The 144,179-nt window shown below is 41.1% G+C and overlaps 3 protein-coding genes across 5 annotated transcripts; 2 read left to right on the forward strand and 1 right to left on the reverse strand.

Annotated features, from left to right (window-relative positions):
- Positions 1-20,714: 20,714 nt before the first annotated feature.
- PSTK (phosphoseryl-tRNA kinase) lies at positions 20,715-33,419 on the forward strand. 2 transcript variants are annotated; one of them, XM_039465141.2, is made up of 6 exons: positions 20,715-21,019; positions 23,396-23,687; positions 23,925-24,123; positions 26,609-26,684; positions 27,178-27,291; positions 27,636-29,425. In XM_039465141.2, the coding sequence occupies exons 1-6, from the start codon at positions 20,804-20,806 to the stop codon at positions 27,813-27,815; spliced, it is 1,077 nt and encodes a 358-aa protein (XP_039321075.1). In that variant the 5' UTR covers positions 20,715-20,803; the 3' UTR covers positions 27,816-29,425. The 2 variants fall into 2 exon arrangements, with proteins under 2 accessions (XP_039321075.1, XP_010330367.1); XM_010332065.2 differs by lacking the exon at positions 27,636-29,425 and adding an exon at positions 31,243-33,419 and having other exon boundaries at positions 20,718-21,019; positions 27,178-27,271.
- A 74-nt stretch (positions 33,420-33,493) lies between these two features.
- Positions 33,494-39,585, reverse strand: IKZF5 (IKAROS family zinc finger 5). Its single transcript, XM_010332063.3, has 3 exons — positions 39,453-39,585; positions 37,008-37,190; positions 33,494-35,722 (listed from the first exon to the last, which is right to left on the reverse strand). Exons 1-3 carry the CDS (start codon positions 39,583-39,585, stop codon positions 34,779-34,781), a joined length of 1,260 nt encoding a protein of 419 aa, XP_010330365.1. The 3' UTR covers positions 33,494-34,778.
- A 10,306-nt stretch (positions 39,586-49,891) lies between these two features.
- Positions 49,892-105,536, forward strand: ACADSB (acyl-CoA dehydrogenase short/branched chain). 2 transcript variants are annotated; one of them, XM_039465286.2, is made up of 11 exons: positions 49,895-50,013; positions 83,498-83,657; positions 86,665-86,765; positions 89,377-89,583; positions 90,087-90,257; positions 91,944-92,069; positions 93,302-93,394; positions 95,754-95,843; positions 99,211-99,348; positions 101,262-101,361; positions 101,910-105,536. In XM_039465286.2, exons 1-11 carry the CDS (start codon positions 49,972-49,974, stop codon positions 101,978-101,980), a joined length of 1,299 nt encoding a protein of 432 aa, XP_039321220.1. In that variant the 5' UTR covers positions 49,895-49,971; the 3' UTR covers positions 101,981-105,536. The 2 variants fall into 2 exon arrangements, with proteins under 2 accessions (XP_074239143.1, XP_039321220.1); XM_074383042.1 differs by lacking the exon at positions 89,377-89,583 and having other exon boundaries at positions 49,892-50,013.
- Positions 105,537-144,179: the final 38,643 nt, after the last annotated feature.

Genomic DNA, 144,179 nt, shown 5'->3' on the forward strand with positions numbered 1-144,179 from the left:
TGGCTTTATAAGGGGAAGTTCCTTTCGCTTGGCTTTCATTCTCTCTTTGCCCTCCCTTGCTCTTCTGCCATGACTGTAAGGCCTCCTCAGCCATGTGGAACTGCGACTCCATTAAACCTTTTTTTTTTTTTTTTGAGACAGAGTCTCGCTGTCACCCAGGCTAGAGGGCAGTGGCATGATCTTGGCTCAGTGCAACCTCTGCCTGCTGGGTTCCAGCCATTCTTGTGCCTCAGTCTCCCCGGTAGCTGGGGCTACAGGCATGCACCACCATTCCTGACTAATATTTGTAGTTTTGTTAGAGGTGGAATTTTGCCACGTTGCCCAGGCTGGTCTCAAACTCCTGGCCTCAAGCAATCCACCCACCTTGGCCTTCCACAATGCCTGGATTATAGGCATGAGCCACTATGCCCAGCCATTCATGGTATTTTCAAAGGTGAAATTCTTTTTATAACTAGAATTTCATAACACTTAGCTCTATGAATTAGTATGGAAGGGAAAAGATGGACAAAAGTAGTAAGGGGTGGAGTTTTACTTGCCATTGCTGTGATTAAGAAAATCTGGGCTTCAGCAGCTAGACTGTTAGCAATTTCTGTTACCAATTGCAGAACCTGATTTCTGACTTGGTAGAATACTGTGAAAGAAACTAGAGGAGAAAGTCTTCTTCTAAAGATACTGGGGATGGCAGAGGTGGAATCTCATATTTTCTAAAATGTCTGGGTATCCTTTTGAGGATGTCATTCGTTATACGTACCAGGGTACTTAGACTCAGAATTGTCACATTGTTCTTTCTGCTCACTTATTCCCAGTTGAATACAGTTCCCCTTAAAGACAATTAACATGTTTGGAACAGGAATCTGGATCAAAGTGAATTGAAAGCTGTCCTAGGAACAGCATGGGAACATTTAGCTGAGGCTGACCTTCGAAGTAGATGCCGGGTACTTCCTGCAGCCTATGTGGTAGTCAGGAGAGCTAATAGGTAAGGCAAGAATCTCATGGAATGCCCAGGGCCCTCAGTGGCAGCACTAAAAGAACAGCCAGTAAGGTGAGATGGGTCCAGTAGCCTCACCCTGAGTTCAAGGCAGAATGACTGTCATTCCAGCATGAAGTGTTGCTGCATACGTCATTGCTTCTCCGAGGATCCAAAGGGACAGAATGGTGACAACTGAAGCTGAAGTTACTCAGTGACACTGCCCATGTGGCTTAACTGATCTAATATAATTGTGATTTAAATCAAATTTAACAACGAATCTTTAATAGGAGTGACCTGCCCCTTCAGGTTATATGTTTGTATGTGAGGAAAGTTGGCCTCATCTCCACTGGGGATGAGGATTGCTTTTTGGCTCATTTATTGCCCCCTATAATTAATGGCAGTGACACCAAAGACCAGGTTAGTCTAAACATGAGTACTTGTATCCAAGAGAGAGAGAAAAGTTTGAATCCCTTTCCTCCGCAAAGTTCTTCAGCATACCCAGTTTTTTACTTAAAGCATCTGAGGTTTAGGTAAAGGGAGAGGCAAAAGGTGGCACAAAGGGGCAGAACCACTCAGTGCCAGGAAGCAAGATTTACTTTAAGATTCAGGCCAGGCATGATTGCCCATACCTGTGGTCCCAGCACTTTGCTGGACAGATTGCTTGAACTCAGAAGTTGGAGACCAGGCTATGCAGCATGGTGAAACCTCATCTCTACAAAAAATAAAAAAATTAGCCAAGCATGGTGGTGTGTGCCTGTGGTCCCAGCTGGGAGGATCTCTTGAGCCCAGGAGGCAGAGGTTGCTGTGAGCCAAGACCGTTCCATGGCACTTCAGCCTGAGTGACACAGTGAAACCCTGTTTGAAAAAAAAAAAAGAAGCAAGCAGCTGCCTGCTCAGGTAACCAAATGAACTGCTGTACCTCTGCCCAAAGCTGTGTGTCTTCATTGATAACGCCACTTATTTGAGCTTTGGGTACTCTATGATACAATGGCCATAACCACATTACCTATCAGCTGGGGGTAAGTAGGGATTGCTGCCCATCAGTCCTGATAACTTTCCTTCCTCTTCTCAAAGAAGCAACGACCAATGTGCCATTTAGGTAGCTTGTTTCAATCCTGCCTCTCACCACTCAGCCTCTAAAGATTTAACAGGTAGGATGCTGGTGGACTTTCACCCTTCACCCACCTATGACTTGGACAAAAGCATTTGATTCTAAGTCTTGGGTAGTTTTGAATCTCCTAACTTGGTTCATGAGGACCTTTTATTCTTCCTTTTCTAGAAAGCAACTGCATTCCATCTTCATTATCATCATCACCAAAACTATCATGAACTGTGTAAGGTCTGAGATTTTACCCTATATACTTAGCTTTGCTTACAAGCTAATTAGCTAGAAGCTGTTACTCTTTTATTAGTGGCAAAAGACTTAAGACTCCTGGATCAGAGACTAAGGACTTTACTATTCACAGTAAAACAATAACCACAGCTTCTTGTTGGCTTTTTTCTATTTCCCATTCCTCTACTCCCACAGTGATGACACAGGGGGCCCATGATGGGTGCCTATACTCTCAGGGAGTTGCACTGCAAAAGAGGAACACTGTTTTGTTTTGTTTTGTTTTGTTTTGTGGGGGGGTGTTTGCAAGATCCACTGCTTTTGTAGCAAACAGAAGCAAGCTTGCTCTCTGTCTGAAGGAAGACATGACTTCATCTCTGAAAATTGCTTATTGCACTTCATCTTTCAAGATTGCTGATTGAAACATAATCCTAAGAAATAACTCAGGTAAAGAGCAGTCAGGACTTTTCATTATTGCCGTACTGAGGGCAGGCAAAGGGGTACTAAGGGCACATGGAAAATTGCTTCTCTCAGCAGGTATAATCTTTAATGGAGGAGAATTGGGCAATATCTAGCAAAACTATATATGCATTGACCTTTTGACTCTGCAATCCTATTTCTAAGATTTTACCCTGAAGTTATATGTTAAGTAATAAAGAAATATAAATACTCAAGATTTGTCATTTTGGAATTGTCATTTTAAGATGTTGGAAACTTAAATGTCCAGACATAGAGGAGTGGTTGAATTAAATATGGTACATCCACAAAATAGAGTACTATGCGGCCACAAAAAAGAGTGAAGATTTCCATGAAGTGATATAGAGTAATTTCCAGGTATTTTAGGTAGGGGAAAAAAAGTAAAGTGAAAAAAATTTATTTAATGCCACCTTTCTATAAAAAGGAATGGGAAGTTTAAATACACTTGCCTGTTTTGTTTTGTTTTTGAGATAGGATCTTGGTCTGTTGCCAAGGCTGGAGTGCAGTGGCATAATCATGGCTCATTGTACCCTTGACTTTCAGGCTCAAGTGATCCTCCCACTTCAGCCTCCCAAGTAGTTGGGACTACAGGGATGTACCACAATGCCTGCCTCTTAAAAAAAAAAAAAAATTGTAGAGACAGGAGTCTTGCTGTGATTTCAGGGCTGGTCTCAAACTCTTGGGCTCAAGCAATCCTCCTGTTTTGGCCTCCCAAAGTGCTGTGATTACAGGTGTGAGTCACCACACCTGGCCCCACATGCCTGTTTTTGCAAAAAGAAATACAGGAAAGAGATAAAAATCACATGTGATTGGTTACCTGCAAGAATTGAGTAGGAATGGCATAGATAAGATGGAAGATAATCATGTTAATGTTTTGTGTACTCAAATATAATAAAAATCAACAAAGATAAGGGGAAAAAAACGCCCCAGGCAACTTCTGAATGCCTATTTTGAGCAGCGGGCTGTGCTTGTGCAGGGGGAGACATTTCAGCTAAAATAACTGAAATTTGAACAACTGCTCATTGCAGGTAAGACAGTGAGTTTTTAGTTTTATTTCTGCCACTTAACTGTTTTCTTTTTTTAAAAAAATTAATTTTAAAAATCAAGAGTCTCTACGGTATATCATCTACAATGTGGAGAACATAATCCAAAATTTCTTGATATACAAAATGCAAGTAAATGTGGCCCATTCTTAAAAAAAAAAAAAGACAATAAATGGAGAAAAGTGAGAAGACAAGGGCTGTGGTTTGAATGTGTTCCCCAAAATTTCATGTGTTGAAAACATGTTCCCCAATGTAATACTATTAAGATATGGGTTCTTTAAGACATGATTCACGAGGCAGACCCCTCATGAATGGATTAGTGTTTCTGTTGCAAGAGTGAGCTGTCACAGGAATGGGTGCCTACCGAAAGGATGTTTGGTCTACTATTCTCTCTCTCACATATTTGCTTCCCCTTCTGCCACAGGATTACCCTCTCTAGATGCCGGTGCCATGCTCCTGGACTTCCCAGCCTCCTAGAACTGTGAGAAAAAAAATTTAATAAATTAACAGGAGGTGGCCAAGATGGTTGACTAGAAGCAGCTCGTGTTCGTGGCTCTCACAGAAATGGAAGGAGAGAGTAAATACAGCACCTTCAATTGAAACATCCAGGTACTACTGGCTTTGGGAATAATCAAGGAAACAGCCCACAGAGAAAAGCGAGGCAGGAAAATGGCCCATCTGGGAGCAACACAGAGCCAAGGGAACCTCCCCTGCTCAGGGAAGTAGTGAATGAGTGTGTCACCCCGAGAAACCCGTACTTCTTTCATGGGTTTGCAACCCTTGGTTTGGGAGATCCTTTTGTGAACCCATTTCACCAGGGCCTTCAGTCTGACTGACACACAGAGCTACAGGGTGTCCCAGCAGAGCAGCCACAAGGGGACGCATGGAAACTTGGGAGCCTTAAATACTAGATGGCTTTCTGGGCATCCCAGCAAAAGCAGATGCAACTCCAGCAAGCTGGGAGGTTAGACACTCCACCCCATACATACTCCTAGGAAAGAGGCTGAACTGAGAGGGCTGACAGCAAAAATCTGCAGGTTGCACTTCCATGGCACCTCACAGGGTAAGACCCACTGGCTTGGAATTACAGCCAGCCACCAGTAACAGTGTTATGCCAAGTTGGACCTTCCAGGGGTAGGGCAGGGGCACCATCTTTGCTAATTGGGTGACTTACCCATGCCAGCCTTTGGGCTTTGGAAAGTCCAAGCTAACCCAGGGTGGAAGGGATTCCCCAACATAGCACAGTTGCTCACAGAAACACTGCAGACTTCCTTTTAAAGTGAGTCCCGATTTCGTTTCTTCTCACTGGTTGGAGCCTCCCAGATGGGGTCGCTAACCACTCCTGCCAGCGTTCTTTGGCCAACAGAGTTTTGAAACCTCCCTGGGACAAAGCTTCCAGAAGGAAAGGCAAGTTTCCATCTTTGCCGTTTGGGCAATTTAGCCATTCTAGCCTTAAGGCCAACCAGAGGGTAGAAATGGTACCCAAGCACAGCACAGCTGCTCTATGAAAATGTGGTCAGACTGCTTCTTTAAGTATGCCTCTGATTCTCTTCCTTCTCACTGGGCAGGACCTCCCAACTAGGGCCTCCAGCTGCCCCTGCTGGTGTTCTCTGCCATGAACACCTGAAGGGACACAGGCGCCCCCATATCCACTAGCACTCTGCTGTAGCTGCCATACCACAGCACCCCTCAGCACAGTGGATTCTAAACCATGAGGAGCCACAGGACAATGTCAGGTCTCAATACAAGTTCCCCAGAGTTGGAGAACGCAGTCCAGGGGTTGGAATCGGAGCTTTGGCCCCCCTAAAATCTCTCAAAAATGAACTCAGTCAACAGAATCCACCTTATACCACAATCAAACCCTCAAGGTCATCAAACAGGATAAAAGAAAAAGAATCCAAAGGTCAGCAACCTCAAAGATTGAAGATAAAAAAGCCCACAAAGATGAGAAAGAATCAGCACCAGAACGATGAAAGCCAGAGTGACTTCTTTTCTCCAAAGGTCTGCATCACCTCCAGCAAGAGTTCAGAACTGGGCCAAGGCTGAGATGGCTGAAATGACAGAAGTAGAATTCAAGAGTATGGATAGGTACAAAGTTCACTGAATTACAGGTATATGTTTTAACCCCAAACAAGGAAGCTAAAAATCATGATAAAATGTTGCAGGAGCTGACAGACAAAATAACCAGAAGAGAGAAGAACATAACTTAGCTGATAGAACTGAAAAACATTACAAGAATTTCCTAATGCAATCACAAATATTAATAGCAGAATAGACCAAGCAGAGGAAAGAATCTCAGAGCTTGGAGACCAGCTTTCTGAAATAAGGCAGACAAGAATAGAGAAAAAAGAATAAAAAGAAACTGACAAAACCTTTAAAAATATGGGATTATGGAAAGAGACCAAATCTATAACTGATTGGTGCACTTGAAAGAAATGAGAATAAAACCAACTTGGAAAACATATTTCAGGATGACATTCATGAGGACTTCCTCAGCCTAACTAGAGAGACCAACATTCACATTCAGGAAATGCAGAGGACCTCCAGTAAGATATTTCACAAGAATATCATCCCCAGGACACATAATCATCAAATTCTCCAAGGTCAAGATGAAAGAAAAATGTTAAAGGCAATTAGAGAGAAAGGCCAGGTCACATACAGAGGGAAGCCCATCATACTAATGGTGGACTTATCAGCTGAAACCCTACAACCCAGAAGAGACTGGGGACCAATATTCAACATTCTTAAAAGAAATGCCAGCGCAGAATTTCATATCTGGCCAAACTAAGTTTCATAAGTGAAAGAGAAATAATATCCTTTTCAAACAAGCAAATGCTGAGGGAATTTGTTACCACCAGACCTGCCTTACAAGAGCTCCTAAAGGAAGCACTAAATATGGCAAGAAAGACCATTTACTAGCCACTACAAAAACACACTGAGGTACACAGACCAGTGGCACTATAAAGGAACCACATGTAAAAAGTCTGCAAAACAGCCAGCCAACATCATGATGACAAGATGAAATTCACACATATCAACACTAACCTTAAATGTAAATGGGCTAAATGCCCCCAATTAAAGGACACAGAGTGGCAAACTGGACAAAGAACCAAGACCCACTGGTATGCTGACTTTAAGATACCCATCTCACATGCAATGACACACAGACTCGAAATAAAGGGATGAAGAAAAATTTACCAGGAAAATGCGAAACAGAAAAAGGCAGGGGTTTCAAACCTAGTTTATGAAAAAAACAGACTTTAAACCAACAGAGATCAAAAAAAGACAAAGAAGGGCATTACATCATGTTAAATGGTTCAATATACCAAGAAGATCTAACCTAAATACATATGCAGCCAACACAGGAACACCCAGATTTGTAGACCAAGTTCTTGGAGACCTTCAAAGAGACTTAGACTCCCACACAATAATAGTGGGAGACTTTAACACCCCACTGACAATATTAGATCATCGGGACAGAAAATTAAAGATATTCAGGACCTGAACTCAGCACTAGGTCAAGTGGACCTGATAGATACCTACAGAACTCTCCACACCAAAAAAATAGAATATACATTCTCATTGCCACATGGCACATACTCTAAAATTGATCACATAAATGTTAGTAAAACACTGCTCAGCAAATGCAAAGAACTGAAATAACAGTCTCTTGGACCACAGTGCAATCAAATGAGAAATCAGAACTAGGAAATTCACTCAAAACCATACAATTATGTGGAAATTGAATAACCTGCACTTGAATGGCCTTTGGGTGAATAGTAAAATTCTGTTGGAATTCCTGGCCAGGGCAGTCAGATAAAGAAATAAAGGACATCCAAAAAGTAAGAGAGGAACTATCCCTGTTTGCAGACAACTTGGTCCTATATTTAGAAAACCCCATACTCTCAGCCCAAAAGCTTCTTAAGCTGATAACTCAAGATCAGTCTCAGGATACAAAATGTGCAAAAATAACTAGCATTTCTGTACACCAACAGTCAAGCCAATAGCCAAATCAGAAATGAACTCCCATTCACAACTGCCACAAAAAGAATAAAATATATAGGAATACAGCCAACTAGGAAGGTAAAAGATCTCTACAAGAACTGCAAGCTGTTGCCCAAAGCAGAGTTGTCACAAACAAATGAAAAAACATTCCATGTTTATGTATACAAAGAGTCAATGTCATGAAAATGGCCATACTGTCTAAACCAATTTACACATTGAGTGCTATTCCTATGGAATTACCATTGAGATTCTTCACAGAACTGGAAAAAAGCTATTTTAAAATTCACATGGAACCAAAAAACTCAAATAGCCAATGCAGTTCTAAGGAAAAAGAACAAAGCTGGAGACATCACATTAGCTTACTTCAAACTAGACTACAGGGCTACAGTAACCAAAACAGCATGGTTTTGGTACAAAAAGACACATAGACCAATGGAACAGAATAGAGAACCCGGAAATAAGACTGCATACCTACAACTGTATGATCCTCAACAAACTTGACAAAAATAAGCAATGAGAAAAGGATCCCCTATTCAATAAATGGTGCTGGGATAACTGGCTGGCCATATGCAGAAGACTGAAACTGGACCCTTTTCTTACACCATATACAAAAATTAATATGGAGTAAAGATTTAAGTGTAAAACTCAAAGCCCTAAAATCCTAGAAGACAACCTAGGCAATACCATTCAGGACATAGGCACAGCAAAGATTTTATGACAGACACCAAAGGCAATTTGCAACAAAGGCAAAAATTGACAAATGGTATCTAATTAAACTAAAGAGCTTCTGCACAGCAAAAGAAACTATCAATAAACAGACAACCTACAGAATGGGAGAAGGGGGAAGTGCTACACACTTTTACACAACCAGATCTCGTGAGAAATCACTATCATGAGAACAGCTAGGGGGAAGTCCACCTCCATCATCCAGTCACCTCTCATCAGGCCCCTCCTCCAACATTGAGGATTTCAACTGGACATGAGATTTGGGTTGGGACACAGAGCCAAACCATATCAGACATGAACACTTTTCATAAACAGATATACATGCAGCCAACAATCATGAAAACATGGTCAACATCACTCATCATTGGAGAAATGCAAAGCAAAACCATAGTGAAATACCATCTCACACCAGTCAGAATGGCTGCTGTTAAAAATAACAAGCTGCTGAGGTGGCAGAGAGAAAGGAACATTGATGCACTGTTAATGGGAATGTAATTAGTTCAGCCATTGTGGAAGATAATATGACAATTTCTCAAAGACCTAAAGACAGAAATATCATTTGACTCAGCAATCTCATTACTGGGTATAATAGCCAAATGAATATAAATTGTTCTACTGTAGAGAAAGATGTATCTGTATATTTATTGCAGCACTATTCACAATGGCAAAGACATGGAATCAACCTAAAGACCCATCAATTATAGACTGAATAAAGAAAATGTACATCTACACCATGGAATACTATGCAGCCATAAAATGAACAAGATCATTTTTTTTTTCTTGCAGGACATGGATGGAGTTTGCCATTATCCTTAGCAAACTAATGCATGAATAGAAAACCAAATACTGCTTGTTCACACTTGTAAGTGGGAGCTAAGTGAGAACACGAGGACACATAGAGAAGAACAGCACACAACACACACTGGGGCCTATCAGAAGGTTGAAGGTAGGAGGAGGAAGAGGATCAGGAAAAATAACTAATGGTTAGTAGACTTAATACCTAGCTGGTGAAATAATCTGTATAACAACTCCGCCCCTCCCCATGACACAAGTTTACCTATGTACAAACCTGCACACATACCACTGAACTTAAAAGATATTTTTAAAAATTAAAAGTTACCAAGTCTGTGGTTTTCTGTTACAGCAGAAGAAAATAGACTAAGAAAATTGACACAAAGAACTGAGCACCATCAGTCAAGCCTGCGGTCCCAGCTACTCAGGAGGCTTAGGTGGCCTGAGGCCAGGAGTTCAAGGCTCTAGTGTGCTATGATCTTGCCTGTGAATAACGGCTGCACTCCAGCCTGGACAATATAGCAAGACCTCATCTCCATTTAAATAAATAAATTTTTTTGTGAATAAAAAATGGTACCTAGAAATGTGGCTCTTGCCTTAATAAATACCTGAAAATGTGAAAGTGGCTTTGAAAGTGAATAATAGGCAGAAGCTGGAAGAGTTTGGAAGAGCAGGCCAGAAAAATGATCATATTGCCATGAATGGAGCATTAAGAGCAATTGTAATGATTGTTTAAAAAAGGCAAGCTATAGGGGAAGTCAGAATCTTCTTTTAGATTACGTATATGGTTGTGACTGGAATGCTGGCAGAAATTTGGACCGTAAAGACCATTCTAATGAGGTCTCAGATAGAAATGAGAAATAAGGTCTTGAAAGCTGGAGTAAAGGCCATCATGTTATAAAGTTGTGAAGACCTTGGCTAGGTTATGGCCATGCCCTGTGTCCTAGGTTATGTCCAGGCTTTACGAAATGGAGAATTTGAAAGCAATGAACTAGGATATCTGGCGGAAAAGACATCTAAGCAGCAAAACACTCAGGCTGCTGTGTGGCTACTTTTAACTGCATTCAGTGAGATGTGAGAGCAAAGCAATGATTAAAGACAGAATTTATAATTGAAAGTAGAGCAGAAAGATTTGGAAAACTCAGGTTTAAGCTATCACAGAGTGAAAAGCTGGGACAGATTACTAAGGGGGTGGGCCAAATGCTGTTTGCTAAAGAGGTGACTGCTATGAGGGAGCCAGATCCCATTCATCAAGATAATGAGGGAAAAGACTCAAAGGTATTTCAGAGATCTTGGAGGCTTCCCCTTCTATCACAAGCCTAGAGTTCCATGAGGAAAGGATGTTTCTGGGGGCAGACCTGGGACATCCTCCACATGCTCACTCTCCAAAGCTACTTTGGACCCCTGGTCCCCACATTTCATTGCAGCACCCCTTGGCCACCCCAGCTGTGGCTCAAGTAGACCCAGGTATGGCTCACCATACCACTCTGGAGGTTACAAACTGTAAACTTTGGTGGAGTTTACATGGTACTAATTCTGCAGGTACACAGAATGCAAGAACTATGTAGCTATGTTTTCTTTCACCAAGACTTCATAGGAAGTCATGGACCACCTGCATGCCCAGGCAGAGATGTGTCACCAGGGTGGAGCTACTCAGAGGGTCAGTACCAGGACAGTGCCCACTGGAGTTGTGGAAGTGGGGCCACCCCCAAGACCCTGGAACTTCAGGGACACCAGTCTGCAAGTCCAACCCAAGAGAACTGTGAACTGAGCCCTGCAAAGCCATAGGTGCAGATCTGCCCAAGGTTTTGGGGGCCCAGCCCCTTACCCCCAACAAGTTATACACTGTGTCTAGCATACAGGACATGGAGTCAAAGGAGATTATTCTCTGGTTTTAAGGTTTAATGCTGTTTTTACTGTTGTGTTTCAGACTTAGAACCAGTTACCCCTGTCTTTTTGCCTATATCTCTATTTTGGAACGGGAATATCTATCCTGTGTTCGTCCCACTCTTGTGTTTTGGAAGTAGATAACTTGTTTTGATTTCACAAGCTTTACAGCTGGGGGGAATTTGCCCCAGGATGAATCGGACCTTCAGTCTCACCCATATCTGATTTGGATGAGACTTTAGACTTTTGAGTTGAAGCTGGAACAAGTTAAGACTCTGGGGCTTTTGAGATGGAATGACTGTATTTTGCATTGTGAAGACATAAATTTTGGGGTCTGGGGCAAAATGCTGTGGTTTGTATGTATCCCTCAGAAGTTCATATGTTGAAAAATTAATCTTCCATGTAACAGTATCAGGAATGGGGCTTTTAAGAGGTGATTAGGGCATGAGTGTAATGGGGGGATGGGAGGCACTTACTGTTCCCCAATTGGATGTGTTTTTTTCCCAAGTCCTTGGGCTTTTACTCACCCAAGAATGGGTCAGAGACCCTGGTGGCATGGTGATACTGTTCAAGTAAATATCGGACTCAAAGAGTTTTGCAGAAAAGTGATTTATTAGGCAGAAAAAGAGAGAAGTAGGGAGAAGAGAGAGAGAGAGAGGGACTTCCCACACTGTCGTGGGAGGGGATCCAGAGATAGAGTCCACACAAGTAAGGGGCAGGGGGACTTTTAATCTGGGAGTTACTCCTGCCCCATTTAAGTCCTTGTCCCATGAGAGGAGTTCCCTCAAACTTCCGCTGGAGTGATTGATTTTTGACTTTGACATTGGATTGACTGTCTGGCCCAAAACAGAGCCCCTCCTTTCAGGGCTTTTTTAAACAAAGGAGGCTCACTTGGGTAGTCTACCTTTCCTGTGCGCACGGGAAAGTTAGGCAACTCTAGGCTTCCAGATTGAGGGGGGTGGTGGATAGAGGTATGGCACTGGGAAGTTCTTGGCTGTGAAACCATGCCCCTTGTGTACTTGGGAAGAGAAGTTGATACAGTCCCTCTGTCCCCCGTCTGAACAGGAAAGTCCCAACTGCTGCTGGGACACAGGTGTTGATTGCTTTTTACCTACTTCCTGCTGAATTGGGGCCCTGCAGTTGAGGTTTCCTTCACAGGGGAGTCTTTCGGGGTGAAGGTTGATCCAGAGGTTCACAATGGAGCTTATGAGCCAAGGACATCCAGGGTTCCAGTTGCAGGATTATTTGTGGCCTTATGGTTTTAATTTTAGAAGAAATGAATGTGACAAGAAGGTTAAAGATGGGAAGCCCAGAGGCCAACAAATAGAGAATGGTTATAGAGAGGCCTAGGAGAGGTTATAGCCAGGACAGCCAGTTGTTAATCAAGCTTCATGATACTGTTGCTTGAAGGTCTTTAGCCCATGTTTGATTGATTCCTGAGTTTTTAAACTTTGTTTAAGACAACACTTAATTGGTTTACAAAGTAGCAGCATTTTTTTTCTAGGAGACAGGTTCCCTCTCTCTCAGCTTTTAGCAGATTTAGGGCCCTTTAACTTTGAAGAGCTACAGCAGCTAAAGAGTTAAGCGGTGTTTGTAGAGTGAGCTGCCTTTGCAGAGAGAATTAGCAACCTTTCTAAAGTTATTATTTAACTCCTGAGATAGCTTAGATTAGTCTAGACAAGAACTCTAGGCTCCTGGATGTGGGGGATGGATAGAGGTATGGTGCTGGGAAGTTCTTGCCTTTGAAACCACGCCCCTTGTGGACTTGGGAAGAGAAGTTAATACAGTCCCTCATGAGGGCTCTCCCCTTATGAATAGATGAATGCTTTTATCATGGAAGTGGGTTAGTTACAGTGGGAAAGTGCAAAATACATCAAGCATTTCACAGGAGAGTGAATATACACAGCCTGAAAACTTAAGGAACAAATGAAGAGGTGTTCAACATCGTTAGTGATTAGGGAGGTGCAAATCAAGACCACAATGATATGTTATGCCCATTAAATGGGTAAAAATCAAAATCAAATGTTAGAGAAGATGTGGGTCTACTGGATCTTTAAAATAAAATGTTAACAGGAATGTAGATTGATGGAATCATTTCAATAAATATTTTGGTATTATCTCCCAAACTTTAAAAGTCTAGCAATTTTACACCTAAACATATACTCACTAGTAATTGTTGCATACATACAACTGGGGACACATACAAGAATGTTTATTGCAGTACCATTCACAATAGCAAAATTTTGAAACAACCATAATGCCAAGATGAATAAATTATGATATATTTACATAATGAAATATTCAGCAGTTAAAGTTAATTAACTACATCAATATACAGTACTATGGGTGACTCCCAGTAATAGAAAGTGAAAAAAGTTACATCCTAAAAGGTTACAAATAGCATACCATTTTTATAATTTTTTTAAAACATAATAATTTTCGGGACTATACGTACAAAAAGGGGATGAACGTGGGATTTCAAATGATGGTTATTTGGGGTGGATGAAAATGTATAAATTTCATTGCAGAAATATTAACGTATTTGATTATGTATTTATGTGTTAATGTATTTGAGTATGTATTAGACACCCAGTGACTATAATACATGTAATGTATTATATGTATTACCCACTAAACTCCAAAGTATTACTAATTTCAAACTACATCTGGACACAGTGGTTTCAGTTAAGAGATTGTGAATCTATAGAGGTCTGGAATGAAAGGGAGCAATGGAGATTATTTTGAAGATAAAATGGAGGAGACTTGCAGGTGAACTTGAAGAAGAGGGAAGAATCAAGGATGACTACTAGGTTAGCTGGGCAAATGGTAGTGTCCTTTCTTGAAATGGGGAATAGGAATGTGGACTACATAGATTTGGGAGGGTATTGACATTGATCTGGTATTAATAAATACTTAAATCTGGACTGATCTTGATGTAATTTTCAAATACTATTTCCCTGTACATTTCTTCTCAACTGCCCTGACTCAGAGATGGCTGTGAATCTCTGGTCCATTTTCCCTCTGTGGATAGATAAGAGTTTCTAATTCCTGGCTCAGTTTTTTCTTCTGTTGCACACAGGCTGTCTTGGTAGGGAGTAGGCAGAACTAGCCTCTTCCACAGTCACTCAGCCTCTGTCGTTTCCGCTTAATTTGCCCACCAGGCTGCTTCTGACAAAGGTTTTTTGGAAGTGTCAGTCCACCAAACATACACTGAGCTCAGAGAGAACAGTGGGAGCTATGACAGTTGCTGGCCTGGGAATAAGACCTCTGCCAACAAGGGATGATGGATATGTCTTAACCCATTTAATGTTACTTTAGAAAATACCCGAGGCTGGTTAGTTTACAATGAGGCTTATTTGGCTCTTGATTCTGTGGATTGTGTAAGAAGCATGGAGCCAGCATTTGCTTCTGGCGATGGCCTCAGGCTGCTTCTACTTGTCATGGAAAGTGGAGAGCCTGCATGTGCAGAGATCATATGGTGAGAGAGGAAGCAAGAAGGAAGATGCCAGGTCCTTTTAACAACCAGCTCTCACGGGAACTAACAGAGCAAGAACTCAATTCTCCCTCCCCAGGAAGGGAGGGAATTACTGTATTCCTAAAGGATCTATTCTTGATATAGTTTAAATGTATGTCCCCAACAAGTCTCATGTTGAATTGTAATCCTCAGTGTTGGATATGGGGCATGGTTGGGGGTGTATGACCCCCTGGTTGGGGTCATGGGTGCAGATCACTCATGGCTTGGTACTGTCCTCATGATAATGAGTGAGATGTCACAAGATATGGTTAAGGGTGTTTCACTTCCTGCTCAACTGTCTCTCCTGCTCCTGCTTTCACCATGGGACATGCCTGTTCCTGCTTGGCCTTCTGCTGTGAGTAAAGGCTTCCAGACACTGAGTAGATGCTGGTGCCATGCTTCCTGTACAGCTTGCAGAACTCTGAACTAATTAAACCTCATTTCTTTATAAATTACCCAGTCTCTGGTATATCTTTGTAGCAATGAAAGAATGGCCTAACACAACCCCCGTGACTCAGACACCTCCCACTAGGCCACATCTCTAACAGTGGGGATCAAATTTCAAGTTGAGATTTGGAAAGGACAAATATCCAAACTATAATGGGGATGACCATTTCTACGTGATTCGGAAGAATTTTTCCCACATAACTAACACCCAGTCTTGACCCCACTGCATGCAGGGGATAGAAGGCAACCATACAGGATATGCATTGCAGAAGAATGATTTCTGGGGTGTCCCAAGCTAGAGTGAGAGGAGCTTGAAATGCAGCCAAGAGTAGCACCCCTTCTTCTGTAGGGTGAACCAGGCAACCCTGGGGCTAAGAGAAGGAATATGCAAAATGGGACCTAAATTCACATCCCCAATTGCTCTGGGCCCATTGTTGGACCCAAATCCAACCACCTAAACCTTATATCAATTTCCAGTAGTAAAGTGATGATGTCATGTTGCTAATTATTTTTGTAGAGGTGGGGGCTTGCTTTGTTGCCCAGGCTGGTCTGGAGCTCCTAGCCTCAAGTGATCCTCACACCTCAGCCTCTCAAAGTGCTGGGATTACAGATATGAGCCACCATGCCTGGCTGCACCTTGCTAATTTAAGAGAACTATATATCCAGTAAATATGTAATAACACTATTGTCCTTTTCTGAGCCTCAGGTGAGACTGAGGTCTGTAAGGAAAGTTTTACAAATTCAAGAGCAAACTATAATTATGGCTACATGTCAATGTCACATGCTTATATTTGACCTATTCTTGAGAAGCATGTCTTTTTAGATAGTAGACACCTAACTTTGAAGTTACAGTGGTTCATTTTGGAAATCTGAAATACAAAGCATTATGTTTTTATAGAGAACTAAACATTGTTTTCCCCAAATAGATTATTGAAAAGATAATTGAAGTCAGATGAATTACCTGGCAAATTCTACAAAACATTTGAGGAAATTATACCAATTCTCTACAATCTCTTTCAGATGATAGATGCAAAAGGAATACCTTCTAACTTGTTCTATGAGGCCAGAATTGCCCAGATGTCAAAGACATTACAAGAAAGAACACTAGACCAATACTTCTCTTGTACCTATAAATATCTCTTTTGTATCCATATAGATGTAAAAATCCTCAATAAAATATTAGCAAATTGAATTTTAAAATGTATCCAATTTCATACAACCACCAAGTGGGTTTTACTCCAAGCATGAAAAGCTAGTCTATTTGAAAATCTATTAATGCAATCCATCTTATCAAAACATTAAAAAATTAAGTCACATAATGATATCAATCGATGCCAAAAAAAAATAGCATTTGACAAAATCCCACAGACATTCATGATAAAAAACCTCAGGAAACTAGGAATAGAGGAGTGCTTCCTCAACCTGGTAACTATCTACAAAAACACCTACAGCTTACATTATACTTAATGGTGACAAACTAGAGGTTTTTCCACTAAGATCAGTAACAAGGCAAGAATGTGCTCTCTCACCACTTTTTCCACATCATACTGGAAGTCCTAGCAAAGTAAGACAAAAGGTATGCATATTGGGAAGGAAGAAATAAAACTTTGTCTGCAGATGACATGATTGTGCAGAAATTTTAAATCCACAATAAAAAAAATCTAGACCTAATATATGATTATTGCAAAGTTGCAGCATACAAGGTCAAGATATAAAAATGAACTACTTAATGCCAGCAATGAACTAGTGAAATTTGAAATTGGAAGCAGAATACCTTACGTGAACACCCCCCAAAATGAAATACTCAAACTTAAAACTTTTTATTAGGTATAAAATTTTTTTAATATGCATGAGATCTGTATGAGGAAAAACTACAAAACTCTGATGAAAGAAATAATAGAAGATATTTCTTGTTCATGAATAGAAATAATATTGTCAAGATGTCTGTTCTTCCTAACTTGATTTATAGATTCAACACAGTCTCTCAATAAATCCCAGCAAGCTCTTTTGTGGATATCAACAAAGTGATTCTAAAGTTTATGCAGTGAGGCAAAGGACCTAGGCTAGCCAACACAATATTAAAGGAGAAGGAGCAAAACTAGAAGAGTGACAGTACTGACTGCAAGATTTATTATAAAGCTATAGTAATCAAGATAGTGCGATATTGGCAAAAGAATAGACAAATGGATCAATGAACAGAATAGAGAGCCCACAAACAGACCCACATAAATACAGCCAACTGATCTTTGACAAAGGAGCAAAGGCAATGCAGTGGACAAAAAAACAGTCTTTTCAACTTTTGAAATCTACATCAGAAAAAATCAAATTTACACACTGACTTTATTTTATTTTATTTTATTTTATTTTGAGACGGAGTTTTGCTCTTGTTACCCAGGCTGGAGTGGAATGGCGCGATTTCGGCTCACCGCAACCTCCGCCTCCTGGGTTCAGACAATTCTCCTGCCTCAGCCTCCTGAGTAGCTGGGATTACAGGCACGCACCACCATGCCCAGCTAACTTTTTGTATTTTTAGTAGAGACGGGGTTTCACCATGTTGACCAGGATGGTCTCGATCTCTTGACCTCGTGATCCACCTGCCTCGGCCTCCCAAAGTGCTGGGATTACAGGCTTGAGCCACCGTGCCCGGCCTACACACTGACTTTAACTCCTTCACGAGAGTTAACTCAAAATGGATCATAGAACAAACTTTAAAACACAAAACTATAAGACTAGAGGATAATATAAGAGAGAATCTAGAAGACTGGGCTTGGTGATTATTATTATTATTTTTTGATAAAACACCTATGATGCATGAAAGAAGTAATTGGTAAACTGAGCATTAAAATTAAAAACTGGTGCTTTCTAAAAGACACTGTGACAAGAATGAAAAGATAAACCTTAGACTGGGAGCAAGTATTTGCCACAGGGATCTTGTAAAGGACTGTTATCGAAAATATATAAAGAACACTAAAACTCAGCAATAAGAAAACAACCCAACTTATGGGCAAAAGGAAGGTAGGCATAATGGTACATGCTTGTCATCCCAGCCCTCTGGGTGGGGAATGCTCAAGCCCAGGAGTTTGAAACCAGCCTGGGCAATACAGTGAGATCCCATCTCAAAAGTGGTAAATAAAATAGGCAAAAAGATCTGAATGGCACCTCACCAAAGAAGATGTACAGATGGCAGTTAAGCATATGAAAAGGCTGTGCATGGTGGCTCACACCTGTAATCCTAGCACTTTGGAAGGCTGAGGCATGAGGTTTGTTTGAGCCCAGGATTTCAAGATCAGCCTGAGCAACATAGGGAGACCTCATCTCTACAAAAATAAAAAGTAGTCCCAGCTGTTCAGGGATCTGAAGCAGAAGGATTACTTGAGCCTGGGAGGTTGACGCCGCATTGAACCATGATCTGTCTCCAGCCTGAGTGACAGAACAAGATTCTCACATAAAAAAGAAAAGAAAAAAGATGCTTAATATCATATGTCAGTAAGAAAATGCAAACTAAAAGAACAATGAGATACCACTACACACTTATTAGAATGACAAAAATCCAAAACATTGACAACACCAAATACAAGGGAGAATGTTGAGCAGTACGAAGTCTCATTCACTGCTGCTCGGAATGCAAAATCGTACGACTTTGGAAGACAGCTTGGCAGTTTCTTAAAAAACTAAATACTCTTATTGTATGACACAGCAATCGCACTCCTTGGTGTAATATTTACCCAAATAAGTTGAAAACTTATGTCCACACGAAAACCTGCACATGGAGGTTTACAGCAGCTTTATTCATAATTGCCAAATCTTGGAAGCAACCAAGATATCCCTCAGCAGGTGAATGGAAAACTAAACTATGATACCTCCAGACACTGGAATGTTACTCATGGCTAAAAGGAAATGCACCATCAGGCCATAAAAAGAGGAGCCTTAAATGCATATTACTAAGTGAAAGAAGCAAATTAAAAAGGCTGTGAACTACGATTATATATATAATTATATATTATTGTGGACAAGGCAAAACTAGAGACACACACACAAAATCTGCAGTGCCAGGGGTTAGAGGAGGGGGGGGGATGAACAGGCGGAGCACATTGTTTAGGGCTGTGAGAGTATTCCGTACTGATGGATACTTGTCATTTACATAGCCAAAACCTACAGAATGTACACCAAGAGTAAACCCCAATACCAATAGTAAACTATGGCCTTTAGGTGATAATGATGTGTCAATGTAGGTTTATTGATAACTGATTATAACAAATGTATGTGAAGGATGTTGATTGTGGGGGAGGTTATGAATAAGGAGGGAGGGAGTTTATGAGAACTCTACTTTCTGCTCAATTTTGGTGTGAACCTAAAACTGCTCTAAAAGATAAAGCCTATTAAAAAAGATACATAACCAAAGCAAAAATAACTATGATAAGAAAAAAAAAAATGGTTGCCTGCAGGTGTTAAAAGGGTATGGGTGTGGAGGATGGGAGACAGAAGACACCAAAGCCAGGCTCAGTGGCCGTTACCTACAGTTCCAGCCACTCAGGAGGCTGAGGTAGGAGAATCGCTTGAGCCTTGAAATCCGAGGTTACAGTGAGCTATGTTGCACACCAGCCTGGGTGACAAAGCAAAACCCTGTCTCTTAAAAAAGTGCGGGAGGGACAAATTAGGGAGAGGGACCTTATATTGGACCAATAACCAAATGTCATGAAATGAAGAGTGAGTTTAACTCATTGCTCTTCACTTTCAGTACAAAAGGGAAATGAGATTTGTATGTGCTTTGTAATCAGAAATTATATCAGCTTTAGCAGGAGGTTATTGGTCAGATTTTGACCCAGTATTCACCGCTTCTGTCCTCAGGTGTTCACCTTTTGAACATACTCTTTACAGATAAGAAGGACTTATCCCCTAAAATATAAGGTTGAAAGTAGAATCTGAATTCAGTTTTCTACAAGACCACCCCCAAACAAAAGAGAAAATTATTTCATACCTCTCCATAGCTTACTATAACTTTTTAACATAAACACCTATTGTTCTCTGCCTGCGTGCACTGGAATTGACGTCTAAGGACGTGCCTTTCCCGACCATATTTTTTCAGGCTTGCTGCCCACTGGTGGCACAATAACAAAGGTTTACTTTGCCCTTGCACTCTTCCCATCTGGGAACTGCAGAGGAGCGCGGTGGTCGGACTGTCAGCCTCGCCTCCTAGTCTTTGATTTCCAGTAACTTATTTTCTAAAGACTGCTGGAGGGAAAGGCTCAACGTCTCTTTTGGGATTTTCCTGAGCAGAACGACCTCATCTTAATAAAACGGAGGCGCCAATCCTGCTGACCGGCAACTTTCGGCAGACAGGGTCATTCTGTTTGAAGATTAATCCTGACGCTGGGATTCTCTGGGAATGTCCAGGGGCGAGGAACGCAGCGCCGCGGTCCCCTCAGCTTCCGGTCCGCAGGAGCAACTGGGCGTCGGCGCAGCTGGGGCCGCGGGGGCCGCACGGAAGGAAACTCCGCCGCCGCCTGTTCCTCCACTGCGCCGGCAGGCGGCGGAGACACTGCGCGTGCGCACTGGGAAGACGGTGGCTCGGAGGCGACGCTCGCAGGCTCCTCCGGTCTGCCCCGGGCAGCATGAAGACCGCCGAGAACTCCAGAGGAACCGGCAGCGACGGGCCGCTGAAACGAGGCCTCTGCGTCCTCTGCGGCCTCCCCGCGGCAGGAAAATCGACTTTCGCGCGCGCCCTCGCCCACAGGCTGCGGCAGGAGCAGGGCTGGGCCGTCGGCGTCGTCGCGTATGATGACGTCATGCCAGACGCGTTTCTCGCCGGGGCAAGCGCTCTCCCGGCGGTCAGTATGGAGGGCAGGGGCAGGGGCAGGGCGGGACCCCTCGCGTCGGTGGGCCCTGGGTGATTATTTGCCATGAGCCCCCACTGCGCCCTAGACCGTGCTTGATGTGGGAGGTGAAGTTCGAGAAAAGTGGAGCTGAGTTAACATAGTTACTGCAGAGGGTGAATGCGTTGGCTGTAGAAGTGTGCCATAGTTACAAAGCCAACTGTGTTAGAACGACGCATTGTAGAGGCTTATCTGTATATTTGACGCATGTATATATTGAATATTCTATACAGTTCAGTCTTAAGACAGGGTCAGGTTCTCAAGTCAGCGTGCAAGGTGGAAAGCCTCTGTAGTCAAATGCACTGTTGAAAATCCCTGGGGAAGTTTCTCCTTGGGAGAGGGAAATAATGTCTAAAACTTTAACGTCTAGCCACTGGTGAATTCAGGTTTTATAATTTGAGGAACCCTCTTTAAGAAAAAGAATACAAATTTTAAGTAGCAAAATTGCTAGGATCCCTCAGAACGGTAGAAAGAGGCTGTACAAACACATTATCAGACCTATGAAGCTCAACCTTTGTTCAACTCAGAGTAACTCTGCCTCTGCCAGGTTTGGAAAAGATGGCTGTTTCTTAGTTGACCACCAGAGGAAATAATGGGCTTGTATTTACGGACCAGCTTGTATGTTCCAAGTACATCTCTTTAAGCCCTCCTCTTCTCACACTCAGCACGGTGAGATGCATCGTCATGGAGAAGCATGTGGAAACAGACTGCTCGGGGAAGAGTAGATACATCGGTGTCTTTCATCTCATGCTCACTCAATATCTTTGAAATATTCTGAAATTTAAACATTCTTATTTTTGTTGTTTAATGCCTGATGTAGATGAATTGACAGAAATCAAATGCAAATGTTATCTGACTCCACTCTCTTAAGTATATATACAAAAATACAGTACATTTGGTATGTGGGCTGTCCAGCAAAGTGTGTCTACTTTCTCATTCTTGGTTAATTGTGAAGTAAGTACAGTGTCAAGATAGCGCAGGATTGACTTGGATGATGGTATTTTCACCACTTGGGAGAAAGCTCAAAGTTGTCGATACGGATTGTTGTATTTGCTGACTTTCCCTTCACTTGTATTATGTGTTTTTTCCGCTGTTTTCCTACAAAGACCATGGGATTCATCTGCTCACCTCTTAGGAAGTGATATATGTTTCTAATTTAGTGGGTTTAGCTGATCTGTTTGTTGTATGTAGTGTAATCTCAGCGAGGTGGTAAGGCATGGGCAGACAAGTGAGAGTTCTCACTCTCCTGTCCTCCTGTTTTCCCTCCAGCTTAGATTTCTTAACTATGTCAGGACCACAGTCCTTGACCAACGCAAGGTTACTTTGTATTCTCCAGCTGCTTATTCTCCTCAGTCTCTTTCCTCCATCTTTCCCCATCGCATAACAACTTATTTGTTAGCATGAGGTCTTCTTGAACTATGGACTTGATTTTTACTTATTTGTTTGTTTTCTTTTTTGTTTTGTGATGGAGTCTTGCTCTGTCACCAGTCTGGAGTGCAGTGGCATGATCTCAGCTCACTGCAAGCTCCGCCTTTCAGGTTCAAGCGATTCTCCTACCTCAGCCTCCCAAGTAGCTGGGACTACAGGCACGCCCCACGACGGCCGGCTAATTTTTGTATTTTTAGTAGAAACGGGTTTCACCATGTTGGCCAGGGTGGTCTTCATCTCTTGAACTCGTGATCCGCCCGCCTTGGTCTCCCAAAGTGCTGGGATTACAGGCAAGAGCCACCGTGCACCCAGGGACTTTTCACCTGATCTTTTTGCTGTCTCCCGCCTTTCTCATTTCAGTGGAAAACCAGCATTGTTATATCTTAGCCAGACTATTTTGGCAGGATGTTGATTTTGACTCCACCATTCTCCTGGATGGTAAATTCTTTCATTTATTTCACTCATTCGGTCATTCAGTCATTCATCCATTTAATATACATTTTTGGAGCACCTGTTAGGTGCCAGACCCTCCGCTGGAGGCTCAGTATACAATGGACAGTGCTCTAGCAGAGAGAGAAGTGTACAAATGCTTAAACTGTGTAAGCACTGCTAGAGTGGAGATATATGTACAGAATGGGGTGTCGGGATGGGCAAGGGAGAGGCTGAGCTGCCTTCTGCATGCTCGAGTCTGAGAAAGATTTACACAGCACTAGTATCATTAGTTTTCCAGGCAGAAGGAATGGTATATATATATGGAGGCATGAGAAACCAGGTGTGTTGGAGAACTACAAATGGTTCCATATTGTGAGCTGAAATGTTCATATGGGGCAGGGTGGCAGTGAGACCAGATGAGCAACCACCCTAGTGGCCTAATAAGAATTGCAATTCTTTGGTCTCTTGTAGCCATCCCAATGGAAATTGCTTCGACAGGAACTGTTGAAGTACCTGGAATACTTCTTGATGGCTGTGATTAATGGGTGTCAGATGTCTGCCCCACCCAACAGGACTGAAGCCATGTGGGAAGATTTTATAACCTGCTTAAAGGATCAAGATCTGATACTTAATGCAGCATTTGAGGCCCAGTCTTGCTACCTCTTAACAAAAACTGCTGTTTCTAGACCTTTATTTTTGGTTTTGGATGACAATTTTTATTATCAAAGTATGAGATATGAAGTCTACCAACTGGCTCGGAAATGTAATTAAAACTTTTTTTCTTACACATGGAGATACTTACTCACATATCATAAACACTACTGTCTTCAATGAGAATTTAACTTGATTAGGAGGTTATGTAGATGTACTTAATTTTAAAAGCTAGATGTTCAGTATTGCAAATGGAGTTTTTCCTACTATAATTGTCATAATTTGATACATGTTTATTTTATATTTTGGAAAGTATACCAGTAATTCTGTCATTTTAAACTGTTTTCAGATTCATTGGGCTTTTGCCAGCTCTTTTTAGATTGTCCTCTTGAGACCTGTTTACAGAGGAATGGCCAGAGGCCACGAGCACTGCCTGCTGAGACCATCCGCCTGATGGGAAGAAAGCTGGAAAAGCCCAACCCTGAGAAAAATGCCTGGGAACACAACAGCCTCACACTGCAGAGTCCAGTGTGTGCCTCAGGGGCCAGGTATTCCACTCAAAGTCATCCCTCCCTGGATGCTGCCCTGTGCCAGGTACCAGGGTCAGTGCTTTATCTGTATTGGCTTAGTTAGTCCTCACACAGGCATTGGAGAGAGATTATTTCCCCCTTTGTCTGGAAGCCAAAAGTGAAATGGGAAAATTTAGTTTGTCCACTGAGCTTGTAAATGAGCGCTGAGATTTGAACCCAAGTTTATTTACAAATGTCTGCTCTTAACTGTTAGGATGATACTGTCTTCCAGGGGTTAGAGCAGGAAATTCAAAGAACACATCTTTTATTCTTTTTTAAAATAGTCTAAATAGGTTGCCTGGTGGTTTTCTTATAGAAAGAAATCTGTTAAAGAGCAGAACTGATACTGGGTCCTAATTTGCCTTAGAGCTCACTATAGTTATGTTGCTTTTATATATGTCAGGCTTGTAGGCTATGCTGTCTAATGCATTTTATTCATTATATATGTCTTGTGAGTTGTAGAGCAGTGTATTTCTAGCAGAAATTTTCCTGGCAATGGAAATACTCTGTATTTGCACTAATATGGTAGCTGCTAGCCGTATTTTGACTGTTGAGCTCTTAAAAGTAGCTAGTGCAACTGGCGACCTGAATTTTTTGTTTAACTTATTAATTTAAACCCAAATAGTCTCATGGTTATAGTGGCTATTGTACTGGACTGTGCAGTTTTAGAGGTATATTGCCCACATTTCTTTAGTTCCTGCATATTGTCCACGGGGGATCAATATCAGCTCACTGCAGCCCCGACCTTCTGGGCTCAAGCAATTCTCCTGTCTCCGTCTCCTAAGTAACTGGAACGACAGGCCCACATTGCCAAGCCCAGCTAATTTTTAAATTTCTTATAGTAACAGGGTCTCACTATGTTGCCCAGGCTGGTCTCAAACTCCTGACCTCAAGCAATTCTTCCAACTTGGCCTCCCAAATTGCTGGGATAACAAGCATGAGCTACCACGTCAACTAATATTTTCTTAAATTTTGGGTTACATTGGGAACAGTGTCTATAATTCCTTTTGAAATTCTTTTTAGTAATCTTAAGGTTATAGTTCCCTTAAAAATATATTTGCTATGCTTTACCCCATTTAAGACTGTAAACAAGCTGGGTACAGTGGCTAACAGTGTGATCCCAGCACTTGGGAGGCCAAGAGGGGAGGATCACTTGAACCCAAGAGTTTGAGGTTGGATGATAGTGAAACCCTGTCTTTAAAAAAAACAGACTAAATAGAACAAAAGGGCATGGATATGAAAACTAGCTAGTGATCACTGGCTAAGTAGTCAGTAAAACTCAAATTTATCTCCCAGCTCTGAACACTTTATATGTATGGTCTCATTCAGTCCTCACAACCACACTTTAAGGGGAGAAACTATTATCCCCATTTTATAGATGCCATAACTGAGACCCAGATAAGTAAAGTAATATACCCAGGTAGGAAGTGGCAGAGCCAAGATTTGGACCCACTGGGATCTCACTCACTACAGAACCTCAGCTCTTTTCAGTGTGAGGAAGATCATCTTGAGGTTGAGCTTTAACTTGATGAGCTCACTCGCTTAAAACTTTTTAGTGCTCCCCCTGTAATCTGAGTAAAACTCAAACTCCTTACCCTAACTTACATGTTCTAACCCAGATTAACTCTCCAACGTCATAGTCTAGCCCTCTCCCGCCTTGCTTCTTTTCAACCTTCTCTATTGCAGGAACACCAGGAGCCTGTTCTTGCCCTGGGGCCCTTGCACTTGCTGCCCCCTCTGCCCGTCCCACATATTTATACTTGACTGCCTTCACTGACCACCCTAAGTAAAGCAAAGAATGTTAGTTGGCTACCCTGTCACTCCTGTCATTGTCACATTATCATCTTCTCTCACTTATCTACTTACCACTATCTGAAATTCTTTTTGCTTTATTTTACTGTTTATCTGTCTCTGTTACATTATCAACTTTGGCAAAGGCAAGGATCTTGCTACACCCCCAGCTCAGCATGTAGTTAGTTGCACAGTATTTTTCATATAATATGCTCAATAAACATTTGTTAAATGGATGAATGGATTCTATCTCAAACCTTCATGAACCCTTGCTCAGTGAGGAACTTTGCTCATCCATATCCAGTAAATAAGCGGGAGCCAGAAAGTAAAGACCAAGCATCTTAGGGAATAAAATCGAGCTCTGGTAGCCCCCAGTTCAGCCTTAAGAGGGGAAGGGGGAATGACTTTTCAAAGCTTTTTGACGTGAGTTGTAGGAAATTGATATATTTAATGAGGGGCCTTTGACTTATCATTAGTTTTGAGTTGCTGCAGTTGGATTTTCTATATGGAAGGTAGCTTCTAAATCATTCAGTTTTTTTCCTTTTGTTAAGGATCTTGGGTTATAGCCATTTCATTCCTCTATAATTCAGTTTAGTATTCATAAATACAAGTTCTTTAAAAGTCAGATGTTCAATATAAGGATTTATTGTATTTTGTCCCATTTTCTCTGTAGCCTGGAGGTGACTGATTTATTGCTCACTGCTTTGGAAAATCCAGTAAAATATGCTGAGGACAATCTGGAACAAAAGGTAAAGCTTCCCGTGTAGATTTAATGTAAATAAGAAGGAACAACATTTTGTAGGGAGATCTTTAGAGCGGAATATAAAATATGAGTGAAACATGACACGTGTTGCCACTGGCTTGGCCCCTCACCAGCACTCACTGCTAGCAGCTGATGCTGGCTGGCCAAAGCCAATCGTTAAACTTTCAGAAGTTTTGGAGCCTGTTGATATTTTGTTGGTAGGATTGTTTTCACCACAGAAATTGGCAAACATTACAGATAGGTCTGGGTTTTTTTTCCAGAAAAGTCATTTATTAGACATTCACCAGCATATCACCGCCTAGCCCGAACCCAGTTTACCACTGGATCTGATTTGTCTGGACTCTCTTGTAGGGAAGAATAACAACAGAAAAGCTACTTAAACTTTTCTTTTCGTCCCTTCAAATACTTGTGACCTATGCTTTAGCCATTTATTTTATAAAATTAGGTGACTTCTAAGTAACAATGTCTGTATTACATAGGACACAGACAGAATTATTTGTTCAACAAACATTCTTCATACAGCTGATGTGACACTCCGAAGAATTGTATCTCAGACAATGAAGGAAGCAAAAGGTATGATGTGTCAGTTATGTGTTGAGTTAGTACGATTGTGACTTTCTGCTGCCACTGTTATTCCTGACACTCCGAGTTTATTAGTTTTCAATCATAAAAGTTCACATCATGTTTTCAGTTTAATTATACAATTTGACTAAATATAATTAAAAATTCTACCTCTGGAACTGAGTGTTCATTCAACAAATTTTTACTGAGTGGTCTTACTATACTAGGCTTTACTCTAGATGCTGGGGAATCGGCAGGGAGCAGAACATTCTAATGAGGAGACAGACAGAACATAATTACATGAGTATACACTCATGCTCTGAAGAAGATGTAGGGTAAGGCAGTGTAGAGTGATGGGAGGATATGCTTTTAAAAGGGTAATCAGGAAGGCTTCTCAGAGATGACATTTAAGCAAAGATGTAAAAGAAGAGAAAGAACAAACCGTCCAGGTATCTGGAGGACCATTCTAGGCAATGAACACATCAAGTGCAGAAGCCCAGAAGCTGGTTGTTTGGAATGTTACAGAATCAGAGAGAGGCCATTGAGCATGGCGTGAAGTAAGAAAGGGGGAGAGGTAGTCAGGGGCCAGGTGTCAGATCAGCATGGAATTTGAATAAAATCAATGTATTTTAAATCTGAATTTATATAATAGATGAACTATGTGGTAACTATAGTTTTATGCAATAATTCCATTAGGTTTTGAATACTGTATTGTTATATTTAAAATTGTATCTTTAAAAGCCAGCAACTAGCATTTTTTGAACACCTTTGTATACGTTAAGTGCCTTACAAATATTGTTTGTAATCTTCACAGTCCTATAAGGTACATGTAATTGTACAAATGGGGAAAGGGAGGTTCACAGAGGACCAAGTAACTTGTCCCAAGACTGAACAGCTACTACATATTTGGGTAACCTGGGGTCCAGAATTACATCCAGTTCCACTCTGAGCCTCCCATTCTGCTGCCCTGTATCATCATCATTTATTATCTTTACAAAACTTAGAACATGGGAAAAGGAAACAATATACTAGCCATACCATTTTCAAACTTTTATAAAACCATGTTGTACAAGTTGATTTTGTTGTAACCCAGTGTCTAACCCAGCACACAAACGCATGTGTGGAAACAAGTTTCACAAAACACCTTCACATGTTTAATGAACTCTATGTTCTATTTGATTTCATTTTAGAAAAACACCAGTTGCCACTTACTAATGGGTTACAATACAAAGTTTAAGAAACAGAGGACCGAAACAGAAACTGCATCATCATTAAAATAAAAACAGAGCCAGGCATGTTGGCTCACGCCAGTAATCCCAGCACTTTGGGAGGCTGAGGTGGGCGGATCATGAGGTCAGGAGTTTGAGACCAGCCTGACCAACATGGTGGAACCCTGTCTCTACTAAAAATACAAAACTCACCTGGACATGGTGAGGCACGTGTGTGTGTAATCCCGGCTACTCAGAAGGCTGAGGCAGTAACGAATTGCTTGAACCTGGGGCACAGAGGCTGCAGTGAGCTGAAACCATGCCACTGCACTCCAGCCTGGGCAACAGGGCAAGACTCCATCTCAATAAATGATTGATAGATAGATAGATAGATAGATAGATAGATAGATAGATAGATAACCTGGGATGTGGCGGCTGCAGTGAGCTGAAATCACGCCACTACACTCCAGCCTGGGTGACAGAGTGAGACTCAGTTTCAATAAATAAATTAGTAAATTCCAGGAGTTCTCACTCAACCATTTGCCTTTCTTCTTTTCTGCCTATAAAATGAAATGAGGTCCTGGGGGGTTGTCGGGAATAGGGTTATGCCCAATTCACTCTTATATCCCACCCATTTAAAAACATACAGATAGGCCAGGCATGGTGGCTCCTGCCTGTAATCCCAACACTTTGGGAGGCCAAGGCGTGTGGATCACAAGGTCAAGAGATCAGATCAAGACCCTCCTGGCCAACATGGTGAAACCCTGTCTCTACTAAAAATACAAAAATTAGCTGGGTGTGGTGGTGTGCGCCTGTAGTCCCAGCTACTCAGGAGGCTGAGGCAGGAGAATCGCTTGAACCCAGAGGTAGAGGTTGCAGTAAGCCGATATCATGCCACTGCATTCCAGCCTGGAGACAGAGCAAGAATCTGTCTCAAAAAAAAACCAAAAAAACAAAACAACAACAACAACAAAAAAAACACACATATATATTTTTTAGGTGAGGGGAGGTAGTAGTAGTTTCTAGATCTGTGCTTAAGAAAAATTCAGTTCCCCTATCATCAAGAAAGTAAAAAGACAACCCATAGATTGGAGAAATACTTACAGACATATATCTCATAAGGGACTTGTATCCAAAATATATAAAGAACTCTTACCACTAAATAATAAACACAACCCAATTTTTTAAAAAAGGCAAAGGATCTGAGTAGACATTTTTCCAAGGAAGATATACAAACAGCCAATAACCACAGGAACACATGCTCATCTCAAATCAGTCATCAGGGAAATACAAATCAAAACCGTAAGACAGCACTTCACACCCACTAGGAGGTCTAGAATTAAAACATTCAAGTGTTGTTGAGAATGTGAAGTGTCAGATGGTACAACTGCTTTGGAAAACAGCTAGCAGTCCCTCAAACATACAGTTAGCATGTGACCCAACAATTTCATTCCCAGGTGTATACCCAAGAGAGATGAAAACATGTTCACACAAAAACTTGTACACAAATGTTTATGGCAGCATTATTCATGATAGCCAAAATATGAAAACAACCCAAATGTGCATCAGCTGACAAATGGATAAACAAAATTTGGTGTATCCATACAAGGAAATATTATTCAGCCATAAAAAGGAATGAAATGCTGATACATGCTATACAGTATGGAATAACCTTGAAAACGATGCAAAGTACAAGAAATCAGTCCCAAAAGACCAAGTAAACGTATACTTCCAGTCACATGAAATGTCCTGAACAGGGAAATCTTCAGACAGACAGTGTATGTTTGGTTGCTTAGAGATTGGGGGTGGGCAGAAGGGAAGGGGGTTAGGAGAATGATAGCTAAAGGATGTGGGTTTTTGTTTTGGAGATGGAGTCTTGTTCTGTTGCTCAACCTGGAGTGCAATGGCACGATCTCTTCTCATTGCAACCTTTGCCTCCCAGGTTTAGGCGATTCTCCTGCCTCAGCCTACCGAGTAGCTGGGATTACAGGCATGTGCCACCATGCCCTGCTAATTTTTGTATTTTTAGTAATGGAGGGGTTTTGCCATGTTGGCCAGTCTGGTCTCAAACGCCTGACATCAGGTGATCCGCCTGCCTCAGCCTCCCTTGGTGCTGGGATTACAGGCGTGAGCCATCAGGATATGGGTTTTTCAGATGATGAAAATGTTCTAAAATTAACTGGTGATGGTTGTACATATCTGTAAATATATATTTAAAAACCTACTGTATTACAGAGATTAAATGGGTAAATTGTATGTGAATTATATCCTGATAAAGCTAACAAAAAAATAAAATTCAGCTTCTCAGTAATAGTACCCATGTGTGGCTAGTGGCTGCTGTATTTGATGCAGCAGATATAGATGAGGTCCATCATTGCACAAAGTTATGTTGGACAACTACTGTTCTAGGCATTATTTACCAGGTTCAAAACCAAACTGCCATCTTCTGTTTCTGCTTTTTTGCCTGTCTGCTTAATTCAGTAAGGCAGTTAAGTCAACTGTCTTGATTTTTCTTGGCAACAACAACAAAAAGTCCCTTTCAGGTTAATCTTTTCTGCTCACGTTTCCTAACAAGTTATTTAAATCTGACTTGTTTCAGATGATTTTTGACTCTCATCACATTATGACCTTTTGTCTTTATATTACACCAATTCAGTTGTGATTGTTTATAGAATCTGACTGGTTTGTCTAAAGTAATCAAATTAATTTCCTAGTGTCATTAGACACCCCAGATTACTTTAATTTACACCAGTAATTTGAGAATATCTTTTTTAGATGAACGAGTGCTTCCTTACAAATTGAAGCTTCTAGCAGAAGAACTTAACAAGCTCAAAGCTGAGTTTTTGGAAGACCTAAAACAAGGAAACAAAAAATATCTGTGCTTTCAACAAACCACTGATGTATCAGATGTCATTTCTTTTTTTCATTATGAGAAAGATAATATTGTACAGAAGTATTTTTCAAAGCAGCATTAAAATTTCTGAATTGCCAATCAAATGTCTCATTTTGGTAACCTTCTGCAAATCTGTTAAAACAACAGTATTGTATTACAATTGGTTTTCTAGGCTAATAATGCTGAAGTGAGTCAGTCACTTGTCAGATGAGATGTGGATAATTAAGCGCAGAGGCGGCCTTCCTCATGTGCCAGAACACTTAGGGTAGGGATTGGGGGACAGGGGTCAAGTCAAATAGACCTTGAATAAAGAGAGGAAACTAGGAGGGAGACAAGTTAGGGATGTATGGAGCTCTTTGGTTTTTAACTCATGATAGATCTTCTGAAGTTAAGACATTTTAGAAATTCAAAGCACTATGACCATAAAATCTATTTCTTTCATTAACATTTTACTAGCAGACAATTACTAAAACACTAATTTAATCCTGTTTTCCAAAAGAAGAAAAATCAAGGTCATTAGAAAGTCTTTTTTATTTATTACAAAAGCAAAGCTTCATTGACAATATGAACTGCATACTAGATATGGTTATTTCAGCATTAAACTGCTTTCTGGAATCCCTAAACAATATAGTGTATTTTACAACCATAATGCGTTATGTTTTGCATACAAAATATGTTCTTTACATCAAAGCACATGTTAACAAAAACAAGTTCTAGAAAGCATATACCTTGTAAGACTAATGAAAACGTCTTTAGCAGGGAATTAAAGTTATTAACATTCATTTGATAAATATTTTGTAGAACTTAAAATGAGGTTTATTTCTGAATATTTTTTGTAATATTCCCCTTGTCCACTTTTTGCAGATGAATGGCAAACACTTATTTCTAAAATGAAATAGCCCTGGAAACACCAAGTGGAATTTTTTCAAAGTATAAGTCTAGCCTTAACTTGAATTTCAAGAAGTTGTAGCTACATACTACATTAGTAAAATCTGAAATAAAATTATTCCCTGTTATCTTCACAGTTTCTTAAAAAAATATTAGTGGAGATAAATTATCTACCAGATTTAAAAATCTAAACTTATGTTCACTGAACAAAAATAAATTTAGTTTCAGAACATTGCCTGTTAACGGCAAAGTACTATAAATAGTGCATGTTAAATTCTTCCCAACAACTCATTTCTATAAAATATCTGCTTAAAAATGAGAAACATATTCAATACAGAGGGGAAGACATGAACATCTTTCCAAATACAGAATTTAACTCACAATAAATTTAAATAAAATCTAAATATTTTTAAAAATACAATACCAAAAAAGCTTCTAAGGTAGATTTGCCTCAAAAATTTTAGTGCATTTAGAATAACTAGCTTCTAAGCATCAACACCTTTGGGATATCAACTGTGCTCTTTAAGTTGTAGGAAAATTATAATTTTACATTCTAGTTTGTAATTATTAAAAAAATCTGTTCCATGTTTAAATTAAAATGCACCTTCAAAACATCCATATTTAGTTGTTAGAAAAAAATGCATTTGACTGAGAATAGTTAATGAGCTGGTTTTAACAAGGGTGTTCTTTCTCTTTGCTTCGTAACAATTTTCATTTTCCATTTTGGGGTACTGTTTTTATCTAAAGAATAAAATGAGGAGAAAAAAAAAAAAACCATGAAATCTTCCAAATGACAACCTGTTTCTTTCTGGCAACTGATAAATACTAAAGCCAAGTTAAACACTTGGAAACTGCTGCAGCAAAATGGCTCTGAGCAGTAAGTGATTTAAGCAACAGTGAAACAGAATTGTAGAATTTTAAAGTACAAGATTTGACAAAGAGAATTACAGTTTGGAGAAACTGTCCTTGAGGCTGCTCTTTAAACAATGCGGTAGCTTAGACTGGATGCTAAACTGCAAGAACTCATTACAGTGGCTTTCTAGCATTTGAAAGGGAAAGCAGAGGATCCATTAACTTGGCACTTAGGGTTTTTGTGCATCAATATTTCCCTTTCGTTTATTATAAGGGTAGAAGTCCTTTTGGTTAATAGATGCTTACTATTCTCTTTAAGATGCCAATTTGGAGCACATTCAACATATGAACAAAATTAAAAATAGAATTTTTGCAAAGTACACAGAAACCAAGTTAGTAACAATGTATTTTATTGTTTGACCAAGCTCTCTTCAGAGTACGTGAGTTATTACACAATATAAAAACAACAGCCTCCTAAATCAATTACTCTATATTTACTCTTATTTTTATAAACAAATTCAGTGTCATGTTTAGATGCATTTTATATTCATTTCCACACCTTTTGATCCTTTCTCACTAAGGCGTTGATGTAGATTCTACAGTTTTGTCACTGTTCACGAAGACTGGTAAAACTGCAAATAAGAATTACAATTTGCATTCACAAAATATTTTAAATGGCTACTTCCGAAGAGGAGACAAGCTCATTTTTGTAAATATGACTTCACTATCACATTTTCTCATGTGTTTTTATACCCACGTTTTCTTGGAAATTATGGGCAATAAATTGATTGAAGGAAGAAAAAGAAACCTTCCAAAATTTGTTTGGAGGACTGCATTTTAATAATAAGGATGACTTCCACTTTACCTCTTTGGTCATCAAAGGAATAGAAACAATAAGATATTCTCATTAGAGTTATCAACTTTACTAACAGTAATAATGTCAGAATGAAGGATTTAAAGTCAAACCGAGGGGGAAAAAAGCTATCTAACACTCTAGTGCATTTACCTGTGAAAATAAAGATCCAATGGAAAACTGAAATGTGTTTAGACACTGAATAAACAAGTTATTTTAAATATTAAAACAGTTTTCAGTTTCAAGTCTTAACTGTTTTACATTTCCCCTTGTGGAAAAAAGAAAAATTTACTACAGTGAAATAGCTTTACTATTATCAGTTGAAATGAAACTACTGATTCAACTAAAGCAATGTGAACTAAATAGTATTTTCAATTAACAGCAATTTTTAAGGCAATTTCTCTACTAAACACTGAAATGAGTAGTAATAAATTCTGTTAAAAAAAGTAATTTATTCTATCATTTTGAAATATTGCAGAAATAACATGTAGTTCGGGGTATATTGAAACATCAAAAGTATGGATAAGCCTTGAAGTTTTACATAAATGTGAGAAATTCAAATGAACACCCTGTAAGAGTATGACTGCACTCCAATTCTCCAATGTCTAATGGAAAGGAAAATAGAGACACCAATGTGTCTAACTGTTCTAATATATAAATGACCCTGACCAGATTTTTATGGAAAAAAAAAAAAATTTATTCTACTGTCAAATTTATATTCTATAAATATAATGTATAAACCTTAAATTAGCAGACACCTTATTAGGAGATGACAAAAACAAAACCACAAAACAGCAAAACTAAGTAAAGTATGACTATTTTGAATCAGTGTTGGTTATGCTGCCCTCTTGCAAAATGACAGGCAAAATCATACTTGTTTTTACATTTGCATCCACATATATTACACTGAAAAGGATTTTCATACCCATGACATCCCATATGAATAGTGTAAAGGATGTTGTCTGCAAAGTACATATCACAGTGCTGGCAGTGGTGCAGAAGCTGAGGGTCCTGGACCGGCAGGGCTGGTGCTGGGGTGCTGGGCTGGCTGTTCCCTATGCTGGGAGTGCTTGTGTGAGCACTTGGCTCACTGCTGGGACCTGCCACTGGACTATAGTTCCTTTGACTATGGGACGGCCGAGGTTCTGGGCTTGTGGGAGAGGAGCTCTGAGGAATACTTGCTGATACAGCAGAAACTACTGCTTGGGTAGAGGGCTGCTGAATCATGAAAGGTTTTTCATCAGGGCAGGGAACTACATCAGGGGATGCAGGGTTTTGGTTTTCAGGTGGCAAACTGGACAACTGCCCTGCTAGCGTTGAGAGCTGATTCAAAGGGTTATCAACCATGAGTTCTTGGGGGTCCCTTGGAAGGCCACCAGTTGGTGTGGTTTTTGCCATACTTTCATAGGAGTCAGTCTGGATATTTGGGATTTCGTGGGTAAAATCGTTAAGGTAGTCTGGTTTCTGAACCACCATGGAAGGTGGACTTAAGTTGATTAGTGCTCTTCTGCTATAGCCCAGATTGCTTGTTTTCTTCTGTAAAACCCCCCACATTTTCTTGCTGCTTAAGGAAGACCTAGTACCTTTAATTGGTACCATTTTATGCTTGCGCCTTCGATGATGGGACAGGTTACTTCGATCACTGCAGCGGAAGGAACATAATTCACATTTGTATGGTTTTTCTCCAGTATGAGAACGCATATGGGCTTCCAGATGACGCTCATAAGCAGATGCAAATGGACAAAGGTGACATCGATGAGGTTTTTCACCTGTTTCAAAAGAAAAATGATGGAGAAACTATAAGACTAATTCATTTATGGAAAGTTTCGCTTGTCCATTCATTGGATTTGGGCATTGATCAAAAAGAAAATGCTTTCAGAAATTCATATTTGCATAGCATATGAGAGTCTTAAAATTTGTAAAGAAACCCACAAACAAAAACAAAGCTTAATAACTCATCAGCAACAACTTGAGATGTGCACTAACATTGTATTAGTCAATACAGTATAAAAACAGTTATGGGTTCAAATGCATTTAGAGAGAATAAACAGCACAACTGAAATATTCTAGTAATATTTTGGTTTTTGGCGATAAAAAAATATTCCAGTAACAGTTTTACATAATAATGAGTTTATCAAAAGTATGTCTCAGTCATATGTTCATGTATACATTTATATACAAACACTCATATTCACACACATATACACATACACATACCCTTTCCTCACAGGAAAAAAAAAAATACAAAAAAAGCTTTGTGAAAAGTCCTTATACGAAAGCTCAGAACTGAAATGGGCTTTCTAGTCTGAGTTATGCAAAGTATCCCTTCAAAATTGCTAGTGCTTCTCCATCTTCCTACTCTTCAGCTGCCAGAAGGAATAATTATAGTGAATGCTGTTAACTGAAGACGGCCCAATTATGTGAAATAAACATATGAGATTTAGTCATTAATCAGTATGTGTCAGATGTCCCCCTAGGCTCTGGGGGTACAAAGATGGTCCTGTCACAATCCCTGTTCTCAAGAGGCTCTCAGGCCACGGTGATGTGGTGAATGAGCACAGGATGCCGTGAAGCACACAGGAAGGACATGTGACCTGGTCTTGGGCAGGGGCAGATGCAGGTGGGAAAGTTTCTCAGAAGGGACAGCTAAGGTGAGATCTGTGATCAGCAGTACCATCTGCAACTGTATACTTTCCGAAACTTTTCCCCTTTCTGCAACTGAAATGTAATAGGATAGAGATGAAACATTTTATCACATCACTGTACTTTAGCATTAACCTTCCCAATCTCAGAAGCAGACAGATGCTGAGAGATTATTTGGATCACAAAAGAAACATGGCCAAGGAAGGAGAAGCTCTACAAAGGGCTGCACTTCTGACCTGTTTGTATGTTGTCACACTGTTGCTTTGTAAAAACGGAGTAACTTCCCTATTTATTCAAACTTTACATAAACATTTTTGAATATTAAAACTACTCCTATGACAAACCAACCTGCCCTCCTTGGCCCCTCTCCTGCCCTCACAGAAATGCCTTTTCCAGCTGTCTTTCCATTACCTGTGTGGATTCTGATGTGTTCAATAAGCCGGGCTGTTCCTTTGCTGGCATAGTTGCAGTACCGACACTTGAGCTTCCCATCAAAGGTCCTTTCAAACCCGTCTACTAACATTCCTGAGTTTTCATCCAGGGAAACTTCAACAGATGGATGATCAAGTCCATTTTGATCACCATCTGTTCCAGCTATAAACAAAGTGGAGCAAAAGAAATTATGCATCTCGGAATCAACTCAATTTAGCATTTCAATTATAAGTGGCTGAAAATCTTATAAATTGACAGTTCACTTCCCATAAAAGTTAAATCCATTTTTTAACAGGCTTTCTTAACTGAGGCTAATTTTATACACACACAGTAATACATTCTGTATTATATTCTGAGAACCTTTTATGGGGGCAGGGGATCTCAAATTACTTACACAAGGCCAGGTGCCATGACTCACCCCTGTAATCCCAGCACTCTGAGAGGCAGATGTGGGGGGATAGCTTGAGGCTAGGAGTTAAAGACCAGCCTGGCCAACATGGCAAAACCCCATCTCAACTAAAAAGTTAGCTGGGCATGGCAATGTGCACCTGTAGTCCCAGCTACTCAGGAGGCTGAGGCATGAGAATTGTTGGAACCCAGGAGGCAGAGGTTGCAGTAGCCGAGATTGCACCGCTGCACTCCAGCCTGGGCAACAAAGCAAGACTCTGTTTCACAAAAAGAAAAAAAAATTACATTACTTACACATACATTGTATTAGTTCTTCACATATTTTTGAAGAAGAGAACAGGTGAGGAGGAAGGGGAATGAAGACATTCACTGGAGAGTGATGGCACAGTCACACACGGGTGTTCAGCACCCTAGCCATTTCTACAACTGTAACTGGCAAAGAATCTCCAAAACCCTCTTTTTAGTCTGAAGCAGTGAGTAAGTTTTCCACACTCCACTGTTTATATGTGTGTTCTAGATCGCTATTCCATTTAGGATCTTAAAATTCTAATAAAGCACATAAAGGAAGGTACCGTCCCTGATACCTCTGGAGGTTAAGGTTTTAACAATCTCAGAGCTAAAAGCTGTTTGTTTGGCTGTTTGCTTTTGATCTCGTCTAACTACTTTTTTATACAAAGCAGCTGAAGAGACAGGTGCTCATAACCAGGAAAATCAGCAAATGACTGGGACTACAACTCTGGTCTCTTGAATCCTGTTTGGGAAACTTCCATTCCTACAGCTTCATGGGAAAAGGTCTTCTACTCCATCTCAGGAGGTAACAGTGGGCATGCACAATTCAAGACCCCTGCTCCACCAGTTCCTCACTCCTCACTAGAAGTGATTCTGCTGGTTGACACAAGTCCAGTATCCCAGAGGGCTATACGGCATTAAAGGGACAAGCCTCAGTATCTTCCTCTCTCCCACTGTTTTCCCAAACCAGTGACTATCACATTTTAATGTGCTTATGAATTACTTGGGGGATCCTATTAAAATAACACACATTATAATTCAGCAGATCTGGGGTAGTGTCTGGTGTTCTGTATTTCTTACAAGCTCCCAGATGATGCCTGGTCCCTGCTGCCAGTCCCTGGATTATAAGGCCCTACACAGACTAAGTAGGTCAGGGGTCAGCAAAGTTTTTCTACACGTATGAGATAGTAAATACTTCAGGCTTTGTGGGCCACATGGTCCCTGACACAACTACTCAACTCTGCTGTTTTAGCAAAACAAACAAAAACAGCTATAGAAAATACGTAAACAAATGAGCATATCCATGTTTCAATTACATTTATGTGTATTCAAGTTTGAACTTCACAGAATTTTCATATATCATGACATTCTTCTTTTTTTGACACTTTGAAAACCATCTTTAAATCTAAAAACCATTCTTAGGTTACAAGCCATACAAAAACAGCAGTCCAGATGGGGCCCACAGGCTAGTTTGCTGATCTCTGAGTTAGGAACAAATTCCAGTTTTTATGTGGCAAGAAAATCAGGCAAAATTTACCTCTAGTAGGCTCAAGGAGGTCACCACTTTCTCTATGTTCATTCCTCGTCTTGGACAGATAAACACGGACAGCCCTTTCTTCATTTTAAGAGAGAAGAAACTGAAACCCCTATTTCGGTCTCAGGTGGAATCCAGACTTCCTGATGGCCTAATGGTTTGTATAGTGAAGCTGATGTTCCAATCCCCTTTGTGTTCCTTGTGTCTAATGTCAGCTCATAAAAACTGGAGAACAAGAAAGGTATTTGGAGCCCCTAACCTTCCAACAAGACCATAATGCATCTCCAAACCATGTTAAGCACTCTCCAGCAAAGGTCTGTTATGTTTAAAGAAAGGGAAAAAATGCCCTGTATCTTTCTAGAAAAAACAGCATGATTCACATTAATGTTCAATGGTCTTCACAGTAATAGCTACACACAATCATAGCACATGCATAAAAAGTGAATTATTTCATAGTATTAAAATGAGTCTACCTCCCTGAAGAGCCTCTGCTTCTTTGTCCCCGCTAACTGATCCAGAAATCATGTTCACATGATGGGTCTGCTGAGTCAGGTATTCCTGAAAATCTTTCACGAAGTCCAAAGGCTCTGGTTTTTTTTCACCCATCTTTGCTCGTTTAACGTTTACAGTTTGTTATACCTAGAAAAAAAAACTGAAATAATTTTACACTATTTAGGGAGATCTAGTACATAGTAAACAAATGACAAAAACTATTTTGTACAAAACACTATACTATGCAAGAGAAAACACAGTGCCTGCCTTTGAGTATCTTATAATCTTCCTGTTGAACTAAACAAGATATACACAAAATGGTAAAGAAGTCAATATATTTAATAATTAAATATAAATTGGGGTTCAAACTTAGTCATAGAGGATGGGAAGAAATTTCAAATGCAGAAAAAACAGAAAACAAGTTCAGATTAAAGAAATAACACAAGCAGAGCTTATCGATGAAGACGACGAAGAAGCCAAGCAGGCTGGAGACCAACATAGGAAGGCCCTGTCTCTACAAAAAAAATTTATTTTTAATTAGCTGGGTGTGATGGCACATGCCCATGGTTCCAGCTACACAGGAGGCTGAAGTAAGAGAATCACTTGTGTCTGAGTGGTCAAGGTTGCAGTGAGCTGTGATCGCACCACTGCACTCCATCCTGGAAGACAGAATGAGACTATTTTCTGGATGATGGAATGTTTCTTATCTGTGCTGTCCTACACAGTTGCTACTAGCCACATATGGCTACTGAGACACCTGAAATTTGGCTAATACAAATGACTTGAGTTTTCAGTTTTATTAATTTAAATAGAAATACCTGCATGCAGCTAGTGACTACCAGCAAAGGCTCTTTGACCTCATGTTCACATGAGTCGTCTATAAATAAGTGGTCTAGAACTAGGGGTTGCAAAGTTTTTATGAAGGGCCAGATAGTAAATTTTTTAGGCTTTGCAAGCCATGCTCATCTTTGCTTCACTTACTCAACTCTGTCACTGTAAGCAGCCGCATACAACAGGCAGCCACAGACAATATGTAAACAAATGGGTGTGGCTATGTTCCAATAAGATTTTATAAAAACAGGCATTGAGCCACATTTGACCTATATAGGCCTTAGCTTCCCAACCCCCGTTCTAGAAATATCCAAATCACCACCTCTACTACTTAATCATCCTATCAACTCCAAGACTAGGAAGAAAAAAAAGAAAAAGAAAATCCCTGACGCTAGCGTAGAGAGAGAAAGTCTCTTGTGGGTTCTGCAATCAAAAGCTGGTCTTCACATAGGTTTATGGCCCAAGTTCACAGATAAAATAGCCAAAGTTTTCTAGGAAGAATAAGATGAGGAAGTCTAGCACTTGGGACACAAAAGATCTTTTCTTCCAGTAAAAACAATTTTTATGCAAATAAGTGTGATTCTCTGGTAAATATCCTTATGGTAAAATCTTTTTTCTAAACTCAAACTATTTAATGAATAATTTTCCATCCAAAAAAGCTTCCAGCCAGTGGTAGGTATCTAAAAAATTACTTTCAGCACATATGCTTAACTTATTCTCCAAGTCTTGTGCATATACAGATAAGCACATAAGTCATAAGGGCAGAGCTCAATGAACTGTCCCAAAATGAACAGATCCATAAAATCAGCACCACAATCAAGAAATAGATGGCTGCCAGCATCCCAGAAGCCTGCCTCGTGTACCCTTCCAATGTTAGGACCCTCTGCCCTAGCAAGGGTTACAACTGTCCTGACCTCTGACTCTGTAAATTCTGTTCCTTAACTTTATTTAAATGGAATCATACACTATGAACCTTTGTCTGGCTTCTGTCACTCATCATTATAATTGTAAGATTCATCCATATTGTTGCATGCAACTGAAGTTGGCTCATTTTTACTGCTGGAGTCTGCTGTATGACCATGCCACAACTAATTTATCTCTTATACTGTTTTTAGGTCATTTGGGTAATTTCCCATAATTGGTTGTTGTGAATAAAGTTTCTATGGACATATCACTACATGATTTTTGATTACGTACATATTTCTGTTGGTTGTACAGAGTGAAATTACTGGGTCAAAAGCATGCATATATTCAGTTTTAGATAATGCGAAATAGATTTTCAAAGTGATTATAGCAATTTACATTCCCACTAGCAATAAATGAGTTTTGTCACTCCACATCCCTGACAATACTTGGGCACTGTTTGCCTTTTTCATTTTAGCCATTCTGGTAGGTGTATGGTGGTTATCACATTAGTTTCAATTTACATTCCTTGATGACTAATGAAAATGTAAACTTTTAAATATATGCTAATTAGCCACTTAGATACCCTTTGTTGCATAATGTCTGCTCATACCTTTTATTTTATTGTGTTGTCTTTTTCTAGTATGTAAAAATGCTTTATAATATGAGTCCTTTATTAGGATATCTTAAGTATCTTAAGTATATCTTAAGTATCAGTGTATCTTATCTTACCCCACTGTGGTTGCCTTTTCACTTTCTTAATTTCTGATGAACAGAAGTTCTTAATATAATACAGTTTACTCATTTTTATCCTTTAGAGTTGTGTCCTAGTTAAGAAATCCTTGCCTGTATCTTACTTGAAGATGTTCTATACTTTTTTCTAAATGCTTTTTTTTTTTAACCTTTCATATTTTTATCTGGACTTGAGTTTTGTGTATGGTATGAGGTAAGAGTCAAAGCATACGTTTTCCCAAAGAGATATCCAACTGTCCCATGTCGTGGACCGTCCGGACGGGTAGGCACGTCTGCCCGGGGGTCTCTCGACCTGCAAGAGGGTCCCAATACCTGGAAGAGGGAGTGCGCCTGAGAAAATAATAAAGACAGAGAGAGAGAAAGCCAGGCGTCTGGAGGGCTGATAGGCTGTGCCTAAACAGCAAATTTTATTTTTCAAAGGCCAGGAATAAATACACTTTCTTGGCTCTGGTTTATGTCATAGTAAGGGGAATGTAAATGTATGCCTCACATGGCCTATACAATAGAGAAGTCAAATACACAATGGTTGCAAGAGGAAATGCAAATGTATACCTTACATGGCCTATACAATAGAGAAGTCAGATATGCAATCAGTGGCTGTAAAAAGTAACAGAATTTCCTGTAATCACAAAGCTTGTTTGCATCCAGACATTATTCCTCCTGGCTGCAGGTATCTCCGGTTTGATCTTGTTTTAGAACTGAGATGTGAAAAGGTTTTCTGGTTTTGCTCATCAGAATATCTTTTAACTGGATTCTCCTTTGTCTACTCCTAACTCAACTTAACTCAATTTCCCCATTCAGGAATCTCTGAGTCAGGAATCAAAGCCATCCTTATGGTGGCATTTGCTTTGCAAATATCGACAGTTAAACCATTAGGCAGTCAGGTAAGTAAAGAAAAGGTTAAAACTTATTCTTAAAAGAGAGTTAAAAGCAGGAACCGGTTGCCAGCAGGAGGTTACTCGGTCTAGCAGCAACGCATAGTTTTAGGCATAGTTTTAGGCCCAAACGATATTGTGGTTGATATTAGAAACTGATCATTCATCTTTCAGTTCCTATATTCCGGATAGCTCGACTGCCTCCAGTAGGAAACTGTGTTTGGGATCAAACTCACCGTATAGTGAGACTCACGCCTTTTAGGGGTCTCACACGGGAATGTTCCCCACAGTCCCAGCAATGTGTACCTAACAGATCACCTTTTCTCTACTAAGCTCCAATGTCACCTTTTTATGTCAAGTGGTTACATGTATGTGGCTCTGCTTCTGGATTCTCTATTCTGCTCCACTGGCCTATCTGTCCTTGCAGCCATACCAGACAGTCTTATTTATTAATAAGTCTTGCTATCACAGTAATTTAAGTCCCCAAGCTTTGTTTATCTTCTTCAATAATAGACTGTTATTGGACCTTTTCAGCCTAAGTTTTTAAATGGTAGAGCTGCAGGGTTGAGGAATGATGGGGGTTCCACAAAACCAGATTTTCCAATTTACAAAAATATGACCAACTTTTTAAGAATCAAAACTTCTATTCTGACTTAACTAGAAATCTACTGGAAATAGACCAACCTTTGACATACCACTAATATGAATTATTATACTTTACAACCACTCAATTAGTAACACAGGGCTGTTGTTTTCCCTGTTTCCTGGCTTCAGACTGATATACCTTATTTTCATACTTCTTATCTCCTTCTCTCTTCACATCTAGTCTGTTCTTTATTCCAAACACATTTAGACAAATAGTGACTTAGAAGTAACTGAATCCTCACTTTTCTTAATGCAGTACTTGTGAATCATTCCTTTCCTCCCTTAGAAGCTACCCAGGGGGCTTTTAAAACTTATTAGTATTACTCCTCCTTTTCAGGTAGAAAAGTCTATTTTTTAGAAAATTGTCTAGAAAGTTGAGGCTACTGAAAATCTATCCTCTGGATAAATAGAATACAGTCAGCTCTCTATATCCACAGGTTCTGTTATCTGTTGAATCAACCGACTGCAAAACAAAATCATTTGAAGAAAATGGATGGTAGCATCTATACTGAACGTGTGCAGATGGAGTTTCCCTCTTTTTGCCCAGGCTGGAGTGCAATGATGCGATCTCAGCTCACCACAACCTTCGCCTTCTGGGTTCAAGCGATTCTCCTGCCTCTGCCTCCAGAGTAAGTGGGATTACAGGTGCCTGCCACCACACCTGGCTGATTTCTTTGTATTTTTAGTAGAGATGGAGTTTCCCACACTTTGGGTGGGGGGGTGGGGGGTCATATGTCCCTAACCAATACAGTATAACTACATAGCATTTACATTGTATTAGGTATTATAAAGAATCTAGAGTTTAAAGTATACAAACAGATGAGATTGTGGGTTATATGCAAATACTATACCATTTTATATAAAGGACTGGAGCACCCACAAATTTTGGTATCTACAGAGGGTCCTGGAACTAGTACCTACTGGATACAGAGGAACAACTATATATTGCTATTAGGTCAAACCGACTCTAGGTTTAAGACTATGAATAGGGACCTCTCTCAGCCTTAGTTTTCTATTTTGTAAAACGGAATCATAATCCAACTTGCAGTACCATCTTAAGTTTTATAGGTAAGTATACATAAAGTATACTGTGACATGTATCACATATGGTAGGCTATCATGGTAGCTGTTTTTCCAATAATTATTTCTGCAGCAAAAAAAAAAAAAAAAAAAAAAGGTTATAACTTGGATTAAAAATTCTCAGTGCCCCTGATTCAGTTATTCCCCTTTTTCTATCAGTTCATCAGCTTGGTTGGAGGATATACTGAGTATCTATTTGTTCCTTAGTTACAATGAAACAAACATGTTCCACCTTAGTCTCAATCCCAATTTGCAATTTTACAAATCATTTTACAGTTTCTCAAACTCATCTCTGCATATTATACTTATAGGCCACCTCTTTAAATCACTTGCTTTAGTCTGGCCCAACCTTCTGAATCTTAAGGATTATTGCTGGCTTTTGAACAGTTCTTTTTTTCCCCATCTTACCACGTTTATTTGAACTGGTTCTCTGTTTATCATTGTGTTACTATTTGTTCTGTGCCTACAGTTGATTCTACTGATTATCTGTCCTTTAAATTTTCCCTTGGTGGGAAAATGTGAGCTAGTCAATTCCAATAAAAAAGACTATCAAGAATAAGATCCGGGAAAGTAATTTTTTTTAATTTGTAAAAGCTGTATAGCCCTATCGATTGTCTGTGTTCTAATTATAAAAGCTATAATTAAGAAAGAAATCCCAGTATTTACATTGCAACTCAGCATCACTTCTTGCCAATCACTTCACATGAAAACTGATACATTTCCACTGGAAAATGTCTGAATATACTTTGACAGGCTTCGAGAAGCAAGATAAACCTTACCAAATCTTGATTAGAAAGCATAACATTGCAATAGTACAACATGTGACAGTGCAGGAAAAACACAGGAGACTGCCAGAAAGCAGGCAGAAGAAAATGATATTTTTATACATGCATCTCAAGTTTAAGAACACAAATGAGCCTAATTACAGAAGATGGCTGGCATATTTTGACAGTCTTGGCTATTATCACATTGTCACATTATAAACTTCACTGTGTTCCCTGCCATAAATTGTATGCTGCTTTTCAACCATAATTCGTGATAAACTTAAAAAAAAAAAAAAAGAAAAAAAAAGAATGCCTATGAAATAGAGAAGATAACACTGTAACACTGCAAACATGAAGAAAAGCTCTTCTTAAATTAGAATTATAAATATATTAGTACGCTTTATAACCTTAAACATCCTGTCGTGATTTAAAAAGTAGGTGTCATTTCATCCCTAAGCATTTTTGCACCTACTTGACCTGTATGGCCTCTATTCCCTATATCCATACACACAGGGCATGATGGATGCTTCAGAGCCCCGGTCTATAGACCCATAAGAACAAAAGGTGCCTAAAGCAGAGTCTTGGGCTCAAAACTCAGCTTTCTGCATCTCAAGTCAGTATTTCTTAGCACAATAAATTGAAAAATAGTAATAATTCTGAAACTAGGCTGGATGTGGTGACTCGTGCCTGTAATCCCAACACTTTGGGAGGCTAAGGTAAGAGGACTGCCTGAGCTCAGGAGTTCAAGACCAGTCCAGGCAACACAGCGAGACCTCATCTCTACTTAAAAAAAAAAAAAAAAAAAAAAAAAAAAAAGCAACTACAGAAGACTTCCTCTTATAGAAAGAAAGTAAAGGTTTTTCTATCTGAGCCATTTTCCTGTCTTTAATGTAATTATCATCAGTCTCAGATCTCAAAGTTTAATCTAGGAACTCCAAAAATTAACGGATACCCAGAGATGCCTCTAAGGCATTGATAAATTTTAAAACCTTTGCAAACGTAACAAAATATACTTTAGAAAAATCCACAAGTTCTAATTTTTGCAGCGGCATCTTTCTGATACTGGGCATGAACTCAATACTTTGGAGTTTGTTAGCCAAAAAATGACTTAATTTACACAAAATTTCAATGTGTAATATCATGTCATCTGAACAAGAAATATACTTAAGTATTCTCCAGTTTTATTACAGATTTGGGTAGTGTTGTTACAACTCAGATCTACTCTTTCTGCTTATATTGTCATGGACTGAATGTTTACCTCACTAAAAGCTGATATGTTGAAATTCTAACCCCTAATCTGATAGTTTCTGGAGTTGGGGCCTTTGAGAGAAAACTGGGTTATAAAGGTAAAGCCCTCGAAATGGGACTACAAGTGCCTTGTAAGAAGAGATCTAGAGATCTTGCTTCTTCTCTGCTCTTTGCCATGAGAGGATATAACCAGAAAGCAAGCCCTCACCAGATACCTGATCTGCTGGCACCTTGATCTTAAGACTTCCCAGCCTCCAGAACTGTGAGAAATAAATGTTTGTTTATACCACCCAGTCTATGGCAATTCATTATAGCAACCTGAACTAAGATATCTAATCATATCAACCAAAGAGAACAATATTCCCATACTTTATGATGATCATTCCTTATGATATAGCAAAATTCTCAAGTCCTTCCTGTGATTATTCTGATTAAAGTTAAGTTGAATTCAGTATGGACTGTCATGGGGTATAGGTGCATATCTATATAAACTGGCTAGGGTATACCTAAAGTATTGTCATGCCAGTAGCTTCCCCCGAATTATCATTCAAAGCTTAAAATTAATGCTTTTAGAAAACAACCAGAGGCTATGCAAGGCAGTAGAGGAAAGAGAGGTATATGAAAATTAAGCTTTGATATCCCAAAGGACAGGAAAACCTCTACCTCAAGCAGGTAATTTAAGCTAATCTCTGACCTTCTTTGGTTTCTGATAAAGGATTTATTTTATATGAAGCCCTCTGCTCTTTCTTTTTCAGTCTCATAAATGGGAAGTTGTTGGTCAATACAAGCATATATACGTGCACACACAATTATGTATGTGCACCTCCCCCAACCTCTGAACCAGTAGCTAATAATTTAAAACACAGGTATTGAGATGCAAACTAGAAGGCATTCACAACTATGAGACAACCAGGGAAGAGGCTCTCTAAGATAATCTTCCTTTTATCTTTTTTATAAACTGGGGGAGAATTTTGAGAACATGATTAGGGAACAGCAGGATATGTTTCGTTCATCTAGCATTCATGAGAAGTCTCCTCATGGGTTACTAACCATAACGAAGAATACAGTATTAGCAACTAACTTATGTAATAATTTATGGGTTAGGCAGGCCTATACACACGAAGTGATTTCAGTTCAATAGATGTGTTTATTTCCATAGCCTAATAATTATGGTCACTGAGATCTACTCTGCTATAGAACACATATAAATAGAGGAGGCTGACAAATAAGGATTGGTTTTTATGGAGTAACATGGGCCTTGGAAAATAGAACATAATTCCTGATTTCAGAACTCTTGTTCTGAAAACTCTTGAAGGAAAAAGGGAAATTATGAGGCTCTCAGAAATCAGAAATCAAAACAAAAATAAAACATAAGTAAAACCATGTTGAAAGAAATCCAGAAGAGAAATTATACAATCTAACCTCTTCACCCCAAATCACTTCCTCCTTTTTCTTGCCACTCCAACATTGATGAAATGTAGAGTAATTGAAATTTACTCTGGAGATACAGCAAGGGACTCCAAAAGGCCATGGAGAGAGAATTTCAACTAAAATTGAAAAGCCATACAGAGATCTGCATTAACAAAAAAAAAAGAAAAGAAAAAGAAAACACATACCACAAATCAAAACCTTTAGGATAAAAATTTAATTAGCATCTACAGGTTGAATCAGCTAATAACTTACGCCAATTTTATTACCATCAGCTGATAAGGAAAGGAACTGACCGATAATCAAAGAACAAAGCAGTAGCTTCACTTCAGGAGAAGCTCCATAGGATCACCAAAAAATAAAGTGCTGGTGTGACTACCGTTTTTTCATTGGTGGATTCGTTTTTGGCAAGATTTTTAATGTCTTTCTAAATTTAAATTATTAACTTCATTTTGTCACAGTACACTTCTAAAACGGTCAAGCTTAGTACTGCTGAACAGCTACAGTTGCATAAAAACAATGCATTAGTCCTATGTAGGGAAATGGGAAAGGGCTTTAAAAAAAAAAAAAAAGCACACCCGATAAGGGCTGAATCCCATCTTTCCTATCCTCTTGATCACAACACAAAACAGTCAAGGTTTTCTTGGGAAACATCCTGGGCTGTTAGGGGAAAATAACACCAGACATTTCAATTCACTGTAACGAACGCTCATCAATAACGATAACGTCTAGCTGTGTTAAAAACACGACATAAATCAAAATTAAATTGAATTTTTAAAATTGTTAGCTCAGATGTTTTAAAAAAAGTTCTGTTCTTTCAAAACTGAATTTCCTCAGATCACACAATTTGAGGCACCTTTATTTCTTCTCCTGCTTGTCACACCTCTTTCGGGCTCTGACCAGCACATCAAGGGGACTCTTAAGTAGGCCACGTGGTTAGTGTTTGCTAGAACTCGTTTAGCTTCACATCCAGTTATGGAGCACGCTAGGCTTGGCCACTCGCACTCCACACAGTTGATCCAGAGATCTAAACCCCGAATGAACCTGAATAGTAATTTACTATAATGTCCTTCCCAAATCTCACACGCTCCCTAAATAAGAGTGTCCATGCAGTAGAAACGGATCCTGGCAGGATCATTAAAGACATTAAACCTCCTTCTCCTAACGAGCAGCCTGGGACCGGCGTCGGGGCGGCAGCCTAACCAGGATTCCGCGCGTCATCCTCGCCAGGATTCGAAACGCCGAGGAGACCCGCACCCGGGCTGACTCCCAGCCCCCGGGACCCCGAGAAGACGCAGACCTCGGGACGCCTCCCGCACAACCACCTGTCAGAGTCAGGGAGCAGTCCCCGCCCCGAAGCCTCCCAGCTCCTGCTCGACGACGCCGACAGCTGGAGAACCCGCTCCCTCCGGGTTCTTGCGGCCACAGGCGCCGCTACCCACCACACTCCGGCTAGGGAGGTCCCGGGCCATCACCTGCCCACAGAGCGACCACGCCCGTCCCTCCGCTGAACTGAGTCTCCGGCCGGATCAGCCCGCCCGCCGCGAACCGAGCTCTCGCTCCAGCCCCTCCTTCTTATCCGCCCTGTCCCGCAGCGCCGCCGCCGTCGGGGCCGGCAGCCTACTACTTACTTCCTGACAACCGCACCGAATAAACCCCACCGCCTTGTTCAACGCCGCCGCCGCCGCCGCCGCCGTGTTCGTCACCGTCGCAGTCGCCGCCGCCATATTTGTTGTGTCTCCGACTACCTTCCCGCCCCCCGCCTTGCTCAAGTCTCGCGTGAGCAGGACGGAGGGCAAAAGCGAGGCGGGGCCGGTTTGTCTCTCTTGAGGTTCCGTAGGCAGCAGGGGGTAGGGATGAAGGTGGGCGCGTGCGGGGCGGGGACTGAGTGGGTGTGGCCTCGCGCCGGCGGCTCTCTGGCGCTGGCTAGCGACCAGCGGCGCTGAGCTGCGTGTGTCTGGCTTGCGGCGCTGATGGAGGGCCTGGCAGTGCGACTGCTGCGCGGCAGCAGACTGGTGAGTGCTTTGGAGGCTGGCGTCCTGGAGACCCAGGGCGACCTTGGCCCCTGGCATTGCAGCTGGCAAAGCCTTCTAACCGGCCTCGGGGCGCCGGCCTGAGCCCCACTCCACGTCCTGGGCCCATTTCCCCAGACCCTTTACCCGCGGGCATCCCACGACCCCGGCCCCCGTCAGGCCTCTGGCACAGCTGACCTCCGCTTCTCTAGAGAGGGCCGGGGGCGGCAGCTGGTGGCCGGGCGCCGGGGGCCGGGGGCTGTCTAGAAGCGGCTTTGGCGAAGCAGGCACCTCGAGTGGAGTCGGAGGTCTGCGTCGGCAAATGTCCTTTGCAGGCCCTTGGGTCCTGAGAGCCACGGAGGCTCCATCTCTGGATGTCTGGGTGCATTTTGCACTGGTGTCACCCCCCGGATGCCCTAACGCACCTTTCCCCAGCGATTACATTTCAGACCCCCTCCCCCGCAAGAAAAGATTGTTAAGAATAGGTCCAGTCTCATTCTGAGCAGGATGTCTCCCTGTCCTCCCTTCCGCGCCCTGCTCAAAGGTAGGAAGGGACTCCAGAGTTGTTCAGGCTTCCCGCCCAGGGAGAGAGTTCCCTCTGCCCCTTGCCTCATGTCTGGAGCCTGGGTATCTTCCGTGGATAGACTCACCGCAGCCCAAGGGAGCCGGTGCCGGTCCCTCTTCCATGAACTTAAGCTGAAATCAGCCTCCTGTCGTGCTTAGTTCTGATCTCTGCACCTACACAAAATGTTAGTTCTTTAACAGTCCCTGTGTTAAACGTCTCTGCTCTTCACCCCTTGGGCCGATTATATAGCATGCTTTCCAGAACATACACATTTGGATGCACTTGTGTTTGTCAGTACACTTCACTGGGCATTTTCCCACTGCTTATGTGTGCTTTTCGTATTTCCTTTGCATTTGCTTTAATGAGTCAGCTTTCCAACTGCTGTTTGAGCCTTATGCCCAGAGGCGGGACTCACACCTATTTTCTTATTAGAGATAATTAATGTTATTTGACTCTTTTACAGGCCTGAAGTGCAATAAAAAAATCGTAAAGTTATGTCCTTATGATGATTGTTTAATACTGTTTATAATTGTTGGTTAATAACTTACAAAAGAAAATTCCTTGGTTTTACAATTTGACTGTTTTCCAGCCAAAATTTATTGACCAATTATATCTGATAAACACGTTCTGTTCTACCTGAGTCATCTCAGTTCTCATATCCAGCTTAACAAATAGTTTGATCTGGCAGATTAAACTTTCAGAGGTTGGTGCTGAAAAGATTAATAACTTGACACAGAAAGTGATTAGAGCTGGTATTGGAACTCTGGTCTGATTCTAAACTAAACCTTCATATACTACTGTTTCTCCTTCTTAGAGATATCAAAAACCTATATTGTTTGCACTTTTGATTTATTGTGGCTTATAGTCCTTTATAGTTTGTGAAGCTGTTTTACATACATTAGCTAAATTGATTGAATGTTGACTGTAGCATCGTGGTTAAGAACGTGGGTTCTGCAGCTAGGCTGCTTGGGTCTGAACCCAGACCCTCTCACTCCCTAGTGGTATAACCTTGGACAGGTTTTGCTTTGGGTCTCGGTTTCCTGATCTGTAAATGGAGAGAATAATTGTGCCTATCCCAAAATTGTTGTGATAATTAAATGAGTTCATATGTTCACGTAAGGCACTTAGAATAGCACTCAGCATATAGTCAGCTCTTGGTAAATGTCAGCTCTGACTGCCATGTACAAAGCATTGTGTGCTATAGCAGATATAGTAATGAGTAAAACACTCTACTTCAAGAAGTTTATCTTTTAGTGGAGAGATTAGAATTATATGCAGCTAACTTCATATCATGTAGGTGAGGAACAAATTCTAAGGGGCTGCAGTCTGTGTGTGGATTCAGAAGGACCACTGGGGAAGTGAGAGGGTCTTTGGAAGCTGGGTTAGAGTTTAGGAGGGGAAAGGAGTGGTAAGAAATTGCGACAAAAGGGGACTGAGGCCATTTTAGGGAATTGGGGGTTGATCTTTTTGGATCGTGAGGAGCCATTGAAGGTCAAGAGCTTTGGAGTTTCCTAGTGCCACAGTGTAGGTAGATTGCAGTGGGCACAGGTGGCAGGGGCAGGAGAAATGCAAGGTAGGGCTAATTTTGGTTTCTATCCAGAGGCAAATGGAGAGCTAGCATTTACTCACTTACTGTAGATTAGGGACAGCATTTTACATCCATTGCCCTATTTACTCTTCCCTCTGAAGTATTAGTGGCTTCATTTTGCAAATGAAGAACTCAGAGGAAATAACCAGTGTTCCCAAGTCACACAACAAACAGATTTTGACACTGGCCTTTAGCCTACCCCTGCCTTCTCAGAAGTTCCTTCCTAGTCCTGCAGATGGATTAGAACTGCCCTGTCCATTTGGTCTAAGCAACCCAATTAGTGGAGAATTGGACCTTGTTGTTAACCTATGTGTTAACTATGTAGGTAACCCTAATGTGGTTCCAAAGCATTTTTGGGTAGCTTGATATCTTCTTTTTTTTTTTTCTTTTGAGATGTAGTCTCACTCTGTCGCCCAGGTTGGAGTGCAGTGGTGTGATCTTGGCTCATTGCAACCTCTGCCACCTGGGTTCAAGCGATTCTCCTGCCTCAGCCTCCCGAGTAGCTGGGATTATAGGTGCCTGCCACTGTGTCTGGCTAATTTTTGTAGTTTTAGTAGAGACGGGGTTTCACTATCTTGGCCAGACTGGTCTTGAGCTCTTGACCTCGTGATCCACCTACCTTGGCCTTCCAAAGTGCTGGGATTACAGGCATGAGCCACCGCACCTGGTCACTTGATATCTTTTAAGCAATGATTTTTTTTTTTTTTTTTTTTTTTTGAGATAGGATCTTACTCTCTTGCCCAGGCTGGAGGGCAGTGTCATGATCATAGCTCACTGTAACCTTGAATTCCTGGGCTCAAGTGATTCTCTGACTTCAGCCTCCCAAGGAGCTAGGACCAGAGGCATGTGACACTATATCTGGCTAATTTTTTAAGTTTTTTGTAGAGATGAGGTCTGACTGTGTTGGCCAGGCTGGTCTCGAACTCCCAGACTCTAGCAATCCTCCCACCTCAGCCTTCAAAATGCTGGGATTACAGGAATGAGCCCCTGCACCCAGCCAAGAAGTAATTCTTGGAAAATATCTTTGGGGTGATTTCTTCAATTAATTCTCTGAACAGCTGCCATATAGTAGCTGCCAAAATATATACAGTTCTTGTTGTTCAACTTTTTGCTCTTCCACAAAATCAGAAATATTTTTTCTGGACATGTATTTGGCATCCAGGTAGAAAGAGCACAAATGGTTTGAATGTGTCTCCCAAAATTCATGTGTTGGAAGCTTGATCCCCAGTGCAGAGGTTTTGAGAGGTGGGGCCTAATGGGAGTGTTTGGGTCATAGAGTAACTGGCCTTATAAATTATTAATGCTGCTTTTGAGAGAATGAGTTCCTCATAAAAGGACAACTTTGGCCTTCTCTTGCTCTCTTTCTTTTCCCTCATTTCTCAACTTCTCTTACCCTCTCTCACCTTCTTGCCTTTCTCTATGGAATGACAAACCTCTTAGCCTGAGAACTTAGAACAGCTGACACATAATAAACGTTCTTAAGTACTTAAAACAGCTGACTCATAATAAATACACAGTAAACATTAGCTTTTTTTTTTTTTTTTTGAGATGGAGTTTCGCTCTTGTTACCCAGGCTGGAGTGCAATGGCGTGATCTCGGCTCACCGCAACCTCCGCCTCCTGGGTTCAGGCAATTCTCCTGCCTCAGCCTCCTGAGTAGCTGGGATTACGGGCACGCACCACCATGCCCAGCTAATGTTTTGTATTTTTAGTAGAGACGGGGTTTCACTATGTTGACCAGGATGGTCTCGATCTCTTGACCTTGTGATCCACCCGCCTCGGCCTCCCAAAGTGCTGGGATTACAGGCATGAGCCACCGCGCCCGGCTTTTTTTTTAATTAAGTCAGTTTTTTAGAGACAGGATCTTGTGTTCTCACCCAGGCTGGAGTGCAGTGATGCAGATGATGGCTCACTGCAGTGTCAAACTAGACTCAAGCAATCCTCCCGCCTTGGCCTCCCAAATTGCTGGGATTACAGGTATGAGCCACTGTGCCTGGGCAACACTAGCTATTAATATAGGCAGAACACATTACCAATAACTTTGGGTAGGGTATCTTTGCCTTATGCAAAGTATACAGATAAGTCTTGGGGATCTGTAAGTTTGTAACAGGGTTCTTGACAACAAAAAATTACATTTTTAATTGGGGAGGTAGGGTATCTGTGCTAAAAATGAATTTTAGGACAGTAGAAGATAGCATGTTGCTAAGGCTAAATAAATAGTATGGGCAGATGTGCTTATAGGAGATGGGACTTGAAGTTACCATTCAAATAAGGAGGAACTTCAGGTAAAGCAGCAGAGGGGCACAGATTCTAGGGCAAGGAGATTTGCATGCAAAGGTATAGAGGTAGGAACATCCTCAGCTTGTCTAAGAAATAACATGCCACTATAGCTGATGTAACAATTTTGCAGAAGTTTGGAATGGGTTCAGATGGTAAGTCCCTGTCATGTTAAGGGGTTAAGTTTATCCTTGTTTTCATAGCAGTGAGTTGCTGATAGCTGCCAAGCAGTTTTGGCTTCTCCAATCTGGGAAGCTAGAGTCACAGAGTGAAGCAAGCATGGATTTCTTCTGCCAATTCCTACATGGGTGTTGCCCAGACAGGGTTGCCCACAGTCCTGGAGAAGAGCCCTTTTATTTACCAAAACACAGTAATTTATCATGTTTACTACTCATCAACACAGAAACGGCAGTTTCTTAGCACATGCAAATATATATTTTTCTTCCATCAGCTCTCTCTCTGGTACTAGGAAGACTAAGTAACCATAAAGACCCTCTCCCTGGCAACCATCAAAGAGTCTTTCTGGGATCCCCGCATACTCCCCCTGTCTTGGGCCTATATTGTCATTTTTCTTGTTGTTGTTCCTCATGCTACCTTGTCTTAAAAAAAACCAATAATGTCTTGATTCCTTTTCCCTAAGGGCTAGACCAGGTTTCCCGTGTTTTGTAGGATGTTTAACAGCATTCCTGGCCTCTACTCACAAGAGGCCAATAGCATCCGTGAGCTGTGACAACCCAAAATGTCTCCATCTATGGCCAAATGTCCCCTGGGGGCAAAATAACCAGACTGAGAACCACTGGTGTGGACGTCTCTGTATAAGAGTGTACTCCATGAAGGAGGGGAGATGTGGCCTTTCTCCCTATCACCTGGTAGGAAACTTTCTTGAACTATTTGCCATACTCAAGTTTGTTGGCTGTAGAAATTGATCTACAGTTTTCAAAGATTTTTGTTGAAAGATTTCAGTAGCAGTCATTGAGATTTTGAGGTACTGTTTGCTAAGGAGTTTACTGTGGGTAACCCCCAACACGGGTGCCAAGGAAGGAGAGCTGTGCAGACCCCAGGCACAATTAGTGCCTGAAGTATAACTGACTGCTTACTTATATCTAGCTTATATATAATCATACTTAGTTCCACATAATCTTTCTATATAATCATAAAATTACTGCATACTATATCTAGCTTATATATATAAAATCATATATATAAGTATATTATAATCATACTTATATATGTTTATTATAATCATACTTATATATAATCTTTCTATATAATCATATAACGGATGTAGTCTGAGCTGTACCGACACATTTAGTACTGATTTATATAATCCTTCTGTATAATTGTATGGTAGTTGGTAGTAGGAGGAATGCCTAGAGCAGTCACAGAACAGAAGCAAGTACGTGGGAAAAACAGCCAGACCAGGACAAAAACCAATGACCCAGGCGGTAGCGCCCCTGCCAGAAAGGACATACGCTATATGGCAGGTCAGGGCCCAGACAGCAGCACTCAGCACTCGCTGCATGGCTGGCTTGGAGCAAGAGTTATTCCTCCTGAAAAGGCATTGCAGTACCTTGCATCCAGTTCTTGTAGAAAGTAGGCCTCAGGCCTTAGATCCCGCGAACAACCAAGGGAGAAGAACCCCTCTGGCGTAATGGTGCCACGGCGGCTGTACACCCTGTCAGCTTTTCTTGATACTGTACTGGCTCAAATCATCCTCCTAAAAAATAGCTTAGAAAACAGCACACTCTGTCAGCTCCCACCGCATTGGTCTACAGCATCCTTCTAAAGGAATCCTTTGAAGTCGCCAGCCCCCAGATAAGAAGTGTTGCACATGACACTTGTTGCATGCACACAACTCACCTCCTTGCCTCAGTGACCTAATGGGAGTGGACCCCTTTTTGTACATGACCCTCTACTACTGTGCACAGCACAGCCCCTACTGCACACAGCCTACCTCTCTGCCCAGGTGACCTAGTGGAGTGGTCCCCTCACTTGTTACTCATGCGATTATGTATGCCCTCTTACTAAGCCTATAGGTGACCTCACTCACGACCCTTCCCCCTGCCTTGTACCTAATAAATACAGATGCTTCTGGACATTCGGGGCCTTGCTTGTCTCCAGTCATAGGTGGTGTGAACCCCCAAGCCCAGCTGCTCTTTTCCAGTTCTTCTGTGTCTTGTCTCTTTATTTCTTGGATCCAGCACCTCAGCGCAGCAATAAGGGACACCCCACAACCCTGTGGGGCTTTGGCCCTACAGTTTACAAGATAAAATGGTCAGCCGCTCACAAAAAGAACTCGTCACATGAGACTCTGAAGGCACATCTCACTGAGACCATTTCACAAGTTCACTTTTAGTGTAACAAGGCCCTCAACGAGGGTGACAGCACTGATGATCAGAAGACACATTAATAAAAGAAGACTTGAGAAGATGTGGTAATTATCTTGAAATGGAGGAATTAGATGGACTCCACGTTTTCTAAATGAAATAGATTAGTGATAGGCAAAGGTTGGGACATCTGGAGGAAAAGTAATTTAGGGTGATACAAGGAAGATAATTCTGTTTTAGACATGTTGTAGGTGTTAGTAAAACTTAACAACTAAAAGTGTCTTGGAAGCTGGTCAGAAATGGATGTGGAAAATGGACCAGTGCTAAAGCTATGTTAAAAGGAAAAATTAGGCCAAATTAAATGTAAAGGAGTTTAATTGAGCAGCAAATTGGGTAGCCCCAGAATCACAGCAGATTTGGAGAGATCCCGGGATGCCTTTTGATCATTACAAATTTATAGACAAATAAAGGGAAGTGACATACAAAAATCGGAAGTAAGATACAGAATGGCTGGATTGGTTACAGGTTGGCAGTTGCTTTATTTGAACCCAATTTCAACACTCAGCAGTGTATGAGTGGTTAACGTATGGCTGCTGGGATTGACCCACCCCACTCAAGGTGGACGGACTAACGGCCTGGATTCATCACATCCATGTTAAGACTGCCCCACCAGAAGGACAATGGAGTGTCAAACACTCATCCCCCGATTCACTGAAGCTAAGACTTGTGCGTTCTTCACGGTCACCACTCCCGCCACCCTAAACCGTGCTGTAAATCCCTATAGCAACCCCCACCTAGAACCCACCTACTATCAATGGGTCCTCCCCAAGGGCTCCACTGGAGCATATGTTAGTTCCTTAACCGGGAAGGGATCCACCCTAGTCAACTTAACCCTGGAGTACATTCCAAAGAACCCCATTACCTTCTCCCTAGACCTCTGTGCCTTGCTGGACCCCAACCTAAATTTCAGAACAAGTGGAGGTGTAGCCGGGTGCGGCAGTTCAGGGGCAGAGCAACAACTATCTGTGCCCACCCGCCCCCTCCCCCCTGCAAAAAAAGATGGAACTGTGGAGACTTAAATGAATTCTTTTGCCCCTATTGGGGTTGTGAAATTATCTCCACTATATCAGGGTACACCGAAAACATAGACTAATGATATTAAGGTCTCGATATGAGCCCTTAGAACCAACAAACAATACTAACCTGTTAGAGGAATCGATGATTTAATTCCTGTAAATAAAACAAGGGGGAATGTGACATGGTAAAAGCCCCATAAAACTGCATACCTCAACCATACCTGGGCTTTCTGTTGAAACTGCTCACTATAACCCAAATGTGAATAAGTAATTAAGGATTGTAATTTCCATCCTACCCAGACAATGTGTAAACAAATGCTAATCTTGACTTTCATGAACCACTTAAGTAACAATCAGAATGTCAAAGGTCCACTAGCCCTCAGAACGTCTGAAGCCCCTCACCCCCACCCCTGCCCCTCACCCTCACTCCCGAGGTGGTTTTAGGGATATAAAAGGTCTTGACACCCTCCTTTCTGGGGCCACAGAGAGAGGCGAATCCTCCGTAGCTGCCGGCAGTAAAGATCCTGCAATTTGGCATACTTTTGTCTTGGTGTTGACTTTCTATGCTCACGCCAGTACAATAAAAGAATTTATTTAAACTTCATTTCAGATAATTGCATATTCTCATGCAGTTATAAAAAGAGCTACAGAGAGATCCTTCATCTTGTTATCTGATTTGCCCCTGTGGTAACACCTTACCAAACTATAGTATAATATCACAACCAGGAAACTGACACTAATACGGTCAACCTAAATAACAGAGAGAGGCTCTCCAAAAGAAAAATGCTTGTTTGGGAATAGAGCATTGCAATGGAAATACATATGCCATAGGATTACATAATTGTATTGAAATAATTCTAGTTGGTCACAAGATCAGTAACAGTCTGGGGTTGGACAGGCAGTTACTGGGGCAGATAGGCCTTGCAGAAGAATTTTTTTCTGTAACGTTGTGATGGCCTTTGTGCAATATTTTGGTGTTTGCAGTCTTTGGTAATCATTTTTTTATCAGGCTTACAAATAGAGAACTCTTTTCTTCATAGCCTTCTTTTGCTCTGTTTGTCAAGGTGGTTGTTGTGTGTGTGTTTTCTTTTTACATTAGTGACTCCATATGATACACCAAGCTTTTCCAGACATTCCCAGTTTTACATGTATATGTGTGTGTAAGACTGTGTAAGACTGTGCAGTTTTATCACATTTGTGTATCCACTGCTATGGTCAAGCAACGGGACAGTTCCAACAGCACAAAGATCCCTTGTATTGTTTGTCTTCTTTCAACCACATGCAACCCCTAACCTCCTGTCTTGGTCTCTAACCCCTGGTAAACACTAATCTCTATAAATTTGTCACTTCAAGAATATTAGATAAATAGAATCATTTAGTCTTTTTGTGTGTGTGTGGTTTGTTGTTGTTGTTTTGTTTTGTTTTTGCTGAATAGAATTTATTGTAGGGGAAGGAAAAAAATTTTCATCCACCCTCTTAAGTTCAATAACTGAGGCTTAGAAATTAAATGACAAAAGACAGATTAACAGTAGTAAAAGATTTATTTCCTTTGCATAATGAGCAAGTATCTGGCTCATTAAATGGTTAAAGGGTTTTTATACCTCACAGGTATATAAAGGATGGGGGAGAAAGGGCTTCTATGGGAAAAACAAACAGGTCTCCTTGGGAAAACCAAAAGGATTTTTAGGAAAACAGACAGGTGGTAAGAAATTGTGTGATAATATTTGCATACCCATCTTCAGGACCAAAAAAACTCCCCAGGAGAGGAAATTTCTGATAGCCTCATTTCCCAGAGGTTGCTGCTTTTAGTCAGATAAGGGAAGCTCCTAGAAAGAAGGCTTTTCCTCCATTTGTTGAATCTCACATGTCTTCAGCTTAAAAGAAGCATTATGCCAACTCTGGGATTCCAAATGGGTCCCCACACATATTTGGATAGGGATGTACCACAGGTGTTTAACCATTCACCCATTGAAGGACATCTGAATTGTTTCCAGTGTTTTATTATTGTGGCTAAAGCTGCTGTGGACATTGTGTGCAGGTCTTTGAACTTCTGTTCTTACTTCTCTTGAATAAATAGAATGGAACTCCTGAGTCATATGATAATTGCATAAGAAACAGCTAAACTTTTTATAAGAAGCAGCTAAACTGTTTTCCAGAGTGACTGTACCATTTTACGTTCCCAACAACAATGTGCGAGAGATCCATTTTCTCATCTCCCTTGCCAGTGCAGCAAATCAAAATATTTTACCCCAAAATATACTTTGACATATTTTGAAATGGCTGCCACAGTGCCAGCAGACTGAAGTGGCCCTGCGTAACTGTCTTTTATGGAGGAAATTTGCTTCAGTAGACAGTCTTCATCAATGCAGCCAGCCATGTCTTTTCTTTCTAGGCCTTTCCCAACTCTAGGAGCGATTACCTGAGAGTCTGACACCTTTAAAAGGATGAAAAGAAACATTTACCATTTGTTCTGAGGGGTGCTACCTGTTTTCATCTACATAAAAAGGCCACCTCTGCTTGCCAGATCTCTTCATTTCTCCCTCCTGTAATCTGTCTTGCCACTAACACCTGTTTTGGGCCATTCTCTGAGTCCGCATTCTTCCTGTAACCTGAAGATGATATGGAAGCTTCTGTACTTCATTGGGGGTTGGGTCTTCATTCTAAAGGCTCATTTATACATGTTAAATAAATGCGGATGCCTTTTCATGCATTAATCAATCTGCCTCATTTCTGTGAGTTTTCAGTGAACCTCCAGGGCCCCAAGGACCTTGGTCCTCACACCAGTATTTGGTGTCATTACTAATTCTTTTAGCTGTGCTGATAGTGTGTAACTATATCTTAGTATTAATTTACTTTTAAAATATTCTTTCGTTTCCACCATGATTGGAAAACGAGATATTCCAGTTAGTTGACAGTTCAGAGAGCCTTCTTTTAGGCATTATACACATTTATTTATATCATAAAATATTATTTTGCCTTTCTTTGAGCCTAAAGTTGAATCAGTACAAAACCATACTGTATTTTTATACCACCAACATTTGTTTCCCAAGGGGAAGCACTCTAATTATCTGGCCCTAGAATCACTCCATGATCTTTGTGGACCTTAAGTAATAACGTAATTTTGGAAAAAAATTGTTCATATGTCCATTATCTTTTGCCAGTATAAACATGCACATTACATATAAAAAATAAGTACATAAAAGTACTAAAAACAAACAAGGACAAATACCTTTATTATCCTGGAGTAAGGAAGGTCATTTTACTTAAAAGCTGGATGCCGTTGTTTCTGAGCAATCTATGGGCTCATTGGCCAATGTACATAGAATGTGATACCATGGCACTAACTTTTTTGAGAAAAGAAAAGCCTTCTTGCCAGTTGACTGGCAAGGAAATAAGAGGAAACTCTCAAATCTGTCTCCTTGAACTGGTGGTTGGAAATTTTGTAAGCCCTAGAGGGTAAACAAGGTGTGACCTTGTTGGAAATAAGAACTCAGAGTCACAAAGAAAATGAGCACTCAAACGAAGGATTCCTTAGCAAGGCAAGTTTACTCCTGCAGGATGGTGCTTCGTCCATCCAGGACAGTGGCGAGAGCACACTGAACAAAGGAAAGCAGGGGTTTTATTCCTAACACAGTCCCTGTTTCTATGTCCTCCCTCTGTTGGCTGCGGTCGGACCACGCAATCCAAAGTTATTCCAATTGGCTAGATTTAGCAATTTTTCTAAATAAGGGAGGGATGTTGGGTACAGATATCCCTATAGGACAAAGAACTAGGAAGTTAACTGTTTATACCTAATGACTTAAAGCAGGGCAGTGTGGGTCGGTTACAAGTGTGGCCAGTCAGACAAGAAAGATTACTGACAGAATACAACAAAGGGCAAGGATGTGAAACCTTTGAAGAGGAACTGTTCGTCGTTCCTAACAATCTGATTGAATTTTGCAATGTGGTGATGCCAGGAGGCCTAATCTGGATCCTGCCATGGGGTGATACCAGAGCTCAATTTGATTGGATCCTGGACCTTGGCATGTAGTATCTGTTCTTTTTTTTTGAGAAAGAAAAAAGAATCATAAGAAAAAGAATAAAGAAGAGGAAGAAAGAGAAAGAGGAAGAGGGAGAGAGAATGGGGGTATTGGAAGAAAGAGAAAGAGGAAGAGGGAGAGAGAATGGGGGTATTGCTTTATTGCCCAGGCTAGAATGCAGTCTAAATATGGGTATGCCTATAATCGTCCTTAATAATGGAGACATGAAAGAAAATGAGGGAAGAGAATAACAAACAAGGAGACAACCAACATTTCGTTTAAACTTCTAAGTTGATATGATGTGGTACTGATAAGAGTGTATATTTTGTGTATTTAAAGTGGAGAGTTCTATAAATGTTAATTATGTTTACTTGTTCCAGATCTGAGTTCAGGTCCTGGATATCGTTGTTAATTTTCTGTCTCATTGATCTGTCTAATATTAATGTTGAAGTCTCCCACTATTATTGTGTGGGAGTCTTAAGTCTCCTTATTAGTCTTGTATGTCTGGGTATTCCTGTATTGGGTGCGTACATATTTAGGCTCTTTAGCTCTTCTTGTTGTTGCATTGATCCTTTTATCATTATATAATGTCCTTCTTTGCTTCTTTTGATCTTTGTTGCTTTAACGACTACTTTATCAGAGGCAAAAACTGTAACTTCTGCTTTTTATTTATTTATTTTAGCTCTCTGTTTGGTTAGTAAATCTTTCTCCATCCCTTGTTTTGATTCTTTGTGTATCCTTGAATGTGTGATGGGTCTGGATGCAGCATACTGATGGGTTTTAGTTTTTTATCCAAATTGCCTGTCTGTCTTTGGATTGGGGGATTTAGTCAATTTAAATTTAGAATTAATAATGATATATATGAGTTTAATACTGCCATTTAATATTAGCTAGCTATTTGGCCCATTAGTTGATGTAAATTCTTCATTATATTGATGCTCTTTACTTTTTGGTATTTTTTAGAAAGGCTGATACTGTTTGTTCCTTTCTATGCGTAGTGGTTCTTTCAGAAGCTCTTGTAAAGCAGGCCTGGTGGTGATGAAATCTCTGAGTGCTTGCTTGTTCACAAAAAACTTTATTTTTCCTTCACTTATGAAGCTGAGTTTGGCTGGATGTGAAATTCTTGGTTGAAAGTTCTTTTCTTTAAGGATGTTGAATATTGGTCCCCACTCTCTTCTGGCTTGTAGGGTTTCTGCTGAGAGATCTACTGTAAGTCTGATAGGCTTCCCTTTGTGGGTAACCTGACCTTTCTCTCTGGCTGCCCTTAGTATTTCTCCTTCATTTCAACCCTGGTGAATCTGATGATTATGTGCCTTGGAGTTGCTCTTCTTGAGGAATATCTTTGTGGTGTTCTTTATATTACCTGGAGTTGAATATTATCCTGCCTTACTAGGTTGGGAAAATTTTCCTGAATAATATCCTGAAGTGTATTTTCCAGCTTGGATTCATTCTCTTCATCACATTCAGCTACACCTATCAAGTGTAGATTAGGTCTTTTCACATAGTCCCATATTTCTTGGAAACTTTGCTTGTTCCTTTTTATCCTTTTTTCTCTAATCTTGTCTTCTTGTTTTATTTCATTGAGTTGGTCTTTGACCTCTGATATCCTTTTTTCTGCTTGATCAGTTTGGCTGTTAAAACTTGTGCATACTTCACGTAGTTCTTGTATTGTGTTTTTCAGCTCCATCAATTCACTTATTTTCCTCTCTAAATTGTGTATTCTTGTTAACATTTCGTCAAACCTTTTTTCAAAGTTCTTAGTTTCTTTGGATTGTTTTAGAACAAGTTCTTTTAATTCACAGAAGTTTCTTATTATCCACATTTTGAAGCCTGCTCCTGTAATTAGAACACACTCGTTCTCCATCAAGCCTTCTTTCCTTGCTGATGAGGAACTGTGATCCCCTGCTGAGGGAGAGGCGTTCTGATCTTGGGTATTCTCAGCCTTTTTTGGCTGTTTTCTTCCCTTCGTTGTAGATTTATCCATCTGTGGTCTTTATAATTACCGTCTTTGTGATTGGGCTTCTGAGTGGACGTCCAAATTACTGATTCTCAGCGCCGAAATCTGAGCAACCCACTGCGCCGACTAAATCAGCGGCGTTACGATTGATGGTGCTTTTCTGACTCTGCACCAAGAACCAACGCTCCAAGGCGCCGGCAAAACCGCCTCGCCGGTCACAAGAGTCGTGCTGGTGACCCGTGGGGCTCCTCTGCTGGGAATGTCCTGGTGCGTGAGCAACAAGAATTCATGTGAAGGTGTGGCGTCCTCTCATTCTTTGCGCTTTCAGTGGGAGCTACAATCCCGAGCTGCTAGTGATCGGCCATCTTGGATCTCTCTCCTAATTCGCAGTATCTGTTCTTAGTTCCACTCCTGCTCCTTACTCCAAGCACTTAGACTCCCACTTGTTTGCAAACGTGGTTCATCTAGGCATGCACAGGTTAAGTGACCTTCAACATGGGAGTCCAAGAAACTGAAAAACTCACAACTTTGTTACATAAAAGTTGAAGCAGTCCAGGCACTGTTGAGGCCAGCCAGGGCAACAGAGTGAAACCCTGTATCTACAAAAAATGCAAAAACTTAGGTGAGTGTGATGGCATGCAGCTGTGGTCCTGTTACTGGTGGAGGGTGTCCAGGTTTTTGGTGTTTTGAACCAAGATTTGGACAAAACACACAAAGAAAAGAATGAAGCAACAAAAGCAGAAATTTATTGAAAATGAAAGCACTTTCCACAGGGTGGGAGCAAGCCCAAGCAAGGGGCTCAAGGGGCTCAAGGGCCCCGGTTACAGAATTTTCCAGGGTTTAATTACCCTTTAGAGATTTATCATTGATTACTTCATGTTTGCCCTATGTAAGTGAAGAGGATGAAGTGAGGTTACAAAGTTATTTACTTGGTATATACCCCAGGCAAATGAAGAGGACGTTTACTGCTATAGCTGAAGTAGAGTTATAAAATTATTTATGTGGGCTTAGAAGGTTGGGTTTTTTGCATTTAATTTAGTTCTAAGAAGTCCTTAAGTTCCCTGCTTCCAGTCCCTATTTCCTGCCTCATTTCCCCCCTGAGAGACTTGATCCCCATACATTTTTATAGGAGGCAGAGAGACCAATGATCTTTCTTCTGTAACTGCTTCTTGGAATCAGGTAACTCTCCCCTGCTCTGTCTAGTGGAGACAGGGTAGCTTCTTGATGGCCAGTGGTGTCTTCACCTGGAACTGGCAAGAGCCCTTGTTGCATGATCATCTGAAGCTTAATGATCTCCAGGTGAGAGAAAATTAATTTTGTTAAAAGATTTAATGGGAACTTCAGTGAGTGGATACTTATGCTGTCAGGAATATTTGTTATAGAGATTTGCAGGAGAAAAATAAAACCTGGTCTGTTCTAGGATCTATGTGTTTCCTTAAAGTCTTAGCACAGGCCACTCCATTTTGGTTTGGTTTGGTCTCTTGGGGCCTAGCACATGAGTTCAGTTCAAAACAATGGCCTCCTATAATTTTGTTTTTTTTAAAAATCCCCCCTTTTGGTCAGGTTCCCACATGAGAGTGTGACCAAAACTTAGGGCCTTCACGCCACTCACAGTTACCATCATTTTGGGTTTCCAGTCTCAGCATGTCATTCATAGATTACAGTGTCACACATTTCTTTCAGCTCTTTTCATTCCAGTTGAAGAGAGACCATTTGACACTCTGGAGATGGCTGCATGCAAACATTGAAAACATTTGAGAGAATACAGTGCACCAGGGAGACAATTATTATGACCATCAGGAAGATAATACCAAGAGTTTGGAGTATGCTGCTTACCCAGGGTCCCCATAAACCAAACCACCTAAAATCAAATAGATCAAAGAATGAGCTAGATAAAGAGTCTACTCACTCGACTAAGCAATCTCTTCTTAATCTTCTACCAGTGGATCTCTATAATCTTCATTTGATGTATTTCTCCATAGGCCACAAGTGCCACAGCTGCACAGATACTTCTCTGTTCAGACAGTTCTATCATAACCTTCATGAGAGAACTTAAAAGTCTGTTGTGTAACTATAGCCTTCACAGTAGAATTCTCTATAGAGCCTATCATGAGGGATACATTTCTAATCATGGCTTCTTTTACTCCAAACTATGGAAAAAGGACTGAAGAAATGATGCCCTTCTAGAATAGTAAAGACCTCCTGGCAATGTTCTGTTTAACCCATGATGTAAGTTAAGAGGAGTGAACCAATATTCTGTTTCTGACTGATTATGAGGCATCATATGTACCATTAAAGTTTCTCACCTACACTAGGCCTTTATCTTTTATCTATCAAAGTATATGGTTATCCATGTATGATGCTGGCTGCAAAATCCTTTGAAAATAAAATTATACCCCATAATTGTGCACAACAGACCCTTTTTCCACTTCTATGGTTCATAGAGACGTAAGCAAGGGAATGCCATGTCCTCACATGATGAAAGGTAGAAGAAAAAAGAGACAAAATCAGGTCAAACTTGTACTTTTATAACGGCATTAAGCCCATGCATAAGGGTGGAACCCTCATGGCCTAATTACGTTGAAAAGATATCACTTCTTAATACTGTTACAGTGGCAGTTAGATTTCAACATGAATTTTGGAGGAGACAGACATTAAGCTGTGTGATTTGTGACATCATACTTTGATGATCTGTTTATTGCAACTGTGCAAAACACCTCCTTTTCCCCTTATCTTTAAAAACATTATTTGTAAGGCATCTACCCATGTGAGGCTATGCAAGCCTCATCTATTGTTTCTGACTACTGCATGCTGCTTTTTTCTATTCAAATACCACATTCTTTAGGAACTCCCATATCCAAGTGATCAAGCACATAGACCCTAACGTAAGTCTGTAGGTTGAAATTGTGGGCTCTACTATTTACCAGCAAGTCATGAACACTGCAGGTCTTTCTTTCTTTCTTTCTCTCTCTCTCTGTTTCTCTTAACATTTTTTGCATTCTATCTCTCCCTTTCTCCTCCCTCCCTCCCTCTCTCCCTTCCTTCCTTCCTTTCTTCCCATTTCTTTTTTCTCTCCCCTCCCCTCCCCTTCCTTTTTTTCTTTCTTTCTTTCTGAACACGAACTCTTATTCAGAGTAGGCTCTAACATATGAACAGCAAAATCAGACATTAACAGTAGCACATCATGTTAATACCATATGAAAGTACAGATTTAGTCACTTTGTCAAAGAAAATGTTTGGAAATAAATGAGGTTATTGAGTCTTCTGTCACATGCAAAGGACTCTGACTTCCTATTTATATCCTTTAAAACTGTCACATTAAATGGAACATAAGACCTTCAACAGCCGTAGTACTATTTCCTAAATAAGGAAACAAAACAGAACCCCTTACTTTACAGACTGCATAAAACCCTATGGCTACCAAGAGTTCTCTTTTACTGATCAGTGAGATTCAAGTCAAAGAAATTCAAAACTACTCAAGATTTCCAAGTGACACATTTTCTGCATAGATTTTGGATTTACACACCCTGGCTTCCTGGTTACATATTTAGATATCAGAGTTCACACAGCAAAGTTTACCTTTGCCATAATGAAAATGATGTATATAGCATGAAGAGTTTGATTCAACTAGGTCAAGAGTTTTAAAGCCTTCTCTGATTAGAATCTGCTATCCTTTCAGTTATCAGAAAATAAAAAACATGGACACAGCAGGCCACCCAATCAGAGCAGTTGATTGGAGGAGGGGCCTGGAATCTCATTAGCGTTAATGACTAACCAAGTGTAAATGGGGAAAAGCAACAGTCACGTTTCCATGTAAGGTGATTTTATGGTAAACATGAATTTGTCAGTGTCCAATATTAGAAAATATCTGTCTTCACACCAATATATATTTAATTTGGATTATTTTGTCTATTCCATGATGAGTCATGGAATGCAGAACCTTTAATAACAAAAGCTTAAGGAAGGACAAGGTGGCTGTCCTGGTTCTCTAAGAGTCCATGCTTAACATTGGACTTCTGTCCTCTTGAATACTAGTTGTTTCTCCAGTTTATGTGCACAGCACTGATAACTCATAGGTTATCATAGGTAATTTGACTGCCACCATAGAGTTGATTCAAATTGTATATCTAAACATTTTCATTATCAGCTGATTTAACATGAAAATCTAGCATAGTATTTTCTTGGTATTTTTGTTCTACTTGGGTTAGCAGTTTTATACAAGGAAATTTGGTTACTTCTGTGGTCTATAATAACATAATAAACATAATTATGATCGATAGCATATACTCAGACATTAGAATTTTAGAAAACCCATGCAGTTTTGGGACATATATTAATATTCACTAAAATATAACCTGAAGAAGATTAAACATTATTTTTATTTTGACAATGTTTCCCATGTAACTAAGCATATCAAATAACCCTGTATATGCTCCAGGGGCCCTCTGTGGCATCCAAAAGTTAGGGGTCGGAAAAGACCATTTTTGAGGCTGAAATTTGATTTGGGGATGGCTCTTAAATGGAACATCATGAAATGGAACTCCAGATGATCATAAGTCATTTATTTAGCTGATATGATGACTCAAAAAAAATTTGGTTTTGAGGCAGAGTCTCGCTCTGTCATGCAGGCTGGAGTACAATGGCACAATCTCCGCTCACTGCAACCTCCGCCTCCCAGGTTCAAGTGATTCTTCTGCCTCAGCCTCCCAAGTAGCTGGGATTACAGGCGTCTGCCACCATACCTGGCTAATTTTTGTATTTTTAGCAGAGACAGAGTTTCATCATGTTCAAGGCCAGGCTGGCCTCGAACTCCCAACCTCAAGTTGGAGGTCTGCCCACTTCAGCCTCCCAAAGTGCCAGGATTACAGTCATGAGCCACCTTACCCAGCCCTTCAAAATTTTTTAAAAGGCAAAAACCTTTACTCATTAAGAGGGAAGACTTAGCTTTCCAAATAATCTGTGTCCTGCCTTCTCCTTTTAGTTGGTAGTTTATTTACAAGGCAAATAAAAACTTCTAATTATCCTTTACGATTACATGAAAATTTTGTTCAAGGGAGAGAAAGCCGAATTTCACCCCTTAATTAGTCCACCATTAATATTAACCTCAATATTTTATTTTTTAAGTGAAATCTCATAGACAAATCCAATCTTAATCATTTTGACCATAAACTGGGATTCTCGTAACTACTATTCTTTACACATTTGTTAAAGAGCAGATCAATGGCTTAAGAAAACCTTGTACGTTTATTCCAATGCTCAATTTACAGAAAAATCAAATAATTCCCGTTTCAATGTAGTCAATCTGTTCACACACAGAATTTCTTTTACAAGATTAATTTTTACAAACCTTCTACAACTTATTCAAAACTTTAGCTTTATCTTATTTAACTGAAAGCAATCCTTTAATTCTCAAAACTAGGCAAAAATTTACATTCCCATGGCTTCTTATAATCTTTTACCAAAAACACATTTTACTTTCCTTACATGCCTTGCATGTGTTTTTTAAATAAACATCATGCACATAACACACATATAACTACACAGACAGACAAAAGATCCAGTAGTTTTAATATTTTTCATTTGCCAATCTACTAATTGGATTGCTGGCTTTAGGGTGCAGCCCTTCAAGAAAGAGGGCTAGGAAAATGTGCAATTTCTATGGCTTAATAAGCAGGTATAGCTGGAATACAAGAATAGATTTTGAGAGGGATCTATCCAGTTTTAATTCTTAGCGTTCTGAGGAACACAGGTATTTCCCCCCAAAACAGGGTCCCTGGTGCCTTTTCTGTTTTTCCCAAGGAGTCCCATCCTCTCAGAAGTTATCTTAGGGCCTCTCATGTGTGCATTAAGAGTGGCAAGACAAAATGGAGAAAAATAATTCAGTCAACTAAGAAGATAATAAAAAGCTTCTTTCTAACAAAACAAGATCCGAGAAAAAAAATACATAAAGGCCTTTAAAGTATACATATAGCCTGGATATCCACTTTTAATTAGGCTTTTAACCATAGCACTCTTTTTTAAAAAATCATTTTAAATCTATTACCCAACTCTAGCCATGCCAACTGGCCAATATTTCTAGCTTTGAACTTTACCAAAGGTAACCTTCCATGTGCTCAGAGAAAAGAAAATTTGAGGTGGTTGATGGAGAGGAAGATTATCAACAGATGGTAAAGTCACACAGATATCAAACCAGAAAGGACTTGTTCCCCAAGCCAGGGTTGAACCTGTAACACCATTGTAAAATGGTGAAGCTGCAGCTACTGAGCCACAGCGTTGGACAGTCTCCACTGCCCCTCCCAGAAGGAATCTAGGTTAGTTAATTTTGAGCTTGCAAAGACTTCCAACTACTTAAGACAATTTTAGAGCTAATGATGACATGAACCCCAAAATTCCTGTTCTGGATGGCAGAGACTAAGAGAAAGTACTGCCACATGGTTATAAGGGAACCTTTTCAAATCCACAATTTGAACCAACTTTTAGATAACTTCTGAATTACACAAAAATATTCAGAATTATGTGTTAGCTAGAATTCTTATCCTTAGTAACCTAAGGATAACCTTAGTAACCTAAAACTTTAGTGAAACCCTAAAAAGCCTGAAATCTTGAACTACCAGATAGGGGCATTTATAGTTAAGGAGAATTGCACAATTTTTTAAACATATTTCCCTATATCACAACTCTTTATTAATTGGAAATGACCCAGATAGTAAAGGAGCATCAAATTAGCTTTAAGATTTTAGTTTACACAAAAAAGTTTACCTAAAACACTTATCCCATTTATTGTACTCAATTCCTTCATTTTCAACAGTTCATCTAGATTACTTCTGTAAACTGAGACATTAGACACTATAACTGGTTTTAATAGCCAGTGAACATCCAGTTCTCACCTAAACCTAAGTAAGAGCCTCAAATACATTGATATTTTTACCGATAACTCAAAAGACTTGGCTAACAGCATTAAATTACTCTCATTTATCAAAAAAAAAAAAAAAAAGGCAAGCAAACCAAGATGATTTTGTTTGGCTGGGTTTATAGTTTTATAACTTTTCATGCCAAACCCTGACACCTCAGAATATCTAGTGAGACAAATATAAAATCCAGACAAAAGTGTGTGTTGACAATTCTGAAGGCATTTCTATTTTTATTTTGTCAATAGTTTTAAAACCAGTTGGTTAATACTTAAGTCACGTGAACTTGAAAATTGCTTACATTTATTAACTTAATTTATGAGCACTCTTTTATTTGTAAGCTAATTTGTTAGCACAACATACAGTAAGTGTACATACAGATAAACACATCTAACACACACACACACATACACCCAATAGCTTTTACCTTGGAACTCTAGCCATGAGCTAGCTCACTGGTTTTACTTTGTATGCCCCAATAGATAATCCAATGAAGGCTGTGAACCAAAATTTTGGGTAAAACAGTTTCCATGGGAGTTTCGTTTTTAAAGGCCAAACCTCTCCAGACTGGAAGGAACACTGGGGCCAAACAGCATCAAAGGAGAGCACCACTTGTTAACCACGCCCCCTGCTTGGAACAGCAGCACAAAAGCCTGGGTACATGCAACACCATCCCACTTTCCCATTCAACAGCAAACTCAAATTCTAGACAATATTGGGACCAAACAGTACTGCAAAAGTTTCCATTGTCATCTGTGAGAGAAAATTCTAAGGAGGGCTTATACTGGACCTTAGAATCTCTGCCTAGGTGTCTCCTTTGAGAGGTGAGGTCTGGAGTTCGATCCCCTGGAGCATACCCCTTTAGGATCCAGTCTTAGACTGTCAGATGTCTCTGACCTCAGGTGGGCACCAATCTCACTTTTCATGTTTTCTCTCCAGAGCCAGTGGCCTACTATGAGCTTTCCTTTGGTTGCTGGGTATCATCCCCAACTTTTAGCATTCTCATACTTTGTTAAGGCCACACTTTCCCATGCTTCCCATTCCACTAGAGTGATAACCATGAACTCTAATGATAGAAACTGGAGGCTGTGTGGATTTCTTTTGTCCTTAGCCAGTCAAATAGGAGAAGGGAAGAATTTAGCATAAGAAGAGAAGGTTTAATCAGGGACCACAACTGGAAATGATAGAAAAGAGTCCTTACCTCTTCCAGGCAGGGCAACTATGTCCATTCACTCCTTGGCCTTCAGGCAACACCAGAGAGTAGTCCTGGCCAGAAACCTGCAGTTGCTTCCGTGTTTAGATGCTGCCCATCAAGGGTCCTGAGTTGGAAAGGAAAACAGAGAGATAGATTCTCCTGGATGGAGCCGAAAGGAAAAGGTGAAAAGTAATCCCCAAACTTTGGGCTTACCTCCTGGCTGGCTAAACAAAATATGTTACCTGTGTTGGGTGTCCAGCTTCTTGTGGCATTTTGAACAAAGAATTAGACAAAATGCACAAGCAAAGCAGGAGAAGAATGAAGCGACAAAAGCAGAGATGTGTTGAAAATGAAAGCCCACTCCAGAGGGTGGGAGCCGGCCCAAGCAAGCAGCTCAGGGGCCCAGTTGCAGAATTGTCTGGGGTTCAAATACATTCTAGAGGTTTCCCATTGGTTACTTGGTGTATGTTGTTTCCTGCCATAGCTGAAGTAGAGCTACAAACTTATTTACTTGGCTTTAAAAGGTTGGGGGTTTTCCATTTAATTTAGTTCCAGGAAGTCCTTAGGTTCCCTGCCTCCAGGCCCTGTTTCCTGCCTCAGTCCCAGCTACCTGGGAGGCTGATGTGGGAGGATTGCCTGACCCTGGGAAGCTGAGGTTGCAGTGAGCAGAGACTGTGCCACTGCCTTCATGCCTGGGCGACAGAGTAAGACCCTATCTCAAAAAAAAAAAAAAAAAAAAAAAAAAAAAAAAAAAAAAAAGGTGAACCAGATCATTCCGAAGAAAAATTAATAATTAATAAAAATAAAAGGCTTTTAGGCCAGGCACAGTGGCTCATGCCTACAATTCCTGCACTTTGTGGGGCCAAGGCACAAGGATTGCCTGAATCTAGGAGTTGGAGACTAGCCTGGGCAACATAGTGAGACCTTGTCTCTGCAACAACAGCAACAAAAATTAGCTGGGAATGGTGTGCGCCAATAGTTCCAGCTACTTGGAAGGCTGAGATTGGAGGACCACCTGAGTCCAGGAGGTCAAGCCTGCAGTCAGCTGCTCCAGCCTGGGTGACAAAGTGAGGCCTGCCACAAAACTAAATTAATTAATTTATTAAATAATGTATTTGCATGGCAAAACACCCAAAACTATAAGCCAAGTCAAAAGACAAATCACAAACAGGCTTTTTGAAAGTTGCGATTCCTGTCATCAAAGATCTAATTTCCTAATTTGTATAAAGCTCCTGGAAATCAATGGAACAGAAAAACAAATTGAGTAGAAAAATGGGCAAAGAATGCGAATAAACAGTATGCAGAAAAAGAAATACAAATGGTTGACAGACATATGAAAACAGGCTCAAATGCACAGGAAAAGAACCACAAATATATGAATGCCTGGCCCAGCATGGTGGTGGCTCACGCCTGTAATCCCAGCACTTTGGGAGGTAGAGGCGGGCAGATCACCTAAGGTTAGGAGTTGGAGACCAGCCTGGCCAATATGGTGAAACCCTGTCTCTACTAAAAATACAAAAAAGCCAGGCTTGGCCATGTGCGCCAAGCTACTCAGGAGGCTGAATCAGGAGAATTGCTTGAATCCAAGCAATTCTTGGGCGGAGGTTGCAGTGAGCCAACATGGTGCCACTGCACTCCAGCCTGGGTGACAGAATGAGACTCTGTCTCAAAAAAATAAACAATAAAAAAAAGAATGCCTTGTGATACAATTTTTCACCTATCAGATTGGCACAAAAATTTAAATATTGATGAGCATACTGTTTATGCCAAGGCTCTAAGAAAGCAGAATGAATAATAGTCCAACAAAGTATTATGAAAATCTTAAACTGAAAACATCCAATCAGAAACCACAGAGAAAAAACATTATATAAATTTAAACTGAGCATTCTGAAAATACAACTGCCTGTGTAAATAAACCTTGTCTCTACTCTTGTTAAACTGTCTATAGTCTGTTAATTCAAAGCCTCTCTATCATCACCATTTAACCTGGTTGGTTAGAGAAATCCGTGTTAATCTATGGTATTTTTCACATGTAGATTTGCATAATCACCACCACCATCTAGATGCTCACAAAGATCTCCCTCATTTCAGGTTACTTGCAGTGAAAGGAGTTCTGCTGTACCTTCCCCGTCTAATCATCCCCAGTCTACCCTACCCTCAGAGTTAATGACTTATTAGCTTTCTATGCAACCTAAGATGGAGCATAGTTCTAAAAACAAAAAGCTTGGTTCTTGTCCACAGTGGACTATTTTGCAACTGTTTAAATTTTATTTCTTTATTTATATTTTAGAGATGGAGTCTCGGTCTGTCGCCCAGGCTGGAGTGCAGTGGCGCAATCTTGGCTCCTGCAACCTCCGCCTCCCTGGTTCATGCAATTCTCCTGGCTCAGCCTCCTGAGTAGCTGGAATTACAGGCACATACCACTACTCCCTGCTAAATTTTTGTATTTTTAGCAGAGACGAATTTTCACCATGTTGATCAGCCTGGTCTCAAACTTCTGACCTTGTCATACGCTTGCCTTGGCCTCCCAAAGTGCTGGGATTATAGGTGTGAGCCACTGTGCCCAGCCCTATTTAAATGTTAAAAAGGAGTGAAAAGGCTCTCTATATCCTAATAGGCAAAGATCTCTTGAATATATTGCTAAATGGAAAAAAAGAAAAAAAAAAAAAAAAGGAAGGCACAGAATAGGATACATAGTATGCTACATTTTTTAAAGGACAGGGAGAAAAATAAGAATGTGTATTCCTATTTGCTTATATTTGTTTTAAGAGAACACCAGAAGGATACGTAAGAAACTAATTTAAAAAGGCTGTCTATGGGGCAGGATGGGGATGTGTAACAGAGCTTGTTTGAGCCTTGTTTGTATGTTACCTATTAAAACTAGAAGAAAAATGTTAAAGCCAACTGGAGATGGGGTGTCATGGGAGAGACACGTTCATAGATCATTACTTGAACTCTAAGCTATAAGTGAGTGGTTTGGTTTTTGAAAGTTATAAGATGGGTTGAGTTTTCAGTCTCCAAAGTCATGCATATAAACCACAAATTCCAGCCCAAGCTGCACATTAGAATGATCTGGGGAGCTTTTTAGCAATAAGGATACCCAGGGCAGAGTCTCCTGAATCACAATCTTAAATGTTGTGGCTATGATAGCTGTTTTTTAAGTTCGCCAAGGGATACAGCTATGCAGCTGATGTGATTTGGCTGTGTCTGCACCCAAATCTCAACTTGAATTGTGTCTCCTAGAATTCCCACGTGTTGTGGGAGGGACCCAGGGGAAAGTAATTGAATGAATCCTGAGGGCCGGTCTCTCTCATGCTATTCTTATGATGATGAATAAGTCTCACGAGATCTAATGGGTTTATCAGTGGTTTCCACTTTTGCTTCTTTCTCGTTTTCTCTTGCTACCGCCATGATGCAGAGGCCTCCCCAGCCATGTGTAACTGTAAGTCCAATTAAACCTCTTTTTCTTCCCAGTCTCAGCTATGTCTTTATTAGCAGTGTGAAGGCAGACTAATCCAGCAGCCAAAATGGTAACCCCTTGTTCCCACACAATGGTTGTGTATGGTTCCTTGGCAAATATCAATCCAATGTCCACAACCAAGGAGGATTTAGCAAGGGGATTTTATTACTTGTAACAAGTAAGGAGAACACCAAGATAATTCCCACAACAGTGTCTCCCTGAGCTGGAGGCTGGCTCAGGTTTTATAGGCATGGGTAATGGGGTGTGATCTGACTGGATTCTGCAGTGAAGTGATGCCAGGAGGCATGGTCTGACCAGATCCTGACAGGGTATGACCCTAGAGCTCATCTGATTAGATCCTTGATCCTGTCCACTTCTTATGATTATTAAGCCCTCACTCCTCAGTTCAAGCACTTAGGTTCCCTCTGTGGTTGCATGCTTGATTCACGTGGGTATGCCCAGTTTGTGTGACCTGAGGTCTGTGGCAACTGAAAAACAGCTCACCACTTTGTTACATAAAAATTGAATCAGACTGGTCTGGTGAGGCTACACACTGATTTAAATCTCAGGGACATTCTTTCTCAGACATTAATAGATTAGTTGGTAAATGTTACCGTAATAAACTAGTTTAATTATTGTAACAACATTCAGCAGTTAGGATCTTATCCTTAAAATTTTTCTGTGTCATACTGAGCACATTATCTAAAACCTACTTCTAGCTTTTAAAAGCAAGCCTACTTTGAATCCCTTTGAAAACAGGCTGGGTGTGGTAGCTCAGGCCTATAATCCCAGCACTTTGGGAGGCCAAGGCAGAAGGATCACTTGAAGCCAAGAGTTTGAAACTAGCCTGGGTAGGATAGCAAGACTCTGTCTCTACAAAAAGTTAACAAATTAGCTGGGCATGGTGGCACACACCTGAAGTCATAGCTAGTAAGAAGCCTAAAGTGGGAGGATCACTTGAGTCCAGGAGGTAGAGGCCTCAGTGAGCCGTGGTTATGCTACTGCACTCCATCCTGGGTGACAGAGCAGGACCCTATCTCAAAAAAATAAAATAAAAATGAAATGCCAAAGCATACATGGTTCAAGCAATTGTACATACTTTTAAGTCTTAAAATTTTTGCTGGGCATAATGGCTCACATCTGTAATATCAGCACTTTGGAAGACTGAGCCGGAAGGATCACTTGAGGCCAGGTGTTCAAGGCCAGCCTGGGCAATATAGCAAGACCCCATCTCTCTTTCTAAAAGAGAAAAAAACTATGTAAAATTTCTTAAAGTTTTTTCTTGTCAAATATTTCTAATTTACAGAAAAGTACAAAAACTAATATAACTGGTACTCATATACATACAATCCACCTTTGCTACAGATTTGTTTTAAAGGTTAGTCAAGTGAAGCAATACAGTACTACAGATTTTTTTAAAGAAATAAAACAGCCCAGGCAGGGTGGTTCATGCCTGTAATCCCATCACTTTGGGAAGCCAAGGTGAGTAGATTGCTTGAGCCCAGGAGTTTGAAACCAGCCTGGCTGATGTGACAAAACCCCATTTCTACTAAAAATACAAAAATTAGCTAGACATGGAGACACATGCCTGTAGTCACAGCTACGTGGAGGCTGAGGCACGAGAATCACTTAAACCCAGGAGGCGGAGTTTGCAGTGAGCTGAAACCACACCACTGCACTACAGCCTGGGTGATAGAGCAAGATTCTGTCTCAAAAAAAAAGAGAGCAGAAAAAAAGAAATAAAACAATGCCAACACAAAACTCACACTTCCACCCTCTCCTCAGATGTAACCACCATCTGTATGCTTCCTGTTTGTGTTTTTAAACTTTTACTCTATCTTTGTGTACTCATAGGAATATATACTATAATTTGGTGTTTTCACGTATACATAAATGCTGTCATCCTGAACAAATCCTCTCGCAAATTGCATCTTTAATGCTATACCATATTTTCAAGATTCGTCCATGTTGATCCACGTAGCTCCTTAGTTCCCTTTAACTGCTATAAAATATTCTGTTGTGTCAGTATACTACAATTTATGAATTGCTTTGTTGACAGATAATTGGATATTTAGTTTTTTGCCTTTATAGAAATCACTGGATCTTTTGCACTTGTCTGTTTGTGTATGTGAACTAAAGTATAAAATTTCTGGGCCTTAGTGTCAATATGTTGTTTTAGTTCACTTTGTGCTGCTGTAACAGAATACCATAGATTAGGTACTTATAAAGAAAAATTTATTTCTCAAAGTTCTGGAGGATGGAAACTCCAACATGCAGACACAGGCTGGTTTGGTTGTCTGGGGAAGGCTTTCTTCATTCATCCTCCTTGGCAGAATGGAAGGGCCTGGTCAAATGCTGTGTGAAGCCTCTTTTATAAGGGCCTTAGTCTTATTCCCAAGGAGGAGCTCTCATAATCTAATCACCTCTTAAAGGCCCCACCTCTCAATACTAGGACATTAAATTTCAACATCTGAATTTTAAAGGGGACACATGCAAACCATAGCATCTGTCCTTATGTTTACTATCACTTAATTGTCCAAAGTGATTGCAACAGTGATTTATATACTCAACCCACAGAATATAAGAACTTCTCTTTTCTAGCTGGGTGTGGTGGCTCATGCCAGTAATCCTAGCACTTTGGGAGGCTGAGGTGGGCAGATCATTGAGGTCAGAAGTTTGAGACCACCCTGGCCAACACAATGAAACTCCATCTCTAACTAAAAATAGAAAAAAATAGCTGGTGTGGTGGTGGACACCTGTAATCCTAGCCTCTTAGGAGGCTGAGGCATGAGAATCACTTGAACCTGGAAGGCCAAGTTTGCAGTGAGCCAAGATCGTACCATTGCATTCCAGCTTGGGTGACAGAGCGAGACTGTCTCAAAAAAAAAAAAAAAAATAGAAAAAAAATTTCTTCTTTCTCCCCACAACCTTTCCTAACTCTTAAGGGTCAAGGAGTCAGGGAGAAGCTTCCGTAGGAGACAGCACAGCATCTCTGATACGTCTTCCTTTGCCTTTCATGTATTGTGAAAGCTAGGTTTGAAGCACTTTAAGAATGTTCAGAACAATACTTCATTATGCTGGAGCATAATGGAGGAAGGGAACTAACTCAGTTCTTTTGCTAACCAAGTTTAGCAAAAGAGCCTTTACCAGAACCTTCCACAGTCAGGAGTTCTTAACCTTCTTTGTGTCTTGAAAAAGAGTAAACAACAATGTAGTCAAGTTTGTGGAGCTTTTCTTAATGATTCAAAATGCATACGATATATAGGGTTGCAAAGGAAATCAATTATAATAAAGCAGTTATAAAAATATTTTTATTTTTTCCCCAGAGATGCTAGATATAAAAATACTTTTTAATTGTGATATAGTAATGTGTATTTGTTAATGAAATAAGATCTGGCAGTAGTTTTGATAACTGCTGTGAATTTGGAGTAGTGAAGAGCACAAATAATATTTCAAGATATTTGCACCAAATCAATGTGATATAAAAATATCTGTAATTTATTTTGATGACAGAGTCACAGATACTACTAAGACTATTGTAACTTGTTGCCTACGTTAATAATAGAAGGAAATGCTGTATTTTTAGTTAGAGGTTAATGAAATAAGGATGTAATTTTACCCCCATCCAAGTTCATGGACTTTATTGTTTTGTCCACAGAGGCCCAGGTTTGATCACCAGTGCTTCTAAGTGCAACAGAACTCTGGTCAGTTGGGTAAGAAACAGATCAGACTCAAGCTCTGGAAAGTATTTGGCAAGGCATAAATAACCATTATTCCATTCAAGTAGCAATTGCTGTTCTGTACAAAAAAATGTGATGATGTGGTGCAATGGGTTATAACTGTGGAAAATCATTTTGATGGAGTGGACACCAAAGCTGCAAAGGCTGAGGTCAACACTGAGGGGCAGGGGACATCAGAAAATCAGCATCAAAACATCAGGCTGTGCAGTCAAAGGCAAGGAAAAGTTTCCTTTATTAAAGGCTGTCATAGTATTAATAAATGGAAATTTTTTTTCTGCCGAAAACTGATAGGTAGTATCTTTCAATGCTTTGGTTAAAAATGGATTCCATTTACTTAATGTATAGTCACTGTATTTTATGAAGAGCATCTTCAATAATCTTGCCCTGTGATTATATACCATTTCTTACCTTTTAAAGTACAATTGTCTCTGTTATTGTGTTTATGAATATAAAATCACTGCTATGTTTTGAATGGTCCTATACCTTGTCAGTGGCAATACTGAAACCAAGGGGCTCATAGTTGTGTCAGTGGGAAAAATACGTATTAATTTAAAATAGAATAGAATAGAATTTTTAATAGAATAGAATAATAATTTTTAATAGAAATTTAAAAACCAGATCTGACTTTTAAATTTCTCAGTAGTGAGTTTTCTTTTATAGATAAACTTAGGCACAAAGGTGATGTATTAACTAACAGACACACAGAATTCTGTCATGGGTTTAGTGAAGTACATAATTTCCCTTAGAAATGAGAAATGTGGGCAATATATTATAGCTTTTGAAATGTAATAGTTAAGTTTCATGAGCATTTTGTGGAGAAGACTAGTTGGCTCATTCTTTCATTCATTCAAATATATATCCAGAACCCCATTCAAGGCTCCACCACCAGCCAGTGATTGGTCCCCATGCTTACCTCTCTTCTTTCTCCGATTTCCAGATTTCCATTCTTTCTGCGTTTCCTTCTTTCTTTGTGCCAGCTGCCACTGACCGTTCTCTCCTGCTGCTGCTAGCAGGATTCCTCCCCTTCTAGAGCCCTTTGCACTTCGATTCTTACCTCACTTCTCCTTTACCCTTCTTTTTAGTTCTTCCTGTCTGTCTCATCAAGAAGAAAATACCTTATGTCCTCTTTCTCCTCCTTTCTAGCCGAAAGTTTCCCTGTCCCAACTCCGTCTTTAATGAGAAAAAATGTTACATGCAACTTTGCCCTAAACCAACTCTTACTTCTGAAAACAAAACAATTAGTTAGGAAAAGTGAGACACATACCACTTTTATTCTGACTGGCCAATGTTTCTTCTTTCCAGGTGAATCCAGAGCAGAGTGTATCTGCTCCCAGGCACATAGTTGCAAAGATCTGTCAATATGCAGCAAAGGTTGACAGTGGTTTCAAACATAGTGACCCTTGTTCACAGTTTCTCCTTTTCTCGGCTTTTCAGTGTGTAATCAAAATTATTGAGAAAACATATTTCAGGATGTTACTGCATTTCTTAAAGGATTTGAGACACTGGAGCAGGAAGGCACATTCATGGCGATCAACGATGGCTGGCAGTTTACCTAGACTGTTACTACTGCTTTTTCTATGATGACCACCTCCACTTCTGTGTTCTTAGCAGTTGTGGTAGAAATAGTCATTACAGTGCATTGAGCTCTTAGTATATGCTAAGCCCTTTTATGGATGGTCTTACTAATCCTCACAAAACTCCCAAGAGGTTGGTACCTGCATTTTACAGGTAAAGAAACTAAGACTCTGAGAGGTTTTTTTTTTTTTTTGAATTTTTAAATGTGATTTATTTTCTTTTTTTTTTCTTTTTTTTAAATTGCATTTTAGGTTTTGGGGTACATGTGAAGAACATGCAAGATTGTTGCATAGGTACACACATGGCAGTGTGGTTTGCTGCCTTCCTTGCCCTCACCTGTATCTGTCATTTCTCCCCATGCTATCTCTTCCCACCTCCCCATCCCCCGTCCCTCCCCCATTTCCCCCCAACGGACCCCAGTGTGTAGTGCTCCCCTCCCTGTGACCATGTGTTCTCATTGTTCAACACCCACCTATGAGTGAGAACATGCAGTGTTTGATTTTTTGCTCTTGTGTCAGTTTGCTGAGAATGATGGTTTCCAGGTTCATCCATGTCCCTACAAAGGACACGAACTCATCATTTTTGATGGCTGCATAATATTCCATGGTGTATATGTATCACATTTTCCCTATCCAGTCTATCATCGATGGGCATTTGGGTTGGTTCCAGGTCTTTGCTATTGTAAACAGTGCTGCAATGAACATCAACTCAATGAAATAAAAAGAGAAGGGAAGAATAGAGAAAAAAGCGCAAAAAGGAATGAACAAAATCTTCAAGAAATGTGGGACTATGTGAAAAGACCTAATCTACATTTGATAGGTGTACCAGAATGTGATGAAGAGAATGAATCCAAGCTGGAAAATACGCTTCAGGATGTTATCCAGGAAAACTTCCCCAACCTAGCAAGGCAGGCCAATATTCAAGTCCAGGAAATACAGAGAACACCACAAAGATATTCCTCACAAAGAGCAACCCCAAGGCACATAATCATGAGATTCACCAGGGTTGAAATGAAGAGAAAATACTAAGGGCAGCCAGAGAGAAAGGTCGGGTTACCCACAAAGGGAAGCCCATTAGACTCACAGCAGATCTCTCAGCAGAAACCCTACAAGCCAGAAGAGATTGGGGGCCAATATTCAACATCCTTAAAGAAAAGAACTTTCAACCCAGAATCTCCTATCCAGCCAAACTAAGCTTCATAAGTGAAGGAAAAATAAAATCCTTTGTGAACAAGCAAGTACTCAGAGATTTCATCACCACCAAACCTGCTCTACAAGAACTCCTGAAAGAGGCTCTACACATATAAAGGAACAACCAGTACCAGCCACTCCAAAAACATACCAAATGGTAAAAGAGCATCAACACAATCAAGAATCTGCATCAACTAACCAACAAAACAGCCAGGTAGCATCAAAATGACAGTATCAAATTCACACATAACAATACTATCCCTAAATGTAAATGGACAAAATGCCCCAATCAAAAGACACAGACTGGCAAATTGGAAAAAAACCAAAACCCATCAGTGTTCTGTATCCAGGAAACCCATCTTACATGCAAGGATACACAAAGGCTCAAAATAAAGGGATGGAGGAAGATCTACCAAGCAAATGGAGAGCAAAAAAAAAAAAAAAAAAAAAAAGCAGGAGTTGCAATTCTCATCTCTGATCAAATAGACTTTAAAGCAACAAAGATCAAAAGAGACAAAGAAGGACATTACATAATGGTAAAAAGATCAATGCAACAAGAAGAGCTAACGATCCTAAATATATACGCACACAATACAGGAGCGCCCAGATACATAAGGCAAGTTCTTAATGACTTACAAAGAGACTTAGACTCCCACACAATCATAGTGGGAGACTTTAATACCCCATTGTCAATACTAGACAGATCAACCAGACAGAAAATCAACAAGGATATCCAGGACCTGAACTCAGACCTGGAACAAGCAAACCTAATAGACATTTACAGAACTCCCCACCCCAAATCCACAGAATATACATTCTTCTCAGCACCACATCACACCTACTCTAAAATTGACCACATAATTGGCAATAAATCACTCCTCAGCAAATGCAGAATGGAAATCATAACAAACAATCTCTCAGACCACAGTGCAATCGAGTTAGAACTCAGAATGCAGACTCAGAGGTTTTAACTGAGAGGTTAAAAATCACTTGCCCAAGATTATGTAATTTAATTATCAGAAGCTAGGATTTCAAACTAGTTCTTTCAGACTTCAGAGCCTATTTTCTTAACCTTTATGCTGCCTGCAAGATGCTGAAAAAAAAATTAGCCTTGGAAATTGCAAAAGCTCAGCTGCCTGGGCCCACTCAGGGCAGGGCAGGTAACTCTGTGCCCTCACAAGAGAATGGTCTTGACAATGGTCATTCTTAGACATCAGTGGTGTTACAGTTCCAGTTTCCCTATATAAAATGTCAGTGAAATGTGAAATACATTGGAGGATGAATTCTGTCAAGAAGGTTCTGTCTCCTTGATTGGTAAAAGTTAATTATCTGGGAAATTCATTTATTTAAAGCAGCTCATTGCAGGATAAAGAAGGTATTACATCATGTTAACAAACTAGTTTGTGTTATGTTTAAAAGACTGAATTTTAAAATGCACTAGGTTAAGTTTCCTTATTTTGGTGACATGAAATATAAGAATGAGTTATAAAGCTATTTTCAAAATAACATTATAAAGTTATTCTCAAAGAAAATTCTCAAAGAAAATGACATTCATGTACCTGTCTTTGGTGTGTGTATATGTTCCCCTATTAATGGGGGCTGTTCCTACAGCTAAGAAGAAATTTCCCAACTTGCTTGTCTTCTTGGAAGATTCCTCCTCATGTCCCAGAATCTTCTGCGTCAGAAGCTCTACTCAATATAACAAATAATGGAGTGCCCTTTGTTCCACTGCAAACATTTACAGATGAGGAAATGATGATAAAGAGTTCAGGTAAGTAAATTTATCAGCGTCACCTTTTTTTCCACAGACAGGGTTTCACTCTGTCAGCTAGGCTGGAGCATAGTGGCACAATCATGGCTCACTGCAGCCTCACCTCTGGGTTCAAGCTATCCTCCTGCTTCAGCCACCTGAATAGCTGGGAAAATGTCACCTTATTATTCCTCTGGTCATGAATTGGACCTACAATATGAAGTCACATACGACTTGTTTGAAAGATATGTTCATCTACATTTGTGAATGTAGTTGTTTTTGACATAAATTCTTTTTGAAGAAAAGCAATGCATATCCAAGATTAAAACAACAGAATAAAAGCCTCTATGGTTAAAGATGAAGACTTTCCCACCCTGTTCTCTAGTTCTCCAGTTCCTGCCACCTTGGTACCAGTTTCTTATATAGCCTTGCAGAGTTAGAAGTACATATGTATTCCACTTTTCTTTAGATAGTGGGTTTTCATACTTTCTGTGGAATTTAAATTTTACCTTTATCTATGCCTGTGGTTGAAACAGGGAGCCTGAATGAAGAAGCAGAAGTTACATGCCACTAAACCTTAAAGCAGTTTGCATTCATTTATTTATAGGAATAGATGTAGGTGTAAAATTATGATATATTTTAAAATCTGTAGCAGAACATCAGAATATTGTTCTTGGAGAATATGGATGATAGGTGTATTTGTTTTCTGTTGCTGGGTATTGCATCACAACAAACTTAACAGGTTAAAACAACACCTGTGTAGTGGCTCACAGTTCTGTAAGTCAGAAGGCCAGCTGGAGCAAGTCCAGGCTCAGGGTCTCAGAAGGCCAACATCAGTGTGTCAGTTGGGCTGAGTTTCATCCAGGGCTCAGGGTCCTTCCAAGCTCCCATGGCTGTGTCAGAATGCAGTTCCTTGAAATTGCAAGCCTGAGGTCCTTTTGCCCGGCTGGCTGTCAGCGAGAGGTTGTCCCCAACTCCTGGAGGCCTCTGTATTCCTTGCCTTATGACTCCCTCCATCTTCAAAACCAGTAGCTCTCCCTCCCAGCATCAGATCTCTCTCATTCTTAAAACCTGTTTCACCAGAAAGAGCCCCATCTTTTTTTAAGAGCTCACCTGATTAGGTCATGCCCACAAACTGTCATCTCCCTGTTTTAAGGTCGGCTGATTTGGGAGCCTAATTGTACCTGTAAAATCCCTTCACAGCAGCACTTAGATTCATGTTTGACCGTATAACTGAGAGAGTACATATATACACCAGCGGCTGGGAATCTTGGTGCTGTCTTAGAATTATGTCTGTCATAATAATAAGTAAGTTTCTTTTCTCTTTCTTTTTTTTCTTTATTTGAGATGGAGTTTTGCTCTTTTTGCCAGGCTGGAGTGCAGTGACATGATCTTGGCTTACTGCAACCTCTGCCTTCCCGGTTCAAGTGATTCTCCTGCCTCAGCCTCCCAAGTAGCTGGGATTACAGGCACACCCCACCATGCTTGGCTAATGTTGTATTTTTAGTAGAGATGGGGTTTCACCATGTTTGTCAGGCTGGTCTCGAACTTCTGATCTCAGGTGATCCACCAACCTTGGCCTCCCAAAGTGCCGGTATTACAGGCATGAGCCACCACGCCCGGCTAGTAAATTTCTTTTCCTTTGCTCCCTCACCTTTTAGGTATGGTCTCAGGGAAGTGAGTTTGGGGTGTGTAAGGAAAAACAGGGTAAATGGTCAAATAGTTTACATAAAGCAAATAATTTGCTTAGAGTATCTTGTTCTCTGTCTTTAGTCACTTATGTTTATTTCTTTAGTACCCACCTGGCCTAAGTACAGAAGCAACAAAGATGGGCAAGAAAACAATCTTTTAAGGAACTCAGAGTCTAGTGGCAAAGACAGTCAAATAAAGGAAATAGTTTCAGAATAACACAGTACATGTCATGGAGGTGTTTGGGTAGCTAAGCAGAGGGCACCTACAATTTGCTAGGCATGGCAGAAGTGGGCTAAGGAAGCAGTCAGGAAAGGCTTCCCAGTGGAGCTTGAGCTATCCCATAAAGGACAAAGTGCAGTCGGCCAGTGGGCAAGGGGAAGGAAGAGACTCTACACAGAGGGAGTTGCCTGTTCAGAAACGAAGCAAGTGAGCCGGCCTGCACTGAACCATCAGTTTAGCCCGGTTGCCTTCTCTACCAACTTGGTATTATGTTGGTAGTAAACTTAAGAAAGTATTTTCATCAAAATGAATTCTAGACGCATCTAAGTCTTAAAACATTAAAAAATGAAACAGTGGTTTTCAACTGGGGCAAGTTTGCCACCAGGAGACATTTAGCAATATTTAGAGACATTTTTGATTGCCACAACTCAGAAGTAGAAGATGCTCCTAGCAGCTAGTGGGGTAGCAGCCAGGGATGCTGCCCAACATCCTGTGGTGCACAGGATGGCCCCACAACAAAGACCAAAATGTCAACAGTGCCAGGGTGGAGGAACCCTACCCTGTTCCATATGACCACGCGGTTATTAAAGGGACCACGTTAGATGGGATATGCTGACATAGAAAGATCATCAAGATATAGATGGGGGGAAACAAGGCACACACAAATATGTGTCTTATGATTCCTTTGTGTAAATGTGTGTGTGTGTGTGTGTGTGTATGTGTGTGTGTACAGGTAAGTATAGATGATTTTCAAAGAAAAGTTTTCAGAAAGAATGCATAGTAAAATTTAAAATGAGTTACCTTTGGGTAGAGCAGAGCATAGCTTTCATTTTTCATTTTACGCTTTCTTATTGTTTGTGTTTTTGCACCATCTACGTACATCATATACTTTGTAACGTCATCAAGAGTTACAAAGGGATGTGGGGAACTACACCTTGCTATGTTAAAAAGAAGACTTCATAAATTCTATTTTAAAAGTGTAAGAAGGGTACCTGTGTGTATTTTAACTTATTAGTTAAAATGTAAAATGTTATCAGCAAACCAGGAGCTATTATCATCTTTATTAATGTGGCTGTCACTTGAACACAGACTTATCAGTAATTCTTTTTTCCTGCAGTTAAAAAATTTGCTCAAGAACAACTTGCACCTTTGGTTTCAACCATGGATGAAAATTCAAAAATGGAGAAATCAGTAATACATGGATTATTTCAACAAGGGGTATATTTCATAATTCTTCACATTTCAACATTTTATAAAAACATATTAGTGTTAAAATATATGCATATTTTAAAATTGAGGGATGGTAATGATAGCATAATGAACCCTTCATTTTGCAGTCAAAATTATCTGTGTTCTTTTTTAGATTGAAATCCTCCTTAATGTTTACATACTTAAAAGTTTTTAAAAAAATGAAATTAACATTTTAAATTAGAAATAGTGTGCATGTTAAGGAAAGGTTTGGAAGTAAGACGATGACTTATTTGTATCTTTAGACCGGTGGTTCTCAACTGGGGGCAGTTTTGCCCTCCAGGGGACATTGGGCATTGTCTAGAGACGTGTTTGGCTGCCATAGCTGAGGCATGCTACTGGCATCAAGTAGGATAGAGACACGGGATGCTGCTTAACGTCCCACAGTGCACAGGACAAGTGCCACAGCAAAGAATTATCCAGCCCAATGCCACTGTGAAGAAATCCTACTTTCGATAGTAAAACTTCATAGTGTAGTTTATATTCTACCTGAATCCCTATATAAGTGATGACCTTAGAAGCAGAGGTGATACATGAACTTCAGATTAACCAGGCAACAGATTCCCATCTTTCCAAGTCACACAGCTCTTTAATGGAAGTACACCATATGAAATAGATACAAGTAAAACTGTTCTCACTGTGAGTTGGGGGAGAGGCTATTAGCATAGAGGCTTCTAGAAGAACATTTTAAAAATCACCGCACTCATCATTTCTCACTTCTCCAGAGGTATGAAATATTTATTTTTTTTATTTTTAATACTAAAGATGTCCCAGAACAAGTGGCTGCTATTCAGAGCCATTGACCTAAATCTTGTCTGCCATCCCGTTTGAAAAATAACCATTGCCACTTAGCTAGATAGTTTTATTTCCTTCTGTTTCAAAGCAACCAGCTTTTTTAATAGTGTGTGGAGTAGCGGTTCTTCCATCTTTCTTTTAGCAGTCAAACTCTTGGGAAAATGGAATCTTATGTGGAACTGTAGTGGTCAAACAGGCGGCCGATGTGGAGAACAGATGGATTCTGTGAGTCCATTCCTCAGCCGGGTTTTATTTGTATTGCTTGCAGACTCTCCAGGATTCTGGGAGCAGTCTCATTTTCACCGTGTGAGATCTGTGCAGCGCTCCTGCCTGCAGCGGGGCTGTCTGCAGAGTGATGCGTTGCCTGCACCCTGCTCCTCATCTCACAGACCACTCCGACACAGAGGCAGCCTCACCTGCCTCCGCACTCCCATTGCCCTGGCTCTTCAGTCATAATGGCTTGCAAAAACAGTATTCCCACTTTGGGAGAGATCAGTGACTTTTTTTTAGAGAAGCAGTGTCTCTGACATCTGTTAAACACCTTGTAATGAGGTAGCCAGTGTGCCCTCCTCGGTCCTCAGGCAAACCCAGATCCTTCGGATTGTCCTTGTTTCTGGGCTTTTTCACCAGTCACCCCCATTTCTGTTCTGTTTTCCTGTTGTAACCCAAAATGTAACAGCCACAACCCTAACTGCAGCATAGTGTGGCTCCAGGAATGTCTAGAGACTAAGAGCATTATCCTTCTACTAACAGCTGTGGGTTTTGAATTTCACATGCACACATGCCCTTGTGAAATTGAGAGTACTATCTGAGTTTCAGTCATGACGGAATGAGGTTGTTGGAAAGGCTTGGCTGGCACTGGTCATGTTTGCCAGGCACCTATGCCTTGGCTAGCGTGTCTCTAGCAAACACCACGCATGTTCTCTGCTAACCATCCTGAGCTTGTGACTGTGGCTTAAAGGGAATAGTCATTCAATTAACAGCTTGGCTGAAAAAGTCAAGGTGAAGGAGGCTGACTAGAATAAATTTTGCCAAATGAAACTGTAAACATTACTGTTGAAGAGAGGGTTATTTTCTCGTTTCCTTAATCAGCATAAGGTGGGTAGGGCATGTTGAAAAACCAAAACCCCACCTACCTTCAGGCAACAGTTCTTAGCAAGAAAGGTTATCTATTTATATAAGATATTTTCTCTTTCCATTCAGCTACCTTTCAAAGGGTTTTTTGAATCCCAGAAGGAAGCAAATGATAGCATGTAACTTCATGCTTTTCAAATATATAGTTTCTGATACAGATTTTTTTGTTATTGATGGCAAAATTGCCATACCAAATTAAAATAAAGGATACATACAAATTTTTTAAATGAAGAATAAATATGGTAGCCAGGCACGGTGGCTCACATCTGTGATCCCAGCACTTTGGGAGGCCGAGGTGGGTGGATCACCTGATGTCAGGGGTTTGAGACCAGGCTGGGCAACAAAGTGAAACCTGTTTCTACTAAAAATACAAAAAACAAACGAAAAAATTAGCCAGGCATGGTGGTGGGCGCCTGTAATCCCAGGTACTTGGGAGGCTGAGGCAGGAAAATTGCTTGAATCCAGGAGGCAGAGGTTGCAATGAGCTGAGATCGTGCCATTGCACTCCAGCCTAGGAAATGGAGCAAGACTCTGTCTCAAAAAAAAAAAAAAAATCAATATGGTTACATTTTATTTTTTAACTTGTTCTTGCAAGAAATTTCCCTGTATAAAAACAGGTTTCTTAATCTGTGTTGCCTTGTTTTTTCTTTAGTTAATGGGTATTGACACTGACCCGAAATACGGAGGTACAGGAGCTTCATTTTTTTCCACTGTGCTCGTGATAGAGGAGTTAGCCAAAGTGGATGCATCTGTGGCTGTCCTTTGTGAGATCCAGAACACACTAATTAACGCACTGATTAGAAAATTTGGAACAGAAGAACAAAAGGCCACCTATTTGCCTCAGCTCACTACAGAAAAAGTGAGTTGAGATGAATTGTTGATCTAATGGATCAAATCTTTAGTAAATTTACAGTATTTTCAGGAAAAAAGTAGCTGCAATGTTGACTTTACGATCCAAGACTACAACACATTATCATTAATTCAAGCAACGCTCAATACATTAATGCTGCTGAAAAAGTACACCCTGCCTCTTATTTCCACTTGGAAATTTAGAAAATAATCATCAGATAGTAAAATTGTTTCTTTTTGTCCCAATTATATTTGCTAATATCTTTGTTGATGGTTTCATTTACATTGTGATATCTTTCTACAATAATTATTAAAATCAATTTTAATTAGTATGTGCTCATATATTTTTGGAAAATAATATTTTCAAAACACCATTACTATTTTCATAAACATAGGCTTTTTTTAAAAAGCAGCTAGAGATTTGATTTATAAATGTCCATTTTGCCATAAGTATTTGTTATGCAGAGTATGAATACAGTTATTAATTTGGACATTTTTTTCTCCCATATATAGGTAGGAAGTTTCTGCCTTTCGGAGGCTGGAGCAGGTAGTGACTCATTTGCTTTGAAGACCAGAGCTGATAAAAAGGGCAATTATTATGTCCTCAATGGGTCAAAGTTGTGGATCAGCAGTGCTGAGTATGCAGGGCTCTTTCTGGTGATGGCGAATGTAGACCCTACCATTGTAAGTTTGAAAATGAAATTCCTTTCTTTTTCCCCACTTCTTTTCTCTTTCCTTATCTTTTCCTCCTTCTATTTCCTTTTTAGGACTTCATCATAAATTCTCTACTTTCTCAGTACTGAAAATGTCAGATTAGAGGTGGTATTTTTTTCACTTTACGTATTAATCTCCTAAAATAAATATTGTTGACACAGTTATTAGAGTTGGCCCACCATACCCATGGATTCAGCCAACTCCGGATTGAAAATATTTGGTTGAAAAAAAAAAATTCTACAAAGTTCCAAAAAGTAAAATTTGAATTTGCTTCGTGCCCAGTACTATGTTGAATCCACCTGAATAAAGTGATGTGTATGCATTATATTAGGTATCAAATAATCTAGAGATGACTGAGCATCTACAGGAGCATATGTATAGGTTATATGCAAATATTACATTATTTTATGTAAGGTACTTGAGCACTGTCGGATTTTGGTATCCATGGTTGAGGGTTGGGTCCTGGAACTACTCCCCCACAGAGATGGAGGTATGACTGTTTGTGGAGAACCAATTATTACTTATCTCCTAATGTATTATATAGAAAAATAATCTTTTTTTTTTTTTGATATGGAGTCTCACTCTGTCTCCCAGGCCGGAGTGCAGTGGCATGATCTCACCTCACTGCAACCTCCACCTCCTGAGTTCAAGCAATTCTCCTGCCTCATCCTCCCAAGTAGCTGAGACTGTAGGTGTGCACCACCATGCCCAGCTAATTTTCGCATTTTTGTAGAGACAGGGTTTCCCCACGTTTGCCAGGCTGGTCTTGAACTCCTGATGTTAAGTGATCTGCCCACCTCAACCTCCTAAGGTGCTAGGATCATAGGCGTGAACCACTGCACTTGGCCCTAATCTTTAATTTTTTTGAATTTCCAATTTTCTGTTTAGTAATGAAGAATTTAAGTATCTATTTAGTACATTTATTTTTAAGAATATTTTATTCTTAGTTGGAAAATGGACATTTCCTTTGGAAAATAGACATATAACAAAATAATAAATATATTTTTTTCACCAGTAAATGCAGTATTTTCACTAATGTAACAATTGAATTAAATTGCTAAAACTTTTTTTTTCCAAGATGGAGTTTCACTCTAGTTGCCCAGGCTCAAGTGCAATGGCGTGATCTCGGCTCACTGCAAACTCCGCCTCCTGGGTTCAAGCGATTCTCCTGCCTCAGTCTCCAAAGTAGCTGGGATTACAGGTGCCTGCCACCACACCCAGCTAATTTTTGTATTTTTAGTAGAGATGGCAATTCACCATGTTGGCCAGGCTGGTCTTGAACCCCTGACCTCAGGTAATCCACCTGCCTTGGCCTCCCAAAGTGCTAGGATTATAGGCATGAGCCACCACACCTGGCTTAAAACTTTGTATAGTAAAATTAAATTAAGAACATGGCATTCTCATGATCATATAATTGTGTAATAATAATTTTAATATTTATAATGGTTTCTGAAAAAGTGAAAGAAATGGTAAGGTTCTATAGTTTGGATCTAGTGTCCTCTAATTACTCTCATTTCATAATGCCCATGTTGCAATTCTGAGTCTGTTAGTAGTTATTATTAAAGTCCATTTTTAGTTTTCTTTTTGCTTGAACTCTTTAGAAACAAGGCATTTTATAAATCCAAGCGGTAATAGCATTTTAAATCTTCTTTTTAGGGATATAAGGGAATTACCTGCTTCTTAGTAGATCGCGATACTCCCGGCCTTCATATAGGAAAACCTGAAAACAAATTGGGGCTCAGAGCTTCTTCCACCTGCCCATTAACATTCGAAAATGTCAAGGTGGGTATCTTAGACAAATCAGTAAAAGACTGATGTGAAATAAGCCTTGCATGGAACTACAGGAGGTGTGCAAGACGGGTGTCAAAATATTAAGTGGCCGTAAGCACACATGGGAGAGTATTTTGTAAAACCCTCAACAGTGAGTGCTCTTTAGTCATGATCAAATAAAGGTACTTCTCACAAAAGCGGAAACCTTCCTGCCCGGAAGCTGTCCTGGGGAGCAAGTGTCAAGAATTTGTCCCATTTATGTTTTATAACTTAGGTACTTCTGACCATGTATACTTAATAAACTTGAGACTTGTGAACCAAGCAGGGCTGCAGAGGAGGAAGTCTGGTGTCAGTGCACCAAAGGCCACAAGATGGGGATGTTGCTCAGTGAGCAGAAACAGCCGGGCTGTTAAATGTGACTGGCAGATCAGGGATGCTAGTGCTGGTGCTGTAGAACTCTCCGTAGGTGGGGCAGGTGGTGGTGGGTTTTCCATCACTCGTCACAGACAGAGCTTGATCTTTTTTTGCACGGCTATGGGGAGCAAGGGGGAGGATGTCTTTACAGATGTCATTTGGGCCTCACTACCTCACCCCAGCTGTTTTCCTCATCCCTACTTTGCCTTTTCTTTCTCCATTCTCCCTACTCTCTCCCCCAGCTTCCAATATTATAAAACTAAGGATAGTTTTTTATTATTCCTAATTCTTAATTTTTTGAAACTATGAATAAGCATTTTAGTCTGTTTCTTCTGTCTTCCTCTTTCTCTTTCTTGAGCATACACATGTGTACACCCATATACACACATATATACCCCACAGTTGATTTTTGTGAGGACGAATGGTCTCAACAGCCGAAAGGCTTACTACACTTGTTTTTGCAATTATTTGCATATTTTTGTAGTTCCTAATATATTATCTCACACTGTAGCCTACAGATAAGAATTGGAGGGAAAAGTATTAATTTATGTTATTGATGAATTCTATGAGATTCCCTTACTCTAGATTCACTCACCCATTCAATAACCTATGCAGGGCTCTGGAGGATGCAATCATGAACAGCATGGACTTGAGTCCTTTTCCTCAAAGAGAGTTGCGGGAAAAAACAGTGTAGAGAGAGACACAGATACCAGCAAGTACTGTGAGAGGGCTAGCACATGAATTGAGAGTCTATACACACTTAAAAATATAGAATCAAAATGAATCATGTAAAATGAAACTGAGAAATAAGTGCACATTTGTATTTTCAGGTTCCAGAAACCAATATCTTGGGACAAATTGGACATGGCTATAAGTATGCCGTAGGCGGTCTTAATGAAGGTAGGATAGGAATCGCTGCACAGGTAAGTCAAATTTAAACTCATCCATGATGTGAATCGATTAAAATGTGAAAAGAAAAAGAATGCAATGAGCCCAGTGAATATTAGAAAGCTTGTGGACACAAGATGGCACCATTCCCTTAGATGAGGGACAGGATGGCTTCTGATTATTTCTTTCAAATTCCCTTTTGGTCAATTATGTAAGTGTCCAGAGAATCAAACAATGGCATGGTGGTAACAGTGTTTCTGCTTTGAGAACATTAAAGTATTATCGAATACCTGAACCAATAACTTTAAAAATGTATATAAATTAAATATGGCATTTTAAAAAAAAGCAACTTTCCAAATCATGAAATTCATTCTGGAGGCAATTTTTTACATTAAGAATAAATAATATTCATTCCACTTTGTAGTAAGGATCTCTTATCTGTAGCTAATAAAAGATTTGTTGCGTAGTGTTTTGCATGTGAAAACTAGGCAACATTTTTGGTGGTACACGAAATGAAATAGCCACAATTAAGTAGGGATATAAAATGAGAACTATTCAAATTTTTTTGACCAAATTTGCCTTTTATAATGCATATTGCATTTTTTCATTAAGTGATATCAGTTATTTTCCAGATTAACAAAGTGAATACGGTCTTGGGCTTTACTATAGATGATATCATTTTTGTAGAGTATATTTTCAATCAGTGATTATACAAAACTCAAGAACTTACAGCTTTCCAATTTTGAAGATGTTAAATATATATTAGCTATTGAAATAAATAATAGATTATTACTCTAGATTTTTTTCTGCTGCTGTTACATTGCTAACTATTCTTAGATCAAAACTTAGTCCAGTTTTCCTACAATGCTAGACAGTGTGTCACTAAAGAGTGTTGTTTTATCAGTTCTTTTAAAAGTTTTTCTGTGATTTAACTTAGATATGGCATTAAAAACTACAATACTAGGTCTCATTTTTTTCAGACATATAAATAATATAGATGTTCTGGCAATAAAATACACGGACTGGGCCTCGGTCTAATTACTCCAACTTACCTAATAACCTAATTAAAAGTTAAGGTCAGGTAGTTACTCTCTCAGTGGATGCCTTTGAGAGGAACAGACACATGGAGTGTAACATAGTGAACTGAAGGCGTCTGTCCTCGAAACCTTGCAGGCAGAGAGAATTCAGTTTTTCAGTGTTTGTAATGGATACCTTTTGCTGAGGTAGAAAAGCCCATTTTGATGGACAACCGATCATTTCAGTCTTCATGTTGATATAGGATATTATTCACGTACAAATTTTAGCTGTAAGAGTATAGTGACATCATCTTATCTTACAGCCAAGAGTGCAGTGATGCCTCATTTGAATTTGGGATTTGTGGTTTTTGTGTCCCTTTAATTTTTAACATATTATTCTGTTCTCTAGAGAGTTCAAAATAAAAGACTAAAAGAAAAAGTGAATAAATACTAATGAAATATTGATAAGTTTGCTGGGCATTTCCCCAAAAAGCTTTAGCTATGATTTTCTAAAACCAGAATTTGACATAATTAGATAGTGATTTAATGGCTCTCTAATGTTGAGATTTAGAAACCATTTCTAAGCTTCAATCATAATAGATATGAAGGTTGGCTGGCAATGAGATGGTTCAGCTAAAATTGTCACCATGTCCTGTGTAAATTAGCGTTTTTACTAGATGCTTTCTATCCATTGTTCTCAACCCTCGCTGTGTATTAAGTCACCTAAGGAGTTTTACAGAGTTGAGGTTTAGCTCACACTCCTCCACCCACAGTACTCACAAGATTTGGGTTCAGTCATTAGGCCTGCGTATCAGTATTTTTTTCAATCAAGTTCCCCAAATGATTCTGTGGTGCAGTAGGGTTAAGAAACACTGATCTCTTATGTTCTAATGCCCTTTCCACTAAAGCTCTTATTAATCCTACTCATATACAAAATAGATAGGAAAGTAGAAGGTTAGGAAGTGACCTTCCACATTTTACTTCTAGAACTAGAGGGAGTTCCTCTACAGTCTTCAAGGCCAGTTCTGAGCAAAACATCTATGGCTCATTTTTTACCTGGAGAATCAGAGCTTAAAGAATATTCCTAAAAAGTAGTCTGGTTTTGTGAACACAGCCTTGCTGGAATATTTACTTCTGCTAGAATTAAATATACTCATATTCATATGAAATCACTCAAAACTTTCTCCCAATTATCGGAAGTTCAGTTCTACAAATGCAGTAGGTGAAGATGTGATATTAACACACACCTTAGCACCTCAGGATCTCTAGTTCTTTCCCTACCCCAACCATTCATTTTATGTTTAGAAGGAATTTACAACTTGGATCATTAAACTTGTAACAAAATAAGAACTTCTGATCTTTTTTTTTTTTTAAACAGATGCTGGGACTGGCACAAGGATGTTTTGACCACACTATTCCATATATTAAAGAAAGGATACAATTTGGCAAAAGACTGTTTGATTTTCAGGTATATAATTATTAGGGTCTTTCTGCTGCACTGGACTCCAGCTTCCTGTTAATAAAGGGCTGTGTTGAAAGCCATGGAGGGAATCCCTTCAGTGGGATTTTAATGGGAGAGGGGTAACGGAGGAAGGAATACATCTCAGGGAGTGTACTTGTGAATGCCTGGATCTTTTCCAAGGGCAGAGCAGTAGCCCTTGAGGCCCAGCTGTAGTGTGATTCAGGATATCTTGGTGAGCACCATGGAGCTCCTCACTGCTTCAGAAGCTCAGGGTAGGGGGTCTGGAGTCAGACTTCCTGGATTCAGATCCTGCTTCTTTAACTTACCAGCTTTAGGCCTTAGGCAAGTGACCTCATTCTACCCTTAAACTGCCTCATCTATAAAATAAAGATATAACTACTTACTTAACTTGTTTTAAATGAGGTATGTGTAAAGTGTTTCACACATTGCATGGGTATAACAGGTGCTCAGTAAATGGTAACAAGCATTTACTTCTGTTTGGACCAGAACCATGTGGTAATCCTCATAGGATTGCATGTTTGACACCTATGTCTCACGGAAGATACAGTTTGCTGCATTAAATAAAAATGTGGTGCACTCGGCCAAGCACTTGAGTAATACTGGTTTGGTCCAAATTCTCAGAGCTCCCCAGGCAATCTGGAGATTGCTTGGTGGCAATGGTAGCCTTATTGCCCTTGTTGAGGTCTTGCCAGTGTGAGGGCAGCCGGAGTGGCAGCTTACCAAACCTTTTAGGCAAGCTGAAGGCAGGTCACATAAAATTCCAGAATAATTACTTTACGTGGTTGCAAAACCTCCCCTTAAGCAGCTCTAGGCTCCAAGTGCAATCCAGTTCTGTTATGCTGCATTATCTTCAGGTTTATAATAATGACGAGGCATCCTATGAGCACACTCAGATTGCACACATATAGAGATACTAGGCTGTGGACATGCACAGTCAGTTTAAGAAAGAGAAGGACTGAGCATGCAGGCCTGGCTGGTGCCTACTGTAGCTCATGCTGTCATCCTCACTTCATGCTTAGGAACCTGAAGCACATGGAGACTGAGTTCCCAAGGTCGTGCAGCTAATATGGTGCCAAAAGTAGAGGGTTTTTTTGTCTTGGCTTCTAGTCGAATTTTCATTATACTGGAGAACTTTCTCAGAGCCAGCTACCACAAAGATTGCAGTGAAAGAGACAGAATGTAAAGGTTGTTTTGAAGGGAGTATTTTGATCTTCTTTATGCACAAGAAACTATGTTCTCATGCATATAGATAGATTGAAGGGGTCAGGTATACTAGCAGGCATAATCATAATGACATCTTTAGAGATGCCTATTATGGGTAGTTAAAAGAACTCTTAGATTTTTTTATTTTTATTTTTTAAATTTTGTGAGTACACTGGGAACCACAAAAATTTATGGGGTACAGGAGATGTTCTGATAGAGACATGCTATGTGAAATAAGCACATCCAGGTGAAGAAATTTTGATCTTAAAAATCAACATTATTAGCTGTATAATGTTTTGATTAAAGTTAGCAGAGTTTTTTTTCTAACTATTTTATCTCATGTTTGCTTTGCATGCATTTGTTAATATCTTTCTGACCTCGAGACCACATGGCCCTTGAGGGTAAAGACCAGCAGATTCATCCTTATTAGTTTCAATTGTTTATTTAGTATAGATTTATTTAGCATGTTCTCCATGCCAGGGCTTGTGTTCACAATGTAGTTAGGGAACAAGTATTCAGCAATGGTGAGTTCTTATAGAACAGTAGGCATGCCTCAGTCACTTTCCTGCCTCTCACGTACTTAAGGTGGCAAATGGAACAGACAGCATGGATAGTGACTGTAAGTTTCATTGAACCGAGTGTATTTTGTAAAAAGAATCAGAATCCTGAGTTCCACATAAAGAGTCAAATTTCTAGAACAGTGATACTGGTATAGAAACAGACAAATTCACTGATGGAACAAAGCAGAAAAGCCAGTAATAGACCCATGCATGTATGCGGATTTGATGTATGATAGAGATGGCATTACAGATCACTGAGTAGGAATAGTCTTTCTATACGAAAAAATAATGAAACTGTATTCCTACCTCACATCATACACAGAAAATAGATGTCAGATGTCAAGACATAATGTTAAAAGCAAAACTTTAAAGATTTTAGGACAACACAGAGAATATCTTCATAACCTCATGGTAGGAAAGGTTCTTGTAAACAGCCACAAAAAGGACTAGTTCTAAAGATAAGATTGGTAAGTTTTTTCCTTGAAAGATGCCATAAAGTGAAAAGATAAATCACAGAGGAGAAGATATTAACTCTGCACATAGGTTTATGAGTGTTCAACTTACTATTATGCTTCATAGCCTACAGAGATGGAGCATCGTCTTTTTTTGTACATACAAAATTGTTGTGTGTATCACATATTTCAGAAAGAGAAAGAAGAATCTGTAGGGTGTTAACTAACAGTGCCCGTTTTCTCCAGCTTGGCCCCCCCTTTTGTTTAGGAAAGGCCATTGCTGGGATTCGTGTGTGATTGCCTTAATCAACGTTCACTGTCTTAATATTCATCACATATTATTATAATTACTTAATTTGTCTGTTTTCCCTGCTGGACTATATATTATAAATCATGAGAACAAGGAAATCTGGCTGTAATGTTCAGGTGCTACCTCCGTCGCTCAGGGCAATCTCAGAGGTGCCCAATAACTATCTGGGTGGATGGATAGGTTAGGCATGAGAAACATTTCGGTTTGTAATAAACATCTGTGCCTGTTATTTCCAGGAAATTATTTATAAATGTTAATGTTTGTATTCTGGCTCACTAAGTTAACTGTTGTTTCTTTCATTGACAAACATTTCGTGTGGCCTTAATCACCCTCTAAAATTTCAGGGTGGTAGTAATTGGTGCTTCAAATATTTTTCATTGCTTCGTAGCTAACATCTTTTAATGCCTGGTAAGCCATATACAAAATGAAAATTTTCTTAATTCAAGCAAATAAAGAATATTTTCGAAGTTTTGCTGTGCCAGGATTTCATTTAAGCTAAATTTTTGTCAAAAAAGAGTTGAAATCATTGTTAAATATAACAGTCAAGTTTTTAAACCTAACTTTGTGATACTTTACTATTTAAATCTTGACAATCATGAAGAATGACGTGAACTTTGAAGTTTTTTTAGGAAAAGAGGATTTAACAATACTAGCGTGTCACATTGCATTTTAGATTACAGATTTTAAAGTATTTAAGAGACGTGAATGTGAATTTCCTTTAGGGTATGTTTGGAGTCTGTCATTGTTGTGTATCTAGGCAGGACTTTGTGGTTGAGGTGCTTTTTTGAAATCGCAATTCTCTAACTTGGGCCTCACTGTTGTTATAGGGCCTCCAGCACCAAGTGGCTCACATGGCCACCCAGCTGGAAGCTGCAAGATTGCTAACATACAACGCTGCTAGGCTTGTAGAAGCTGGAAGGCCATTCATAAAAGAAGCATCAATGGCCAAATACTATGCATCAGAGGTAAAAAAAACAAAAAAAAGTAATAGTTCAGCCTCCCTTTTTTTCAGATATATAATTATTAACCTTTTCTCTTGGGAATGTTAACTGTACTTTAGTTGTTTTTCAGGTTAAGATAACATGGACTTTTATTTCTTATAATAGAAAAGCAAAACTGCTACAGAAAAACAGTTTAATTCTGTGAGGTCTCAATGTTTTGTGAGAACCATGGGTGTCATGTCCATGGTTTCAAGTTCTGGCAAAGTGAATGCTGTGGAAGATGACAGGTTCATCATATGAACAAATCAGATTTAAAACCCCAAGAAAAGATTGTCTATGTTTCTAAAACTTTCTGCTCATACGTCAGCTTTCTATAGCTAACACATTAGACTGTGGCCAGAGAATTTAGTCAAATCATTGGGCAGCTGTTTCCCAACCTCAGTGGAATCATATTCATTCCCTGGCTTTAAATTCTCATTTAACCTCTCCAGCCTGTAAGTTTAAATCTCCTGCCTCAACTTCTTTCTGAATTCCAGACTAACGTGTCCAGCTTTTCTGCTTCACCGTCAAAACCTGAGTGTCAGCTTGACACCCTGCTTTCCCTCATCCCCCACACTGAATCCGGCATCATTTCCTGTGAATTCTACCCCCAAAAGATTTCCTCAGCGGTGTAGTTGTCTCCCTCCCATTGCCAGCTCTGTACTGCGGTCACCTCGTTGCTCATCTGGTCCCTGGTACTTCCTCCCATTCAGCCTCTCTCCTTTTTCAAAGTGTCACCTTCCAGCTTTAAACCCTTCAGTAGCTTCTCACAACAAATGGAATTCTATCCATACTAGATTCCAGTTGCTGCTGTAACAGATCACCATAAAGTCAGTGACCTAAAACAATGCAATTCCATTTTCTCTCACTTCTGGAGGGCAGAAATCTGAATTGGATCTCACTGGAATACAGCAAAGGCGTCAGGGGGGCTGCCTTTCTGCGGTTCTGGGGGACAGTTGTTTCCAGCTTCTAGGGGCCGCTCACATTCCTTGACTCTTAGCCCCTTCATCCATCTTCAAAGCCATCAATATGGCACATTCAGATCTCTCTCAGACTCTGCTTCCTGTCTCCGTGGTCCCATCACCTTCCATGACTAACTCTCCTGCCTCCTCCTTTTTCTTACAAGGACTCCTGTGATTATATTACAGCCACCCAGATAATCCAGGGTAATCTCTTACTCACATCTGCAGTCCCTATTGCCATGGAAGGCGGTATATTCACAGCTCTGAGGGCTAGGATGTGGACATCCTTGAGGGGCCGTTCTACAGGATCTCTCGCCCCTCCATTCTCTTTTCACACCTTGCCCCTATCCCAGCCCACTGGCTGTCTCAGGGGCTGGAAGTTGAAGAGTTCATTCTCCCCTTAGAACCTTTCCACATGTTGGTCCCCAGCTTGAAATATCCCCTAGCTTGTCCTTTACGTCTCGGCTACACCGTAATTTCCTCCACGATTCTGCCCTTGTCACGGCCTCAGCTTCCTAACAGGCTCGTTTGCCCCAGGCAGTTAATCAGTTCCTGTGCTGGTTGGTTCCACTGGGCCCCACAGGGCAGTGACCGTCCGCCCTCACCATTGCATGGTGTACTCAGTGGCTGGCAGAGTTTGTCATACAAAGGAGGCTCTCAATAAACATTTCCTGAATAAATGATATCTCTCAGCAAGCAGATTCATGTGAACCATGATCTAACTTCTTAAGAAAATGGGGATCTTGTGAATTAATAGAATGTTTTACAGAAATGGTATGAGAATGGGGCAGAAGAGCCAATGCTAGTTTATAAAATAACTTCAGTCCTTCCAAAGCCACTAACAGTGAATCCATGTTGCTGAAAATGTTCCCCAGAAGTGTTTATGATGTATACATTAAGTGGTTTCAGTGTGTGATTTGTGCTTGCTTTTGGTAGATTGCAGGACAAGTAACGAGTAAATGTATCGAGTGGATGGGGGGAGTGGGCTATACCAAAGATTACCCTGTGGAAAAATACTTCCGAGATGCAAAGATCGGTAAGTAGATTTTTTTTTTTTTTGCATTTTATTTTGTTTTATTTGCCTCTATAGGGGTTTTGGCTATTTTATTTGCCAGTTTGATACTGCTACTGCCTAGGCAAAAGCAATTTTAATTTATTCAGTATAGGTGTATTGGCTCTCTTTATGTGACTGGGTTTTTTTCCTTACCTCGTCCTTCAAAAAAAAATGATTTACATTTTTTTAAAAATATCAAATTGCCTTTTTAAATGCCTCAACAGGCTTTTTAGTAAACTGCCACAAATAACAGTTTGAGCTTATGCATCACTTGTTGAAGAATCAAAATCTTCAACTTTTGATTAAACTTTAGTCAATTTAATACTGATCCTGGACATCTAGAAACCAAATGGAAAATGGTCATCTCTTAGTCAAAATCACTCTGTGAAGTAGTACCATATTCAGGGGCCATCAAGTGATGTCACTAGTAACTATTTTATAGCAAGCACAGAGCTGATGTTTATAGAGCTATTTCTTGTGTTAACCACGGGCCAGCTCCTCATTGTTCCTTCTGCTTCCTTTTGATTAAGGTACAATATATGAAGGAGCCTCCAACATCCAGTTGAACACCATTGCAAAGCACATCAATGCAGAGTACTGATGTCCATGAGAGTGGGACCCCTTCCTTGGTGTCACTACTGTAAAATCTCAGACTGTTGTGCCTTGTTGGGAGTACGTGCCTTGTATGGGAATAAACTTCCACAGTGTTGAAGGATTTTATTGAAGCCCTTAGTCAGGGTTCCGGGGTTGACCTTTTTGATTCTTTCTTTTCAGGCTGCTTCACTTAGGCGTGGAGATCTGCTTTTAAACTTGGGAAATACACACCTATGTTTTTTCCAAAACTGTTTTTAAAGTTCTATACACATATATTTTTCTTAGTTTGAGACAGAGTCTCACTCTGTCCCCCAGGCTAGAGTGAGTAGTGCCATCTCAGCTCACTGCAGCCTCAGCTTCCTGGGTTCCAGTGATCCTTATACTTCATCCTCTCAAGTAGCTGGAACTACAGGTGTGCATCAGCATGCCTGGCTAATTTTTGTGTTTTTAGTAGAGATGGAGTTTCACCGTATTGCCCAGTCTGGTCTAGAACTCCTGGCTTCAAGGGATCACCCACCTTAGCCTCCCAGAGTTCTAGGATTACAGGCATGAGCCACTGTGCCTGGCCTGATATTTATATTATCATTCTAGTTTCAGAGTATACAGAAGTTTCATTCCATCATTTGGAAAAATAAAGGGATTTGAAGTACAACATTACTTAGAGAAATAGTTACTTTATATTCCTATTAAATTTTAATCTTGTGGCATCAGAGAAATATTTGTTATATAGTAGGAAATTTTTATCCAGCACTTTATAGATTTAACTCTAAGTTGCAAGTGAGGTCAAAACTGATAAAAATTTACTTTGAAAAATCTAAAAATTCTGATTTTAAATATGAGCATCAATGGAAAATAAGGCTATAATTTTTTAGGTCATATAATTGAAGAAAATATTGTTTTAACAATATAAATCAATATTTGTTACTATAATTAACCTATGTAAAAGATACATTTCATGATGGTTTCAGTAGGTCATTTTAAAAACAAATCTCTGCATTAGTTTTCAAGTATATGGTTTAAGTAATTGGTTTAATAATCAAAAAATATTCAATACCTTGTTTCAGTATTTATTCTGAAGTATTCAGAATATGGTTTAAGTAATTGGTTTAATAATCAGAAAATATTCAATACCTTGTTGCAGTATTTATTCTGTGCACTATTTTTCAGTTGACCATGTCTGTATTTTAATTGAATACTGTTTCTTCAGACATGGTTATTGTACTTTATCCTGAATAATAATTCAGAAATTGGGTTTTGGTTCAGTGATTCTCAAGAGAAAGATCTCTTGCCCATTAAGAAGTGTATGAAAATTTCATAAGGAATGAGGGAGAGAAGGGTGCTATAGAGTTTGAAAAAGCATATTCAGTATTAAAATAATTTTATACCTGGGTAGGCAAAATGAATCTATTGTTTTGTAATATAGATAATAAACAGGCAAAATGCAATAAAATATACAGCTGGTTGTATTAATCTGTTTTCACACTGCTGATAAAGTCATACCCAAGACTGGGAAGAAAAAGAGGTTTAATTGGACTTCCAGTTCCACATGGCTGGGGAGGCCTCTGAATCATGGCAGAGGTGAAAGGCACTTCTTACATGGTGGTGGCAAGAGAAAATGAAGAAGAAGCAAAAGTGGAAACCCCTGATAAACCCATCAGATCTCGTGAGACTTACTATCATGAGAATAGCATGGGAAAGACCTGCCCTGTGATTCAATGTCCTCCCCCTGGGTACCTCCCACAACACATGGAAATTCTGGGAGATACAATTCAAGTTGCAATTTCCATGGGGACACAGCCAAATCGTATAACTGGTGATACCACTGCTTCAGTATTAGGGATTCTCAGTCAGAAGAGACCCCTCTGTGGTACAGTTCCTGAGTCCCCTCAGGAGGAAGGTGGACAACAGAGAAATGAGAGTTTTGATATTTCTGGAAGACGAACACCAGTTAGAGATGAAAAATGTTCCAAGGCTCATGTAGTTGCTTTAAGTAATCATTACTGTTAAATGAGAAACATTTTAGTACTTCAATGAAAAGACAATGTTTATTTTTTAAAAAACGGACATTTCCAGAGTAATTTTGCTTTGCACATTCATGTTTATTGAATTGGACTAATTTCTATAATGCAAATCAGAGTTAAATATTCAAAATTGTGTAACTACAATTGACATTAAAATACTAGGAAGAAACACAGACCTTGAACCCAGAGAGTTAAAGTCTACTTGCTTTCAAATGGAGAGATGACGAAAACCCACTCATTCAGTCTTTCCGAATAAAAACACAGTAATCTGATAAAAGTAGGAGATGGATTAAATGCCCTACAGGGACCTCAGGCATCTTTAATCTTTGTGATTATGTGAAAGAGGTAGACTTTACAGATAATGGAGCAGAAGTCAACATTAGTAAAAAGAATCCTAACTTCTTCCCATAGAATTAGAAACATGTGAAAATACAATAAACCTCTTGTTCAAATCAGCAGCATCAGAGAGCTTCCCATTTGCATCTGGACCTTGAATTTATATTTACTGATCAAGTTCTAATTTGTATATATATTTTGTGCATATTCACAAATAACAGTTAAAATTAATTATATTGTGCATTATGGTTAATATATGTACCTACCTTCTTCCATTAGTGAATCAGTGAATGGTAAAACATGTTATTTTGTCATTTTTCCAAAGAGGATGTTGTGGGTTTTCCCTGTGGTTCTTCCATTATAGCTTTTCTTTTGATAACCATGACTTCAGGAGCTTTAAAACTATCTATCTTGCGTTTGTGTCTGGTGGAGAACCAGCCATTAGCCTCCTGAAGCCTGCCATCATTGTTAATTTGACGATTGGCCTGTCATGGGGCTCAGAAAGTGGAGAACTGTTTGAGCAGAAGTGTGTGGGCTGTACTGGATTCCACCCAACTGCCAAGTTAGTATTGTTAGAGATTTCATTTTACAACACAAAAATGAACCCATGTCAAAGATTTTTAAATCATGGAAAGTTAAACCTAGAAAGACCTTAGAGAACCAGCCAGCCAACTCTCTCATTTTAAAAATGAAGGATTGATAGCACAGATTACTTGCCCAAGATAATCCAGGAACAAAGACAAGAATCCAGATATACTTGGGGACAAGAATTAGTCCCCAAATTCAGTATTCTTCCTAGTATTAAACATTGCCTCTTTCAACAAATTTTGGATTTCATAATATATTTCAGTACTCTTGTTGATTTATTTTAGGTTAAACTGATAAAGAATTAACATTTCAGAAGTGTTTATATTGATCAGTGTTACTGCTTACATATATGAATCACTTGCCAAAGATACTGGCATTTAGCAAGCTCTCCTCAGCTGTAACCAGTATGTCAAATATGAAGATTATTGTGTGGGATCCTTTGGTTTCATTGTTATGATGTATTTTATAAATGTACTAGTTATATCCTTGTTTATGTATTTTTGCTGATCTTTCATAAAACAAAAGTTTTGTTTTAATGGAATATATTGGATTGTATTCAATGTTGCAAAATCAATATTCTATAGCAAATGAAAAAAATAAAGGACTAAATTAACTGGAGATTTTTGGTACTCTTATAAAGCAAAATTGTTTGTTATACAGACAGATGAAATAAGAAAATAATGTAATCTTTCTGTAAGATAGATACACCTTTGTTTACCAAACCAATAACTTGCCTCTCATATAAGCCAATTTTATTTGTTTTCAGAGAAGAGGTCTTATAATGTAGACCAAGTTTAAATTCATGATGCTAAAGAAAACTTTGCTAGAGGACTCTTTTTTTTTTTAATGGCAAAATAAGCAGCTCTTCAGTAGAGAGTTCACCTCTTTTGAGCACATCCTTGCTATACAGATATTATCTGGCTGATATGTATGCCTGTGCTTTGTAGTATTACTTTTAGAAAATGTATATTATTGCACTTTTTGCTCAGTGGTACACTGTAGCCTAAGGCCATAGGAAATTTCAACTTATCTTCTCCTATTATTTTCTACATCACTTTAGAAATCTAGGTATTAGTGCCTTTTCTTTTTCTTTGTCATTTAGCAACATGTAGTGAGTGGCCGCTATGTCCAAAGTGCTGTGGACTCTGAGCCACCATGCAAAGATTAATAAGAACAGCTCCTTGGGATTAAAATTGAAAAGGAATACAGGACTGGAGATCCCAGATGGCCGATTACTAGCAGCTCAGGATTGTAGCTCCCAGTGAAGCGCAGAGAATGAGAGGACACCACACTTTCAGATGAATTTTTGCTGGAAATTCGCAGCGGAGGAGCCCCACGGGTTGCCAGCACGACTCTTGTGGCCAGCACAGCAGTTTTGCTGGCACCCCAGTGTGGCGGTTCTCAGTGCAGAGTAAACGGGACTGGGTCCCCTTTTGGTCGATGTTTGGAGCTCTTGGAAGGCAGAGTCGCCCATTCAGCTGATTGAAAAAGGAACTCAAGAGGTAAACCAGACCAGAGATTCCTAGGCAGAAAAGCACCAAGAATCTTAATGCCGCCATTTTAGCTGGCACAGCGCGTTGCTCAGATTTCGGTGCTGGGAATCAACAAGTTGGACGTCCACTCAGAGACCTAATTTGAAAGTCGTTAATTACAAAGACGACAGGTGGATAAATTTACAATGAAGGGAAGAAACCAGCATAAAAAGGCTGAGAATACTCAAAATCAGAATGCCTCTCCCTCTATGGGACAGTTCCTCATCAATAAGGGAACAAGGCCTGATGGAGGATGAGTGCATTCCAATAACAGAATTAGGCTTAAGACGGTGGATAATAAGAAACTTCTGTGAATTAAAAGAACATGTTCTAGGCCAGGCGCGGTGACTCAAGCCTGTAATCCCAGCACTTTGGGAGGCCGAGGCAGGTGGATCCCAAGGTCAAGAGATCGAGACCATCCTGGTCAACATGGTGAAACCTTGTCTCTACTAAAAATACAAAAAATTAGCTGGGCATGGTGGCGCGTGCCTGTAATCCCAGCTACTCAGGAGGCTGAGGCAGGAGAATTGCCTGAACCCAGGAGGCAGAGGTTGTGGTGAGCCGAGATCGTGCCATTGCACTCCAGCCTGGGTAACAAGAGCAAAACTCCATCTCAACAACAACAACAACAAAAAAAAAAAAAAAAAAAAAAAAAAAAAAAAGAACATGTTCTAGCCCAATGTAAAGAAACTAAGAACATTGAAAAAAGTTTTGACGAAATCCTAACGAGAATAGACAATTTGGAGAAGAATATAGGTGAATTAATGGAACTGACACATACAAGAACTCCGTGAAGTATGCACAGGTTTTAACACTCGAATTAATCAAGCAGAAGAAAGGATATCAGAGGTCAAAGACCAACTTAATGAAATGAAACGAGAAGACAAGATTAGAGAAGAAAAAGTAAAAAGGAATGAGCAAAGTCTCCAAGAAATATGAGACTATGTGGAAAGACCTAATTTACGTTTGATAGGTGTACCTGAATGTCATGAAGAGAATGAATCCAAGCTGGAAAATATTTTCAGGATATTATTCAGGAAAACTTTCCTAACCTAGTAAGGCAGGACAATACTCAACTCCAGATAATACAGAGAGCACCACAAAGCTATTCCTCAAGAAGAGCAACCCCAAGACACATAATCGTTAGATTCACCAGGGTTGAAATAAAGGAGAAAATTCTAAGGGCAGCTAAAGAGAAAGGTCAGATTACCCATAAAGGGAAGCCTATCAGACTCACAGCAGATCTCTCAGCAGAAACCCTACAAACTAGAAGAGAGTGGGGGTCAATATTCAATATCCTCAAAGAAAAGAATTTTCAACCCAGAATCTCATATCCAGCCAAACTAAGCTTCATAAATGAAGGAAAAATAAAATTTTTTGCAAACAAGCAAGCACTCAGAGATTTCATCACCACCAGGCCTGCTTTACAAGAACTTCTGAAAGAAGCACTACACACAGAAAGGAACAACCAGTATCAGTCATCCCAAAAACTTACCAAAAGGTAAAGCGTATCTTCATAATGAAGAATCTGTATCAACTAATGGGCAACATAGCCAGCTAGCATTAAATGACAATATTAAACTCACAAATATCACAATATTAATCCTAAATTTAAATGGATTAAATGCCCCAATCAAAGACACAGACACGCAAATTGAATAAAAAGTCAAAACCCATTGACACGCTGTATCCAGATCCATCTCATAAGCAAGGACACACAAAGACTCAAAACAAAAGGTTGGAGGAAGACTCGCCAATCAAATGGAGAGCAAAAAAAACCAGGAGTTGTAACTTTCCTCTCTGACAAAATAGACTTTTACAGTAACAAAGACTAAAAGAAACAAAGAATGATATTACATAATGGTAAAAGGATCAATGTAACAACAGGAGTCAATGATCATAAATATATATGCACCCAATATAGGAGCACCCAGATATGTAAGACAAGTTCTTAATGACTTATAAAGAGACTTGGACTCCCGCACAATAATAGCGGGAGACTTTGACACCACATTGTTGATGTTTGATGGATCAACGAGATAGAAAATTAACAGGGACATTTATGATTTGAACTCAGACCTGGAACAAGTAAACTCAGTGAATATTTATAGAATTCGTCACCCCAGGTCCACAGAACATACATTTTTTTCAGTATCACGTTACACCTATTTTGAAAGTGACCACATAAATGGAAGTAAATCACTCTTCAGCATTTGCATAGCATTTCACAGATTTAAATGAAATATTGGTTGGCTGTTTGTTTGTTATTTTCTTCCCTTATTCCTTCCTGTCTCCACTGTTAAGTACAATTGTTGGCATAAAAGAGGTTTTTAATACCTATTTTTAGATTGCATTCCAGCCTGAGCAATAGAGCAAGACTCCTGTTCTCTCTCCCCATTTTTCTCTTTCTTTCTTTCATTAAAAAAAAAAAAAAAGAAGAAGAAGAGCTCCTTGTTTAAACATGTGCCCATCCAGGTTGTCTTTTCTATTCAATCTATCACAGAAAGATTGAGTAGAAAGTTACCAAAGTCACCCCATGCGGAAGTATTTCTTTACATCCATTAGAATGATAACCATAAGTGCTGACATCTCTCGAGCTCCTACCATGTGCTAGCCATGATTCTAGACTCTTGACACATATTAACTCACAACAGCCTTATGAGGGAGGTGCTCTTGTTATCTCATTTTACAGGCAAGGAGACTGAGGCATAGAGGGGGTAGACAAGATGCTTATTGGTAGATGGCAGAAATGGAACTCAAACTCTGGCCATCTTGCTGATAGGCCCTCCTAGATTTATTCTTTTGGGTCTCTAAGTCTTGCTTATCTTCAGAAGCCTTCCAGTAAAATGTCACCACAACCAGCCCTTTATTTGTTAATAATTGTTCATGAATAAGTTTCAGATACTTTGAGGCAGAGAAACTAGCTGAGCATGGGACCTGTGAGACAAATGGGTGTGGTGGAAGCATATGTGTTTGGGGAGAAGGCCTGGGAGAGTAGGTAGAGCAATGGGAGGTTGCAGTTAGAAGGATGAGAAAAGCACCGAAAAGAAAACTAAGGAAATACCAAAAAAATCTCACTCTAGAGTTTTGCCTGGGACTTACCATGTGCCATGTTTGACTCTTGATCTAAAAACATAATAATAATTTCTTGAGCCCAGGAAGTTTGAAACCAGCCTGGGCAACATGGCGAGACCATACAAATGCGACAAAAAGGAAAGCAGGAATCGCAATGTTGGTATCTAATAAAACGGAGTTAAAGGCAAAAATAATTTTAAAGGATATCTCATAAAAAGGCAGAGCTCACCAAAAAAGTTCAGTAATCATGAACTTTATGTCCCTAACAACATAACTGGGAACTACATGGAGCAAAGCAAATAGAAATACAATGAAAAAAATTGACCAAGCCATAATCATAGTTGCTGACTTAGAAATCACCAAGTCAAGTAGAAGGTAAGAACAGATGTAGAGGATTTGGGTGGCATAATTAACAGCTTTGATGTATATAGAGAGAACTTTTTTGTTTCTTTTCAAATGCAAATGAATGATCATTAGAATTTTGTCTCAAAGGAAATTTCTGCAAATTCCAAAAAGATAAATTTTACAGGTGGCACTCACTATACACAATGATAAGTAAATATATAAACAAAAAAAGGTAGAATATTAAAAAGCTAACCACACTGGGCGAGGTGGCTGATGCCTGTAATCCCAGCAGTCAGCCTCCTTTGGGAGACTGAGGCAGGCGGATCACCTGAGGTCAGGAGTTCGAGACCAGCCTGGCCAACATGGTGAAACCCCGTCTCTACTAAAAATGCAAAAATTAGGTGGCGTTGTGGCTTGTGCCTGTAATCCCACCAGTTATTCTGGAGGCTGAGGCAGGAGAACCCAGAGGCAGAGGTTGCAGTGAGCAGAGATCGCGTCACTGCATTCCAGCCTGGGCGACCAAGTGAGACTCCGTCTCTAAAAAAAAAAAAAAACAAAAAATTAACAGTAGACTTTAAATAACCTGGATTAATTACTAAATAAAAATATAAATTACAAATTGTTGGCTGAGCACAGTGGCTCACATTTGGCACCCAAGCACTTTGAGAGGTCGAGACAGGTGAATCATTTGAGGTCAAGAGTTCAAGACCAGCCTGGCCAACCATGAGGAAACCCCATCTCTACTGAAAATAAGAAAATCAGACAGGCATGGTGGCTCAAGTATGTAATCCCAGCTACTCGAAAGGCTGAAGTGGGAGCATTGGTTGAACCTGGAAGGCAGAGATTGCAGTGAGCTGAGGTCTGCACTCCAGCATGAGTGAAAGTGAGAATCCATCTCAAAAACAAAACAAAAACACAAAAACCCATGAATGTTGACAATGCTATGACAAGCCCAGCTATCTTGAATTTTCAGTCCTTCTGGGAGGGAGTAGAGGAATGCATGTCAGGGGCATCCAGGGCAGCATGGTTTGTAGTAGTGAGAAGTTAGAAGTGGCTGAGTGGGAGAATAAATAGGTAAATCATGGCAAATGCACATAAAAGCCGTTTAAACAAATAAGGAAGATTTATGTATAGAGATGAAATCATCAGCAAGTCATTGTTTAAAGAGATAATAAGCCACATGGTATTTGTGCAGAACAGTACAAAGCTACATGTATTTCTGTAAATACAGGCATGTATATAAAGTCTTGGAAATTAGCTGGGCACAGTGGTGCACACCTGTAGTCTTAGCTACTCCAGAGGCTAAGGCAGGAGAATCACTTGAGCCAAGGAGTTCAAAGCTGTAGTGAGCTATGATCATGCCACTGCACTCTAGCCTGGGCAGCAGAGTGAGACGTCATCTCTTAAAATTAAAAAAAAAGAAAAGAAAAGAAAAGAAAAAAGTGGAAAGTATACTGCCACACCAATGACCGAATTTAACTTTGGGGGCCTGTGCTGGCACTGGAGGTGATTGGCATCATCTATACTATTTGAATTTTTATATTAGGAATATATTCTTATATTACTAGTGTAATTGGAAATATAAAATTAAAACAACCTGTCAGGCTACTGACATCTTTACTTTTGTGCATCATTCTCCCTTAACTGATTTTTCTGCTTGTCTCAAATAGCCACAGTGAAATAGGCAGCTCTATTCAGCCTCATGGGAGACCAGACTCTGACATAGAAAGCAGAGAAAAGAGATCTGAAACCTATGAAAGTTTGACCTCCCTAGGTAAATAGCACTGTCCAGGTTTAAACACTTGTCCTAAGCAAAGCAATGTATGGCTTGCTTTGCCAAGCAGAACTTCACAGAGAGAGCTTTTTGCTCTTAGGTACAAATTGGGCCATTTGCATTAGGCTTGGGATTAGGATCTTGTCTTTAGTTGTGATTTGATTTTCTGTGATTTGATTTTCTATGATTTGACCCAAGGTATTCAAATGTAACATTTCCTTGAACATGAAGCATTTATATTAAGGAAAAAGGAAAAATTCAAAACTTCTACTCAAGTCAAAGGACACAGGTCCTTCATTTAAATTGGATGGACAAAGTATGGCCCATGGGTCAAATGCAAGCCACTGCCTATTTTTGTTACGGCCTACAAGCTAAGAATGTGTTTTTATGTTTTAAATGTTATATAGGTATGTAGAGTATTCTCAATTTTGCCACTTGCCCACAAAGCCTAAAATGTTTACTCTCCAGCACCTGTAGGAAAAAAGTTTGCCAGCCCTTGATTAAATGATTGCTTCTAAATCAAATTTTTACTGAAAAGGTTGGTCAGTCTGTCTTGACGTCATACCAGAAGAAGAGAAAGAGAGAAGTCTTCCCCTGGAAACTTGAGGCATTATTCTTTCCAGATTTCCTTTGCAGACTTTCTAGACCTATGGGCTCCCTCCCACAACCTAAAAACATGATTGTCTTCCTTTACCCACAATTTCAGTTACCTGCATCAACTGTGATCCAAAAACATTAAACAAAGCACTGCGGAAATAAATGACATATACATTTTAAATGCACATTGTTCCTAGCAGCATGATGAAATCTCGCACAATTTCTGTGCTGTCCCGACAAGGACGTGAATCATCCCTTTGTCCAGTGTATCCACGCTGTCTCGCCTACCTGCCTCTTAGTCATCAGCAGGATCTGCTCCTGACATCCCGCCATATTCATTGTCATGCTTGGTGATCTGAGATCACACAAAGCAGAGGCTCCACCTTCTGAGACATTGTCGGAAGGTTGATAGCCAAATACTGCACCACTGTGCCTACACCATTCAAGCAACTTCATCCTATCCCATAGGCCTTTTACCATCTCACACCACACAAGAAGGGTGAGTACGGCAATGAGATAGTGAGAAAGAGATCACAGTCATGTAACTTTTCTTACAGCATATTGCTATGATTGCTCAGTTTTTTTTTTTTTTTTGAGACAGAGTCTTACTCCGTCACCAGGTGCGAGGCTGGAGTGTGGGGGCACGATCTCGGCTCACTGCAACCTCCGCCTCCCGGGTTCAAGTAATTCTCCTGCCTCAGCCTCCCGAGTAGCTGGAACTGCAGGCACGCGCCACCACGCCCGGCTAATTTTTGTATTTTCAGTAGAGACGGGGTTTCACCATGTTGGCCAGGATGGTCTCGATCTCTTGACCTCGTGATCCACCTGCCTTGGTCTCCCAAAGTTCTGGGATTACAGGCGTGACCACCGAGCCCGGCGTCTATTTTATTATTATTGTTAATCTCCTTCTGTGTCTAATTTATAAATTAAACTTTATCATATGTACAGGAAAAATACAGTATATATAAGATTCAGTTCTAGCTGCAGTGTCAGGTGTCCATTGGAGATCTTGGAACATATCACCAATCGACAAAGCGGGGACAACTGTATGTTCATGTCTCCCCATCCTTAAAAAATCAATTCCCTGTGAGCCACTGCTCCGCAGTGCTGAAAAGATGGATAGTGGCCACTTTCTCTACAGCAGTTCCTCAGCCTCATTGCGTCTTAATCCCTTTTTACCTGATGTTCGTTTTGTCAGTGAGTTTAAACAGTGTTCTCCAAAGCCATCCGTTTACCTTTAATTGGTGGCCTATTATATTTGTCCCAATTTATATAGTTTCAGACAGTCCTTGTCTTCCTAAAGGCTCTTTGTTCCTTTGACAAGGCACCTCCTCTTTTTGACTGACTCATCCTTGGCTTCTTTGGCCTTAAATGGAAATTTTTTATCAAGATTCTGCCATTGCGCCTCTTCATTCTCTATACAATTGGTTCTCAAACTTCACTGTGCTTTTAGAACAACTTCAAGAGACTTCAACGCGCAAAATGTGGAATACCGTTCCCAGAGTGTCCCCGTCATTGGATATAGTGTTTATTTTTAGATCTGTCCAGCAGGCTTTGGAAATTTATGTCTGAGGTGCAGGTGAACAATGAGAGTAGGACACAGAGATCAGGAAGTCTTATGTAAGCCTAGTGGTGTAAAAGCCAGATGAAGGCCGGGCGCGGTGGCTCAAGCCTGTAATCCCAGCACTTTGGGAGGCCGAGGCGGGTGGATCACGAGGTCGAGAAATCGAGACCATCCTGGTCAACATGGTGAAACCCCGTCTCTACTAAAAATACAAAACATTAGCTGGGCATGGTGGCACGTGCCTGTAATCCCAGCTACTCAGGAGGCTGAGGCAGGAGAATTGCCTGAACCCAGGAGGCGGAGGTTGCGGTGAGCCGAGATCGCGCCATTGCACTCCAGCCTGGGTAACAAGGGCGAAACTCCGTCTCAAAAAAAAAAAAAAAAAAAAGCCAGATGAAGTACTCAGGAAGGACTGGCCATCTCCTGGGCTTTCAGCCTACAGCTCACTTACGATGCCTGTAAAAAGGCGTATTTCCTGACCTACAAGTCTGATCTTTGGGGCTGGAGCCTGGAAATCTGCATGTTTAGTAATCTGCCAAGGGATTTTCATCGCACACTAAGACTTGAGTAGGATGCTCAGAATGATTCCATCCCAAGTCCACGTTCCTTTCCAGTTGCTCCCCAGAGACACCCCTGCTTAGTCAGCGAAGAAGCAGAAAGGGAGCAGGCAGACCCCTTCCCTCCATCCTCCTGAGGTCAGAGGTCCTTATGAATCCCCTTTCACCCTTCCAGTGTGAGGCTGAGAAGCCATGCGCCAGCTGTTCTCTTTCGGTGGAACTGAAAGCAACTTAGGGCAAGGTGTTCACAATTCTCCACTGCAAAATAGGAGCCTCTGTGGGTCTTACTTTAATGAAATTTTACTTTATTAGTTCAAGAGTTAATGAAGAAACCACTGATAAGATAAATCACCTTAGGCACGGTGTTTTGAAATCTAACCATTTCTCTTAGAAATTGATTTTTTTTTTCCTGTTGGGTATGCAAACTAATGATGAAGTAATAGCAGGAATGCAAGTTTTGGTGCCTTTGGAGGGGCAGGGAGTCTGAAGGGAGAACATCTGGCTGAGTGGAGAGTCCTTTGAGCCTTGCCTTATTTTACACTCTGTCTACAGCAGAGACCCATCGCTGTAAAGTATACGTACAGTTCCTTTACACATTCATACTCCATTGTCCCAATCTGATTGATTTCTGCAAGTGGACAGAGGCTAAGGATATGCTTATTGATTGTTGCTCAGTGCATTTTAAATGTATTTTGTAATAAAGAGTATTTTGAGACTGAAACAAACCTTCACTTAACCGATGGTCAAGAAGTGTTGGGAATTACTCAGGTTGAAATAAACTGCTATCAAAACAGTCATCAGATAGAGATAGACATGAGTTTGGGGTGGGTTTTTTTTTCACATTATGTGAAAAATTTAGACTCTGCTCATCAACTGACATTCTCATAGGCAAGTCATTATTTGGCATGAGCATGCATGCTGCCTTTTAGTTAACACACTTTTCACCTCAGTTGACCCTAAATTTATATAAATGTTTACCTGATTCAAGCTGAGTTTTTGGACTAAAATTCCTACTGTGCCTCAGCAAACCAGAGCAATCTCCAGAAGAACAAAATTTCAAAACAAGTTTAATTCATCATCTCTGACTAATAGTATAGATGATAAAGGCCCTGAATCCAAGTCAAATGCTGCAGCATTTCTCACTGGTCTCTTAGAGTAAAACATTGCAATCTATTATGCAGAGGCCATTATAGCCACTGGCATGTAAAAGAATCATCTGGCCAGGTACGGTGGCTCATGTCTATAATCCCAGCACCTTGGGAGGCCAAGATGGGTGGATTGCTTGAGCTCAGGAGTTCGAGACCAGCCTGGCAACATGGCAAAACCCCATCTCTACAAAAAAAAAAAAAAAAAAGTAGCCAGGCATAGTGGTGCCCACTGTGGTCCCAGCTACGGGAGAAACTGAGGTGGGATGCTTGCTCAAGCCCAGAGGGTGGAGGTTGCAGAGAGCTGAGATTCTGCCACTGCACTCCAGACTGGTTGACAGAACAAGACACTGTCTATGAATAAATAAATGGAATATCTCTTTCCTGGCTCACGTCTGGCAGCAGAAGGATGTGCTTTTGTGGCTGGTTACTTAGCTGGTTGGTTGGCTCGAGGCTCTTATGTCATTTCTCTGAAGAGTTGTCTCTCTTGTGCTCTTCTGAAGTTGACCATGTTCTTGACTTCTAACATCTTTGCCCTAAGTTCCTGTACCATTTTTGCAACCTCAGTTTGTGGGTTTTTTCACTTAGGCTTTGTGGTTATTTCAGTGCTCTCCATGTAAGAGATCATCAGACCCCTTCAGGATTTCTCTGCAACTGTCCTCTGGAGACTGAGCCAGCACACCTGCTGCTCCTGGGCCTGGGCTCCACTGAAATTGGAGGCCCAGCTATGGGTTTATTGTCTTCATTAGTAATTATATTAATTAATTAATACAGAAAGTAAAACTGCAAGGATTTCAACCTGTTCATGTTGTGAGTTTGGTAAGAATAGTTTTCATATACATTTTGAGTATTCTAATTAGTAATTAAATCTTCATTAAATAAAGACTATGTAATGGACCGGGCGCAGTGGCTCACACCTCTAATCCCAGCACTTTGGGAGGCTGAGGCAGGGAAATCACCTGATGTCAGGAGTTGGAGACCAGCCTAGCCAACATGGTAAAACCCAATCTCTATTAAAAATACAAAAAAGTAGCCAGGCGTGGAGGTGGGCACCTGTAATCCCAGCTACTTGGGAGGCTGAGGAAGTTGCAGTGAGCTGAGATTTGCCATTGCCCTCCAGCCTGGACAACATAATGAGACTCTGTCTCAAAAAAAAGAAAAAAAAAAATGTAATGTCTCTTTGTGCTTACTTGTTTCTGGGTTTTAAAAAACAGATCACCTCTGTGAAGATTTTCTATTTCTTTCTTCTTCAACTTTCTCTTTTCTTATTTTTATTTATTTTTTAAATAGAGACATAGCTCATTGCAATCTCAGACTCCTGGCCTCAAGGGAACCTCCTACCTCAGCCACACAAAGCATTGGTATTATAGACATGAGCCCTTACACCCAGTTCATTTTTGTTTTCTAAACTCTACTTTTGTATTTTTTATTTCTATTATAATCTTGATGTGTATACATTATGATCCACAGGGTTACTTTTAAATGTAATTTTATTGAAAGTGTATATATAAAATTAGAATATATTTTTATTTAAAATGTAGTTTAAAATTAGTATACAAATTAAAAATTAATTTTTTTCATTTTTTAAAGAAGTTATTTTTCTTCTAAAATGCTTAAAATTAATATCACAAGCAAAATAAAATTCTAATAACTAAAAATTTTAGTGAAATTTATTTACCTGAAACTGAATTTTTACATTTAATTTTTTGACATTTTAATTAAACGCTGTTAAATATTTTTTATAAAAAACAAGCCTATTCACAATTCTACATTCAGTGTTCATCAGCTAATGTAGAGAATTACAACCATGTTCCACGCATGTTACAACTAGACCTACTTAGTTAATCGTGTTTAGGAGTAATGTGAATTATTAATATTGCAAAATGTTGTTCAGGCACCATGTGAAACTGTTGGAAAGACAAACCAATTCATGGAACTTCTGGAACTGCTTGTCAGAACACAAAGAGAAGCCATAAAAGGGAAGCTCAGCACAATGGAAAATTTTTACTGATTAGGCAAGAACCTGTCAGTCTTATAGGAGGAGGGATAAATTGTGTCACATCCAGACAATGGAGTATTACTCAGCACTAAAACTTGATAAGATATCAAGCCATGAAAAGAAACACAGAGGAAACATAGCTGCATATTGCTAAGTGAAAGAAGCCAATCTGAGGCTGAGTGCAGTGGCTCAGGCCTATAATCCCAGCACTTTGGAATTACAGGCTGAGGTGGGTAGATAACAAGGTCAGGAGATCGAGACTATCCTGGCTAACACGGTGAAACCTCATCTCTACTAAAAACACAAAAAATTAGCTGGGTGCAGTGGTGGGGGCCTGTAGTCCCAGCTACTTGAGAGGGTGAGGCAGGATAATCACTTGAACTCAGGAGGCAGAGGTTGCAGTGAGCCGAGATCATGCCACTGCACTCCAGCCTAGACAACACAGTGAGGCTCCATCTCAAAAAAAAAAAAAAAAAAAAAAAAGAGGCCAATCTGAAAAGGCTACAGACTATTTGATTCCAGCTATATGACATTCTGGAAAAGACAAAACTATGGAGATGGTAAAAAGATCACTGATTGCCATGGGTTAGGGGAAGGGAAGAATGAGCGGGTGGACCTCAGAAGATTTTTTAGGGCAGGGAAACTGCTCTGTCTGATATTGAAATGATGGATACATGTCATTAAACATTGTCTAAGCCCATAGATATACAACACCAAGTGTGGATCCTAATGTAAAGTATAGACTTGGGTGGTTATTATGTCAATGTAGGTTCTTCAATTATAACAAACATCCAGGCATGGTGGCTCACCCATGTAATTTCAGCTACTTGGGAAGCTGAGGCAGGAGGATTGCTTGAGCCCAGGAGTTCAAGACCAACCTGGGCAACATAAGGAGTCCCCTTGTCTCCAAAAATAATGCTACTATTACTGAGACTTCCCAGAGCATTTTGCATTTCTATAAGAAGAAAATAGAGGACTCTACTTCATAACCTCAGGGTAGGACAGGATTTTTTAAGCAAAATACGGAAGACTGATAAGTTCGAGTATATTAAAATTCAGAATTCTCTCAACAAAAACTTGGACAAGATACTTGCGATATATAACAAAAAATTGGTATTCAGAATGGGAAATAATGAGAAAAACACAGTAGAAACGGGCAAAAGACACGAATAGACATTTTATAGGAAGAGTAAACTGGATTGGCCAATTAACATGCAAAAAGATGCTCTACCTCATTTGTGATCAGGAAAATGAAAATTAAAACCATAATGGGCTGGGCAAGTGGCTCACACCTGTAATCTCAGCACTTTGTGAGGCTGAGGGGGAGGATCGTTTGAGACAAGGTTTCACTAACCTGGGTGACATGGTGAAACCCCGTCTCTACAAAAAATACAAAAATTAGCCAGGTGTAGTGGTGTGCACCTGTAGTCCCAGCTATTCAGGAGGCTGAGGTGAGAGGATTGCTTGAGCCTGGGAGGCGGAGGTTGCAGTGAGCAGAGATCACACCACTGCACTCCAGCCTGGGCAACAGAGTGAGAGACCCTGTCTCCATTTGAAAAGAAAAAAGAGGAGAGAACAAAAGAGAAGAAAAACGTTTGTTGCAACTGAGCCTACATTCATAGGGTGCTGAGTACATTTAGCCCAAAGGAAGACTAGTTACTGTTATTAGGGAAGAAAAAAGGAGAAATATATCAAAATGAGTTTGGGAAATTAAAAGCTTTTTTCTGGCTGAGAAAAGCTTAAGGGATTTTACATTTAATTTTTTGAAACTTTAAATGTTATTAAATATTGTTTATAAAAAATAAGACTATTCACAGTTCTACATTCAGTATCCATCAGCTAATGTAGAGAATTACAATCAAGCACCATGCATGTTACAACTAGACCTATGTAGTTAATATAATGTAGGAGTAATGTGAATTATTAATATTGCAAAATGTTGCTCAGGCACCATGTGAAACTGTTGGAAAGACAAGCCAATTCATGAAACTTCTGGAACTGTCCGTTGGAACACAAAGAGATGGAAGGAGGAAAGAGAAGCCAAAACCCTGAAGAGCTTTGGCAGAATTACCTAATTTGGGGTAAAATAGAAAAAACCTTTTTTTTCCCCCAGCCCATTTTTGGAGCAGCCTCCAAAGGCTGAGAGTAGGTGTTGAGAAAACATAACTGTAAGACGGATGCCAGATAGCAAGCATGGTTTGGTTAGTGCTTTTTCTTTAAAGAGTAACTGCTTAGGAACTATTTCTCCTTTTGTTTATTCATTGTCTTTATTCCAGTGGGGGCTTGGGGACATTAAAACACTATTTGGAAAATCAACCTTTGGTATTTACCAGCTCCTATTAGTGGATTTGTAGTTTGGATAGAGGTGGTGCCATCCTCTCAGGCACCTCACATGGCTTGAAACCGTGTCCACACTGGAAGAAGACATGTCCTCCATCAAGGGCATCCTTGAAGATCAATGAATGGCCCAAAGTGATTCCTAAGGAGGGTCAATCTGTTTAACTGCAAATGTGGTTTCAGAGTGGAGTGTAGCACCTGAGTTCCAGTGGCCAGCAGGCCACCTCCTCTGGTTCCACCTCCAAAATAATTTTTAAATCTGTCCAGTCTCTCTTCTCCACTAACACCATAGTCTTATCTAAGGTATGATCTCGCACTAGGAACAGCACAAGAACTGGCTTCCAGCTTCCACTCTTCCCACAGTTCAATTCACTTTCTATCTAGCAGCCTGAGACATGCTTTCAAATGTAAGTTGGATTACACTCCTCTTCCATGATTTCTCTAGAACTGTGCTGTTCAATATGATGGCCGCCAGCCATGTGTGTCTATCCAAATTATTTTTTGGTCTTTTGCTATTTTATTAGGAGGATTATTGCATATATATTCATGACAGTCATCTATTGTTCTTCCTTATGCTTTTAACTAGATATTGGTTTTGTACTGTATTTCTTTATAAAATGATCTGAGAAAATATCTGTATTTTTATGATTTCAGATACCTATCTAAATTTAAATGAGTTACTTTTCTTTTTTAATGAGCAATCATTTCCTCAGTTATACTAGTCATGTTTCAAGTGCTCATTAGTCATGTGTGGCCAGTGGTGACCATGTTGGGCAGCACAGGCATCTGGCATTTTCGTTTTCCCTGAAAGTTCTGTCCGTCTGTACTGCTCTTGAAGATGCAGCATTTTCTCCCTCAGAGTAGCAGGTGGTGCCCAGAGGTCCTCACCAAGCAAACTGTGTGGTCACCAAGAGCTTTGGGCTTTGAAGGAGTGTGGCAAACTTACTTTTGGGAGCTATTACTTTCTTCTGTCTTTTCTCGTCTCCCTGCTCAAGCAGGCTCCTACAGTACTTGCCTTCATTGAGGTTGGTGGCAGCACCTCCTGGCTTTTGTTTAAAAGTCTAAATCCACAGAGAAGGACAAGGTTTGAAAGGGAAAAATTAAGTTTAATGTGAAGAATAAGGCTTGAGGAGGGAAAAATTTTCTCTAAATTAATGAGAGATTTCCCTATGTTGGGAGAAGAGAGAGAGACTTGATCAGGTCCCATTGAGTAGCCTAGACTAGCACCCCAAGACAGTACATCAGAGGGCAGGAAGGAATGGCATGGGGGACACCAGGAGGCTGGGTCCTGGGCTGAGCCCTCCAGACTCGTGAAAGGTGCTGGACCTCAGGCACGTCCCAAACAAAGCAGAGAAGCTGGCCTCAAGGAAGCACCTGGGCCAGGAGAAGTGACCTCTCTCTCAAGATGGTAAGGAGCACAGGAGGTGACGGAGGCTCAGGAGACCCCTTTATATCATGGCCCTGGGCAAGATCCCAGAACCCAGACAGAACTCCTGGGGAAAAGAGCCCTCCCAGAGTTAGATATTCCATGGAATTATCAGGCTGAGGGCTTAGAGTTGATGTCACACCGATTGAGGATGTAAGAGGACGTACGGTGTGATTTTTTCCTTTTTCATAGAACTAGAGCCAGTCCAGAGCTGCCTACGGATCAGGTGCCATAAGTCTTAGTGCCCCTAGACAATCTCAGCCTCCTGTCCCTTAGATTTGCTTGCTACCCCCTTATTTTGTATAGGGAGCATCTGAGCCCAGAGATGCAAAGGCCCTTGCTCCCAAGTTCCCACAGCAGATGACTAAGAGCGTAGGCATTGACATCAGACTGCTTGGGTTTGGCTATCTGCTCCACCACTTCTTAAGTGCACAACCTGCAGTGGGTATCTCATGGCTGCCATGACAAAATACCTTATACTGGACAACTTACAAGCAACAGAAATGTATTGCTCCCAGTTCTGGAGGCTGGGAAATCCAAGTTCAAGGTGTGGGGAGATAGGAATCTGTCTGGTGAGGGCTCACTCTGCTTCATAGATGCTACCTTTTCACTGCATCCTCATATAACAAAGGAGCACAAAAGTTTCCTCAGGCTTCTTTTCTAAAGACACTAATCCCACCGATGAGGGTGGATTCCCCACTGAGGCCCACCTCTTACTACCGCTACATTGGGAATTAGGTTTCAACATATGGATTTGGGAGGAGGGGAGCACAAACATTCTGACCTTGTGGTTACTTGACCTCTCTAAGGTTTTGTTTTCTTAAGGGTAAACTGGGCATGATAATGACACTAATGCCCACTTTGAAAGCCTGCTGTAAGACATAAGGTACACAATGGGTATGAGCCTCAGCAGAATACTGAGCCATTCCATAAATGACCAGCTGGGACCACAGGCTGGCTCTCCTGGCTCCTCATTCAACGTTCCTATCCCATAAAGTCAAAGCAACTGCTAATGAGCAGATAAGAAAGTAACGTTTTAAAACCTCTGAAGTCCTACTTTTTCTCAAATTACAGCAACTCCTTTAGCCAAGGGTAAAATACCCTGACCCACTTGGTTAGAGGTTTGCCATCAAGGCCACTGCAGCGTCTCGCTGTGCAGCCAGCAGAAAATGCGAAACCGTTCAAGCACTTTGGCTTCCATTCCAAGATGATCTGCATGACATTTGGGTCAATCAATCTAGAGATGATGATTCTTGCTGTAGAGCTGTGTGTGTCAATCACAAAAAATAAGGGTTCCCAATTGATTTTTGTGGACTGGTTTCATTTTCTCAGAAAGCTTTTCAGGTTAACAGTGGAAGCTAGGGTGCTGAGAAGAGGTGGCGTTGCTTCACCTACTTTTGCCCAGGAATGTCTGGCTGTCATTGTGCTCTGTGGAATAAAATTGGAATCATCAAGCCCTCTGAGGAATTACAAGGACATTTTAAAGTAGAACATTTATTATTCCAGGGGAATAAGCATACAGAATCTGCCTGGAAGAGATACACACACACACACACACACACACACACACACACACACACACGAGCGTACACATAGGTTTGTCTTTCCAGAATAAGTTTCTCACAACACAGTGACAGTCAGGAATCTGAGTACTCTTTTCCTGTGCTATCCTTCCACCTCAATGTGTGAAATTCATTTACAACATCCTCGAAATTAAAGCATAAGGAAATTAAATGAATAGTTAAAGGGGTAATTAAAAGTAGGCAACTGTCCTTGTTTCTCTCCTAAACTGGTTGATTTATGCGTTGTTGTGTTTTTTTTTTTTCTCTGAGAACACAAAACTATTAATTTATGTGTGAAAAGAACAGTGAATTAATCCTAAAGAGCCCTGCAGCCTTTAAAGACCTGAATCATATGTTGAGCTCGTTTAAAACTTGCATAGGAAATTAAGGTAGAATAAAGCCCTTTAATTTGAAAAGTGCATCTATAGTTGCCATCCCTAGGATATCTGCAGGGTCATTATTCAGAAAGGTTAAGGAGGACTTTATTTTTTTATATTCACCATGTATTTCCCAGTTACAGCTCACCATGGTGCATTACAACTTATAAAGGGAAGGAGATAAAAGCGGGGGGAGGGGAGCTTTTTATTCACTTTCCACTTAATTTCCTTGCTGCCACGCCAGTCCCAGCTTAATGAATGTAATTGCTACCTTTGATGAAAATACTATTATCAAGATCACACATTACATTGGAAAACAGTTTTTCTTTAAACACAGCTACTGCAGTCTCTAATTATGCATGTAACAAGTGTCTCCCAAACAAAAGAGCATGTTGTCTACAATTGCTAGGAATTGGAGCAAGGCAAATTCGAACAAAGGACAGATTAGATTTGCTCCTCGCTCCACAAAGCCCATCCCTCTGATTAATTTCCTGCAAAAACTAAAACAATTCTCTTAAAAGGCGCTCGCCCCCTTCTCCAGAATGATCCATATGCCATTTGGGTCTTTCTATAGGATGATAATGGCCCCTGATTTGAACTCGTGTTAGAAAATAAGAAAGGGCTTTTATGAACTTCCTCTTTCATATGCAAATGAGCAGCACAAGATCTTGAGGGATAATGAGCCCCCCAAAAAGTGACTTTTTAGTGGCTATAAAAGAGCTCACTGGTAGGGGAAAGTCTGCATGGAGCCTGTTCAACCCAATTATTTTATTAGTTTCAAGAAATGAGGCATCGCTGAGAAAATACTTCTGTGCTTGTTGAGACAGAGGCAACAGCTTTTCTGGGGTGGTCTTTCCTGAGAGACAGTTTTGTGACTTAGGAATATCATTTTTTAAATGGATTCATGATTAAACAGCAAGTATGCTAGTTAGTTTTAGGAGACCCTGGGTTTTAATTGCACTTTGCTCTTCATTTAGGAGACTGCATTGGGCAAGCTGTTAGGCAAGTTGGGCATGATCTCCTGGGGTCCTCATTTCTTTCGCTTACCCAGTGTGAGAGAGGAGCGGGATACTCCTGAACGTGCACCTGCTACAATGTCTCCATTCCACCCTCAGCATTATTCAAACCCAGAAGGAAAAAGCCAGCTTAGTCTCCAATACAGTATTAGTTATGAAGATGAGGTTTGGAGTCAGGCTGCCTGGGTTCAAATCTCAAGTTACAATATACCTCCTGTGTGACATGGGAAATGATCATCTTTCTATGTCTTTATTTCCACAACTTTACTTATTTTTGGTATTTGCTGTATTGTTTATATATATGTGTGTGTGTATATATATATATATATATATATGTATATATTTCAACTTTCATTTTAGATTCACAGAGTACATATGCAGGTTTCTTACATGGGTATATTGCATGATGCTGAGGTTTTGGATATGACTGATCCCAACACCCAGAAAGTGAGCAGAGTACCCAAGAGTTAGCTTTTCAACCCTAGCCCCACTGCCCCCGTTCCCCCCTGGTAGGCCTCAGTTTCTATAGTTATCACCTTTTGCTTTTCTTTTCTTTTGTCGTGATGGAGTCTTGCTCTGTCACCCAGGCTGGAGTGCAGTGGTGCAATCTTGGCTCACTGCAACCTCCACCCTCCAGGTTCAAGCAATTCTTCTGCCTCAGCCTCCCGAGTAGCTGGGACTACAGGCGCGAGCCGTCACACCTGGCTAATTTTTTTTGTATTTTTAGTAGAGACAGGGTTTCACCATATTGGCCAGGCTGTCTCAAACTTCTGACCTGGTGATCTGACCTCCTCAGCCTCCCAAAGTGCTGGAAGTATAGGTGTGAGCCATCGCACCTGGCCTATTGTTATCTTTACCTCCATGTTTACTCAATGTTTAGCTCCCGCTTGTATGTGGGAACACGTGGTGTTTGGTTTTCTGGTTCTGTGTTAATTTGATCATATTTCCTCAATGTTAAAAGGAAGTTAACACCGAAAGGACAGTGAGAATTAAATGAAAGCATGCTTGTAAAATGCTTCCGCAATACCTGGTACATAGAAAGTACCTATTCAATCAATTTTACTTGTTACTCTCATTATGTAAGAACTGGAAGACCACTGGTGCTCGATGAAATGAATTTCCTAAAGTACTGCCCACTGTCTGCTTGAGTCCTGGCGAAATGGCAAGGAAGTGTCATCTTGGATTGAACCTTATGCCTATCCAAGGATGGAAAGGCTGACAGAACCCAGTTTAAGGAGGTCACAGTCAGGTCTGGCGCTGTCTTTGGTAAAGCTCTACTACGTTAGAAGTGACTTGATTCTTTTCAGAGGCTCCTGTCAGATATGGTCCAGAGAGAACCAGCAGAGCAAACTCCAAATAAAGCGTGCTGCCTGCACTGCTCTTTCTCATAGGAAGGAGGCTCCGGATACAGAAAAAGAACCACCACACTCCTGGCTCTTCATTATCTTAAGATTATTCATTACCTGCATCCAGATCGTTTCCTTAGGGCAGTGAAAGCCGTCATAAAGCTATGCTCACTAAAGAACTGAGTATCTATGAAAGTAGCACCCACTTGAACGTCCCCTTGTGCTGAACTCTAGCTGTCTTTGCTCAACCCTGATCGTCTTTACTGTCTGTCTCACTAATTGTCAGATGTTCCAACAATACTTTGCAAAGCCCATATAAATTGATGGCAAAATGAAACTGCAAATTGTGCCACAGTTGCAGGATTTCATGGAGTTGTGAAAATGACGCTGGAGAGCCATTAGAATTCTATGAAAAGCCATTGACAAATGAGGATCTGGCCATTCTTGAGTTAAAGAAAAAAATGGGCAAGAGGGATGACACAGTCGACACTCAAAAGAGAATCATTTGAGTGCCGCGGTTTAAGATATGCCCTTGTGAAAATGCATGAAGCCTTTGGATAATTTTGCAAAAATGACACTCTAAGACCATGCTGTGAAAATCAACCACAAAGAATGGCCCACAGAGTGAGCCATCATACAATTTTGCACTGAAAAATGTATACCCCCCCCAAATTAACATTTGATTCCTTCTTTGTTCAGTCTAAGATTATAGGTGCAATTATAGCCTTAATCTAAAAATGAGATACATCTATATTCATAAATTTTAAGGCAAATTGTAAGTCTCAAGACAAACTCTATATCAAACCTCTTTTGTTTTCACCCTTTATTAGGAGAGGGTCCCTATTTTAAATAGATTTGTTTAAAGTGGAATTTTTCCCTGCACAAATCTGCTAGTCCAGCAAGGACCTCATGTACGGCAGGTGATATCTTGGGAGCCCCAGGAGACAGCGCGCACCCTTCTACATTAGGGTCTTAACGCTGCACAGCTCCATCCCTTACATACTTTGGTCAGTGTGAGCAGGAAACACACACACACACACACACACACACACACACACACACACACACACGAATCAGTTCCTCTGAGCTTTCACCTGCAGATTCCAGGTGAAGTCAGGCTCTCCAGGTCTGTGTTATCCTGATGGGGAGGGCTTTCCCAATTCAGTGGCTTCCCCATAGCAAAGCACTCTGTGACTGGTGGTCAGAAGGAAAGGGGCCAGGATCACCTCACAGAATACGAAGACCAAACTCCGCAAATACCACCCTCGCCCACTGCCCCATGAGTTATAGAGAGAGTGATGGGGCTGAGAGTCAGTAGAGAGTCCAGAAATGCCCATTTGCATCCACAAGTCTGTTCCCTTCCAGGAACCTCCTGGCCCTTGGAGCAACGCACCTGCCACCTGTTCCCGGCCACAGCCCTGGAGGAGGAACAGCGATCTTGATTTCTCAGAAGCAGGAGTGGAGGTGCTGGGACCAGCCCAAGGGCAGAGAGCCAGGGCAGCTTGAGCACGGGTGGAGGGCTCCTCGAAGCACCCCCCGGAAAGCCTCACACATCCGTCACTCCTCCCATTCCTCATGCTGCCTGGAACTCTGGAAATTGGCTGCTGAGATCGCTCTAAGGAGCCTCAATGGGGGCACAGCGTTACAGACAAGAGAGCTTTAAGGCGACATCTCTGAGTCTCAATGGCCTCACAAATGACCGGCCATTTCCTGGTCCACTGGTCAGGGAATTAGCATACTGTGCGTGGGAGCTGCCTCCATCTGTCTTCTGTGCTCCTCATTACCAGTGGCAAGGTGGAATCGGCACCTAACCTTTGAGTCCATGAAGGGTAATGCCCCAAACACTCTTGAGAAGATGCACTGCCCTGTGACGGCCACATCATGAAACTCTGGAATGTCCTCAGCGGGCCCATGCAGGCCACATCTGTGTCTGAGGCCCAGGGAGCAGGTGGGCCCCACAAAGAGTAAGGGGTTGAGGAGGGAGCCCTGGCCTCTCTGCTGGGGGACTTGGGCTGGTTGCTTGTCCTCTCTGGTCTCATCAGTAAATCAGGGGTCATCCTGGCAGGTCTGAGAGGTACTCTTTCCAAGTAGCCTTTTTATAACTCAGTCCTCACCCTCTCCCAGTCCTGGAAAGCCAGCCACGATTCCATCAACTCCCCCTAGCTCCCTACTCCGTGGCCTCCCACAGCCTCTCACCCAGCTCCCCCTGCCCTTAGCTGCATCCTCCGGTTCAGTCTCAGCAGCCTCTCCACTTCACTCAGTGGGAGAAAGTGGCCCCGGCTTCTTGCCTGTATTTGCTTCTGCCCACAGCTGCCGGCTGAGTTGGAGGACAGAGTCTCCAGGGGAAGGAAAGAGAGACAAGGCTGAGATATTGGCAGGGTGCCCAGGATGCCCTGCCTTCTAGGGCACCTTCTGAGGTCGCCTGGCTCCTGGAGCCGTGGCCTCTATCCTGCAAGGCAGCTGGTGTTTGTGGACAATGCAAGCTGAGCCACCTGGGGCTCCCACCCTGCACAGAACCAGGGTCTGTGCTAAAGGACATTTAACCACTGCTCGGTGACCCAAACAATTGGTTGCAAGGTGTTCTTTATAAATCTTCCAGGTACAGTTTTTTTTTCATTGTAGATTGCAAAGAAAGGCCCCATGGTGGGCCCGGAAGTTCAGGGCTGAGACAGAGTTGGGCTGGACCACACTGTGGAATGTAACCTTGGACAAGTTCTTTCTAGAATTTGAAGCTCGGTTTATTCATCAGTTAAATGCGTAGTTGAACCAGATCCTGGCTACGAAACTTCCCAGCCCTGATCTTCCGGAGGACTCGAAAAATGCTGGAAGGGACTGGAGAATGTGCCAACTCAGGGGCTTCTCAGCCTTGTTTTGCAGAGTGGTAAGTTTTAGACCAAAGAAATTGGACCACGTGATTTGAATGCCCAGCAGCTTGGGGCTGTCACAGTGGAGTTGTGACTGAGCAGAGACCAGGAAGTGCCATCTGGCTCCCAGGCAGCTTTGTCTACCCTTCAGGGACTCTGAAGTCTCCCTAGATCTGACCTTCTCCCTACGGGGAGGAGAAGAGGGGCCATGGCTGAGGCAGGCCAAGGAAGGGGCAGCCTCACGGCTTAGTCAATTTCCTCCACCTGTCCACCCATCTGAGGCTGCATTCACACCTTGAGCGCTTGGGGAGCTCTTGTTTGTTCCTCAAGACTCCACTCTGTTTTATGCCCTGCTGTCCCCCTGCCCACCCCCAGGAATGACGAGGCCTGCCTCTCCACACCTGCACCATCATCACCCAGGCCATCCCTCTACAGTGGCACCTGGAAGACTTCACAAAAGACAGTGAGTCCGTCAACCCCCGGAGGCAGGGCTTTCTGTTCCCCAGTACTTGGCATGGCAGGTGCTTAATCAAGGTTTGCTGAATGAATTAATGAACAAGGGGAAGAAATGAGATGAGCAGGTATGGGGGATGGTATTCCACCGGAGGGGCAGTGGAGGCAAAGGCCAGTGGAGGGAAACAGCCCAGTGTCCAGGGACCCGAGCGTAATCAACACTGATGAACGTGGGGGCACCCTAATGCCCCGTTTTGTTCCTCATCTCACAGACACTTGGGTATTTGCCTTAATATCTATATCATTCTTTGGACTGTGGGTCGCATAGCCTGTTTGACTATCCACAGGGCTTTGCTTGCAACCTATCACATAATAGGTGCTTAATAAGTGCTCCTTAAATGGATTAATTGGATAGGGTAGGAGGGTAAAGAGGTGGACTCTACAGGGCCTGTGTGACAGCCCCACAGCCACCAGAGATCCCATGGCATGGCAGGTGCTGAATCAAGATTGGCTGAATGAATTAATATGCTAGGAAGAAGTGAGGTGAGCAGGTGTGGTGAGCAGGTGTGATGAGCAGACGAGTCCCTTACAGCATTGCCGTAAGAAAGGCAGGAGGCTCAGTTAAACAAGAATTTCAGATAAGCAATAAGTTTTGTGTTTTTTTTGAGACAGGGTCTCACTTTGTCACTCAGGCTGGAGTGCAGTGGTACAATCTTGGCTCACTGTAGCCTCCACCTCCCAGATTCAAGCGATCCTCCCACCTCAGCCTCTCAAGTAGCTGGGACTACAGGCATGTACCACCGCTCCCAGCCAATTTTTGTATTTTTTGTAAAGACAGGGTTTCACCATGTTGCCCAGGCTGGGTCTGGAACTCCTGCGCTCAAGTATCCACCTGCCTCAGCCACCCAAAGTGTTGGGATTACAGGAGTGAGCCACCACACCCAACCAACAATAAATAATTCTTTGATAACTGTGTCCCAAATATTGCACAGGAGGTATTTATTAATAAATTATTGTGTTCTGAAACTCAAATTGAACTTACTTTTTTTGGTGTTTTCATTTGCTTATTTGCATATTTGTTTTTTGTATCTTATTTTTAAAGTTTGTTTACTTTTTGCTAATCTGGCAACCTACCATTCCCCCTTTTCACTTGGCCATAATCATTCCCGGCTTTTATCATCAGTGTGACTATGACCTCTTACTCACAAGAGGCTGCTGGATCACCAGCCTTCATGCTTGTGATTCAGGAAAGTCAAAGGACACCTCTCTCCCACCTGAGTCAGCTCTCTGTAAGAGATCTCCTCCACTAAATATGAATTTGCACTAGATTTGTTCTTTGATAATAATAAGGAATTATTGTTTACTTTGCTATGTGTAAAAGGTATAATGCATTTATAAAGAAAATTCCCTTCCTTTTTGGAGATGTATCCTAAAATATTTAAAGATAAGGTATCATGATGTCTGTAATTTATTTTTAATTATTTTCAGGGAAAAAAAAGGAAGCAAATATGGCAAAATGCTAACAACTATTAAATCTGGATGGTGGGTATATATGGATATCCATTACCCTTGTCTCTGGACCTTTATGCTTGAAAATTTTATTTGTGGGATTCTTGTTTTCTTTTTTGAGATGTAGTCTCAGACTGCTGCCCAGGCTGGAGTGTGCTGATGCAATCTCCGTTGACTACAACATTTGCCACTCGGTTCAAGCAATTCTCCTGCCTCAGTCTCCAGAGTAGCTGAGATTACAGACATCTACCACCACACCGGCTAATTTTTATGTACATATTTTTTAGTAGAGACGGGGTTTTACATGTTAGCCAGGCTGGTCTCGAACTCCTGACCTCAGGTGATCCACCCACCTCGGCCTCCCAAACATTTTCTAATAGTTTTGAGCTGGGCATAGTGGCTCACATCTGTAATCCCCGCACTTTGGGAGGCCAAATTGGGAGGATCGCTTGAGCCCAGGAATTTGAAGCTACAGTGAGCTATAATTGCACCACTGCACTCCAGCCTGGGAGATGGAAGACAATGCCAACTCTTAAAAAAAAAGTTTTTCTTTTATTCTTTTAAAAATTATTTTATATATATATATATATATATATTTTTTTTTTTTTTTTTTTTTTTTTTTTTTTTTGAGACAGAGTCTTGCTCTGTCACCCAGGCTGGAGTGCAGTGGCACGATCTTGGCTCACTGTACCCTCTTCCTCCTGGGTTGAAGTGATTCTCCTACTTCAGCCTCCCAAGTAGCTGGGATTACAGGCACATGCCAACATGCCTGGCTAATTTTAGTATTTTTAGTAGAGACGGGATTTTGCCATGTTGGCCAGGCTGGTCTCAAACTCTTAACCTCAGGGCGTCTGGCTGCCTTGGCCTCCCAAAGTGCTGGGATTACAGGCCTGAGCCACCGCGCCCAGCCTGTTCTTGTTTTTTAAAGGACAGATTACCCATAATCCTTGCCCAACAACATTGGCTTTCTTCTCCTTCCCTTGCAGAATGGGAGGCTGGGAAGTGAAGTCTTTGAGCTGGGTATACGGATGCCTGATACAATCAACATTCAGTCAGTGAGGAGGAAGGGGAGAATGGATGTCAGGCAGGAGTTCACAGCCTCGGCCCAGGGCTCAGTTTCTCAGCCTCCTCTGCACAATGCACGGAGGAGCAGGGCCGTGGTGCCTGAGTGCCGCCTTGCTTTCCTTGTCGGAAACAGCAGGTCTCTTGGTCTCAGCCAAACCCCTAGAGAATTTCTTCCCTTAGTACGGTGACTAAGGTACCACCAACCTGTCACCCCAGGGAGAGGAGACCTGCTGAACCCCCAGTCTGTGCATGAGACAGCTTGTGTGATCTCTGTGTCACACAGGTACCTGTATGATCTTTGCCAGGGTAACTGAACCTTTTTGGAGCCCTGGGATCACCCCTCTGAAGAACACACAGCCCAGCCCCTTCCCTCCCTCATTAGATGGAGTTACCTTTCCCAGCTTACTGCGTGGGCCTACTAGTGGGGAGAAAAATCCTGGAGCAGAGATCCTGAGCTGCTGTTGTCAGGTGAGGCGGCCTATGCCACTTGCTTCCCTTTCTGCCTTGATGTCCTACTCGTCACCTACCAGAAACTGATGGTAACTGGCGTAGGGTTCAGTGTATAGAACAAGACCTTGAAGCCATGATAAAGACGCATGTTATCGCACTCTGCATACGCGGCACATCGTAAGTAGGCCTGCTATGAAAATCTGGGCAGGGGCGGGGAAAGCAGGTCCTCTGGTCTGTCAACTGACTGATGAATGGATAAATAAAATGTGGCACATCCATGCAATGGCATATTATTTGGCCATAAAGAGGAATAAAGTCCTCTCTATGATCGCGGCTCACTGTAACCTCCACCTCTTGGGTTCAAGTGATTCTCATGCCTCAGCCTCCTGAGTAGCTTGGACTACAGGTGCATCCACAACCCTGGGCTAATTTTTGTATTTTTGGTAGAGATGGGATTTCTCCACGTTGGGCAGGCTAGTCTGGAATACCTGGCCCCAAGTGAGTCACCCTCGTTGGCCTCCCAAAGTGCTGGGATTACAGATGTGAGCCACCATGCCCAGCCAATAAAGCAGTTACTTAATATGAAAAAGTCCTGGTGTGGTGGCTTACAACGCTAATCCCAACACTTTGGGAAGGCCTAGGTGGGTGGACCGCTTGAGCCCAGGAGTTTGAGACCAGCCTGGGCAACATGGTGAAACCCCGTCTCTACAGAGAATATGAAAATTAGCCTGGCGTGGTGGCGTACACCTGTAGTCTCACGTACTTGGGAGGCTGAGGTGGGAGGATCACTAGAACTCAGGTGGTGGAAGCTGCAGTGAACCATGATCACACCACTGCACTACAGCCTGGACGACAGAGCACGAACCTGTCTCAAATAAATAAATAACGAAAGGTAAAAAATGGGAGATGTTTGTATCCATGGCAACAATACCAACAATATGTCGCCCAGGAGGCCCCTTGGCCGTTGGCAATCAGAAAGATTCCCAGCGTTGGCTGGAATTCCAGAAGCGGAGTCCAGCTGGAACAGTGGGGTAAGGAGCTGGGGGAAGAGCCCTGCGTGGCTCCTGCCAGCAGCGAATGACTCAAGCTAATACGCCTCCACTTACATGTATCGATCGTTTACCTCCCTCTGTTCCCCACGCTAGATCTACGAGCAAGGAGAAAGGAAAAAGGAGTTCAAGTTTAAACTCTTATCACTAAAGTGAGTCTCCCTCTACATTAAAAAACTATCCAGACCCTATGGCAGGAATGGGCTCTGTTCTTGGGGCATAAATTTGTGCGTGTTGGAAAAAGACTTATTGGTGAATTTAGCAGTATTTTTCGTTGAACTGGCAGTTGCTAACCATTACACCAGTATTTATTTGATTCTTAAAGAGTACAAAGCCATGGACCACAAATAAAGAAGATGGAGTAATAGTTTGTGGCTGGGCCACTAGCTTTAAACTTGAAATGAAGTGTCCAGTTTTGAGTTACTGTGTCCAACCACCGTCTGTACAGTTTGAAAAGTGGGGGCATTTTTCCAGGCTGTCAGTGTGACTGTAGTTCATTCCCATGAATGATATCGCTGAAGGAGCAGTTGTTCTGCTATGAGCACCTCACTCATGACCAGAATATATTAAATGTATTAATCTGTGCCTCCCGGCGTAATTTAGGAAGGCCCTCTATTTGACACATTCCTGTACATCCTTGTTTTATTGCCTGCTCCCGCAGGTAACAATGTCTCAAAAGTCTTGCTCCCGAATGAAGTTAAAATTACATGTCACCCAATAGCATATGCAGTTTTGTGGCTTATTTTGCTGTCAAAATTACCACCATGCAACAACACGAGACGTTAATGGGGACGTAGTGTGATTTACCTCTCGAGCTCTGGGCTCGATGGTGAGGGAAGACTCCTTCGTCCACGTGGCCACATTCGAAGGGAAGCTGTGGCCACCTCTGTTCTTCCACTCTGCCTTCAGTACCCAAACCGTGTCCCTGATCATGGCGGGCTTTTCCAGAGAGGAAACTAAGAGGAACTTGAGATTCTCTGCCAAATAATTGCTAAGCTTGTTTTAAGTCTCGAAGGGAAAACTGCAAATGTCAAGCAGCTTGGTCTTCTACCAACAAACAGGATTCATAACTTTTTCCCAGATAGGCTGGTGACTACTGTCTGTTAAGAATGAGCCCAACACTTAATGTAGAAACATGTAATTTTAAGACTAGTGGGAGCAGCTCTGATTTACAAGCTGATGTAGTGTTTTTCTACCCTGTCAAACCTACATCTTTGGAATGTTTATGATCTCGAGTAACAAGAACGCCACCAAGCCAGGTTGTGTCTTTTAGTGAGATTACGAATTCTCCAGCTAGGAAGAATATGGAATATGGTTTAAGGCAGCCTGGGAGCCTGGCCTAGTGGCTGCACATGGAGGTTCACGAGCCCCAGGCACTTTTGCTTGTGTGACCACGTTCCTCTGTAAGATAAAAAAAAAACAACTATATATATATATATATATATATATATATATATATATATATATATATACATACACACACACACACACACACACACACAACTTTGTGACTATCAAGACAAATACAATCAGCTAGGCATGGTGGCTCATGCCTATAATCCCAGCACTTTGGGAGGTCAAGGCAGGAGGATTATTTGAGGCCAGGAGTTTGAGACTATCCTGGACAATGTAGAGAGACCGTGTCTCTTTTAAAAAATAAAATTATTGCCGGGCGCGGTGGCTCACGCCTGTAATCCCAGCACTTTGGGAGGCCGAGGCAGGTGGATCATGAGGTCAAGAGATTGAGACCATCCTGGTCAACATGGTGAAACCTTGTCTCTACTAAAAATACAAAAAATTAGCTGGGCATGGTGGCGCGTGCCTGTAATCCCAGCTACTCAGGAGGCTGAGGCAGGAGAATTGCCTGAACCCGGGAGGTGGAGGTTGCGGTGAGCCGAGATTGTGCCATTGCACTCCAGCCTGGGTAACAAGAGCGAAACTCCATCTCAAAAAAATAATAATAATTATTGTTTAAAAAAGATATACTTTCCCAAGTGGGAGAAGAGAAAGAAATAAAACAAAAAGACAGATATACTCGAGGCTGGATTTATTATTGTATAGTCATTACCATTATATTCATTTTTTTTCTTTCTGATTTTAAAAGAAATGAAAATAGAAACACTTCTGTGGGCCCTAGCCACTGGGCCTGCTGTAGCTGATGGGTGCGGCAGCCCTGACCTGTGCTGCAGCCTCCAAGTTTCCAGTCTTTCCCTGGGAGTTAATTTCAAGGCAAGGACGATCTGACCATGGCACCTCATGGAGAGGCTTAGCTGAAAGGCATCCCACTTCCCCAGCTTGGCACACAGTGTTTGCCATGCTCCCCCGGGGCAACCCCAGACCTCTTCCTTCCCTGGTCTCCTCCCTCTCCCGTTGATTTGTCTTTATTTTAATAAATAGGCCAGGGCCTCTGCTATGGATTTTTCTGTGCATTTGAGAGCTGGGGACAATTCACGAGTGCGAGAGCAGAACGCTCCACCTGCGGGCATGGCTAGCCACAATGATGGGAAAGCACGTTAGTAACGGGCCACAGCGGCTGACCCCCGACCTCATCGACCGCTGCCCCTCTCACCAGCCAAGTTCTGCTGTCCAGGCAGCTGCAGAGGAGTTTAAAGGGCAGCCAGTGTCCCCGGTCAGCCAGCCTCCCATTAATAACGTTTGCATCTGTGACAATGACAAACCTGCATACTTGAGGAGAGTTTATTAAGGTCAGTCTATAAATAAGAATTAAAAATTTTTTAAAAATGGGTTGACACAGATGAACAGACGGATGAATGAAGTGATTGGGTGAAACAATAAATATAAGAGTGGACAAGGAGCTCTCAGAGCTGGCCTGGAAATCGGAGACCCAGCCCAGCCTTCCTCCTGCCTCGCCTGAAGTTCAGATTACACGAGGACACTCAGAACTTGTAGGTTTTGTGAATCTAGGCCCTGGCTAATATTTTGTCGTTTAATGCCTGTTCTCTCAGCTGATAAAAAGAATTGCAGCCATTTCTCTATGTCAAGCTCATAACTGAGAGCTGGTAAAATTTAAATGTCTCATCTGTCCTCAGGCTTGCATGCAGATGACCTTACCTGGGAGCTTGGCTCCAGGCCTGCGGGTGAGTGGCAGTCCCCTGGCTTGCCCAGCTGGCTCTTGCTGTCTCAAGATGGACTGCCTGAGCAAGTTGGCCAGAGAGATTGCCACCCAGAAGTGTGTCTTGCTGCAGCTTGATCCCCTGTCTCAGAGAGTGAGATTCTCCCCCGTAGTCCACGGGTCTTTGGGGTTTTGGTGCAGACCATCCCAGTCTACTTTCTCAACGAAGTGGTTCCTGCTCTGCAGGCCTTTTCAATGATCATGATGATTTTTAATCGTATATTTAAGCAACTCTTTTCGACGTTCTTTTGCATCTGTTAGCTCATTTGGCTCTCACAAGAAGCCCTGGAGAGACTCAGAGCAAATTGGATTAGTTCCATTTGGAAGATGTATGGGGCACAGAGAGGTCAGGCTAGTCTGAGGTCACCCCACATGTAGGAGCAGAACCAGGTCACTGTCCACTAAAATGTAGGAAGAAGAAAGGGAAAGAAGGAAGGGGTAGGAAGTCCAAGTGCTGCAAAGAAATGGAACACAGCCAGGTTTTTACCCACCAGGACGCGCGTTAGCGGAAAGTTAACTCGTATTTGCTTCAGTGCCAACCGGGGGGACGCTATGGTTGCTCTGCAGGGACGTCAGACCGGAAGGAATCTTCAGAATCATCACATTATTAGGATGTGGTGCGTTGTTCCAAATAAAGGAGGAAGTGTCATTGCGTCTCATCCTTTAGAAAGAACAATCAGATGGAAGTACTCATAGTAACGAATTCTCAGGTAAGCTCAATCATCAACAAGCCAGAATGTCCCAATCAGAAAGCAGGCAATGGACAGGATGGTGAGTTTTTCTAAATGTTCTGCCCTCTGTTCGTTCTCAGATCCCCCATGACCCAACTCAAACTGGAGGGTCCTCGGGGTACAACGCAAATTGGGAGCTGTGCAGAGCTCGGAACCACAGGCAAGAAAGAAGGAAGACTTCAGAGCTGGAGTCTAAAAGAGAGGATTCTGCCATTCGATTCAGCTTATCACATGACATGTCTACTGAGCATAACCCCATGCCAGACCCTGGACCAGGAGCACCAGGGTGGGGACACGGTGAAGTGACTCCAGTCCCTGAACTTCAAGTGGAGGACAGCAAGTATGTGACTAACTGTGAGATGCACTGTGAAAACTATGTCAGTAGTGTAGACACTTCTGCCATGAAGATCTCTACCATAGGAAAGGAATTCTAGGAAGGCTTCACAGAGGAGGTGTCCCAAAGGAACCGAGCTTGAAGAAAAAGTAGGAAAATCCCATATGGGAAAGGAAATGGCATGCCAGGTGGTATAGGCTGTGTCCCCTCAAAATTCATGTGTTGAAGCCCTTACCGCCAGAACCTCAGCATATGACTGCATTGGGAGATACGATCTTTAAAGAGGCAAATAAAATTAAAATGAGGTCATTAGGGTGGGCCCAAGCCAATCTGACTGATGTGCTTATCACAACAGGAGGTTAGAACACAGGTAGGTACACAGGAAAGACCTCGTGAAGACCCAGAGAAGACAGTCATCTACAAGCCAAGGAGGGAGCCTCAGAAGGAACAGCCCTGTCGACACCTTGATCTTGGACTTCCAGACTCCAGGACTGTACGAAATAAATTTCTGTCATTTAGGCCACCTAGTTGGTGGTTATGTTTCACAACTGCCCTAGCAAACTAATGCACCAGGAAAGCAAAGATCCCCGGCACAGTTCTGGGAGTGGGAATGTGTCTGAGTATTTAGAGCACTGTGGGGCTTTGAAGAGTTCAGGTAGCCAGAAGGGGCCCGAACCTACTTGCTGGAGGCACCGGGACATCCAAGTACTTGCCTCATTACCAACAGTCATCCTTACGGGAGCCTCATGGCAGCCTTTCCCGGCTGTGTCCTGCTCCACTCCTGGCTCCCAGGGGAAGCTGGACACTCATACTCTCACCCAAAGGGTAAGAGTATCATACCCTTTGCATTGCTTTAGTGCAAACTTAAAGGCAGCTCCCAGCTCGGTGTGTCTAGCTCCTTCCCTAGGGTCTCCCCAGCGGCAACCACGTGCCTCCCATGTGTTTGCCGGGGGTGGAGCCCACAGATCCCTGCGTGAGTTCAGGGTTGCCTGCTCTCCTCCAACACCCTTGGCTTGCTAGCATTCCACCTTTAAGGCTTCCCACGTCTCCCCCAGTAGATGGCTGCTGGAGGAAACCACTCAACTCAAAACCACAGCCAGCTGGAAGATGTTTCGGAAACTCTCAGCGGACACGGCAGCCACTGTGGTGTGGGAGAATGTGGTGGGCTGAATAATGACCCCTCAAAAATATCAGGCCCTAATCCCTGGAACCTATAAAATTTTCATATACAAAAAAATAGTCTTTGCAGATGCTTGACGTGGGGGATTATCCTGGATTCTCCCAGTGAACCTTAAATGCAATCAGATGTATCCTTATAGGAGGAAGGGAGAGGGAGATTTTACGCATGCAGAGGAGAAGGCACTGGGAAGACAGAGCCGAGAGATGTGAAGATGCTGGCCTTGAAGATAGTGCGATGCAGCCACAAACCAAGGAAAGCCGGCAGCTACGAGAAGCTGGGAGCGGCAAGGAAGGCTTCTCCCCAGAGTCTCTGAGGGAACGAGGCCTTACCCACACCATGATTTGAGACTGATTTCAAATTTCTAGCCTCCCTAATGGTGAGAGGATAATCCTGTTTTAAGCCATCATGTTCCTGGTCATCTGCTACAGCAGCACAGGAAGCTCATGCAGAGAGGCGGGCCAGGGATCCAGGTGGGTCCCTGACACCTGCTAGTTCCAGGCTCTTAATGCTGTCTCCGATCTCAGTCTCCTCCCCTGTGCTCCCATTGCACAGTGCATCATTACCATTGTGACAACAAATCCCGGCCTGCCTACATAAGCATTCGGGTCAAGGGGTACCCACAACACTCCAGCCAGGCCTGGGAATCGCAGCGTTCCCCACAGGCAGCAGAATGTCATGACCTTTGACCTTGCGATTTGAGAGTCTGAGCAGCCCAGATCATGGGTGTTCGCCTCGACCTTCCCATTTGTTGCACCCAATCTGATGATGAATGTGGGGGCCCCAGGAACACCGGCCTGGAAAGGCCCTGACAACTGAAATGTAGCTGAGGCAAGAGGAAAGAAAGGAAATGACATTTTCTCTCCAAAAGCCTGGGACTTCTTGAATGACCGATACCCGGGGAGCTCCAGTGTGCCCCTGGGAGGTGTCCTCCAGCAGTAAGCCCGGAAGCCATTGCCCCGGTCTCCCCCACAGCAATGGGCAGCAGTGATGGGGGCCAAGTCACCGAGAAGGAAAGGGAAAGTGGAAGCGGGGTTGGGGTTAGGGAATGTGTATATCTGGAAGGGTTTGCCAGGAGATGGGGAGGCCTCGTGCTGGAGAGGAACATCCAGGTACCACCCACTCAGGGGAGCAGGCTGCTCAGGAACCCTCGCCCCCAGGCTAGGAGTGGGTCCTGGCCAGAAAACATGCAGGAGTTGCAGCCAGGTGCAGGGAACTCTTCTTGCAGACACGCTTGTGCTGCCTGGCAGCCCACCCTCTTGGAGTTCCTGCCCTTCTCTCTCTGATCCTGAGCCTGAAGTCCAGGGCCAGAGAGAACCATAACTGCCATCTTACGGCAGGGGAGGTTATGGTGACGGCCATGCCTGGGGGCCAGACAGGGTTACTGAGGTGGAGGTGGGAGAGGTGGCCCGAGGGGACTGGGTCAGTGGTTTCTCACAGTGTTCAGATCAAAGCTCAAAGGCAAGGACTTGCACTTCTTTCAAGGAATGGGAGCCGTATTTACCCCATAATCTCACCGAAGCTGGTGATGCCCGCAGACCCCATCCTCAGCTCCACGTGGCTGTCTGCTCTCTCACAGGGCCAGGGCTTCCACGGTCCCACCCACCTCAGGGACATGAAGGTGCCCCTTTCATTTCTTCCCTTCATCCCACTCTCTCAGTGACATTTTAATCAGTTCAAACTGGAAGGAAATGGTTCCCTAATCACCCTCTGAAAGTCTTTAATTGTTAAAAAAATTTTTTTTGCTGCTTAAAGTTTCATTATTTTTAAACAATCCAATTTTACGGGCGTTGCATCCTTAATGTGCCCTAATTACAGGGATGTTTTGGTAAAGTGGTGGGTGCTTCATTCAGGAAGTTTCACCTTCTCCAGGAAAAGGCTGCCGTGAGGATTTTGGGGGATTCCTACATCGTTACACATCATTAATTATGCGTGTTTTTTTTTTTTTTTTTTTTTTTAACCAGGGGCTGTGAAGAGGCTTTGTTACAGATAATTAAGTTCAGCATAATCAGAACTGGACCAAGAAAATACAAACTTTGCATAAAAAGCAACAAAATTAGCAGCTTCAGATGAATCTTCAGAACTTTCTTTATATTAGAGTCCAACCAATCCCTTTCTTCCCTGTCCCCCAGAAGGATCAGAAGAATGCAACTCTCGTGACTTCCTGTGTGTGGAATGGAGTCGGAAAACCTATGTTTGAGTCCTGGCTCTGCTTTTTAACCAGGACTGTGGCCTTGGGTGAGTTCTTTTCTCCCTGAACTTTGGTTATCTGTAAAATGGAGAAAATAGCAACACAAGCTGTCAGGGTCAGTTGAGATAATAGATGTAAACACGCCTGACAACCTATGAAGGGCCAGATATACTACTCAGAGATCCAGCCTCTCCCAGAGAATGAATTGGAGGAAGTGGAGGCCTCGTTACCCAAGATTGCTGCCTGGCGGCCAAGTGAGACCATTCCATCCAACATGGGCACTCTGTCCCGCCCTTGGGCCTAAACAAACCTAACATTCTTGCTGCTATTTTGGGGCCTCCACTACTCTCAGGACTCCAAGGTCAAACAACCTGGCATCTCTATTTTCACTCCTGTTAGGGACTAGAGAGGCATAAATGGATATTTCAGAAAGTCCAGTGCCTGGGTCATGGAGCCAATAACAGCACCAGCAAGCCTCTTTGATTTTACTTAAAGGTAAAATTCAGTCAGTCACATAATGGGTGATTCTTTGAAATCCACCACCAATGTTTTTGGTGAATCCTTTTATTAAATAATCACATAATTTCAGCAGGTTGTCCGGGGTCCTGAGAGAAAAAGAAAAAAATAATCACATAAGTCTTCAAGCCACATTTCTTACATAAAATGATTGACCAGATGCATTTAAATAACATAGTTTGAGAGTATCAGTGGAGATTTGGTTGGAACATCTTAAACTACAAATTCTACAACTGGCTTCTCCTTCCTTAAACCTGAGCCTGGTCCCTGTTCAAGCAAGAGGGCAGGATCTCAGCATCTGCACTGCAAGCAGTTGGAATACGTGAACGGGGACTTTGTCAATTGGCTCATTCCTCGTGTGCTGTGGAATTCTCAGCCCATGCAGATTTATCCTCAGCCTCAGACAGGGGCAGTTGGGGTTTAAATACACATATGCATATTGACAGGGCCACTTTCCTTAAAGAAGGGGAGGGCACAGAACAAGCCATGGTCATCTTTGCCATCTGTGGGTGCCCACCTGCCCACCATCTGGAGTCATCCTGGAGCCGTGGTCACCTGGGCATAGTGGCAGATTGTAGAGCCACATGTTCCATTAACTTCTTTCAGCAGTACCTGCTGCTTGTTTATTCTTTGGTGTGAATAAAGATAACTTTTGTTCAGGAGTGAGACGACTTACCACAGACCTCTTCAGATGCCATGAAATGGGCCTGGGGACCTCTAGAACAATGAGGGAACGCAGACCATCATCCTAGTGAACACTCTGGGGAAATGCTGCTGTTGAAATATGACCAGGGCCCATTGAGAGAAGCCTTGAGGCTGAAAGCAAGAGTTACTTCTGCCAGCAGAAGGGCAGATGGAAGGGACCAGGCGGGCTGTGGGGTGGGGGTTCCGCTGAGGGGTTTCCTGCCCTGGCTGCTGCTTGGCCAGTGAATGCCATTGCCAGACCTCCTGCTCCAGAAGCAGCGGGCTTCCCCCATGGCAGAGTTGGTTCCCAACTCCCTCAAGACAAAAGGCACTACGGCAACTAGACATGATTGTTGTGATTAATCACTCCTGACATCTAAAGGATTTTGCTTTTGAGGTCATCTGGCATAGTGGCAAAGCACACAGACCCAAGGGACAGCACTGCCACCTTCTTCTAGGGGGAGATTGGGGACATCACTGTCATCTCTTAAACAGGAACAATAATAATGATAATTACAGTAGTAATTATATGATAGGGTCATCATCAAGATTAAATTGGATCATCTATGTCAATTACTCAGCAAACACTAAGAGTTCAATATATTTTGTTATAGCTTGCATTTATGTTAATCACACTTTATCCTCATGGTAATTTGGTAAGTTTGTAATTATTATGACTATTTTGCTGGTGAGGAAATTGGTGCTCTGAGAGGTCCTATGACTTCCTTGTGGTCACTGAGCAGCAGGAAGTGGAGGTGGAGACAGTCTCAACATCCTCACCCCAAGCCCCCAGCACTAGCGGAACCACCTTGAATCTTTCACACACACCAGTACTTCATTTTCCTCACCAAACCATCACCTCTGACAAAAGAGCCCAGCAAACCAATTGACATGATCTTCTAGACCAGTGCTGTCAATATGATGCTGTCAGTATACTGGATCCCAGTCTAATATAAGATTGTTCTTGCAATTAGAGCTCATCACAGGATGAGCTGTCTTGGGAGGTATTGAGATCCTCCGCCCTGGAAGTGTTTAGGCAGAGGCCAGATGCCCTGGGTCAGGGATTTCCCCACTAGTTGAGAAGTTGGACAAGATAACACTAAGGTACCCCTATCAGGTTCTATGCTATGAAGGCATCAAAGCTTATCCTCAAGGAACCATTTCCAGTAGTGAGCTTTCAGACAATCAGTGGGGTGAATAATAATATTATTATGTGTGGCCACTTTTAATCAAAATTAAATCAAGTTAAAAATTCCCTTCCTCCGTTGCACCAGCTACTTGTGGCTGAGGGTCACAGCATTGGATAATGCCCCACTGGAGTCACCTCCGCAGGTTCTCTTGGACAATGCTGATCTCTCCTCTCAGCTCTACCTTCCTCTCCATGTATGAAGAACTTTATTCGGGTCGAAAGCAACGCCTGTTTCATCAGCATCAGCCAACTGGGAGATAGGAGCGCTTCTCAATCTGCATCCAATCTGACAGCAAAGACAGAAATGTTCCAATTTTGATCAGAAGGAAAAAAATCCTGCCAGGGCAAAAGAGAAAATTCACTCATCAAGAATTGTTTAAATTATTTGAAAATATACTGCATCTGTTTAATGTTTAAAGCAAAAGAAAGTGGCAAAGTAACCGAGCATGAGATAGCTTTCAATAAATAATCACGGAATAAATAGGAATATTCGCATGGGAGCCCTGGAAATGCACGAGTAGTTTGGTACCAATAAAATGCAAAGGATAAAAATAAAATACAATACAGCGGCAAAAGTATTTATATAAATCATGAAAATGTAAGGAAAGAAAAAGAGCCAGCTGCCCCAGCTCACATTTGGAACAAGGTAATGTGAGAAATATAAGTCTGCCACCAAAGACTGTATTAGAAGCTGGGAAATAACGAACATGATTGCATTGTAGTTTTTCCAAGGGTGAAATTTACAAACGATTTACTGTAAATGTTTACCCAGTGTACAATAGAGAAATGTGATCAGAGATAATTTATCTTAAAATTTTCACCACATTCTTATGTATTCCACTTGAGAAGGGGACATAAGGTTTTAAAATGTGCTATTGTAGATTCACCTCCCCCAGAGCTTCCCACCCCCTTTATTTTTCTTCTTTTTGGCTTGACTTAAGCTACTGGACAAAGTTGTCTCTTCGATCCTCTGCTAAGAAAGTCAAGAATTGCGGCCTGTAGTGAGGTGTTAATTGATGACCAATCAGATCAATGCCTATGTCATTAATCAAGAGTTTCAAAGCAAAATCCACATCAAGGAGAGAAATTTTCCCCTTGTTATCTCTACGGAAACAGAGGCTTGGCTGAAGGATTCCCCTCCATGGGTTTGCTTCCACCGACTATGGTCCAAACTCTCATTTGCTGGACAAACTATTCCGCAGCCCAGTTCATGTTAAAGGCAAAGTCTTTGGAGTTAGAAGACAGGTTAAAGTTCAGCTTCCAC

This window comes from Saimiri boliviensis, chromosome 12, assembly GCF_048565385.1.
Source record: "Saimiri boliviensis isolate mSaiBol1 chromosome 12, mSaiBol1.pri, whole genome shotgun sequence".
Classification (NCBI taxonomy): domain Eukaryota; kingdom Metazoa; phylum Chordata; class Mammalia; order Primates; family Cebidae; genus Saimiri; species Saimiri boliviensis.

What these genes read in the sequence shown, in the direction of transcription:
- PSTK (XM_039465141.2), top strand. Translation starts at nt 20,804, where the DNA reads ATGAAGACCGCCGAGAACTCCAGAGGAACCGGCAGCGACGGGCCGCTG. An exon ending in CTACCAACTGGCTCGGAAAT is followed by an intron (nt 23,688 to 23,924) that starts GTAATTAAAACT and finishes AACTGTTTTCAG; the next exon opens with ATTCATTGGGCTTTTGCCAG. An exon ending in AGGACAATCTGGAACAAAAG is followed by an intron (nt 26,685 to 27,177) that starts GTAAAGCTTCCC and finishes TGTATTACATAG; the next exon opens with GACACAGACAGAATTATTTG.
- IKZF5 (XM_010332063.3), bottom strand. Translation starts at nt 39,585, where the DNA reads ATGGGTGAAAAAAAACCAGAGCCTTTGGACTTCGTGAAAGATTTTCAG. An exon ending in AGCAGAGGCTCTTCAGGGAG is followed by an intron (nt 37,191 to 39,452) that starts GTAGACTCATTT and finishes CTTTGTTTATAG; the next exon opens with CTGGAACAGATGGTGATCAA. An exon ending in ACACATCAGAATCCACACAG is followed by an intron (nt 35,723 to 37,007) that starts GTAATGGAAAGA and finishes CTTTTGAAACAG; the next exon opens with GTGAAAAACCTCATCGATGT.
- ACADSB (XM_039465286.2), top strand. Translation starts at nt 49,972, where the DNA reads ATGGAGGGCCTGGCAGTGCGACTGCTGCGCGGCAGCAGACTG. An exon ending in CTCAGCTCACTACAGAAAAA is followed by an intron (nt 89,584 to 90,086) that starts GTGAGTTGAGAT and finishes TCCCATATATAG; the next exon opens with GTAGGAAGTTTCTGCCTTTC. An exon ending in CCAAATACTATGCATCAGAG is followed by an intron (nt 99,349 to 101,261) that starts GTAAAAAAAACA and finishes TGCTTTTGGTAG; the next exon opens with ATTGCAGGACAAGTAACGAG.